Here is a 125,116-nt window from a genome sequence, read left to right as displayed (position 1 = left end):
GATGTTAGCGGAGAACGACAGGGTGTTGTCCAGGGTCACGCCAAGGCTCTTAGCACTCTGGGAGGAGGACACATTGGAGTTGTCAACCGTGATGGCGAGATCATGGAACGGGCAGTCCTTCCCCGGGAGGTTCAGCTTGAGATGGTGATCCGTCATCCACACTGATATGTCTGCCAGACATGCAGAGATGCGATTTGCCACCTGGTTATCAGAAGGGGGAAATGAGAAGATTAGTTGTGTGTCATCTGTGTAGCAATGATAGGAGAGACCATGTGAGGATATGACAGAGCCAAGTGACTTGGTGTATAGCGAGAATAGGAGAGGGCCTAGAACTGAGCCCACATTCCCAGTAGATTAGAAGTTTACATACACTCAATTAGTATTTGGTAGCATTGCCTTTAAATTGTTTAACTTGGGTCAAACGCTTCAGGTAGCCTTCCACAAGCTTCCCATAATAAGTTGGGTGAATTTTGGCACATTCCTCCTGACAGAGCTGGTGTAACTGAGTCAGGTTTGTTGGCCTTCTTGCTCGCACACGCCTTTTCAGTTCTGCCCACAATTTTTTTCAAATTCTGCCCACTCCAATACCTTGACTTTGCTGTCCTTAAGCTATTTTGCCACAACTTTGGAAGTATGCTTGGGGTCATTGTCCATTTGGAAGACCCATTTGCGACCAAGCTTCAACTTCCTGACTGATGTCTTGAGATGTTGCTTCAATACATCCACATAATTTGTTTTCCGCGTGATACCATCTATTTTGTGAAGTGCACCAGTTCCTCCTGCAGCAAAGCACCCCCACAACATGATGCTGCCACCCCCATGCTGCCCGGTTGGGATGGTGTTCTTCGGCTTGCAAGCCTCCCCCTTTTTCCTCCAAACATAATGATGGTCATTATGGCCAAACAGTTATATTTCTGTTTCATCAGACCAGAGGACATTTCTCCAAAAAGTAAGATCTTTGTCCCCATGTGCAGTTGCAAACCGTAGTCTGGCTTTTTTATGGCGGTTTCGGAGCAGTGGCTTCTTCCTTGCTGAGCAGCCTTTGAGGTTATGTCGATATAGGACTCGTTTTACTGTGGATATAGATAATTTTGTACCTGTTTCCTCCAGCATCTTCACAAGGTCCTTTGCTGTTGTTCTGGGATTGATTTGCACTTTACGCACCAAATTACGTTCATCTCTAGGAGACAGAACGCGTCTCCTTCCTGAGCTGTATGACGGCTGCATGGTCCCATGGTGTTTATACTTGCGTACTATTGTATATAAAGATGAACGTGGTACCTTCAGGCGTTTGGAAATTGCTCCCAAGGATGAACCAGACTTGTGGTCTACAAATATCTTTCAGAGGTCTTGGCTGATTTCTTTGGATTTTCCCATGATGTCAAGCAAAGAGGACCTGAGTTTGAAGGTAGACCTTGAAATACATCCACATGTACACCTCCAATTGACCCAAATTAAGTCAATTAGCCTATCAGAAACTTCTAAAGCCATCACATCATTTTCTGGAACTTTCCAAGCTGTTTAAAGGCACAGTCAACTTAGTGTATGTAAACTTCTGACCCATTGGAATTGTGGTACAGTGAATTATAAGTGAAATAATCTGTCCTGTAAACAATTGTTGGAATAATTACTTTGGTCATGCACAAAGTAGATGTCCTAACCGACCTGCCAAAACTATAGTTTGTTAACAAGAAATTTGTGGAGTGGTTGAAAAACAAGTTTCAATTACTCCAACCTAAGTATATGTAAACTTCCGACTTCAGCTGTATATAAAGTCGTCAAAATGTCGGTATTTGGTCCCATATTCCTAGCACGCAATGCCTACAACAAGCTTCTGATTTCCCAAACTTGTTGGATGCATTTCCAGTTTGTTTTGCTTGTGTTTCAGATTATTTTGTGCCCAATAGAAATGAATGGTAAATAATGTATTGTGTCATTTTGGAGTCACTTTTATTTTAAATGAGAATATAATGTTTCTAATCAATGATCATACCCTCAAGACATGCTAACCTTTCACCATTACCAATAACAGGAGCAGGGGTGTAGGTCTGCTAGAGAGCGGAGGAGCGGCGCTCCCTCACTTTTTTCAATTTGAGAACACAGAGCTGGTTAAGCTATTTTTGGAAAATGTATTGTGATAGATTCTAAATAAATAATATTTAATTACCACTAAAATTCCATGAAAAAATGATAGAATGACAAACCAAATAAATATGTATATCAGCCTAGAGGAAGGTAAATAGTGGTTTCTTCCCTGTCTTCTCTCTGGCATTGGCAAGAATGATGAAGAACTATAGGCAGTACGTGTGTGCACTGCAGAGGCCCGTCGGAGGCTTGACCACTTTGGCCAATCAGAGCATTGAAAAAAAATCTGAATTCACCATGTGTCTGGCCTAATGTTCGTAAAACTCCACGGACCCCCTCTTGCGCAATGGAACCCAGAATGATATGTTACCAGTTGGTTATGGCGACACCGTTCTGCCGAGGAAACCCAAACCAGAGTCACCCAAACCAGAGGAGCCTGACCCTCTCTGGAAGTTGCTGTAACCCTGCTTGGTATATTTAGCCTACACTGGCTATTGTTTGAGACGCAGGGCCTGTTCTAGCTTGGTATTTTATGGTGGGCAATTGGAAATTGGAATTAGGCCAAGTTGGAGGTAATAATGCATTTAGGTTATAGTTTCTTGAGATGCATGAATACACCATACCAAAAGCTTGATTTTTATGGCTGTTTTAAAGTGAATTTCCTGCAATTCTAAGTAGTAATGATTTATGTTCACTACTTGGTCAATTTACTTGATAGCCTGTTTAATCTATGCAAATACATTTTATGAATTGATAGTTCACCTCTGTTTTCTTTTATTCTATAATAGGGTATATTGTAACCATGTGTTCAAGCTAATTAAATCAAAGTGTATTTATTGATGTAAGCTACACAATACAATGAAATGTCTACTCGCAATAAAGCTCTCCTCACAAACAGTTCAATGATACTAAGCTATATGTTTTTGTATTTACATTAGGCTATAGTCTACAAATAGCTATACCACATAGTCGTAGGCTTATTAGGTTATAGGCCTACTGCAATTTATTGTTTGTTCCTGATCTGGCCGAATTGCAGAGCTATCTTTCAGCACCACAGGTTGATTCAACTTAATCATTGCGCGATCCTGGCGCTGGCCTTTTGGCACCACGAAGGGTGCTCCAATCGCTTAAAATTACATCTCATCAAGATCTGTTGAATACGCCAAATAGTCATATTATTTTTGGGGTGACCAACTTTTTATTTAGTTTTGTCTTCTTTTTGAGGGGGTGTTACAGGAACAAAAAAACAAAATAAATGCATACAAATATAACCCCAGGAAATACAATAAAAAAATTGGTACTGATAGTCCTCTATCTTTCCCTCTTTGTAAATGTGTTAATTTTATCCAGGACCATATACATTTAGATAAATTCAGTTTCTCTCAAGCTATAACATTTATCTTTGATCTTCAATGTATTTGGGAGTGATTGAGATACATTGTCAGCAGACTTTTGGGAAATTGGAGTTATTTCGTTCGATTGATGAATTGCAGTGGCCAGGGGTTACATGGATAAGAAAAGCAAAGGAGAAAATGGATCACCTTGTCTGCTGCTTCTGAACGGAGAAGAGCAGATATTGCCTGTTAATAACAATGGCTAAGGGATTGGCATATAGTATTTTAATCATATTAATGAAATTGGAGACAATTTCCATTTGTTCCCAGACAGACCAGAGATATGAATATTCTAGTCTATCAAAAGCTTAATGTGCATGGATACATAATACAGCTCAAGGACCTGTTATTTCTGGTGAAGCATATAAGATATTTTATAGTTGGAGGTTATCCAAGTATAAAAACTTTTTAACAAATCCACTTTGGTCTGTTTTTTAGAAAGGTTTAATATGCGTTTTTCAAAAAAAGTTGGCGATAGTGAGAACACTGTAGGAAGGAATACCGTCCTATCCAGGTGATTTGCCTATATTCTATTCAATGCCCTTTTGAGTTCATTGAGAGAGATTTGGGCTCCCAGCAAGGTGGCTTCCTCTGAGACGAAAAGTTCTTAATTCTTTTAGAAAGGACTTAATCTGGCTTGGTGTCGATGTTCAATCAGAGGTGTACAGTTTATAGAAGCGAGAAAATCTTTGATTAATTTGGGTTCTGATAGTAATTCCCCTGTTTCAGATTCAGTAGTTACAGTTGAAATCGGAAGTTTACATACACATAGGTTGGAGTCATTAAAACTTGTTTTTCAACCACTCCACAAATTTCTTGTTACAAACTATAGTTTTGGCAAGTCGGTTAGGACATCTACTTTGTGCATGACAAAAGTCATTTTTACAACAATTGTTTACAGGACAGATTATTTCACTTATAATTCACTGTATCACAATTCCAGTGGGTCAGAAGTTTACATACACTAAGTCGACTGTGCCTTTAAACAGCTTGGAATATTCCAGAAAATGTGATGGCTTTAGAAGCTTCTGATAGGCTAATTGACATCATTTGAGTCAATTGGAGGTGTACCTGTGGATGTATTTCAAGGTCTACCTTCAAACTCAGGTCCACTTTGCTTGACATCATGGGAAAATCCAAAGTAATCAGCCAAGACCTCCGTTAAAAAATTGTAGACCTCCACAAGTCTGGTTCTTCCTTGGGAGCAATTTCCAAACGCCTGAAGGTACCACGTTCATCTGTACAAACAATAGTATGCAAGTATAAACACCATGGGACCATGCAGCCGTCATACCGCTCAGGAAGGAGACGCGTTCTGTCTCCTAGAGATGAATGTATTTTGGTGCGAAAAGTGCAAATCAGTCCCAGAACAACAGCAAAGGACCTTGTGAAGATGCTGGAGGAAACCGGTACAAAAGTATCTATATCCACAGTGAAACGAGTCCTATATCGACATAACCTCAAAGGCCGCTCAACAAGGAAGAAGCCACTTCTCCGAAACTGCCATAAAAAAGCCAGACTATGCTTTGCAACTGCACATGGGGACAAAGATTGTACTTTTTGGGGAAATGTCCTCTGGTCTGATGAAACAAAAATATAACTGTTTGGCCATAATGACCATCGTTATGTTTGGAGGAAAAAGGGGGAGGCTTGCACGCTGAAGAACACCATCCCAACCGTGAAGCATGGGGGTGGCAGCATCATAATGTGGGGGTGCTTTGCTGCAGGAGGGACTGGTGCACTTCACAAAATAGATGGAATCATGAGGTAGGAAAATGATGTGGATGTATTGAAGCAACATCTCAAGACATCAGTCATGAAGTTAAAGCTTGGTCGCAAATGGGTCTCCCAAATGGACAATGACCCCCAAGCATACTTCCAAAGTTGTGGCAAAATAGCTTAAGGACAACAAAGTCAAGGTATTGGAGTGGCCATCACAAAGACCTGAACTCAATCCTATAGAAAATATGTGGGCAGAACTGAAAAAGTATGTGTGAGCAAGGAGGCCAGAAACCTGACTCAGTTACACCAGCTCTGACAGGAGGAATGGGCCAAAATTCACCCAAATTATTGTAGGAAGTTTGTGGAAGGCTACCCAAAACGTTTGACCCAAGTTAAACAATTTAAAGGCAATGCTACCAAATACTAATTGAGTGTATGTAAACTTCTGACCCACTGGGAATGTGATGAAAGAAAAAAAAGCTGAAATAAATCATTCCCTCTACTTTTATTCTGACATTTCACATTCTTAATATAAAGTGGTGATCCTAACTGACCTAAGACAGGGAATTTTTACTAGGATTAAATGTCAGGAATTGTGAAAAACTGAGTTTAAATGTATTTGGCTAAGGTGTATGTAAACCTCTGACTTCAACTGTATCTCCCTAGAATATTACATTTGTCATCGAAGTCTGGCGTTCTCTTGATTTATGGTGCTTTTGTCACGGATCCCCCCCGGTACTGCTGCTCATTCTGTTCACCAGTTCCAGAGGTCTAGGTCACCGGCTTTCTAGGCTTGACTGAACGGGATTCATTATCATCAACCCCGGACTGTCTTGTCTGATTACACACACCTGGTTCCCATTTCCCCTGATTAGTATGTTCCCTCTGTCTTTGTCGGTTATTGTTCCCATGTCCGTTGGTCGTGTGAGTACCTATGCGGTGTTGCAGCTGTTATGCTGCTTCCTTTATATATTGTCTATTACTGGTATCGTCCCGTGTCATTCAACGAGGTTTACCCTCACTCTCTTGTTTGGATACAGCCCAGTGTTTTTGTGTACGTGTTTGTTTTGGGTGTATTAAAAACCCCTATTGTGTATTCCTGCGCCTGTATCCAAATCCTTTATCCCGGCGTGACAGCTTTCAAGACAACTGGGAACTCGGATGAAAACAATGTCGAATCATGACGTCAGTGATCTTTAGGTCGGAGCTCTAATAAGAGGCCCGAGTTCCCGCCTTGGAAATCCGAATTGGATGACCGTTAAAAACGTATTTTCCCAGTCGGAGCTCGTTTTTTCAGAGTTCCCAGTTGTCTTGAACTCACTGAATTCTAAAATTTCCCAGGTCAGAGTTTCAAGTTGTTTTGAACGTGGCAGATGTATTCAACAATGTATTCAACCTTTTCTGGCCCATGGTGTTGCATGTAAATGTTTATCCTTTTAAGCTTGGAAAAGAGACCCTTAAATTCAGACTTGGACCACACACCCACTCCACTGAATAGCAGGCTAGTGATTGCTTTGCAACGCTTGCAGTTAGCCACTGATTCCTTCCAAACCACTCATTGTTGAATTTGTGATTTCCAACTTGTTGTGTAATGTTTATGTCCAATGGCCGATGAGCACCGATACGTTTGATCTATAATTTCTCTTCATATGACAAGGAATGAAAATTATTTGCCAGTAGATTGTTGACTTGATTCATGATGATGACTGCTTTTCTAGCTTACTAGCTCAGATTTAGAAAATATGCTGTTGACATTGTTGACGTTGATCAGTCCAATCAAAGCTACGGTAGATATAACGTGATTTGACACTTTATCTTTTGCGCAATGACCTTGCGCCTTCATGGATGGGCACATCCAATGTAAATCTATGGCTTGAATTTCTGAGCTCTCCCTGTAGATTGTGCAGTGACACAGTGTCCCCATGAGTGACAGAACACTGAGCCAATACAGGCGCAGCTAGAGAACATTACCAACCCCTACGCTCTGTATTGCCCGCTGATGCGTTAGGATGAAACAACTGCAAACTGATATGCGACATGTATTAATGCCATTTATAAAATGAATAAATCAAATCAAATCAAATCACATTTATTTATATAGCCCTTCGTATATCAGCTGAAATCTCAAAGTGCTGTACAGAAACCCAGCCTAAAACCCCAAACAGCAAGCAATGCATGTGAAAGAAGCACGGTGGCTAGGAAAAACTCCCTAGGAAAAACTCCCTAGAAAGGCCAAAAACCTAGGAAGAAACCTAGAGAGGAACCAGGCTATGAGGGGTGGCCAGTCCTCTTCTGGCTGTGCCGGGTGGATATTATAACAGAACATGGTCAAGATGTTAAAATGTTCATAAATGACCAGCATGGTCAAATAATAATAATCAGAGTAGTTGTCGAGGGTGCAACAAGCACGTCCGGTGAACAGGTCAGGGTTCCGTAGCCGCAGGCAGAGCAGTTGAAACTGGAGCAGCAGCATGGCCAGGTGGACTGGGGACAGCAAGGAGTCATCATGCCAGGTAGTCCCGAGGCATGGTCCTAGGGCTCAGGTCCTCCGAGAGAAAGAAAGAAAGAGAGAAAGAGAGAATTAGAGAGAGCATATTTAAATTCACACAGGACACCGGATAAGACAAGAGAATACTCCAGATGTAACAGACTGACCCTAGCCCCCCGACACATAAACTACTGCAGCATAAATACTGGAGGCTGAGACAGGAGGGATCAGAAGACACTGTGGCCCCATCCGATGATACCCCCGGACAGGGCCAAACAGGCAGGATATAACCCCACCCACTTTGCCAAAGCACAGCCCCCACACCACTAGAGGGATGTCTACAACCACCAACTTACCGTCCGAAGACAAGGCCGAGTATAGCCCACAAAGATCTCCGCCATGGCACAACCCAAGGGGGGGGGGGGCGCCAACCCAGACAGGAAGACCACGTCAGTGACTCAACCCACTCAAGTGACGCACCCCTCCCATGGACGGCATGGAAGAACACCAGTAAGTCAGTGACTCAGCCCCTGTAATAGGGTAAGAGGCAGAGAATCCCAGTGGAAAGAGGGGAACCGGCAAGGCAGAGACAGCAAGGGCGGTTCGTTGCTCCAGCCTTTCCGTTCACCTTCACACTCCTGGGCCAGACTATACTTAATCATAGGACCTACTGAAGAGATAAGTCTTCAGTAAAGACTTAAAGGTTGAGACTGAGTCTGCGTCTCTCACATGGGTAGGCAGACCATTCCATAAAAATTGAGCTCTATAGGAGAAAGCCCTACCTCCAGCCGTTTGCTTAGAAATTCTAGGGACAATTAGGAGGCCTGCGTCTTGTGACCGTAGCGTACGTGTAGGTATGTACGGCAGGACCAAATCAGAAAGATAGGTAGGAGCAAGCCCATGTAATGCTTTGTAGGTTAGCAGTAAAACCTTGAAATCAGCCCTTGCCTTAACAGGAAGCCAGTGTAGGGAGGCTAGCACTGGAGTAATATGATAAAAAAATTTGGTTCTAGTCAGGATTCTAGCAGCCGTATTTAGCACTAACTGAAGTGTGTTTAGTGCTTTATCCGGGTAGCCGGAAAGTAGAGCATTGCAGTAGTCCAGCCTAGAAGTAACAAAAGCATGGATTAATTTTTCTGCGTCATTTTTGGACAGAAAGTTTCTGATTTTTGCAATGTTACGTAGATGGAAAAAAGCTGTCCTTGAAACAGTCTTGATATGTTCTTCAAAAGAGAGATCAGGGTCCAGAGTAACGCCGAGGTCCTTCACAGTTTTATTTGAGACGACTGTACAACCATCCAGATTAATTGTCAGATTCAACAGAAGATCTCTTTGTTTCTTGGGACCTAGAACAAGCATCTCTGTTTTGTCCGAGTTTAAAAGTAGAAAGTTTGCAGCCATCCACTTCCTTATGTCTAAAACACAGGCTTCTAGCGAGGGCAATTTTGGGGCTTCACCATGTTTCATTGAAATGTACAGCTGTGTGTCGTCCGCATAGCAGTGAAATTTAACATTATGTTTTCGAATGACATCCCCAAGAGGTAAAATATATAGTGAAAACAATAGTGGTCCTAAAACGGAACCTTGACGAACACCGAAATTTACAATTGATTTGTCAGAGGACAAACCATTCACAGAGACAAACTGATATCTTTCCGACAGATAAGATCTAAACCAGGCCAGAACTTGTCCATGTAGACCAATTTGGGTTTCCAATCTCTCCAAAAGAATGTGGTGATCGATGATATCAAAAGCGGCACTAAGATCTAGGAGCACGAGGACAGATGCAGAGCCTCGGTCTGACGTCATTAAAAGGTCATTTACCACCTTCACAAGTGCAGTCTCAGTGCTATGATGGGGTCTAAAACCAGACTGAAGCGTTTCGTATACATTGTTTGTCTTCAGGAAGGCAGTGAGTTGCTGTACAACAGCTTTTTCAAAAATTTTTGAGAGGAATGGAAGATTTGATATAGGCCGATAGTTTTTTATAATTTCTGGGTCAAGATTCGGCTTTTTCAAGAGAGGCTTTATTACTGCCACTTTTAGTGAGCTTGGTACACATCCGGTGGATAGAGAGCCGTTTATTATGTTCAACATAGGAGGGCCAAGCACAGGAAGCAGCTCTTTCAGTAGTTTAGTTGGAATAGGGTCCAGTATGCAGCTTGAGGGTTTGGAGGCCATGATTATTTTCATAATTGTGTCAAGAGATATAGTACTAAAACACTTTAGTATCTCCCTTGATCCTAGGTCCTGGCAGAGTTGTGCAGACTCAGGACAATGGAGCTTTGGAGGAATACCCAGATTTAAAGAGGAGTCCGTATTTTGCTTTCTAATGTTCATGATCTTTTCCTCAAAGAAGTTCATAAATTTATTACTGCTGAAGTGAAAGCCATCCTCCATTTGCGAATGCTGCTTTTTAGTTAGCTTTGCGACAGTATCAAAAATAAATTTCGGATTGTTCTTATTTTCCTCAATTAAGTTGGAAAAATAGGATGATCGAGCAGCAGTGAGGGCTCTTTCACCTTCCTTATAACTGTAAAATACATATTTGTATATTTAGTGTTAGAGAAAATGTGCATATTTTCTAAAGGTCTCTCGTGATCAGAACGTCTGCCCCCATCGCTGTGAACATCTCACAGAGCTTGGCTTCCTGAACTCGTCAGGTACTCGCCTTTTATCTCATATTAATATTGTCCGTCAGAAAGTTTTTTTGGTTTAAAATCTATGAATTATCTCTGAATGTGCTACAGCAACGAAACCACCCTCTCCTGCTGCGTTACGGTGTAAAGATTCCAGGCATATGCGTCGTTCGTGGCTGTGACGTACGTTTCAGCCAGGAGTTGATGGACGGAAGAGCAAATGAAGAGGTAGGAGGGACAGCCCAGCTTCAAGTGGTGTCAGATTTTACATCCTGCTTCACATAGGCAGAAAATACATACTCCTGTGTCCGTGAGAATCAGGGCTACCGCTCAGTGCGCAAGCCATTTCGATCTATGGTGTCCACAAATCGATTTTATATGCAAACGTGTCTGTTGGAACTGGTACCAGAACCACACAGGTCCCCAAAACATGGGACTTTACATCTAAGACATTTAAATACTATTATTGCACACCGAGTGAGTCTAACTTATTATGTGACTTGTTATAAACATTTTTACTCCTGAACGTATTTAAGCTTACCATAAAAGTGGTTGAATACTTATTGACTTCATTTTTTTATTAATTTGTAAAAATTCCACTTTGAAATTATGGGGTATTGTGCGTAGGCCAGTGACAGAAAGTCTCAATTTAATACATTTTAAGTTCAGACTTTAACACAATAAATTGTTTTTAAAAAGTCAAGGGGTATGAATATTTTCTGAAGGCCTAACTAAGTAGTGTGACAACTGTGGATTGAGGGACTGAGGAAGATTTCAAAGCAAGACTTGGTAAAGCAGGAATAGCAGTCAACAACCTAAATAAGATCAAGAACATCTCACTTAAGACAAAACTTAAAGTCTTCAACTCAAATGTGAAATCCATTCTTCTGTACGGATCTGAAACATGGAGAACCACCACTAATACACTGAACAAATTACAAACATTCACCAAGCACTGTCTCAGATGGCTTCTGGGAGTACATTCTCACTCACGGGTGCAAGGCACGCCTCAAAATAAGTTAATGAGCCAGAAACAACTTTACTATGCACCCACTACTTTTGGTGCTCCAAAGATATGGTACGGATCTGTGGGGTGCAGGTTTGGGGGGTAACGGATTACATGTAATCATGTAACTAATTACAAAAAAACTGTAACTGTAGTCTGTTATGTTAACAGCATTTTAAAAAACAATTATCATATTACAGATACCTTTGAAAAACTACATGATTACAACATTTTCCCACAATGCACAATCATTTACAATATGCTGCAGTAAAACGTTCCAGAGTATTTTACTGTCGATAATACAACAAGTTACCGTTGAAATTACAGTTTTCCGTTACAGTGTAGGGTTGGGCTATTCACATGTAAACTGCATGCATGTCAGAATTTAATAAGTGTGAATGAATGCCAACATAGTGAAAAACAACTTGCCTACAGCAGAACCAAGGTTCAGGCCAACAGTACAATGGTAATAATGGGCCATCATCAGCTAACAAACCATCTCTTGTGTTTGTCTATGGTCTACACTTCCATAGACAAACACAAGGAATGTTGATCAATACAATATCCAGCATCCCTTTGTGTTCTGTGGTATTATGCTGGTCCCCTTGCAGTTACAACAGAATATTCTGATAGAAGCCACAAGGCAGATAAAGTAAGGCGAAGGAAGAACAACGAGAGTTGTTTAGAAATGCTCTTCTTGGTATGAAATGAACAACAAACATCATGTTTGTATAGCTTTTCGGGAAAATTTGCATGTTGTAGTTTTAGTCAGACTCAGAACACAAAACAGAAGGGAAGGAAAGCCCTATTCCTGCCCTGGCCCATCCTGGGTCTATAGCACCTTCCCTTTTCCCACTGGACCATCACAGGTATATGCAAACTCATTAATCTCTCTCTCTCTTGTTGTCATTATCCATCTATCTCTCTCTCTCTCTCTCGCTCTTTCTCTCTCTACCCCCCCCCCCCCCTTCCCTCTGACAAATGTATAGGGCGAGGAGGGGTAGAAACAGACTAACACTGTAGCTACATCTCAGAGTCATCCTCGTCCTCCACACCATCCTCTGTCTCTCTGATCAGGTTGGTTCACTTTCAGCTTTCATTTGTCTACTGCAGATTTTATACTGAGTTATACTGATTTTATACTGTTCATTTCAAATACAAGATAAGATAGTACTTTATTAATCCCCAAAGGGGGAAGGAAGTTGTATGTATTAGCTGGTGCAAACAAATGGGATGCATAAAGTACTAATTTATATGACCTTATTTTGTAATTGTGATGCAACTACTTTGACATCAAGAAGACAAGAACCTTGCAATTATATTGGTAAATGGCTTGAAGGTTGCCCTTGAAATTAGATAGATGTTAAGAGTTTAGTTTCAAAATGCTATATCCACAAATGTTTCACATTTGTGTTTTTTCATAATAAATTATTGCTTCCTTCATGTGTGTGTAAAATATTACTGTTCTAAGATTTTTTTTATTCATAGATTTTAGATGTGTATTAAAATGGGTTTTGTTGCAAGACGTTTATATCTATTGTTTAGCTGCAATGGAATATTCATATCCTCTATATTTGACTGTGATATGTGGTTGTATTTATTTTACATGATGAGATATAATCTCATGTGTCAATGTCAGAATGATAAACCTTATTTGTTGAATCTCACTTTTTTGAGTCGAGTCGAGACTTTAATGTTAGAGACTTTAATGTCAAAATAATTGATGAGTACACCTTACAGATTCCTAACTTCAGATTCAGTGATTTTGAAGCTAGTTCAAGGATAACCCATTGTACAGGCGTTTCCCCCATTCACTTTGAATGGTTGGTGATACTTTGCCAGATACATATTCAGCATATGTAAATAGGGATTTGCTTTGTCCCCTACAGGGTATTCTGATCATTCTCCTCAGAAGAAACACCATGGTCAACAATAGCACTTCCTCTGGTGGGGGTACAGCATGCAACAACTCTTCCTTTTGCTGGGGCCAAAACACCAATGGCACCAATAGTTGGGGCATGTCACCATTTGGCGAGTTTTTCTGGTCATTCCTCAGCATGAGCATGGACGAGGTGATGCACCAGTGTCGCATACTTGGCAATTCCACTGTCTGGTTGAGCATCAAGATCTTAATTCTGCTTACGGGTCTGCCAGCCAACCTGGGCCTGCTGTGGATGTTGATGAGCAGCAAGAAGGCCTTATCAGCCTCCGAGGTCCTGGTCCTCAACTTGTCCATCCTGGACATTCTATACTGCCTCTGCCTGCCCATGGACATCTACAGTGCCATGCACCACGACACGTCCAAACAGATGCTCTCAGCGGCCAGAGCCATCTCGGCCCTCAACATCTTCGGCTGTCCTCTCCTTCTGGCCTGCATGTGTGTGGAGCACTATCTAGTGGCAGCGCGGCCCGTGTCCTACATGCGACTGGGGAAATGGAAGTACCACACTGGGGTGTGTGCCCTGGCCTGGCTCCTCACCCTGGTGGTGATGCTGCTGGCCTACTTCCAGGGGGTGTTCTCCATAGCTCTGTACTTGGCCATCACCATTTCAGTCCTGTTCCTGATCATGCTGCTGTGTCTGGTGGGCATCGTGTGGGTGTTGTGCCAGAGTGGGACTGGGGAGGGCTCTGGGGAGGGGTCAGGGGACAGCATGAACCTTTTGAGGAGAGCTCGGAAGAACATCTTGCTCATCCTGGTGCCCTCGGTGGTGGCCTACACTCCTCTAGTGGCCCTGGTGCCCTTCATGTCCGTGTGGCACCCAGAGAAGGAGGACCAAGTGGCTAACCGCATACACTGCTGCATCCTCCAGTTGCTCCTGGCCTTCCCCAACTTCGGCCTGTACATTGGACCCTCGCTCTACATGTCCCGCTTCAGACAGCTGCTCCCCTGCTGCAGGAAGGGGGATAATAAAGTGCTAGCAGACTCCAAGACACAGGCAGAGTAGGCTATCTTTCAGGTGTATTTAGATATACAGGAAATAGTTCAATCTTCCTGTGATCCAGTATGAAATGTATATTTATGACAGTTACCAAGTTAAATATGTTTGAATCATATTTATATTTTTCTAGCCTGGGCAAGACCAACTAGGCACTAACTGGTCGAATCAACATTCTTTCAACGTAATTAGTTAACGTATTGTGATGTGGAATCTATGTGGAAAATACATTGGATTTGAAAAAAGTCAACTGTTTTGAGGGTGAAATGTTATCCACATGATTATGTCATCATGGTAACCACATTTCAACAAAGAAAAATCTTGTATAAATGATGTTGAATTTGTATCTTCAATGTTATATCCACTATCAGAAAAATATATATAAGCTGGACAGAAACTCCTACAGGAGAATGCATATATCCACAGCTACCCTTTGATCTCCCATCCAGGGTTTTAACCAAGCCCAGCTATGATATTCGTCACTGATTATTGCCAATGTGATATTGTGAGAATGATAGTTGCGAGATCTACATTTACTAAATAGATTCACTGTTGCTATCGAAGTCATTCCAAAATGTAGGTTTAACAGAGTAAATGAAATGTGACCATACTTTATAAGTCATATATCATCAGTGATGCTACAGCATTTAGGCATATATAACATTTACAAAGTCATCAACAACTGCTGTTTAAATTCAACCCAGAATAGACAACCAAATATCAACATTTGAAGGAGATGGTTCTTCTGCTTGTATAGTTCCATCTGTGCCACTGACTTAGTCTGGCTAATTCATATGTTGGATTCACATCTCCATCACAACCAAAAATCTAAATGAAAGAAGAGGACAAAATCAAATCAAACATTATTTAAAGTACATTTAAAGTTTGTTTTGATTTAGTCCTCTTCTTTAACTTTTTGGTTGAGATTGAGACGTGAATCCAACACATCAATTATTAATTTGTAGACAAACTGGAATTAAAGCCAGACTAAGTCAGTGGCACAGATGGAACTATCCAAACAGAAGATACATCTCATTCAAATGTTGATATTTGCATGCATTGACAACCAAACACAATTCAATATCACTTTTAAAATACAATAAATAGCCTTGTAACAAATTATACAGTATGTTGGATTCACATCTCCAACTCAACCAAAAATAAAAGTTAAAGAATGGAATTAAGCCAGTGTCTTAGATTGAACTATCCAATCAGTAAATATATCCTTTAAATGTTGATATCTGGTTGCTTTGTCAACTAAACACAATTCAATATTACTTTTGTAATACAGTAAATAGCCCAAAGTTAAGGCTATCTTACAAACTAATGTAACGTTCAACCTTAAAATTATTAACACATCCATGGTCACATTTTGAGGATACTGTAAGTATAAATGTATTCTTATGTAATCATATAATGTTCAAGATAGCATGCATACAGTACGTCTTCGCAGGTCTGTGGAGATCTTCACAATTGCTGTAATAATATGCGCAGAATCTCAAACGTCATTGATCACTGTACTTTGTACACCATGTACTTTTAATGGAATCTCAACTGCAATCCAGGTAATTTGGTTCTGCAATCCAGGTAATTTGGTATTTCCATATAAAACTTTGCTGTGATTTTAAATGGTTTAAAACGCAGTGATAGACATTTGGTTGATAACTAAACCAAAATTCAGACGTTGCTTTTCCATTGGAATTTGTTTGTGCTTTTAGATGGTTGAAAGCATAGTGATAACACATTTCGAAATGTTTAGATTGGGTGAATATAGGTTGTAATCTCATTGATCAACGTCTCAACCAAATATGACTGATTTATCCACATTGAAATGACGTGGTATGCCCATTGGGCAGTATGTTTGTGCTATTATGCCACTCCACGTCATGCCAAACACGACGAGGAGTTGCCATGATAGCACAAACAGATCTGGGAGCAGGCTAATATATTTGTCAGTGTAATGATATGAAGTTTGATATGGTATGAAATGTTCTGCTTAGAGATGTCATCCAATTAATTAAAAAGAGATGATGAAAACAGATATTTGTGGTTTTGTTGCCTCTCTTTTTTTTCTTATTTTCTTTTGGTTTTGTTGCCTCTCACAACCTCCCTCTCCACTTCCTATTGGCTCTCACCCCGCAGAGTCAACAGAGAGTAACAGACCATGGAAATATTTGCATAGTCTTTTCTTGTGACGCACCAAGGAGCTCTCGTTCTTATCGTTTTCCATTCAGCGTGAAACCGAACCATGCAAATATCCTAGGAAAGATAAATATTTGGGTCTGCCATTTCACTCTCAACTCATGAAGAAAAAAAACAACAAAAAAAACGAATTTGCCTGCTGTATAACTACTGCCGTAGCAGTGTTCTTTCTCTGTCGAGTACCTCCATAGAGTTAACACCACATGTACAATTTTGTATCAAGATAAAGTTATCTTACACAATAGGCCTATCTGTATGAATCCGCAGATGTTTACCCATAGGAAATCAATTGCTCATTGTAGGAACAAGTTGCTGGCTCTTCAAATCTTCCCAGTGCGTCAGTGTTACTACCTGATCCGATTTAATTGTGATGATTACAAAGCCGACCCATCAGAGGGGAATTCAGTTTAATATTTCAAAATAGAGTTTTTGTTTAACACACATATTGTGGGTATGGGATGGGAGGACAGCCACACACGCAGTCCCCACCTGAGCTCTCTGCTGTCTCAGACTTGATGTCTGTGGCTAAAAAACGGAGATAAACGTTTCTAGAACTTCCACACGACCGTCTTTGTAGACCACCTCCTCAAGCTTTGGTCTGTCCAGTGTGAGCCACAGTCTCTGCTTTAAGTTTATCCCTTGGGGGTGACTATACGATGACAATGTACTAGCAGTACTTGCGAATGGCTCCACCACTGTGTTGTAGACGGCCCGGTACTCATTGACACTCAGGCCATGGATGAGCAGAGGCCGGATGGTTGGCTTGGTTGGGAGGGTTGGCTTGGTTGGCTTAGTGTTGTGCCTATTACGCACTTCAAATAGCAGAAGAGGTCTGCATGTCCTTTGGGATCCAGCGGTATATGCTTTATACTGCTTTAATGGCGTTATATATACCCCTCTTTTCATCTTTCGTGGTTTGCATCTTTCCTTCTTACACTTCTGTACAAAAAGAAAAGCAGACAGAATATGAACAGATGATGGTGGAATAGAGCAGATTGCTATTCCGTTTGTCAGTCAGTACAGAAGAAGGCAGACTGCAATCCCTCTAGAACAGATTTACTCAGCATTTCCACCAGTTGCAAAGTTGGAACCAGGCTAGTACAGTAGTTTGCATCATAAAATGCCTTTATTTTGATTGGGTTTATAGCAGTGCTAGCCTAGTCTCAGATCTCTTTGTGCTCGCTTGCCAACTTTGGCATGACAATGGTCATAGGAGTTCACAAGACAGCACAGAAATATCTGAGACCCAGCTATAGCAGTGCAGTGTAGCTTACCTGTCTCTGGGGATGGGTGGCAGACTGGTCTCCAGCCTCCTCTGGTCTCCTGGTGCTTGGATTCAGAGCCAGGCTTGACTGGGCACCAACACTAGCCCCCAGCCCTGACTGCTCACTCCTGGCCTTGGTGGCAGTGCCCTTTTTGACCTGGGTGCCGTTTGAACCCGGGCTTAACCTCACTGTCTGCTTCTGTTAAAGAGATGGTGATAAGACACAGTATGATTATGATATCCATAGATATCCATACATAAATCATTATGTATTTTTTATTTATTTTGCCTGGGGCTACAAGTGTAGGCCAATTAAGCGTTATTTAAATCTGTCCAGAACCAATAGATGTTAAGGTAAATAATCTGATCACTTGCATTTGACTTAGAAGGAGAAATGCATTTAACTACAATAACATTGCAGCATTCCCCCCCCCCCCCCATTTCTTTCTTAAATACAGTATATCAATAGAAACCATACCAATCGAAACTGTTTCAAATGCACAGCAGCAAATCATACTTATTTGAGACTAATTGCTTTCAAAACACCAATCAAAATAAAACAGTATGTTTTCCTACCTCATCCATTTAAATACATTTCTGTGAAAAGTGCTTCAACTGTTTGACAGTGTCATTTTCAGTCACTTGTTTTTTCTCAATTAACAAACAAAAACACATTCAAATGCTTGCATGTTCTAGAATGTATGAGGTGACAGAAGAATTCTAGTGTTGTGCAATGCAGTAGCACGACAACAGCATCATGTCAACAAAATGCATCTGTCTCATCCTAAAATCACATAAGAATGAGGAATAAGCAGGCTATAAAACCATAGTGCATAAATCAGACAGACAGACAGAACTTTTGTGTATTTTCCTCAAACACACTCAAACAGAGTAGACTATGAAAAGCAAAAACAGCCAAATGACCTGTCATGTCCTGATCATAGAAAGCTTTTATTTTCTATGGTAGAGTAGGTCAGGGCGTGACAGGGAGTTTTGTCTAGTTTATTTGTTATGTTGGTTCTAGTTTCTTTTTTCTATGTTGGGGGTTTTGTCTAGTTTATGTATTTCTATGTGGGGTTCTAGTTTCTGTATTTCTATGTTGTTTTTTGGGATGATCTCCAATTAGAGGCAGCTGGTCATCGTTGTCTCAAATTGGGGATCATATTTAAGTTGTTGTTTTGTGGGAGATTATTTTGAGTAAGTGTATGTTGTACCGCTTCGTCTCGGTTTGTTGTTTTGTTTATTTGTCTGTCTTGCATAGTTTCACAGTTTAAATAAAATGTGGAACGATACACACGCTGCGCCTTGGTCTCCTTCATCATACAACAAACGTGACATGACCCTACAGCTCAATCAATATGTGCCACCACAGAGCTGCACACTATCTATCAAATCCAATTGTATTTGTCACATGCTTTGTAAACAACAGGTGTAGACTAACAGTGAAATGCTTACTTACTTATTCACAACAATGCAGAGAGAAAAAAATAGAAAAAATTATAACACGAGGAATAAATACACAATGAGTAATGATAACTTGCCTATATACACAGGGTTCCAGTACTGAGATGATATGCAGGGGTACGAGGTCATTGAGATAGATATGTACATATAGGTAGGGGTAAAGTGACTAGGCAACAGGATAGATAATAAACAGTAACAGCAGCGTATGTGATGAGTCAAAAGAGTTAGTGCAATTTGGTTAACTATTTAGTAGTCTTATGGCTTGGGGGTAGAAAATATTCAGGGTCCTGTTGGTTCCAGACTAGGTGCAGCAGTACCGCTTGCCATGCGGTAGCAGAGCGTATAGTCTGTGACTAGGGTGGCTGGGGTTTTAGGGCCTTCCTCTGACACTGCCTGGTATAGAGGTCCTGGATGGCAGGGAGCTCGGCCCCAGTGATGTACTGGGTCGTACGCACTACCCTCTGTAGCGCCTTGCGGTCAGATGCCAAGCAGTTGCCATACCAAGCGGTGATGCAGTCAGTCAAGATGCTCTCAATGGTGCAGCTGTATAATGTTTTGAGGATCTGAGGGCCCATGGCAAATCTTTTCAGCCTCCTGAAGGGGAAGAGGATTTGTCAGGCCCTCTTCACGACTGTGTTGGTGCGTGTGGACTTTGTTCATTTCTTAGTGATGTGAATGGGGGCGTGCTTGGCCCTCCGTTTCCTGTAGTCCACGATCAGCTCTTTTGTCTTGCTGATGTTGAGGGAGAGGTTGTTGTCCTGGCACCACACTGCCAGGTCACTGACCTCTTTATAAGCGGTCTCATCGTCGTCAGTGATCAGGCCTACCACCTTCGTGTTGTCAGCAAACGTAATAATGGTGTTGAGAGTTGTGCATGGCCACACAGTCGTGGGTGAACAGGGAGTACAGTAGGGGACTAAGCACGCACCCCTGAGGGGCCCCCGTGTTGAGGGTCAGCGTGGCGGATGTATTGTTGCCTACCCTCTCCACCTGGGGGCGGGCCGACAGGAAGTCCTGGATCCAGTTGCAGAGGAAGGAGTTCAGTCCAGTGGTATTAAGTACTTAAGTAAAAATATTTTTATGTCCTACTTAAGTAGTTTTTCTGTACTTTACTATTTAAATTTTGCAAGCTTTTACTTTTACTTCACTACACTCCTGAAGAAAATAATGTGCTTTTTACTCCTTACATTTTCCCTGACACCCAAAAGTACTCTTTACATTTTGACAGGAAAATGGTTGAATTCACACACTCAAGAGAACATCGCTGGTCATCCCTACTGCCTCTGATCTGGTGGACTCACTAAACACAAATTCTTTGTTTGTAAATTATGTTTGAGTGTGCCCAAGTGTGTACAAGCACAAGGAAAACGCAACAAGTACAGATGCAACAACTGAACAAGTCCAGTTCAGGTCCTAGGCTCCCAATGAATGGCATGATTATTTATTTACAAGTTCATTGCAATTTGCTCTTTAGCTTCATCTGTTCAGTACCTGACAGAGCACACGAGTGCTCTGTCACTGGGTGTTCATTTCGATGCCTTAGGAAGGTCCAAAATTGTCCTCCTAAAAGATAGACTAGATCCTATATGCAAAACGTAACTCAACGAAAGTGCAAGTGTCCGCTGTCATCATTCTTGTTGACTTCAAGTTCAGTATCCATAGGGTACTATGGGGCGAGACGCCCCCTGGGGTAAGACGCCCCCACTGTAATTCTCACAAACACCACAAGATGTCACTGTCACTTTTTTAAACAGTTTTTCTGGCTGCCACTAGTCTTGATCAACTACAAATGTCCTCTGTTTCATCAACATTTTTGAAGTCACTCCATCAAAATGATTTTGAGGTAAATGTATCTAATTTTTTAGCATTTAGAAAAAGTTGTGGATATAATCCAATGAAGCTAGATCCATAATTGTTTTTTAAATATACATATCTTAAAGTACATTATCCACTTGTTTGGAGATACAATTTTTTTATATTGTTTTTGAGTAAAGCAGCAATATGTTAGGTTAGCATGTTTGGGGCACAGCCACAGCCATTTTGGTGGCTTACAAGTTTTCACTGGCTCTTTCGAATGTGACCTGGTGAGTCATATCCCCAAAAATGATGAGATGTTGGAAAACTTGCCTTTGACCTGGAGAGGATGGGAATCCAAAACACATTTAATAAAGAAAGGCGGTTGGATGACATAGACTGGTTTTAAGGCTTTATGAAGCGTCACCCAGAATTATCCGTCTGTATGGCGGAGCGGTCTACGGCACTGCATCTCAGTGCGAGAGGCGTCACTACAGACACCCTAGTTTGAATCTAGGCTGTATCAGTGGCCCAGTGTCATCGGATTTTGCCCGGTGTAGGCATGACTTGACTAGTTAAATAAAGGTTTAAAAAATATATACAAAATAAGAAAGAAATTAAAATAAAAAAAATCCCACAAGCAAACAGTCTGGCTTGAGCTGCTTCACACTCACAATGACCTCTATCCCTGCCACAACCTCCGCCACTACCTCCACCCCACATCCTTCCCAGCACCCACAGTGACCTTGCTCTGAATGTTGGTAAGAAAAAGAAACTAAGAGACAAGGAAATAAACAAAGGGAGAAAGAAACCTGTGGCACTGAATAAAGCTGTGGCGCCACTGAAAAAGGTTGTTCCAGTTTCCAAAACCACAACAAACACCCTAAAAGAAGGGGATGAAGAATGCTTGTCCTGTAACGAGCTCTTCTCTTTTACCGGTGGGGACTGGATACAGTGCGAGATGTATCAGAGGTGGGCCCACGAGCTATGCTCAAGTTTAACTGGCGTGGGATTCATTTGCGACCTCTGTGTCAATAAAACATTCTGGGAAAATGCCATTGTGTTAAGTTATTGTTATGAAATGTTTTACCCCCTAGAGTCGATGTCCGCGCACCTACGGAAATCGAATTAGCATAATACATACTTCTGCCAACTTCTGTCTGTAGCGTCCGAACAGTTTGGGTTACACAATAATATGACCCCTCTGTGGAAAGGTGAGACTCTCACGAACACGTACATTGTTTTGCACTAGGAAGCCCACAGGCTTCACAAGACTTGTCTGAAGGTCCCCCACTACCAGTTGAAAAAATGTATGGAAGTACGGTACCAGTCCAAAAGTTTGGACACACCTACTAATTCAAGGGTTTTTCTTTATTTTTACCATTTTCTACATTGTAGAATAATAGTAAAGACATCAAAACTATGAAATAACACATATGGAATCATGTAGTAAGCAAAAAGTGTTAAACATATTTTATATTTTAGATTCTTCAAAGTAGCCTCCCTTTGCCTTGATGATAGCTTTGCACACTCTTGGCATTCTCTCAACCAGCTTCATGAGGTAGTCACCTGGAATGCATTTCAATTAACAGGTGTGTCTTGTTAAAAGTTAATTTGTGGAATTTCTTTCCTTCTTAATGAATTTGAGCAGAAGATAGCTCTATTTGGTAAAATAACAAGTCCATATTATTGCAAGAACATCTCAAATAAGCGAAGAGAAATGACAGTGTGTCATTACTTTATGACATGAAGGTCAGTCAATCCGGAAAATTTCAAGAACTTCGCAAAAACCATCAAGAGCTATGATGAAACTGGCTCTCATGAGGACCGTCACAGGAAAGGAAGACCTAGAGTTACCTCTGCAGCAGAGGATAAGTTCATTAGAGTTAACTGCACCTCCGATTGCAGCCCAAATAAATGCTTCACAGAGTTCAAGTAACAGACACATCTCAACGTCAACTGTTCAGACGAGACTGCGCGAATCAGGCCTTCATGGTTGAATTGCTGCAAAGAAACTACTACTTAAGGACACCAATAAGAAGAAGAGACTTGATTGGGCCTAGAAACACGAGCAATGGACATTAAACCAGTGGAAATCTGTCCTTTGTTTTGATGAGTCCAAATTTGAGATTTTTGGTTCCAACCGTCGTGGTTCCAAACACCGTGGTTCCAGCCGCACTGTCAATGTGAGTAGGTGAACGGATGATCCCTACATGTGTGGTTCCTACTGCGAAGCATGGAGGAGGAGGTGTGATGGTGTGGGGGTGCTTTGCTGTTGACACTGTCTGTGATTTATTTAGAATTCAAGGCACACTTAACCAGCATAGCTACCACGGCATTCTGCAGAAATACGCCATCCCATCTGGTTTGCGCTTAGTGGGACTATCATTTGTTTTCAACAGGACAATGACCCAACACACCTCCAGGCTGCGTAAGTGTCGCGCCCTGATCTGTTTCACCTGTCCTTGTGATTGTCTCCACCCCCTCCAGGTGTCGCTTATTTTCCCCAGTATATTTATCCATGTGTTTCCTGTTTCTCTGTGCTAGTTCGTCTTGTATGTTCAAGTCAACCAGCGTGTTTTCCTGTGCTCCTGCTTTTTCTATTCTCTTTTTGCTAGTCCTCCTGGTTTTTACCCTTGCCTGTTTCTGGAATCTGTTCTCGCCTGCAGGACCATTCTGCCTGCCTGCCACTCTGTACCTCCTGGACTCTGAACTGGTTTTGACCTTTTGCCTGTCCACAACCATTCTCTTGCCTACCCTTTTGGATTATAATAAATATCAAAGACTCAAACCATCTACCTCCCGTGTCTGCGTCTGGGTCTCACCTTGTGCCCTTATAGTAAGGGCTATTTGACCAAGTGATGGAGTGCTGCATCAGATGACCTGGACTCCACAATCACCTGACCTCAACCCAATTGAGAAGGTTTGGGATGAGTTGTACTACAGGGTGAAGGAAAAGCAGCCAACAGGTTCTCAGCATATGTGGGAACTCCTTCAAGAAAAGCATTCTAGGTGAAGCTGGTTGAGAGAATGCCAAGAGTGTGCAAAGCTGTCATCTAAAATGTAACATTTATTTAGATTTGTTTAACCATTTTTTTTGGTTACTACATTATTCAAAATATGTTATTTCATAGTTTTAATGTCTTCACAATTATTCTATAGCAAAAATAAAGAAAATAAAGAAAAACCCTTCAATGAGTAGGTGTGTCTAAACTTTTGACTGGTACTGTATATATGGAGATGTAACGGCTGTCAAATGGAGTAGACCAAGGCGCAGCGTGGTTAGTGCTCATCATGTATTTATTTGATCTGAACACTGAAACAAAGAAACAAGAAACGACAGCCAAACAGTTCTGTCAGGTAAGTAATACAAAACAGAAATAAACCACCCACAAAACACAATGAGAAAACTCCTACATAAATATGGTCTCTAATCAGAGGACATGAGATTCAGCTGCCTCCAATTAGAGGCCAACCCCAAACAATTCCAACATAGAAACAGAAAAACTAGATATTTAAACATAGAAATAAAATAACATAGATCAACCCAAAAAACCCAAAACACACAAAACAAACACCCACTGCCACGCCCTGACCAAACTATCATAACAAAATGACCCCTTACTGGTCAGGACGTGACAGGAGACTGTTAAGTGCAAAAAATAAGGGGTTAAATATATGTAAAAAATTATATATAATGTTTCCTGATCTTTCTTATACATTATCCCTCAGATCTAGGACAGACACTTCAGAACAAACTTCCTTTCAATTTTTTGAGGGACTATCTGTTTTTCCATGTAGTAATGTTACGGCCATCGTATAGAAGAGACCAAGGCGCAACGTGTAGAGTGCTCATCGTTATATATTTTAATGGAAACGAACACTAGACAAAATAACAAAAATGACAGCCAACAGTTCCGTCAGGTTTACAAACTAAACAGAAAGTAACTACCCACAAAAACAAAGGGAAAAACAGGCTGCCTAAGTATGGCTTCCAATCAGAGACAACGATAGACAGCTGCCTCTGATTGGAAACCATACCCGGCCAAAACATAGAAAACAATACATAGAATGCCCACCCACCTATCACACCCTGACCTAACTAAACAGAGAAAACACAGCTCTCCTAGGTCAGAGCGTGACAGTACCCCCCCCAAAGGTGCGGACTCCCGGCTGCAAACCTGAACCTATTGGGGAGGGTCCGGGTGGGCATTTATAATTGGCGGCGGCTCTGGTTCCGGGCGTAGCACCCCCCCGCCCACTGATCCCCCCGCTTCTGTGTGTCCGGAGGAACCAGACCGTGGATCATCGCCGGAGGCTCTGGAACGCCAACCGCCGCTGAAGACTCTGGGCTGAAGGCCGCCGCTGAAGACTCTGGGCTGAAGGCCGCCGCTGAAGACTCCGGGCTGCGGACCGCCGTTGAAGACTCCGGGCTGCGGACCGCCGTTGAAAACTCGGGGCTGCGGACCGCCGGTGAAGACTCGAGGCTGCGGACCGTTGCTGGAGGCTCCGGACTGGGGAGCATCGCTGGAGGCTCCAGACTGGGGAGCGTCGCTGGAGGCTCCAGACTGGGGAGCGTCGCTGGAGGCTCCAGACTGGGGAGCGTCGCTGGAGGCTCTGTACTGATGAGCGTCGCTGGAGGCTCCGGACTGAGGAGCGCCACTGGAGGCTCCGGGCTGAGGAGCGTCGCTGGAGGCTCCGGACTGAGGAGTGTCGCTGGAGGCTCCGGACTGTGAAGCGTCATTATAGGTTCCGGACTAGGGACCGTTGCTGCAGGCTCCATGCCATGGATCATCTCTACAGGTTCCGTGCCATGGATCATCACTGGAGGCTTCGTGCCATGGATCATCTCTACAGGTGCCGGGCCATGGATTATCCCTACAGGCTTCGTGCCATGGATTATCCCTACAGGCTCCGGACCATGGATAATCCCTACAGGCTTTTTGCCATGGATTATCTCTACAGGCTCCGGGCCATGGATCATCAATAGAGGCTTCGTGACAGGGATGATCTCTACAGGCTTCGGACCATCGATTATCACTGGAGGCTTTATTCATGGGGCTGGAACAGGTCTCACCGGACTGGGGAGATGCACTGAGGACCGAGTGCTCAAAGCAGGCACCGCCCGTACTGGGCTATGGAGGCATACTGGAGGAAGAGTGCGAGGATCAGGCACAGGACGTACTGGGCTATGGTGGCGCACTGGAGGTTGAGTGCGCGGAGCAGGCACAGGACGTACTGGGCTCTGGAGGCGCACTGGAGGTCTGGATCTTAGGGCTGCCACACCCCATCCTGGCTGGATGGTTATTCTCGCCCAGCAAGGGCGGAGCGTTGGGACAGGACAAACTGTGCTGCGCTGGTGAACGGGGGGTGCCGTGCGTAGAGCAGGCGCAAGATAACCTGGGCCGAAGAGACGCACTGGAGACCAGATACGCTGAGCCTCGGTCCTCAGTGCGTCTCCCCACTTCTTCCTGGCTGACGGCCAACTCTAGCACGGCAACAGTGAGGAGCTTGTACCGAGCGCACCGGGCTGTGAGTGCGCATGGACGACACAGTGCGCATCACCGCATAACACGGGGCTTGTTCAGTCACTCGCTCCCCACGGTAAGCACGGGGAGTTGGCTCAGGTCTTAAAACCATCTTAGCCAATCTACCCGTGTGCCCCCCCAAATATTTTTTTTGCCGCTGCCTCTTGGCCTCCTGTTGCCTTCCTAGCCATTCTTCCCAGTATCGCCGTTCCGCCTTCGCTGCCTCTATCTCCTCCGGCGGGCGGCGATACTCTCCCGGCCTTGTCCAAGGTCCTGCCCCATCTAGGATCTCTTCCCAGGTCCAGTCTTCTGAACCACACTGCTTGGTCCCACTCGTCTTCCTGGGGAGTGCACGCTGCTTGGTCCGTTGGTGGTGGGTAGTTCTGTTACGGGCGTCGTATAGAGGAGACCAAGGCGCAGCGTGTAGAGTGCTCATCGTTATATATTTTAATGGAAACGAACACTAGACAAAATAACAAAAATGACAGCCAACAGTTCCGTCAGCTTTACAAACTAAACAGAAAGCAACTACCCACAAAAACAAAGGGAAAAACAGGCTGCCTAAGTATGGCTTCCAATCAGAGACAACGATAGACAGCTGCCTCTGATTGGAAACCATACCCGGCCAAAACATAGAAAACAAAACATAGAATGCCCACCCACCTATCACACCCTGACCTAACTAAACAGAGAAAACACAGCTCTCCTAGGTCAGAGCGTGACAAGTAAATTGTTATTCAATGCGTTTGTATCGGCTACTAGCAAGTAAGGCCAAATAATAAACTATTGAACTCTTACCCTGGTAGCTGGGCAAAAAGCCCCTTTCATAAAAAATACATTTTATTAAATAACAAAGAATCTGTTAACTGTAGTCATTTATTTTCCTTTGTAGTTACTTACCCTAAGCACCTTAATAGAGGCGTCTTACCCCATGTTACCCTACAAGCAGAAGTGCCGATTCTGTTCTCAATTAAAGAGAGTAGGCTATAGCCTTTGCATGGGCAGAGAGAAACAGGCACTTTATCTGTCCAAGGAAATTTACTCCCTAAATATGGTTTGGCTAGTTTACTACGTTGCCTACAAATACATATTGATCACCCATATTGTCACAGGCGTCGTAGTGAACAGAACAAGGCGCAGCGTGTAGAGTGCTCATTCTTACTTATTGATTGAGAACACTTAAACACAGAAAAAAACGACAGCCAACAGTTCCGTAAGGTACACAGACTATACGGAAAACAACCACCCACAAAACCCAAAGGAAAACAGGCTGCCTAAGTATGGCTTCCAATCAGAGACAACGAAAGACACCTGCCTCTGATTGGAAACCATACTCGGCCACACATGGAAAATGAAACATAGAAACAGAAAACTAGAACAAATTCCCCTTGAAACAAACCAACCCCAAAACACACAAAACAACCCCCCTGCCACGCCCTGACCATTCTACTATGGCAAATGACCCTTTTCACTGGTCAGGACGTGACACGTGTAATTGTTCCCGAAAATCGAGAAAATGCAAGTATCTCTAACTCTGCTCTCTTTAAACTAAGACTAGTAATACCGATAGCCTAATATAATGGCCCACTCTGGTAATATAACACATTTCTTAGGTTTTGTTTTGCATTTTGATATTGCCTATAGGGCGCAAAATTGCTGGGACCATGGCTGGCAAGTGAGCTGCGTCACATACGCTTAAAATAACATTGCTGGACTGTGATTGGGTTCGGGACCGGACCAGTTCTTGCTGTAGCGGGTGGGAGTCGGACAGAAAGCCAGCGGGTGCGGTATGAAAAGCTACGGATGCGGGCGGGAGCGGGATGAAGAAATCAGTCCCGCGCAGACCTCTACCTCCACGGACAAAAGCTATTGACAAACTGTCAGTGAGTGTAGGCTTGTGTACTGTAGGCTCAAAATGTACCCAACTAAACCAGCAGAGGGTGATCAAATACAGTATGTCGTCTGCGTCAATCTCTGTCACTGTCCGTTCGTCACTAATAAAATCAAATCAAATAGTATTAGTCACATGCGCCGAATACAACAGGTAGACCTTACAGTGAAACGCTTACTTAATGCTTACGTAACCCTAACCAACAATGCCGTTAAAAATAAAGTAACAAATAATTAAAGCGCAGCAGTAAAGTAACAATAGCGAGACTATATATAGGGGGGTACCGGTACAGAGTCAATGTTAGAGGCCTTCCTCTGACATCGCCTGGTATAGAGGTCCTGGATGGCATTAAGCGTTCGCACTACCCTCTGTAGTGCCTTGTGGTCGGAGGCCGAGCTGTTGCCATACCAGGCAGTGATGCAACCAGTCAGGATGCTCTCGATGGTGCAGCTGTAGAACCTTTTGAGGATCTGAGGACCCATGCCAAATCTTTTCAGTCTCCTGAGGGGGAATAGGTTTTTTGTCGTGCCCTCTTCGCGTACAATAGCTCTATGGCATTTACTAGGTGTTGTCCGCGTGGTCTGTTATGACACAAAATGCTGTATTTTATTTAAGCAAGGTGTTCATCTCCCTCTTCATCCTGTAAATAAAAGGGATGACAGACAGTGGTTTTCAGGTAAAAAAAAAAGAAGCTTTATCTCAAGCGAAGGACACAGCACTCATTCGCACAAGACGGTCTTATTTGTTGGCCATTCCAAAGAAAAGTGAAGGTGAAGGATCAACAATGAAATGTTCTAGTTTCTTATTTTACTGTACTTTCCACAATACATTTGAAATGATAGACTCCCAAAAAATATATACCCTATTTGAATGGATTATGCGCCTGTAAAATGTACACTTGATGCATTCGTCATGGACCGCCTGCTACATTAGACAGCAGGTAGATATCAGATTAAAAAAAAAAAATCGAATGATGTGGATTCGCCGCGTGTGCGGGCTATTATTGTAGCGGTTGCTTGGCAGTGTCGGCAGTATCAGCGGCATAGCTTTCCCATGGGACTGCTAGGGACGTAGAGAGGAAAAAATAGCAGCAAGGAGATGCGGGCGGCGAGCGCTGCGCGCCACTCACACGTTTGGCAAAATGCCCTTGTAGTCTACTTCTCTCACCCTCGAGCTACTCTACAGCCCTCACTAGCACTAATAAGTGAATTCAGCAGACACAAACCCCCAAAAAAGGTGACTGAGTTAATGGAACGTATGGCGAGAAGCAATGAGGTACATTTGATGAAAATGGTATTTGCAAACATATGCGAAATCTGAGTTTTCAGTCGTGATGCTAAATCAACAAACTCGAGCGGGAGGAAATTGACTCTGCAGACACACAGCGTCCAAGGCTGATGGTGATTGCAACGGAGGTGAGTTGGCAAATAACACCTTATTACCACGTTATTACTATGTCGGTAAATACTGTATGTGAAACCAGGCTATCTGAATGAGAAAATAATGAGATTTTATTTTGTGTTGTTTGGATTTCGAAATAATTTCAACAACAGAGGAAATTATATGTTTTGCTATCATACCAAACACTGCATTGTGTATAAACTACTTGTAGGCTGCTTTATTTATTTATATTTTCCTGAATTTTCATTTTACATTTCACTGTGGAATGGCATTGTGCATAAGTTCTCTGGAGATATGGGAGATATGTTAAATAAATACATTCATTGAAATTAATTTGAAAGACTTTCTGATAGTCAGTCAATCCCCATGTTATGCAAACACCCAGTTTATATATGAACCTAGCAAGCTAAAGGATATACAGTCATGTCAAGCTTCATTCATTGCCATAGGTTTAGATTAAGAAATCATATCATGATTGTTTACCAGGCATTGGCTGTGCGGCACTATTCAGAGGAAGAAGACATCAATATCTCCAAAATGTCTCTCTTTGACAGCTCACAGAAGGGACTGGGGATTGAGCCATAAAGAATCTAACAAATATCATATCCCCTCTGTCATGAATGAAGAGTAGTGGTGGAGAGAAAGAGAAAGAGAAAGAGAAAGAGAAAGAGAAAGAGAAAGAGAAAGAGAAAGAGAAAGAGAGAGGACATATCCCCACTGTCATGAATAAAGACTGATAGAGAGTGGTAGAGAAAGAGGAAAGGGGATATTGGTCTTTCACCCGTCTCCTCTGTGAAAAGTACACTTGAATGACCTGTCCTGAATGGAGAGTAGTGATACAGAAAGGAGACAGAGGGGATTCAAACAGATATCATCCCTGTCCTGAATGGAGAGTAGTGGTAGAGAGGGGATATTCGTCCTTTCACTTCTTCCTGTCTCCTCTGTCAAAAGAAGACTTGAATGACCTGCGCTCTGATCACACTGAATTATTTCTCTCCTCCTGGCTATAAATAGTCTCATCCTCTCTGTGCTGTGGGCACCTCATGGCCCCTGGCCTGGGAATCTGTGCACTCCGGGCAGGGCTGTGCCTGTGGAATCGGCGCGTGCGCGCGCACACACACACACACACACACACACACACACACACTCTGCAGTTGGTACACTGTAAGAGCAGTGAACTATGCCGGCCTGTACAGGGATGACCAATCTTAACAACTACACAGAAAACGTTATATACCATGACAGTATTAGCCAATTCGTCATGAGCTGATATATGTTATGGTACCTTAACATCCTAATAACATCTATTGGTGAGTATTTTAGAGACGACAGATACCATATAGCTTCCTAAATGGCATTACATTCACTATAGCACCACAACATGAGCTGGAAATACCAAGCCTAATTTCAAACCCACTTTCTTTGAAGTGTGCTGTTCACTAAATCTGTATTAGGATTCAGTTATCATAAAGACCTTTAAAAGGTTAGCTTATAATGCCCCCTCTCACAGAAGAAAAGGTATACTTCCATCTTCCTCTAATGAGGAAAGCTACACGACTTGATTATTCATCTGGGATGTCAAATAATCCCCCCCAAAGAACTGAGATCCATTAATGATACATTGTAAAAGATCCCCTTACGTCGGTCTCAGAAAGAAAGGTGACGCCCCTCTGCTTGTTTTGTTGTCTCTCCAAGTCAACATAACCTGGCCCAGAGAGTAGCAGCAGCGTCAACCCACAAAGACCTTTACTGTCACTAGGTTGTGGTTCTTTGGTGCCTTGGGACGGGACTGGACAGAGGTGATCCGGATGGATTCATGCGAGTGTCACCAAATGGCACTCTGCTCCCTATGTTGTCCACTACTTTTGACCAGGGCCCATAGGGCTCTCGTCAAACGTGGTGCAATCGACCCTAGTCAAAAGTAGTGCACTATATAGGGATAGGGTGCCATTTGGGATGCTATGTTGGTTAGGAATGTGAGGTGTTCAATGGCTTCCTTCCTTCCATTTGGAGGAATCAAGACCCCAGGGATCCCTGATGCATATTTTAGCACTATGCTAATAGATGCTAAGCATCCTCAGAGAGCTGTGATGTTTTAGAACAAATCAGTTTTAGTGCTTTAATGTGGAGTAGAGTTACTTTAGCTCTTCTCCTCTCAAGTTGTCTGTGTTTGTTTTGGTTGACTATGTTCCTATGAATTCCTTTGAAGGGTTCCAAGCTCTCTGGAAACCAAAAGGAATTATATTTTAGAGACTACGGAAGAAGCTGATTTACAGTGCCTTCAGAAAGTATTCATACCCATTGACTTATTCCACATTTTGTTGTCAACAGCCTGAATTCAAAATGGATTAAAAAATATATATATTCTCACCCATCTACACACAATACCCCATAATGACAAAGTGAAAACATGGTTTAAGAATTTTTTGCACATTTTGAAAAGGAAATACAGAAAAATCTCATTTACATAAGCATTCACAACCCTGAGTCAATACATGTTAGAATCACCTTTGGCAGCGATTACAGCTGTGAGTCTTTCTGGGTGTCTCTAAGAGCTTTGCACACATGGATTGTACAATATTTGCACATTATTATTAAAATAATTATTCTAGCTCTGTCAAGTTGGTTGCTGATCATTGCTAGACAGCCATTTTCAAGTCTCGCAATAGATTTTGAAGCAGATTTAAGTAAAAACTGTAACTAGGCCACTCATTTCATTTAATCTTGGTCAGCAACTCCAGTGTATATTTGGCCTTGTGTTTTAGGTTGTTGTCCTGCTGAAAGGTGAATTGATTTCCCAGTGTCTGGTGGAAAGCAGACTAAACCAGGTTTTCCTCTAGGATTTTGCTTGTGCTTTGCTCCATTCCGTTTATTAAGTCCTTAATGATTACAAGCATACCCATAACATGATGCAGCCACCACTATGCTTGAAAATATGAACAGTGTGTCACGTATGTTCCCTCCCCAGCCAGTAGGTCACCAGGCTGCTCATTATGGCGCACACCTGTCACCATCGTTACACGCACCTGCGCACCTGCGCATCATCAGACTCACCTGGACTCCATCACCTCCTTGATTACCTGCCCTATTTCTGTCACTCCCTTTGGTTCCTTCCCCAGGTGTCTTTGTTTCTGTTTCCGTTTCATGTCTGTGCATTGTTTGTGTTTCTTGTTTTGTATTATGTTTCGTTTATTGATTAAATTATTCACTCCCTGAACTTGCTTCCCGACTCAAGGCGCACACGTTACAGAATGACGCCTCACCGAAGGGAAGCGTCAGGGGGTGTTTTCATTTTTTTTGTCTTGGAGTTGATGTCGGGTCCGAGTGTCTGAACTGGAGGATCCTAGGAGGCCTCAGCCGGTTTGTCGGGTTCCCCTGCCTCAGCTGGCTCGATAGGTTCCCATGCCTCAGCTGGTGAACAGGTTCCCGTGCCTCGACCGAGGCAACTGGGGAGGTCTCAGCCGGCTCATCAGGCTCTCACGCCTCAGCCGGTTCGTCAGGATTCTGCGCCTCAGCGGAGGCGACCGGTCCGCTCCGGATCCCCGGGATCGTCCCTTTGGTTGGCGTCCTGTGGCTGGAGCCGAACATGCCGGGGAGGGGGTACCGCCACGTATGCTCTCTCTCCGGCACTCTAGGTCGCCATGCTCCCGCATCTTAGCCGGACTGACAGGTTTCCTGTGCCTCAGCAGAGGTGTCAGCTCCTGAAACCCGGGATTGTCATTTTGGTTGGCGTCCTGCGGCTGGGGCCGTGTGTCGGGGAGGGGGTACTGTCATGTGTGCTACCTCTCCGGCCTCTAGGTCACCAGGCTGCTCGTTATGGCGCACACTTGTCACCATCGTTACGCACACTTGCGTGTCATCAGACTCACCTGGACTCCATCACCTCCTTGATTACCTGCCCTATTTCTGTCACTCCCTTTGGTTCCTTCCCCAGGCTTCATTGTTTCTGTTTCCGTTTCATGTCAGTGCGTTGTTCATGTTTCTTGTTTTGTTTATTAAATTATGCACTCCCTGAACTTGCTTCCCGACTCCCAGCGCACACGTTACACAGTGGTACTCAGTAATGTGTTGTATTGGATTTGCCCCGAACGTAACACTTTGTATTCAAGATAAAAAGTGAATTGCTTTGCCAAATGTTTTGCACTATTACTTTAGTTCCTTGTTTCAAACAGGATGCATGTTTTGAAGTATTTTTATTCTGTTCAGTCTTCCTTCTTTTTACTCTGTCAGTTAGGTTAGTATTGTGGAGTAACTAACATGTTGTTTATCCATCTTCAGTTTTCTCCTATCACAGCCATTAAACTCTGTGACTGTTTTAAAGTCGTCATTGGCCTCATGGTGGAATCCTTGAGTGGTTTTCTTCCTCTCCAGCAGCTAAGTTAGGAAGGACACTTGTATCTTTGTAGTGACCGGGTGTATTGATACACCATCCAAAGTGTATTTAATAACTTCACCATGCTCAAAGGGATATTCAATGTCTGCTTTTTTTATTTTTACCCATCTACCAACAGGTGCCCATCTTTGCGAGGCTTTGGAAAACCTCCCTGGTCTTTGTGATTGAATCTGTGTTTCAAATTCACTGTTCGTCTGAGGGACCTTACAGATGTGATATTTATATATACAAAAGTATATGGACACCCCTTCAAATGAGTGGATTAGGTTATTCCTACCACACCTGTCGCTGACAGGTATATAAAATCAAGCACACTGTCATGCAATCTCCATAGACAAACATTGGAAGTAGAATGGCCTTACTGAAAATCTCATGGACTTTTCAACGTGGCTCCGTCATAGTTTGGCAGATGCCAGGAGAATGCTTCCTGCCCAACTGCATAGTACCAACTGTAAGGTTTGGTGAAGGAGGAATAATGGTCTGAGGCTGTTTTTCATGGTTAGGGATCCATGTGGAAGAACTTGACTAGCCTGCACAGAGCCCTGACCTCAACCCCATCAGACACCTTTGGGATGAATTGGAACACCGACTGCGAGCCAGGCCTTATCGCCCAACATCAGTGCCCAACCTCACTAATGCTCTTGTGGCTGAATGGAAGCAAGTCCCTGCAGCAATGTTCCAACATCTAGTAGAAATCCTTCCCAGAACAGTGGAGGCTGTTATAGCAGCAAAGGGACCAACTTCATATTAATGCCCATGGTTTTGGAATGAGACGTTCGACAAGCAGGTGTCCACATACTTTTGGTCATGTAGTATAATTGTATGTGTGGGGTACAGAAATTAGGTAGTCATTAATAAATCATGCAACTTATTATGTGACTTGTTAAGCACATTTTTACTCCTGTACTTATTTAGGCTTGCCATAAGAAAGTGGTTAAATACTTATGGATTCAAGACATTTCAGCTTTACATTTTTGTATAAGAGCGTCTGCTAAATGACTTAAATGTAAATGTAAATGTATTCATTTGTAAACATTTCTTAAAACATAATTCCACTTTGACATCATGGGATATTGTGTGTAGGCCAGTGACACAACAAAATGTGGAAAAAGTCAATGGGTGTGAATACTTTCTGATTGCACTGTATGTGTAGTTCTATGCTTTGTGTAATTTCAGTTAGAACAGTATACATGTGACTGATAGTAAATATGCATAGGTGGGGATATCATAGTGAGGCCGTGTTGTGTGATCACTTGGGTTCCATTTCAGGCATGGACACACTTTATTGATTGAAAGCGTCAATTGCTTTTCATCTGAGAATCCATCTGATGAATACCACTGAGTATGAGCTGACATTTTCCTGTTGATACAAGACCATTATTACCTTTTCTCAAGGCCGAATCCTAACTCTGTCGTTCAACTCTATTGTTAATGGAAAGATTGCCTCGTTGCTAGAATCATTTGACCGTATTCAGTAGCTCATAGTTTGACGTGAGGATGAATCTGTGAAATGACATTAGCAGGTTTCTAATCACGGACCTTTTGTCTGACCCTGACACATTTATAACGATATCCCCGTGACTAGTAAGAGCTGTGGTGCTTTGTGATAAAAGAAACAGCATCCAGTCTTTCTCTTCTCCTCTCCTCCATAAAGGGCTTTCATATGGTGGCAACAAAGCAATAAAGGCCAAACTACGGAAAATGTATCATATTGATTCATACTGGAATACACTATATATCTTATAAAGGAAAATAGCTTGGTTGAAATGATTCATTCTTCAGAGTTCACGAAAGGGTACAAGCTGGGTACAAGGGTTCAAGTACAATTTCTTTCAGATCAGGACGCTATACCATGTATGGAACTTTAGTGCGAGAAAAAGTGATGTTCAAATAGTATTTTCCAAAGCAATTTGATAACTGTGCCGCTTTCAATTTCCGCGCTCCCTTGGGAGCATGACGTGACGTTAATTCACACTAACCTAATGTAGCAGGGCGTAGAAGAAACACCTAAAACTAGACCCCCGACGTTCTGGTCTTGACGAGAAGAGAGAAAAAAACTGTCAGGGGAGGTTCTCTTCTGAACTGTTCAGCCAATCCAGTACATTTGGAGGAGGACTTAAGAGGGAATGTAGCCTTTGGAACAGGCACTCTTCTATTTACCCTGAAAACCGGAACTTACAGTTGTTGGCAATTCCGCTAAGGCTAATTCACACCAATTTATTCCCCTTTTTCATTCCCCGACCTTATTTAGCATGGCTAAAGGTTATCCAAAATCACATGTAATGGCAAAAATGATATGAGAGCTCATAACATTATAGCTGCAAGCAGCATTGAAACGGGGTGCTGGCCGATGGGCAAGCTGAAAGAGACAGTTGCATGGAAGCATTAAACATCCTCCCTCGGATAAATCTAACAATTGAAAACACTAATGTGCAAGTTTCAAGTTGTTAAAGCAAATATCATTTGAGTTATTAGAGTTCAATTGAGGACGCACATATTTTTATTATTTATTTTACAAAGATTCCATGCAAATTTGTCCCTTATGATGAGAAACACTGATATGCCAAGTTTCATGGTTGTATGTCAAACATGACGACAGGGCTGAGCCTTACTTTTAATGCTTATTACAGTGCCTCGAATGGACCAATCTGTGCCGGTTTTGGTGTCTGAGTAGTGATGTTAATATTCACTATATATACAAAAGTATGTGGACACCCCTTCAAATGAGTGGATTCAGCTATTTCACCTACACCCGTTGCTGACAGGTGTATAAAATCGAGCACACAGCCATGCCCAGGTCAACTGTAAGTACTCTTATTGTGAAGTGGAAACGTCTAGAAGCAATAACAGCTCAGCCTTGAAGTGGTAGGTCGCACAAGCTCACAGAACGGTACTGAAGCGCGTAACTCGTCTGTCCGTAGTCTGTCCTCAGTTGCAACACTCACTGCGAGTTCCAAACTGCCTCTGGAAGCAACGTCAGCACAATAACTGTTCGTCGGGAGCTTCATGAAATGGGTTTCCATGGCCGAGCAGCCGCACACAAGCCTAAGATCACCATGCGCAATGCGACGCGTCGGCTGGAGTGGTGTAAAACTCGCCGCCATTGGACTCTTGAGCAGTGGAAATGTGTTCTCTGGAGTGATGAATCACACTTCACAATCTGGCAGTCCAACGGACGAATCTGCCCAAATGCATAGTGCCAACTGTAAAGTTAGGCAAAGGAGGAATAATGGTCTGGGGCTATTTTTCATGGTTCGGGCTAGGCCCCTTAGTTCCAGTGAAGGGAAATCTTAACGCTACAGCATAAAAGTACATTCTAAACGATTCTATGCTTCCAAATTTGTGGCAACAGTTTGGGGAAGGCCTTTGCCTGCTTCAGCATGACAATCGAACACCTTTGGGATGAATTGGAATGCCGACTGTGAGCCAGACCTAATTGCCCAACATCAGTGCCCGACCTCACTAATGCTCTTGTGGCTGAAGGGAAGCAAGTCCCTGCAGCAATGTTCCAACATCTAGTGGAAAGCCTTCCCAGAAGAGTGGAGGCTTTTGTAGCAGCAAAGAGGGGACTAACTCCATATTAATGCCCATGATTTTGGAATGAGATGTTCGACGAGCACGTATCCACATACTTTTGGTCATTTAGGGTACTTCGATATTGCCAAAATATAGAAATGTTTATCAATCGGGCATTGAGATATTGCGACAAGTGCGGAAGAATTAAAAGAAAGAAGTATTCCATCCAAAACAATAGGTTTGCTTAACTATCGAAGTAATTTGAATGTCAGTGCAGATCAATCAATACACAGATACTAGGAAATGCAGATTATGATCTCAGCAGTATAATCTGTTAATGTTATGGGTGGAGGTATCAAATGTCCTCCTCCTCCTCCTCCTCCACAACATAAAAATGCCTTCGCCCCTTCAATGTCAGCTAGTGATGAGTTCAGCTTTTTTATTCACTTTGAACCTTTCAACTCGTTCAGTCAGAAGAATAAGTATTTTAACTAATTTGGTTCAGTAATGCGCAGAGCACCCACGACCCCCTACCGGCAGGGTTGGGTAGGTTACTTTCTAAATGTAATCTGTAACAGTTATTAGTTACCTGTCCAAAATTGTAATCAGTAACGTAACTTTTGGATTACCCAAACTCAGTAACGTAATCTGATTACATTCAGTTACTTTTAGATTACTTTCCGCTTAAAAGGTATTAGAAGAATACAAAAATGTATGTTACCAATTGAACGACATCTATTGCAGGATAAATCAGTGTTAAAGTTTACATAGCTGGCCATAAATGTATGTTACATATTACTTTATGGGTTGGTTATGTAGGCTTCTTCTAACCCACCGCTTTCTACAACATATAATAATATTCTGAAATGATATCTTTACATTAAAAACCAAAGTCTATCAGAATTTCAGTCATTCCAATAAATGTTATACCCCTTGATATTCAAGAACAGGACTTGGAAATATGGAAGTATAGATTAGCCAAATTGTTTTACCTGAGAATGACCCCAAAACAAAGGACTTATTAGCCAGCCCTACTCTGTTGTTTATGATTGTGTTGTCATGGAGGACTGATTGGGCTCATTGATTCGAGTTGAAAAATAAATGCTGCGCTCATGGAATGGCATGCTTTGAGCGCTACTGAAAACTGCTGGAGAAATGTAACCACTCTCAGATGAATAGACAGCGCTATGGATGCAAGGACTGTCCATCCATGATATCAAAAGTATTGTTTTAACCATGTTCTGAGGCTATACAGTGTTTGTTTACATTTACAATGTTTACAAACATTGGAGTAAAACAAGCTAATATGTTGGGTTCTCGAGTGTGACAGTTGAACTAAGCTCATGAGGCATTTATAAATTATATTCAAAAGTTTGGGATCACTTAGAAATGTCCTTTTTTTTAAAGAAAATATATTTTGTTGTCCATTAAAATTACATCAAATTGATCCGAAATTCAGTGTAGACATTGTTAATGTTGTAACTGACTTTTGTAGCTGGAAACAGCTGATTTTTAATGGAATGTCTACATACAGTAGGCGTACAGAGGCCCATTATCAGCAACCATCACTCATGTGTTCCAATGGCACGTTGTGTTAGCTAATCTAAGTTTATCATTTTAAAAAGCTAATTGATCATTTGAAAACCCCTTTGCAATTATGTTAGCACAGCTGAAAACTGTTGTGCTGATTAAGAGGCAATAAAACTGGCCTTCTTTAGACTAGTTGAGTATCTGGAGCACTAGCATTTGTGGGTTCGATTACAGGCTCAAAATGGCCAGATCAAATAACTTTCTTCTGAAACTCTTCAGTCTATTCTTGTTCTGAGAAATGAAGGCTATTCCATGTGAGAAATTGCCAAGAAAATTAAGATCTGGTACAACGCTGTGTACTACTCCTTTCACAGAACAGTGTAAACTGGCTCTAACCAGAACAAAAAGAGGAGTGGGAGGCCCCGGTGCACAACTGAGCAAGAGGACAAGTACATTAGAGAGTCTAGTTTGTGAAACAGACGCCTCACAAGTCCTCAACTGGCAGCTTCATTAAATAGTACCTGCAAAACACCAGTCTCAACGTCAACAGTGATGAGGCGACTCCAGGATGCTGGCCTTTTAAGCAGAGTTCCTCTGTCCAGTGTCTGTATTCTTCTGCCCATCTAAATCTTTTCATTTTATTGGCCAGTCTGAGATATGGCTTTTTCTTTGCAACTCTGCCTAGAAGGCCAGCATCCCAGAGTCGTCTCTTCACTGTTGACGTTGAGACCGGTGTTTTGCGGGTACTATTTAATGAAGCTGCAAGTTGAGGACTAGTGAGGCGTCTGTTTCTCAAACTAGACACTTTAATGGACTTGTCCTCTTGCTCAGTTGTGCACCGGGGCCTCCCACTCCTCTTTCTATTCTGGTTAGAGCCAGTGTGCGCTGTTCTGTGAAGAAATTAGTATTCAGCGTTGTACCAGATCTTCAGTTTCTTGGCAAATTCTCACATGGAATAGCCTTACTTTCTTAGAACAAGAATAGATTGAGGAGTTTCGGAAGAAAGTTCTTTGTTTCTCGCCATTTTCAGCCTGTAATCGAACCCACAAATGCTGATGCTCCAGATACTCAACTAGTCTAAAGAAGGCCAGTTTTATTGCTTCTTAATCAGAACAACAGTTGTGCTAACATAATTGCAAAAGGGGTTTCTAATGATCAATTAGCCTTTTAAAATGATAAACTTGGATTAGCTAACACAATGTGCCATTGGAACACAGGAGTGACGGTTGCTGATAATGGGCCTCTGTACGACTGTAGATATTCCATAAAAAATCAGCTGTTTCCAGCTACAATAGTCATTTACAACATTAACAATGTCTACACTGTATTTCTGATCAATTTGATGTTATTTTAATGGGCAAAAAATGTGCTTTTCTTTCAAAAACAAGGACATTTCTAAGTGACCCCAAACTTTTGAACGGTTGTGTATATATATATTGGGGCGGCAGCGTAGCCTAGTGGTTAGAGCGTTGGACTATTAACCGAAAGGTTGCAAGATCGAATCCCCGAGCTGACAAGGTACAAATCTGTCGTTTTGCCCCTGAACAAGGCAGTTAACGCACTTTTCCTAGGCCGTCATTGCAAATAAGAATTTGTTGTTAACTGACTTGCCTAGTTAAATAAAGGTAAAATAAAAATAAAATATCAATTGATTCTTGAAGAATATAATTTATAAATGCCTCATGAGCTTAGTTCAACTGTCACACTCCTTGAGAACCCAAAATATAAGCTTACAGCTTACAATGTTTGTAAACATTGTAAATGTAAACAAACACTGTATAGCCTCAGAACATGGTTAAAACAATACTTTTGATATCATGGATGGACAGTCAATAGCTCTGTCTATTAATCTGAGAGTGGTTACATTTCTCCAGCAGTTGTCAGTAGCGATCAAAACATGCCACTCCATTTATTTTTCAACTCGAATCAATGAGCCCAATTAGTCCTCCATGACAGCAAAACCCAAACTTTTGAACGGTAGTATATATATATATATATAATTTACAAGTCAAAAAATGGATGTAGCAACTACAGATTGCCCCTTTAAGTCTATCAAAAGTGTGCGAGTTTGAGCATGTGTCCATTAGGCCTATGGATTTATTATTTATTAGTATGAATTAGACTGAGCAATAAAAGCCTCACTTTTAATCCATTGGCTGGGATCTGCACAATGCAGTTGTTGCAATAGTGCATTTTCACTTGCTGTCCACTGGTTTCAAAAACAATGATTGATTGGCAGCTTCATCTTCTTAAATTAAACCATTATTGGTTGATTATATCCGTTACTCCCCAACCCTGCCTACCGGCGAACAATAAACAAAAACTCAAAATAAGAATTATTCTATAAGCTTTTCGTTCACCATAGAGGGTTTATTGGAGCTGTCATTTGTGACTGTGACTTATAAAAGTGTGCTTCAAACAATGTACATTTGTGATTGCAAGGCATAGAAATAAAGTTAATTCTTGATCTAGATCTAGTCCTTTTGCGACTGTAACTAGACCTTGTTTTAAGGTATCAAGAATTAATCTTATTTCTATGCCTAGCAATCACAAATGTACAATGTTTTAAGCACACTTTTATAGATCTATGGTGAACGAGAGGCTTGTATAATCATGATTCTTTCAAGTTTTTTGTTTATCGTTGGCCGTCAGGAGGCTGCGAGTGCTGTGAATGACTCTTGGCGGAACGCTTGACTGCCGCGAGAGAGATTAGCACAATGCCGTTTGCAAGCTCCAGAAGGCCCCCAAACTATTAGCTCTCAAATTCAAGCTTGTTGAGTAGAGGCAGGCTGTAGGCACTGTATGTTTTGGTTCTACAAAGCTGTCCATCGATAACATTCAATAATCAATTAATTGCATTCATTCTGACACCATGTGATCAATTATCAGTTCCAAACATATCGATTTCCTTTTCTATGCTGCATGCAGCATGATCTATTTTCCTGCACGCACATACTCTATGATAGACAGTTGGTGCATACTGTATGATAGACAGTTGGTGCATACTGTATGATAGACTGTTGGTGCATAATACATGATAGACAGTTTGTGCATACTGTATGATAGACTGTTGGTGCATACTGTATGATAGACAGTTGGTGCATACTGTATGATAGACAGTTGGTGCATACTGTATGATAGACTGTTGGTGCATACTGTATGATAGACAGTTGGTGCATACTGTATGATAGACAGTTGGTGCATACTGTATGATAGACAGTTGATGCATACTGTATGATAGACTGTTGGTGCATACTGTATGATAGACAGTTGGAGCATACTGTATGATAGACAGTTGGTGCATACTGTATGATAGACAGTTGGTGCAGACTGTATGATAGACAGTTGGTGTGACCTGTATGATAGACTGTTGGTGCATACTGTATGATAGACAGTTGGAGCATACTGTATGATAGACAGTTGGTGCATACTGTATGATAGACAGTTGGTGCATACTGTATGATAAACAGTTGGTGCATACTGTATGATAGACAATTGGTGCATACTGTATGATAGACAGTTGGTGCATACTGTATGATAGACAGTTGGTGCAGACTGTATGATAGACTGTTGGTGCATACTGTATGATAGACAGTTGGTGCACACTGATAGACAGTTGGTGCATACTGTATGATAGACAGTTGGTGCAGACTGTATGATAGATAGTTGGTGCATACTGTATGATAGACAGTTGGTGCACACTGATAGACAGTTGGTGCATACTGTATGATAGATAGTTGGTGCAGACTGTATGATAGACTGTTGGTGCATACTCTATGATAGACAGTTGGTGCACACTGATAGACAGTTGGTGCATACTGTATGATAGACTGTTGGTGCGTACTGTATGATAGACTGTTGGTGCGTACTGTATGATGGACTGTTGGTGCATACTGTATGATAGACTGTTGGTGCATACTGTATGATAGACTGTTGGTGCATACTGTATGATAGACAGTTGGTGCATACTGTATGATAGACAGTTGGTGCATACTGTATGATAGACAGTTGGTGCATACTGTATGATAGACAGTTGGTGCATACTGTATGATAGACAGTTGGTGCATACTGTATGATAGACAGTTGGTGCATACTGTATGATAGACAGTTGGTGCATACTGTATGATAGACTGTTGGTGCATACTGTATGATAGACAGTTGGTGCATACTGTATGATAGACAGTTGGTGCATACTGTATGATAGACTGTTGGTGCGTACTGTATGATAGACTGTTGGTGTGTACTGTATGATAGACAGTTGGTGCATACTGTATGATAGACTGTTGGTGCATACTGTATGATAGACTGTTGGTGCATACTGTATGATAGACAGTTGGTGCATACTGTATGATAGACAGTTGGTGCATACTGTATGATAGACAGTTGGTGCATACTGTATGATAGACTGTTGGTGCATACTGTATGATAGACAGTTGGTGCATACTGTATGATAGACTGTTGGTGCATACTGTATGATAGACACTTGGTGCATACTGTATGATAAACAGTTGGTGCATACTGTATGATAGACTGTTGGTGCATACTGTATGATAGACAGTTGGTACATACTGTATGATAGACAGTTGGTGCATACTGTATGATAGACAGTTGGTGCATACTGTATGATAGACAGTTGGTGCATACTGTATGATAGACAGTTGGTGCAGACTGTATGATAGACAGTTGGTGCGACCTGTATGATAGACTGTTGGTGCATACTGTATGTTAGACAGTTGGTGCATACTGTATGATAGATAGTTGGTGCATACTGTATGATAGACAGTTGGTGCAGACTGTATGATAGACAGTTGGTGCGACCTGTATGATAGACTGTTGGTGCATACTGTATGATAGACAGTTGGTGCATACTGTATGATAGACAGTTGGTGCATACTGTATGATAGACAGTTGGTGCAGACTGTATGATAGACAGTTGGTGCAACCTGTATGATAGACAGTTGGTGCGACCTGTATGATAGACAGTTGGTGCGACCTGTATGATAGACTGTTGGTGCATACGGTATGATAGACAATTGGTGCATACTGTATGATAGACAGTTGGTGCATACTGTATGATAGACAGTTGGTGCATACTGTATGATAGACAGTTGGTGCAGACTGTATGATAGACAGTTGGTGCGACCTGTATGATAGACAGTTGGTGCGACCTGTATGATAGACTGTTGGTGCATACTGTATGATAGACTGTTGGTGCATACTGTATGATAGACAGTTGGTGCATACTGTATGATAGACAATTGATGCATACTGTATGATAGACAGTTGGTGCATACTGTATGATAGACGTTGGTGCATACTGTATGATAGACAGTTGGTGCACACTGATAGACAGTTGGTGCATACTGTATGATAGATAGTTGGTGCAGACTGTATGATAGACTCTTGGTGCATACTGTATGATAGACAGTTGGTGCATACTGTATGATAGACTGTTGGTGCGTACTGTATGATAGACTGTTGGTGCGTACTGTATGATAGACTGTTGGTGCGTACTGTATGATAGACTGTTGGTGCACACTGTATGATAGACTGTTGGTGCACACTGTATGATAGACTGTTGGTGCATACTGTATGATAGACTGTTGGTGCATACTGTATGATAGACAGTTGGTGCATACTGTATGATAGACAGTTGGTGCATACTGTATGATAGACAGTTGGTGCAGACTGTATGATAGACAGTTGGTGCAGACTGTATGATAGACAGTTGGTGCATACTGTATGATAGACAGTTGGTGCACACTGATAGACAGTTGGTGCATACTGTATGATAGATAATTGGTGCAGACTGTATGATAGACTGTTGGTGCGACCTGTATGATAGACTGTTGGTGCAGTTGGTGCACACTGATAGACAGTTGGTGCATACTGTATGATAGACTGTTGGTGCGTACTGTATGATAGACTGTTGGTGCGTACTGTATGATAGACTGTTGGTGCATACTGTATGATAGACTGTTGGTGCATACTGTATGATAGACTGTTGGTGCATACTGTATGATAGACAGTTGGTGCATACTGTATGATAGACAGTTGGTGCATACTGTATGATAGACAGTTGGTGCATACTGTATGATAAACAGTTGGTGCATACTGTATGATAGACAGTTGGTGCATACAGTATGCTAGACAGTTGGTGCATACTGTATGATAGACTGTTGGTGCATACTGTATGATAGACAGTTGGTGCATACTGTATGATAGACAGTTGGTGCATACTGTATGATAGACTGTTGGTGCATACTGTATGATAGACTGTTTGTGCGTACTGTATGATAGACAGTTGGTGCATACTGTATGATAGACTGTTGGTGCATACTGTATGATAGACAGTTGGTGCATACTGTATGATAGACTGTTGGTGCATACTGTATGATAGACAGTTGGTGCATACTGTATGATAGACAGTTGGTGCATACTGTATGATAGACAGTTGGTGCATACTGTATGATAGACTGTTGGTGCATACTGTATGATAGACAGTTGGTGCATACTGTATGATAGACTGTTGGTGCATACTGTATGATAGACAGTTGGTGCATACTGTATGATAAACAGTTGGTGCATACTGTATGATAGACTGTTGGTGCATACTGTATGATAGACAGTTGGTACATACTGTATGATAGACAGTTGGTGCATACTGTATGATAGACAGTTGGTGCATACTGTATGATAGACAGTTGGTGCATACTGTATGATAGACAGTTGGTGCAGACTGTATGATAGACAGTTGCTGCGACCTGTATGATAGACTGTTGGTGCATACTGTATGTTAGACAGTTGGTGCATACTGTATGATAGATAGTTGGTGCATACTGTATGATAGACAGTTGGTGCAGACTGTATGATAGACAGTTGGTGCGACCTGTATGATAGACTGTTGGTGCATACTGTATGATAGACAGTTGGTGCATACTGTATGATAGACAGTTGGTGCATACTGTATGATAGACAGTTGGTGCAGACTGTATGATAGACAGTTGGTGCAACCTGTAAGATATACAGTTTGTGCGACCTGTATGATAGACAGTTGGTGCGACCTGTATGATAGACTGTTGGTGCATACTGTATGATAGACAATTGGTGCATACTGTATGATAGACAGTTGGTGCATACTGTATGATAGACAGTTGGTGCATACTGTATGATAGACAGTTGGTGCATACTGTATGATAGACAGTTGGTGCAGACTGTATGATAGACAGTTGGTGCGACCTGTATGATAGACAGTTGGTGCGACCTGTATGATAGACTGTTGGTGCATACTGTATGATAGACTGTTGGTGCATACTGTATGATAGACAGTTGGTGCATACTGTATGATAGACAATTGGTGCATACTGTATGATAGACAGTTGGTGCATACTGTATGATAGACAGTTGCTGCAGACTGTATGATAGACTGTTGGTGCATACTGTATGATAGACAGTTGGCGCACACTGATAGACAGTTGGTGCATACTGTATGATAGACTGTTGGTGCGTACTGTATGATAGACTGTTGGTGCATACTGTATGATAGACTGTTGGTGCATACTGTATGATAGACTGTTGGTGCGTACTGTATGATAGACTGTTGGTGCATACTGTATGATAGACAGTTGGTGCATACTGTATGATAGACAGTTGGTGCATACTGTATGATAGACAGTTGGTGCAACCTGTATGATAGACAGTTGGTGCATACTGTATGATAGACAGTTGGTGCAGACTGTATGATAGACTGTTGGTGCATACTGTATGATAGACAGTTGGTGCACACTGATAGACAGTTGGTGCATACTGTATGATAGATAGTTGGTGCAGACTGTATGATAGACTCTTGGTGCATACTGTATGATAGACAGTTGGTGCATACTGTATGATAGACTGTTGGTGCATACTCTATGATAGACTGTTGGTGCATACTGTATGATAGACTGTTGGTGCATACTGTATGATAGACAGTTGGTGCATACTGTATGATAGACAGTTGGTGCAGACTGTATGATAGACAGTTTGTGCAACCTGTATGATAGACATTTGGTGCGACCTGTATGATAGACTGTTGGTGCATACTGTATGATAGACAATTGGTGCATACTGTATGATAGACAGTTGGTGCATACTGTATGATAGACAGTTGGTGCATACTGTATGATAGACAGTTGGTGCAGACTGTATGATAGACAGTTGGTGCAGACTGTATGATAGACAGTTGGTGCATACTGTATGATAGACAGTTGGTGAACACTGATAGACAGTTGGTGCATACTGTATGATATATAGTTGGTGCAGACTGTATGATAGACTGTTGGTGCGACCTGTATGATAGACTGTTGGTGCAGTTGGTGCACACTGATAGACAGTTGGTGCATACTGTATGATAGACTGTTGGTGCGTACTGTATGATAGACTGTTGGTGCGTACTGTATGATAGACAGTTGGTTCATACTGTATGATAGACAGTTGGTGCAGACTGTATGATAGACAGTTGGTGCGACCTGTATGATAGACAGTTGGTGCGACCTGTATGATAGACTGTTGGTGCATACTGTATGATAGACTGTTGGTGCATACTGTATGATAGACAGTTGGTGCATACTGTATGATAGACAGTTGCTGCAGACTGTATGATAGACTGTTGGTGCATACTGTATGATAGACAGTTGGCGCACACTGATAGACAGTTGGTGCATACTGTATGATAGACTGTTGGTGCGTACTGTATGATAGACTGTTGGTGCATACTGTATGATAGACTGTTGGTGCATACTGTATGATAGACTGTTGGTGCGTACTGTATGATAGACTGTTGGTGCATACTGTATGATAGACAGTTGGTGCATACTGTATGATAGACAGTTGGTGCATACTGTATGATAGACAGTTGGTGCAACCTGTATGATAGACAGTTGGTGCACACTGTATGATAGACAGTTGGTGCAGACTGTATGATAGACTGTTGGTGCATACTGTATGATAGACAGTTGGTGCACACTGATAGACAGTTGGTGCATACTGTATGATAGATAGTTGGTGCAGACTGTATGATAGACTCTTGGTGCATACTGTATGATAGACAGTTGGTGCACACTGTATGATAGACTGTTGGTGCATACTCTATGATAGACTGTTGGTGCATACTGTATGATAGACAGTTGGTGCATACTGTATGATAGACAGTTGGTGCAGACTGTATGATAGACAGTTGGTGCATACTGTATGATAGACAGTTGGTGCAGACTGTATGATAGACAGTTGGTGCAGACTGTATGATAGACAGTTGGTGGGACCTGTATGATAGACTGTTGGTGCATACTGTATGATAGACAGTTGGTGCATACTGTATGATAGACAGTTGGTGCAGACTGTATGATAGACAGTTTGTGCAACCTGTATGATAGACATTTGGTGCGACCTGTATGATAGACTGTTGGTGCATACTGTATGATAGACAATTGGTGCATACTGTATGATAGACAGTTGGTGCATACTGTATGATAGACAGTTGGTGCATACTGTATGATAGACAGTTGGTGCAGACTGTATGATAGACAGTTGGTGCAGACTGTATGATAGACAGTTGGTGCATACTGTATGATAGACAGTTGGTGCACACTGATAGACAGTTTTTGCATACTGTATGATATATAGTTGGTGCAGACTGTATGATAGACTGTTGGTGCGACCTGTATGATAGACTGTTGGTGCAGTTGGTGCACACTGATAGACAGTTGGTGCATACTGTATGATAGACTGTTGGTGCGTACTGTATGATAGACTGTTGGTGCGTACTGTATGATAGACTGTTGGTGCATACTGTATGATAGACTGTTGGTGCATACTGTATGATAGACTGTTGGTGCATACTGTATGATAGACAGTTGGTGCATACTGTATGATAGACAGTTGGTGCATACTGTATGATAGACAGTTGGTGCATACTGTATGATAAACAGTTGGTGCATACTATATGATAGACAGTTGGTGCATACTGTATGATAGACAGTTGGTGCATACTGTATGATAGACTGTTGGTGCATACTGTATGATAGACAGTTGGTGCATACTGTATGATAGACAGTTGGTGCATACTGTATGATAGACTGTTGGTGCGTACTGTATGATAGACTGTTGGTGCGTACTGTATGATAGACAGTTGGTGCATACTGTATGATAGACTGTTGGTGCATACTGTATGATAGACAGTTGGTGCATACTGTATGATCAACTGTTGGTGCATACTGTATGATAGACAGTTGGTGCATACTGTATGATAGACAGTTGGTGCGTACTGTATGATAGACTGTTGGTGCATACTGTATGATAGACAGTTGGTGCATACTGTATGATAGACTGTTGGTGCATACTGTATGATAGACTGTTGGTGCGTACTGTATGATAGACAGTTGGTGCATACTGTATGATAGACTGTTGGTGCATACTGTATGATAGACAGTTGGTGCATACTGTATGATCGACTGTTGGTGCATACTGTATGATAGACAGTTGGTGCATACTGTATGATAGACAGTTGGTGCGTACTGTATGATAGACTGTTGGTGCATACTGTATGATAGACAGTTGGTGCATACTGTATGATAGACTGTTGGTGCATACTGTATGATAGACAGTTGGTGCATACTGTATGATAGACAGTTGGTGCGACCTGTATGATAGACTGTTGGTGCATACTGTATGTTAGACAGTTGGTGCATACTGTATGATAGATAGTTGGTGCATACTGTATGATAGACAGTTGGTGCAGACTGTATGATAGACAGTTGGTGCGACCTGTATGATAGACTGTTGGTGCATACTGTATGATAGACAGTTGGTGCATACTGTATGATAGACAGTTGGTGCATACTGTATGATAGACAGTTGGTGCAGACTGTATGATAGACAGTTGGTGCAACCTGTATGATATACAGTTGGTGCGACCTGTATGATAGACAGTTGGTGCGACCTGTATGATAGACTGTTGGTGCATACTGTATGATAGACAATTGGTGCATACTGTATGATAGACAGTTGGTGCATACTGTATGATAGACAGTTGGTGCATACTGTATGATATCAAATCAAATCAAATCAAATCAAATCAAATTTATTTATATAGCCCTTCGTACATCAGCTGAAATCTCAAAGTGCTGTACAGAAACCCAGCCTAAAACCCCAAACAGCAAGCAATGCATGTGAAAGAAGCACGGTGGCTGGGAAAAACTCCCTAGGAAAAACTCCTGAGAAAGGCCAAAAACCTAGGAAGAAACCTAGAGAGGAACCAGGCTATGAGGGGTGGCCAGTCCTCTTCTGGCTGTGCCGGGTGGATATTAGACAGTTGGTGCATACTGTATGTTAGACAGTTGGTGCATACTGTATGATAGATAGTTGGTGCATACTGTATGATAGACAGTTGGTGCAGACTGTATGATAGACAGTTGGTGCGACCTGTATGATAGACTGTTGGTGCATACTGTATGATAGACAGTTGGTGCATACTGTATGATAGACAGTTGGTGCATACTGTATGATAGACAGTTGGTGCATACTGTATGATAGACTGTTGGTGCGTACTGTATGATAGACTGTTGGTGCATACTGTATGATAGACTGTTGGTGCATACTGTATGATAGACTGTTGGTGCGTACTGTATGATAGACTGTTGGTGCATACTGTATGATAGACAGTTGGTGCATACTGTATGATAGACAGTTGGTGCATACTGTATGATAGACAGTTGGTGCATACTGTATGATAGACAGTTGGTGCATACTGTATGATAGACAGTTGGTGCATACTGTATGATAGACAGTTGGTGCAGACTGTATGATAGACTGTTGGTGCATACTGTATGATAGACAGTTGGTGCACACTGATAGACAGTTGGTGCATACTGTATGATAGACTGTTGGTGCATACTGTATGATAGACAGTTGGTGCATACTGTATGATAGACAGTTGGTGCATACTGTATGATAGACAGTTGGTGCATACTGTATGATAGACAGTTGGTGCATACTGTATGATAGACAGTTGGTGCAGACTGTATGATAGACTGTTGGTGCATACTGTATGATAGACAGTTGGTGCACACTGATAGACAGTTGGTGCATACTGTATGATAGACTGTTGGTGCGTACTGTATGATAGACTGTTGGTGCATACTGTATGATAGACAGTTGGAGCATACTGTATGATAGACAGTTGGTGCATACTGTATGATAGACTGTTGGTGCATACTGTATGATAGAATGTTGGTGGTCGGAACACATATTTATCCTGCCGTTTTCATTGCGGCCAGCAAAGGTCAAACAAACTACTAAAATTAACAAATCACTCGGAAAAAAGAAACATGACTGTCAAGTCAGTAAAAAGAACAAATTGTTTGCGAACTGCACATCACTAATGTCAGCTAAGGAAATGATTAATCCATCTTCATTCTCTGATTAAACATATAATATTATATTTCATGATGTGGAGCCCAGCTGCAAACGATAGTACAGTACATTGTGCTCTGTAACCTCTATGTGTATGTTTATCCAGCAATATGTTTGTTGACCTCTAAATTAACTGAGGTGAGGTAAAGTTTACATTATGGCCAAGAACAGCAGAACGTAGAACTGTGAATACGCATCTAAACTGCAATTGTATCACTTTTATTTTTGCCCTGCATGACCGGTTAACTCTTAAAGGGGAACTCCAACCACAAACTACACTGGGAGATATAGGCTAGGCCTTCTTGCTGATAAACAGGCTTCAAACCACTACTGTTGAGCAGTTTGTCATGAATTGACAATGGCGAATCACACAGGTTTGTCTTTTTTATTTTCTCTTGTTTTTCTCCAATAGAGCTTTGTACACGGATCCAAACCAATAACTCATTGGTAGTATTGCAGCAGCAGACAGCACAAGCTGCGCTCATCGGACCCACCCATTTGTCCTTCAAATCATAACAGTCAGAGTCACAATATTGATACAGCAAACGTGTTCTGAGTGGTTCAATATGTCCAATCGTTTCCTATTTCAGAGTGCTGATGATCCATCTCTGGGATATATGGTGTGGGGATCCGCTGTGTGATGGATGGATGGATGGATGGATGGAATCCTTAAGCTGTGGTTGTCTGTAGGTCATGTCATCAGATAATCCTAGACCTTGGTGCGAATACTATTCGAAGTCATTTCAAAAACTTTATCGGGGCTTAATTGAGCTTGTCTGGCGCACGGGAAGCAATATAACAGTCCAATATAACAATGTACAAACCCTGCCCATCTAGCACTCCAGGCAGGCTAAAGCATACTGTGTGTGTGTGTGTGTGTGTGTGTGTGTGTGTGTGTGTGTGTGTGTGTGTGTGTGTGTGTGTGTGTGTGTGTGTGTGTGTGTGTGTGTGTGTGTGTGTGTGTGTGTGTGTGTGTGTGTGGAGATGCAGGCTGGATTGCGTTTCTCTGTCTGTCAGGAGTTCTCCTTCAGGAGAACGTTATTACTCTAACATTGTTAGACTGTGTATTCGGTCTTATAATGCTTACCTGTTAGACATTTATCACCTGATCCCCGACCCCTCCAAATGTTTCTAATCACAGTTCATTATCATCATCATAATTATTAAATAATGCAATCAAAATAACATGTATTATATTGTCAACTTAGTCACGTGACAATATAATTACAATTTATATTATTTTATTATATGCTGTTTATGAGCTCAATTCACTGTCTGCTAATTGAAAATGAACTCAATCTTGTGCTGAGAAGAATGAAATAGTAGGTTTAGAGGTGCTACTTAATTAGCAGGATGAGATTGATTTCCATTGTCAAAGCCTTCTGCTCGATGACTGTGAAGGTTGGGTGCACACTGCACATTTCATTTGCGTGAACCAAATAACTGATACAGAGCTTGGATGTATTGTAAGGAAATGATGAAATATAATGATAAAATATGTGGGCCACACCATAACCTCGTGAACGAACATTCAAAAGGCTAATTCTATCTAAGTATAAATGTAAATGTTCCTAGTGACTTAAACCATAGAGCTTAAATCAACAAAGCGCAACCACATGGAGCTAATTAGTAAAATTGCCAAATCCAACACCAAATGGCTCCTTGTCCATCCACCCGGGAGGGAACATTGACTTGAATGGGAATGCCCATTTGATCCATTTTAATCTATGGGCTACACAAGAGGGAAAAGCAATCACCACTAGAGGAAGAGGGTGGTTGGATTCCAGGGAAAAGCAATCAACACCCAATACAAAAAAACCTGATGAAGCATGGGATAGGTGTAGGGATGTTTTTTTTACCCAGAATTGTCTCGTTTCAGGAGACATCCTAATCACACCTAGTTGAACGTCCGTGTGTGTGTGCCTATGCATGCGTGTGTGTGTGTGTGTGTGTGTGGACACCCGATTTGTAAAGCTAGTCACACCTGCTGAGTATTCTTTGAGTGTGCGCCAGAGAGACAGATGTGCTCTACCTGGCCTCTTGGGAACAAGAAACCCTCAGTTAGCAGGACGTTCTTCAAGGTTCCTGGATAGTAAACACACACACCCGCCCACAAGGACACGTGCTGTATTACTAACAATATTCCCTCTTGGCTCTAACCACCTCTTTTCTCTGCAGACTCAACTCTCACTGCATCCAACACCAATCTGTGAAAGTACTCACAGTATTCACACTGCCAATCTGCTTGTCGCAAGTAAATAATTGCCTCTCTAGATTGTGTTTTAATTGGGCATCTCTACTCTATTTGACCACAACCTTACTCTATGCTTTGTTTTTACAAATTACTCTCCTGATCTATTTTCACAAACCAATGGTCTTTTTACAGTCTGTTGCCTCTGGTCAAATCTGGTGTAATTCACTGCATTCGTTTGCAATTTGAATACATAGCGTTATTAATTTGCTGTTACCTATTACGTATTCACTGTGACTAGCCTATTTGCTTTTCTGCTGTTGCCATGTCTTTTTAAACACTATGTGCCGCAAATAATGTAACTATTACTCTCTCCCCGCCACAGGTTCCCGTGGCAGGACCGAGGCTGAGCAGGTATGCTCTTGGGGGAGTGTAGTCGTACCAGTAGGCTACTGGAGGCTCTCTGTGGCAGGAGGAGGGTGATGGTGTCGATCATGAAGCTTCCCTGCTCCTTCTACTGCTCCCTCTGGTTCCTCCTGCTCTTGGGGGCCGGGTCTTTACTCCTCCTCGTACATCTCCAGGACCTCTCAGACATGCTCCAACAGCAGACCCCAGGTAAGTGTGTGGGTGAGTGGGGATGTAGGTGAAGGTGTGTATGTGTGTGTGCGTGTGCGTGTGTTTGTTAGTTTGTTTATTGGTATAGGCAGTAATGAAAGAGAGCATGGTAGAGACAGATACAAGTAGACATAGACAGGTATAGGATGCATGATGCGGGTGTTGGTGTGTCTCCACATAGCTTTACCGATCTCAGATTAGATCATGCCATTAGAGTTTAGTTGTTTTTTGTGTCACAAACAATCAACACAGGAAAAAAAAAGATGGGTGTGCATACAAAATGAAACAGAAAATACATTGTGAAGCATGTTTGGTATCATAAATGTCCAGTAAATGATAGCTTCTGACCAATAGGAATACCGTTGTTGGAGCGATCATGATAGACAAGCTATTTCAAATTTCATCAGTTTTGTGCTCTACTATATTGCTGTGCTGTACTATGTCTATTCCCTGCTGTGTGATCACAAGCGGATGCTATGATCTCTGTGGCAAAAGCATCTCTAGTAATAACAGCCACTTACTGGGAGCCAGCTGAGATTTCTGGGGCTGATTTGTTCTACTTATTGTCTGATACAGATGGTTGACGTAGAACCCAGACAGAGCCGGAGTGGATATACAGTTGAAGTCGGAAGTTTACATACACTTAGGTTGGAGTCATTAAAACTTGTTTTTCAACCACTCCACAAATTTCTTGTTAACAAACTATTGTTTTGGCAAGTCGGTTAGGACATCTACTTTGTGCATGACACAAGTAATTTTTCCAACAATTGTTTACAGATGGCAAATGGGTCATCCAAATGGACAATGACCCCAAGCATACTTCCAAAGTTGTGGCAAAATGGCTTAAGGACAACCAAGTCAAGGTATTGGAGTGGCCATCACAAAGCCTTGACCTCAAGCCTATAGAAAATTTGTTGGCAGAACTGAAAAAGCGTGTGCGAGCAAGGAGGCCTACAAACCTGACTCAGTTACACCAGCTCTGTCAGGAGGAAGGGGCCAACATTCACCCAACTTATTGTGAGAAGCTTGGGGAAGGCTACCCGAAACGTTTGACCAAAGTTAAACAATTTAAAGGTAATGCTACCAAATATGAATTGCGTGTATGTCAACTTCTGATCCACTGGGAATGTGATAAGAGATAAAAGCTGAAATAAATAATTCCCTGAACTATTATTCTGACATTTCACATTCTTAAAATAAAGTGGTGATCCTAACTGACCTAAGACAGGGAATTTTTACAAGGATTAAATGTCAGGAATTGTGAAAAACTGAGTTGAAATGTATTTGGCTAAGGTGTATGTAAACTTCCGACTTCAACTGTAACTCTCTTCGGTATTGAATCTGGCTCAGTGTTGTGCTTTTGGTATCTTTTTAAGTTACGTGACTTTGCAGTTATCCTCTCATTTGTTGGGATTTGGTGCAGTAATGAAGAGAATTGTCAAGGTTGTGCGCTACTGGTACGAAGTCAGGTGCAGGAGAGCAGTAAGTTGTGATCAGGCACACTTTATTTGGCAGAAGCACAAAAGACAGACGCAACTGCGTCCAAAATCCTCCAGCCACAGGTAAAAGTACATAAGCGCGAAAACACTCACAAACATACAAATGTATGACAAATATATACAACGGGTCAAAATACGATACCCGGGGGAAAAACCAGTCTGGAGCATCACACAAAACACGTAACAAAACAATTCCACACAAAGACATGGGGGGGGGGGAACAGAGGAATAAATACATGCAGTGTGATTAGGGAATGTAAACGAGGTGTGCAGGGAACAAGACAAAACAAATGGAACAATAAAAAATGATGCGGCGATGGCTAGAAAGCCGGTGACGTCGACCGAACAAGGAGAGGAGCCGACTTCGGCGGAAGTCATGACAAGAATATGTTCGAAATACATGTTCTTTTTAGGCTAAACCCATTCTAGACGTTTTTTATTGAACACAGCTTGTTATTATTGCGGTTGTTAAGATGGCACACCTCGTTTGTGGAATAGAATAAGAATAAATAGAATAGAATAAAAAGCAGGTCAGTGAAAGAAAAATAAATTGGAGAATGGCCGAGTTAGTCAATTACATATCACAGCTCAATATAATGGCATAAAAGAAGAAACACATAAGATATCACGGCTGTTCGAAGGATTGAACCAAAATGCAGCGTGTTCGTAGTTCCACATATTTATTAGACGTGAAACTGAATGCAATACATAAATAACTTGAATACACAAAAACAACAAACCGTGATGCAGAGAGGAAAACACACTACTCAAAAGATAATAACCCACAAACAGGAAGAGAAAAACCCCTACTTAAATATGATCTCTAATCAGAGGCAATGAGGATCAGCTGCCTCCAATTAGAGATCAACCCCAAACAACATAGAAATAGACAAACTAGAACTTAAACATAGAAATAGAAAACATAGAACAACACAAAACACCCCCTGTCACGCCCTGCCCTACTCTACTATAGAAAATGACATCTTACTAGGGTCAGGACGTGACATCAGAATCCATGTTAAAATTGCCTCTCTCTGAGAACCATCAGTAGGAAATTCAGAACACCCTGAAATTGGTTTGTGATGTCTTTATTGAAATTTGCTATGGTTTTCCCTTTTGAATCCTTCACGGACACAATAGATTAAACAAATGCAGATGTTCAATAATTCTATAACCCATGTAAGGAAATTGACATAGGGGGAGGGTGTAATTGTCAACGTGAGAGTACGGTGCGATTCCAATACCATTGTTGTTATGCTTCTGTTGTTGCCTCATGAAATACTAAAGAAACAAATCAAATTACCCAGACGTAAACAAACTTGAAGACAGACTAAATATAGTTGTTTGCGACTACATGATTAGCATGCTGCTAATTCATTTAGCCAAACACTAAATAACTACTTGTATTTTTTATTTTATTTCACCTTTATTTAACCAGGTAGGCCAGTTGAGTACAAGTTCTCATTTACAACTGCGACCTGGCCAAGATAAAGCAAAGCAGTGCGACAAAAACAACAACACAGAGTTACACATGGGATAAACAAACGTACAGTCAATAACACAATAGAAAAATCTATATACAGTATGTGCAAATGTAGTAAGATTAGGGAGGTAAGGAAATAAATAGGCCATAGTGGCGAAATAATTACAATAGCATTAACACTGGAGTGATAGATGTGCAGATGATGATGTGCAAGTAGAGATACTGGGGTGCAAAAGAGCAAAAATAAATAATAATATGGGGATGAGGTAGTTGGGTGGGCTATTTACAGATGGGCTGTGTACAGGTGCAGTGATTGATAAGCTGCTCTGACAGCTGATGCTTAAAGTTAATGAGGGAGATATAAGTCTCCAGTGATTTTTGCAATTCGTTCCAGTCATTGGCAGCAGAGAACTAGACGGAAAGGCGGCCAAAAGAGGAGTTGGCTTTGGGGATGACAAGTGAAATATACTTGCTGGAGCGCGAGCTACGGGTGGGTGTTGCTATGGTGACCAGTGAGTTGAGATAAGGCGGGGCTTTACCTAGCAAAGACTTATAGATGACCTGGAGCCAGTGGGTTTGGCGACAAATATGAAGCGAGGGCCAACCAACGAGAGCATACAGGTCGCAGTGGTGGGTAGTATATGGGGCTTTGGTGACAAAACGGATGGCACTGTGATAGACTACACCTAATTTGTTGAGTAGAGTGTTGGAGGCTATTTTGTAAATTACATTGCCGAAGTCATGGATCGGTAGGATAGTGTGGTGGTTAATTTCTTTACTATCAAATGAGGAGAGACAAACTTATCACACAAGTCAGAGTTATACTTAAACTAAATCTTTAATCACTTGTTAATAAGGGAGCAGGTCAATACAACGCACACATATAAAGTGAATCGATTGAGTGCTCTACGATAATGATGGCTGGTCATGGCTGGTCGACGATTCACGCTCAGATGATTCGTACAAAGGTATTTTATAGCCAAGATACGCCCCTTTCAACCTACATGACGAACAACAGATATATAGAATGGGTCACAAGGTTAAGATTTGTATGAAAGATACCTATAATACATAGGAAACAGTATCTGCTGTGTCAACAGTTTTCATTGTGTAGAGACCAGTGTCAGGTCCCATATAGAACAGAAACATTAACTCATGCTCTGGAATGCTCTTTAGGTTTTATCACCTAAAAGACATCGTAAATCTCCTGTCACCTCCCAGAGGCCCATCCTCAGTAGAACACACACACAATAGTTATAAGAAAACTCTATTCTGTTGCATAAAAACAACCATTTGATGCAATAAAAGTATTATAACATAATCTTGCAATTTTCCACCATAATAGTCAGTTTTATGAGGGTATGTTTGGCAGCATGAGTGAAGGAGGCTTTGTTGCGAAATAGGAAGCCGATTCTAGATTTAATTTTGGATTGGAGATGCTTAATGTGAGTCTGGAAGGAGAGTTTACAGTCTAACCAGACACCTAGGTATTTGTAGTTGTCCACATATTCTAAATCAGAACCGTCCAGAGTAGTGATGCTAGTCGGGCGGGTGGGTGCGGGCAGCGATCGGTTGAAAAGCATGCATTGAGTTTTACTAGCATTTAAGAGCAGTTGGAGACCACGGAAGGAGTGTTGTATGGCATTGAAGCTCGTTTGGAGGTTTGTTAACACAGTGTCCAAAGAAGGGCCAGAAGTATACAGAATGTTGTAGTCTGCATAGAGGTGGATCAGAGAATCACCAGCAGCAAGAGCGACATCATTGATATATACTGAGAAAAGAGTCGGCCCGAGAATTTAACTCTGTGGCACCCCCATAGAGACTGCCAGAGGTCCGGACAACAGGCCCTCCGATTTGACAAGCTGAACTCTATCTGAGAAGTAGTTGATGAACCAGGCGAGGCAGTCATTTGAGAAACCAAGGCTGTTGAGTCTGCCGATAAGAATGCGGTGATTGACAGAGTCGAAAGCCTTGGCCGGGTCGATGAAGACGGCTGCACAGTACTTTCTTTTATCGATGGCAGTTATGATATTTGTTTAGGACCTTGAGCGTGGCTGAGGTGCACCCATGACCAGCTCGGAAACCAGATTGCATAGCGGAGAAGGTATGGTGGGATTCGAAATGGTCGGTGATCTGTTTGTTAACTTGGCTTTCGAAGACTTTAGAAAGGCAGGGCAGGATGGATATAGGTCTATAACAGTTTGGGTCTAGAGTGTCTCCCCCTTTGAAGAGGGGGATGACCGCGGCAGCTTCCCAATCTTTAGGGATCTCAGACGATATGAAAGAGAGGTTGAACAGGCTAGTAATAGGGGTTGCAACAATTGCGGTGGATAATTTTAGAAAGAGAGGGTCCAGATTGTCTAGTCCAGCTGATTTGTAGGGGTCCAGATTTTGCAGCTCTTTCAGAACATCAGCTATCTGGATTTGGGTGAAGGAGAAGCGGGGGGGGGGGGGGGGGCAGAGCTGTTGGCCGGGGTAGGGGTAGCCAGGTGGAAAGCATGGCCAGCTGTAGAAAAATCCTTATTGAAATTCTCGATTATCGTGGATTTATTGGTGGTGACAGTGTTTCCTAGCCTCAGAGCAGTGGGCAGCTGGGAGGAGGTGCTCTTATTCTCCATGGACTTTACATTGTCCCAAAACTTTTTAGAATTTGTGCTACAGGATGCAAATTTATTTTTGAAGAAGCTGACTGTGTATATTGGTTCCTAACTTCCCTGTGAAGTTGCATATCGTGGGGGCTATTCGTTGCTATTCGATGCTACTTGTCTTCAGAGAGTTTATTAGAACACTCCTCAATGACCTTCCCAGACCTTCACCACTATAGTCCTATGCTGTCTGACTCATGCACTAGGTAAGGAGGCCAGTGAGTACTCTACTACTCATTAATCAGACAGCGTAAGCAGTCCAGTGGCAGTACAGTATGGCCTCTCTCTCATAGCTGAGTCAACTGTCTCAGTGTGGGCCGTCCAAAATATCATCCCCAAAACATCTCATCTAAATTTATGAGCATCTGTTTGGCTTCCGTGCCCATATGGTGAGGGCAGAGGGGAGGTGAGGGGAGGGAGGGAGAGGAGGGGGGCTGAGGGGAGGTAAGGGGAGGGGACAGTGATGAGAAGGTCCAGAGAGGGATCAAGATAATATTCAGCAGGTTGACTCAAGCCTGAGCCGGCCACCCTCCCTCAGCCTTCCTCAGACACTGACCCTCTAAAAATACTGCAGCTAGTGTGGTGGTTCTACACAGGCATGCGGGCAACATCACTATAAATGCATAGTCAAACCAATAATAATTCAGTTAATTGTCTAACTACCACTAACCTTTTTCACTCTATGTCAACTTCATGGTTTGGAGCTAAAAGTTGTATTCTACTCTCAATGATTGTTACGGTGTTACTGTGTCATTACACTTTGAATTATCCAATATACTTACCATAGGCTTAGGCTACTTGGATGGGTTCTTGGACCAGCTTGGATATCCTCTAGCATAAAACTCTAATTGATTAGCAGATCATTGATTCCACTGCTCTCAGGGAGGGAAGAAAGTTCAATATGATATTACAGAGAGTAATAATAACTCACATGCCATTTCACATGATTGTTCCTCTTTCAGTGCCGTTTGTAGGCATAAGCGAAATAAGTGCCGCTAGGGGGCCCCCAACCAATATTTTAGGAAGTCAGTCGTTTTCTCAAATAACTGTTAGTCAGGATAGTAGAATACGCAACGTGCAATTTTAAAATGTTGTAGCGCATCATCAGTTTTCCTGTTTGAGTGACTGTCACTGACAGTCACTCAATTAGCCCATGTCAGCTAACATTTTATAGATTACTAGTTAAATTAGTCTAGCCAGCTATCTAAGCCTTGTAGTAATCATGGCCGAATTACTGATCTGGCATGCAAGGCACATGCCCGGGGGCCCCGACCTCAAGGGGGCCCCTATTGATTTTCTAAGACACTCTTACTCAGATATCATATGAACATGGCAGAAGTCATGGCAAAATGTGTATAACTGCAGGAAATGAGCTTTAAAACTGCAAATATTTCTCTCAACTCCATGACAAAATGTTTAGAATTGCAGGAAATTAGCTTTACAACATACATCGATTTCTCTCTGCCTCGTTGCAAAATGAGTAAAATTACATGAAATTAGTTTAAAACCTGCACAAATGTATCTCTGCCCCATGAAAAATGTGTAGAATTGCAGAAAATGTGCATTGAATCTGCAACATTATCTCTACAATGCCAAGAGGGCCACTAAAATGTTTTGCCTGCGAGGTGGGGGGGACCCCCAACTAAATCACGCTTCAGCACCCCAAAAAGCAAGAAACGGCCCTGTCCTCTTTAATTGAATCAATGCAAATCGTAATTTCAGAGCTTCTTGTGAAAACAGATCCTACTTTTCACTGTGCAGTATTTATAATCTAACTGGCATTGGAAGTGCCACTCTGTTATCTTTTCTCACTTTCACACTTTCTTTTCCCTCTATTTCCCCCAATTGAGGCCTACTCTCTCAGTACTGTATTTCACATTTTTTGCAACTCACAGAACATTCCTTCTGCAAAGCAATCTACTATGCTACTGAAGTGAATATCCTCCAAATGATGACTTCATTTTACAGCACTTTAATCAACAGCCCTCATCCAGAGCATATACTATGAATTCATTGTACTATGCATCTCAGAAACACATTGCAATTATTCAAGGTAGATTCATTTATTTTTGTTATATTTCATTGTCTGCCTGCTTTATGAAAGACTACCTCAGGCAACTAACAACGGCCTCCAAAAACCGTGGCAGACTTTTGTTCAGAAATTGGCGCTTTTCAAACAGAGACGCTGAACAATGGGGCATGGCTGCACTCAGTTGAGGTGAGCCTGAGAAAGTAAAGCACATTCAATCACATCAAAGCTTTCCCAGCTTCTCTTTTTCCTTCACTCTCTCCCTCACCCTCTTTCTTTCCCAATCTCTCCCTCTCCATCTCTCTCTCTCACTCCCAATCTCTCTACCTCCCCATCTCTCTTTCTCTCCCTCCTTCTCCTTCTCTCTCTCTCCATCTCTCTCACTCCCTCCCTTCCTTCTTCCCTCTCTATCCCTCTACCCTCTCTCTCCCTCTTTTTCTCTGCGCGACAGATTGAATTCTCTCCCTTAAGTTTGACTATGGCTGTGTGAGACGTGAAGTGCGTCCAATTTGAGTCTAAACAAAAACATGTCACAGCAAGCTAAAAACCTAATTTGAACAGCAAGATTTAATTCATGTTCACCGGGGGTGGTCCAACAGCAGCCTCCCTCCCTACCCAGGGGTTGTCTGAGCCATTTCTTTGCAGCCACCCTGCTTCTACGCAATAACTACATTGAAATGTGTATTTATTCTAGCCTGTCTCTAGTGACATTGCCATTATAATCTTTTGTCATTGTTATGCCGTTCTCTCACATTGACAAGACATGTTAACGCTTCAATGCCTGTCTATCTGTTAGTGCAGTGGTTCCCAACCTTTTTATAGTCCCGTACCCCTTCAAACATTCAACCTCCAGCTGCGTACCCCCTCTAGCACCAGGGTCAGCGCACTCTCAAATGTTGTTTTTTGCCATCATTGTAAGCCTGCCACACACACACACACACACACACACACACACTATACGATACATTTATTAAACATGAGATTGAGTGAGTTTGTCACAACCCGGCTCGTGGGAAGTGACATAGAGCTCTTATAGGACCAGGGCACAAATAATATAATAATAATCAATAATTTTGCTCTTTATTTAACCATTTTACATATTAAACCTTATTTGTTCATCGAAAATTGTGAATAACTCACCAAAGGTTAATGAGAAGGGTGTGCTTGAAAGGATGCACATAACTCTGCAATGTTGGGTTGTATTGGAGAGAGTCTCAGTCTTAAATCATTTTCCACACACAGTCTATGCCTGTATTTAGTTTTCATGCTAGTGAGGGCCGAGAATCCACTCTCACATAGGTACGTGGTTGCAAAGGACAACAGTGTCTTACAGTTTTTTACAATCTCTTACACACTAAAAGTGATACTTGAGGCACACTCAGTGTGTCACGTTTGTTGTACGATGGAGACCAAGGCGCAGCGTGTGTATCGTTCCACATTTTAATATAACTGTGAAACTATGCAAGACAAACAAATAAACAACTAAACAAAATAACAAACCGTGACAAAGAGGTGAAACATACACTACCTCAAAACAATCTCCCACAAACCCAGGTGGGAAAAACAACCACTTAAATGATCCCCAATTAGAGACAATTGGACCGTTGCTGGAGACTCCGGACCGGGGGACGTCGCTGAAGACTCCGGACTGCGGATCGTCGCTGGAGACTCCGGACCGGGGGACGTCACTGAACACTCCGGACCGGGGGACGTTGCTGAAGACTCCAGACCGGGGGACGTCGCTGAAGACTCCGGATCGGGGGACATCGCTGAAGGCTCCGGACCTGGGAACTGTCGCCGGAAGTTCTGGACTGGGAACTGTCGCCGGAAGCTCTGGACTGGGAATGCGCACTGGAGGCCTGATGCGTGGGGCTGGCACAGGTGGTGCCAGACTGGTAACACGCACCTCAAGGCGAGTGCGGGGAGCAGGAACAGGACACCTCGGACTGGGCAGGCGCACTGGAGGCCTGATGCGTGGGGCTGGCACTTGGTGGCACCAGACTGGTGACACGCACTTCAGGGCGAGTACGAGGAGCAGGCACAGGGCGTACTGGGCTGTGGAGGCGCACTGGAGGTCTTGAGCGTAGGGCTGGCACAATCCGTCCTGACTGGATGCTCACTTTAGCCCGGCAAGTGCGGGGCGCTGGCACAGGACGCACTGGGCTGTGAATGCGCAGTGAATGTGCACTGGAGACACTGTGCGTATCACAGCAAAACATGGTGCCTGACAGGTCACACACTCCCTCAAGCGAGTGCGTGGAGGAGACACAGGACGTACCAGACTGGGGAGGCGCACTGAAGGCCAGATGCGTGAAACTGGTGCATATGACACCGGACTGGTGTCCTCAGCACGCCCGCTCTGCAGCACTCTCAATGCCAACACCTCTCTCCGGAATCTTGCGTCGAGTTCCTCACTCGTCTCCCTGACTGGCTCTGGTTCACCCCTCAGCTCTCCACGGTAAGCACGAGGAGGGCTCAGGTCCCAAACCTGACTCCACCAAACTCCCCGTGTGCCCCCCCCCCCCATTTTTTTTTGGAGCTGCCTCTCGGGCTTCCGTCATTGTCGTGCTAGTTCCTCGTATTGTCGCCGTTCCTCTCTCGCTGTCTCCGCCTGTTTGCCTTGATGGTATAACGCCTCGTAATATCGCCGTTCTGCTCTCGCTGCTTCAATCTCCTCCTTTGGATGGCGATACTCCCCGGGCCTTGTCCAGGGTCCTGCCCCATCCAGGATTTCCTCCCAAGTCCAGTCCTCCTGACCACGCTGCTTGGTCCATTGGTGGTGGGAGATTCTGTCACGTTTGTTGTACGAAGGAGACCAAGGCGTAGTGTATGTATCGTTCCACATTTTAATACAACTGTGAAACTATGCAAGACATACAAATAAACAACTAAACAAAATAACAAACCGTGACAAATAGGTGAAACATACACTACCTCTAAACAATCTCCCACAAACCCAGGTGCGAAAAACAACCACTTAAATATGATCCCCAATTAGAGACAACGATGACCAGCTGCCTCTAATTGGAGATCATCCCAAAAAACAACAACATAGAAATACAACAACTAGAACCCCACATAGAAATACATAAACTAGACAAAACCCAACATAGAAAAAAGAAACTAGAACCAACATAGACATAAATAAACTAGACAAAACCCTCTGTCACGCCCTGACCTACTCTACCATAGAAAAATAAAAGCTTTCTATGGTCAGGACGTGACACAGTGAAACCATTAACTCATGTACCTAATCTTCAGACCAAGTCTGCAAAACTGCAAGCACATTATCTGCTTCACACTCAGTTTGCAATTGTAAAACACACTTTTTGCAAAACACTTAACACAGTTCTCTACATTAGACACATCATTCAAAACTAACAGGTATTGTGTTTCGTTTGGAAAACACTGCCATTCCAAATGCCACACTAATTTACCGATTACCTACACCCAGGGCTCACGTGTGAAAACACTTATAGCTCATTTCTACACTTCTACACTATAAATAGGCTTCAGGTTGGCTTTCTTGGAGGCCAGTTTTGGAGAGAGAGTTAGAGGAAGAGGAGTGAGAGTAAGAGGGGAATCAGACAGGACAAGGAGGAGGAGGAGGACAAGGAGGAGGATGAGGACGAGGACAAGCCTATTTGTTTATCTTCTACTGTATTTGTTTTGTCTGTTACTGTTCATCCCGAAATCTGGATGAAAATACAATGTTTTGCATTTCTGTTTATAGTGTAAATATATACTAAATATACATACATACTGTATATATTTGTGCACATACATGTATGTGTGAGTGCTATGACAAACTGCCGTGGACTCCACTGCACACTGAACATGCAAAAGACACAAGATTGTAATGTTTTACATTTGTCACATCCGTGTGTAGTTGGCGTGTATAAGAGCTAATCATTTGATGGTTTGTGTGTAGAGTTTTGATGCAAAAACACCATTTCGAGAAGAGTTAAAATAGTTTTGATTTTGCAAGAGATGTGTGACGTTTTGCATGTTGTGTGTGTGTGTTTTGGGGTTTTGTGTGTAGAGTCTAGAGAAAAGGAGCCATAGTTACAGAATTCATGTGGAAGCAATTGTCAAAAACTGTAACAGCGCGGTTTGCCAAGGCAGGATACTCTGAGCGCAGCCCAATCCAGAAATCTGTCAGTGGCTTCTGATTAAATTCAATTTTCACAGAACCGCTTGTTGCAATTTCGATGAGGCTCTCTTGTTCAGATATCGGTAAGTGGACTGGAGGCAGGGCATGAAAGAGATAACGAATCCAGTTGTTTGTGTCATCCGTTTCGGTAAAGTACCTGCGTGATTGCGCACCCAACTCACTCAGGTGCTTTGCTATATCACATTTGACATTGTCCGCAAGCTTGAGTTCATTTGCACACAAAAAATCATACAATGATGGAAGACCTGTATGTTGTCCTTGTTAATGCAGACAGAAAAGAACTCCAACTTCTTAATGATAGCCTCAATTCTGTCCCGCACATTGAATATAGTTGCGGAGAGTCCCTGTAATTCTAGATTTAGATCATTCAGGCAAGAAAAAGCATCACCCAGATAGGCCAGTCGTGTGAGAAACTTGTCATCATGCAAGAGGTCAGACAAGTGAAAATTTATGGTCAGTAAAGAAAACTTTAAGCTCGCCTCTCAATTTAAAAAAAAATGTGTCAATACTTTGCCACCTTGATAATCAGCGCACTTCTGTATGTTGTAAAAGTGTTACATGGTCGCTGCCCATATCATTGCATAGAGCAGAAAATACACAAAAGTTCAGGGGCCTTGCTTTAACAAAGTTAACCATTTTCACTCTAGTGTCCAAAATGTCTTTCAAGCTATCAGGCATTCCCTTGGCAGCAAGAGCCTCTCAGTGGATGCTGGAGTATACCCAAATGGCGTCGGGAGCAACTGCTTGCACGTGCGTTACCACTCCACTATGTCTCCCTGTCATGGCTTTTGCGCCATCAGTACAGATACCAACATGAGCAACACCTACGTTTGGCTACATACGAACTGTTAGTGGAATTCGCGTGAGAGAGTAATGTGATTGGATGTTAACTATTAGACTAGGCAACCTGTATTTGACAATGTGTTGTTATTTCGCTGAACACTAGATGGTTTAATTTTATTTTTGGCAGTGAAGCGAGGCTACTCAGGCGAGAAAAAAACCTCACCCAAATATATAGCCCCGCTGGAAAATATAAATGGACTGTTTGAAAATGTGAAGGAAAAAAAAAACTTTAAAAATATATAGAGATATTTTTTTATGTGAATCACATTTTTATTTGGCGTATCCCCGACGGCATTGCGCGTACCCCAATTTGGGAATACCTGTGTTAGTGAGTATGATAGAAAATGTCTCTGTAACAATACATTGAGAATAAACTCAGTGTTGTTTAGAACTGCAGCCCACCTCAATCTAGGGTTTTGTGAGCCCACACAAAGGCGGGAGTCTTTTCAATCCACACAGTTCAAGACTGAGGCTAACGGTTGTTTGGCAGTAACCATGCAACACCATTCATTTCACCCCTAGGGGTCTATTTTAACAAACCTAACGCAACGGTCAATTTAAGGGCTGGGCGGTAGCGCTCTAGGTTCGGGGGGGGGGTGTGTCAGAGATATTTTTGCTATTTTCACAGGCACAATTAATGGCGCAGTTGCTGGGGTTGGCAACAAAGAGCTGGGTTCTGATGAATAAACAAGTTGTGGGTGTGTCAAGGTTTGGCCCCTCACTGGCCAATCAGAACGTAATCCATTTCTAAACATGTGGTTGCTTTTCTGTACTGCCTTGGAATCAACTCCAATTCCAAGGTTAGTCCGTTATAGTTAGTTAAATTGCTTACAGAAACAAAATAACAAAAATGTAGACCTATCCTATCTTTGCTAAATATGTTAACTTGAACCTGTTTGCGGTCCACATATATTCTATGTAATTGCATGGCTTCAATGTTGAAATATATACATAACATTCGCACTGATATGGGGCTAGGCCTACTGTAAATTGCATTATGGCTGAGCATGGACATGCCAAATGTTGTCAATAAGCAAGATTAAATAACTTATTGAAAAGGCCTAAAAAGAGAATGAATAATTCTAAGTTTTAAATAGGCTATGTCTAAATACACTTACAGGCACCATCATTCTTTCCTGTGGGCACATACTATTAAAACAACGTAAACTACGGAAGGTTTAATGCATATCAAAAATGTTCAATTTTCTGCCTGGCGATGTCAACAGGCAGGCCAAAACTCCATCCCACTAAAACAAACTGTAATTTCAGGCGGTCCGTTCAAACAGGTCTTACACTTAAATGGCATTGTCATCATTTTCACATTTCTCACATTTTTTAGATCCCAGGACACGTACACATATACACTGGTATACGACTTCATACACCTAGACTTGTGTTGAAAATGCTGACAGGAAACAGATAGAGGAGACATACACATATTCCTACCCCTGGGTATTGATTGAGTCAGCGCATACTTCTAGGAAGGTCAAAGCTTCCAGGTATTGGTCCTCAAGAGACAAAAGGGATTCCCTTACGTCTCATACGTATGTATGTCCTATCAAAATAGCTTGTGGGTAATCATGAACTTGAGATTTTTTTTTTAATCACTAGTTTCAAATAGATACAAGGTCAGGGTTGTGTTGCCAACTCACTCCGGGAGATTATAAAAGCCCTTCAACATTTTTCATATCTCAGTTATTAATTTCAAAGTTTAGACATTCAGAAAATCTCCAGGCCAAACAGGAATAGTTGGCATGGTTACGTCAAGATGCCAGTTTGATGGCTCTGTTGACATGCTCTAGTAGAAAAGTGTCCTGTCTAGTATAATTATTTTTTCTAAAGTGCTGCGCAGGAATTGCTAAATATGTCGTCTTTCACCCTGTCACTAGGAATGTGTATTTTTTTATGTAGCTTACAGAAAGATGCACCGAATACATGCTTTATGCTGCCTCTCCTTGAGACAAGTTTGATCATGACATCTGATCTGACTTATTATTAGCCACATAGTGTTACCAGTGATGTCTGGGACAAGCCACCCACAGAGAGAGAATAGAACATCAGGATGCCAGCATGCAAACACAGTCTGAGCACAAGAGTCTCCTCTCCCCTCCCCTCATTGCTCCTGCCCTCTCCTCTCCCCTTCTCTCTCCTCTCATCTCTACTCTCCTCGCCCCTCCTGCCCACTCCAGTTCACTGGCTGAGTTCTGGAAGGTAGCTCTGACAGCAGGCAGCCCCCACCACCTCCACTACACTGAGCGCAAACAAATCAGTTGGATATATGCCAGCCTCCTAGTCAAAATTTCCATTCAACCAACCGATGATAATTGTTTGCGATAACTGTTAGGCTGCACGTACAGAATTATTAGCTCAGTTTGTATAGGTGTGTGTGAGATTGTAATACTACACTGCTCGTCTGCCTTGCGCGCTGCAGATGTGGCTACCTTGCATGCTCGGATTACATTTATTTAAACCACTGAAAACCCTCCCACTTGCTGGCCAACAGATTTTATTGTGCCGTTTTCATTCAATAAGGTTTTCAGTACATGTACCTTTTAGTTAGAATTTTGTTGACAGACTCACTATAGTCAGGTTCAGAATATTAGGGATCAATGAAAGAAGCCCCCACTGGGCACAGACATCAATTCAACGTCTATTCCATGTTGGTTCCGTGTAATTTCATTGAAATGACGTGGAAACAATGTTGATTCAACCAGAGTGTGTCCAGTGGGCCATATAAATACATGCACCAATAGGTAGATTTAAAAATACTCTGATCTTGTAAATTATTTAGGCTTAGGAAACAACAGGATTGGAGAGTCTTTACACATTTTTATTCTCCCTATTATAATTGTATGTACGCTAATCTTCCAACATTACCATGGGTTGAAGAACTGAATATGGCAACTGTCAAGATGAATCTGTGTACAGTAGTAGGCTATACCCTTGTCTATTGCCCGCACTTGCCTGCATTAAGCATCGGCCACAAACTGTTATGTCTTGGTCTGCACTCCGCTCCGTAACGATTTAATTTGCCTGCATGTCATTTAAAAAATAATATGATCAACTATTACTGATGATCCTCAGCAACAACCATACGGCCCTGACTGCATTTACAGAGGAAGCAAATGAAGGTAAACGAAACAATGTCATTAAATGAAGTGATAATGTAGGCTATACCAACTGAAGGGAACTTACAGGCCTAATAACCAATGGGAGACTAAAGGAACATTTGACTAAAGTGGAAGTTAATAGAGTACAGACCAAGCTGACTGGATAGAGTGTGAATGGAGGGGTATTGGACTGTGTTAACCTGTGAGGATCGGCTCAGATCGGTTCAGGGTCATGGAGGAAAGCCAGCCAGAGCCAGGCTCCTCATTTCCATCTCTCCAGAGAGAATTTCTCCAAGCCCTCCTCAGCTCCAAATGACAAGTTCAGCCACAATTCAGGAGGTGAGGACGGTCAGGGCGCTCATCTCCCCGAAGCGTGCCCCTCTACTGAACTTCAGATAAAGAGTTCCTCCCTCATAGTCTGACTGCTGAGCCACGGCAGCGGTGCTATCGAAGGAATTGCTTCCCCGTCCAGGCAGGGCGTTCTTCACTCCATACTACAATCAGAGAGGAAACGATTAGTGTCAACTAAAGCATCTATTTCTCTCCCTCATTGTCATAACGTATATTTTTTTATATGCGTAGCGCTTCACAGTACCGTAAATCAGAATGTGCATTTGATGTGAGTAGAGTGTTTGCTGGCACTGAGTGTGTGGTTGAAAATCTGGCCGGATGTCAATTAAAGCCTTATGGTTGTGAGAGACTACCTTATACTACACTGCTCAAAAAAATAAAGGGAACACTTAAACAACACAATGTAACTCCAAGTCAATCACTCTTCTGTGAAATCAAACTGTCCACTTAGGAAGCAACACTGATTGACAATACATTTCACATGCTGTTGTGCAAATGGAATAGACAACAGGTGGAAATTATAGGCAATTAGCAAGACACCCCCAATAAAGGAGTGGTTCTGCAGGTGGGGACCACAGACCACTTCTCAGTTCCTATGCTTCCTGGCTGATGTTTTGGTCACTTTTGAATGCTGGCGTTGCTTTCACTCTAGTGGTAGCATAAGACGGAGTCTACAACCCACACAAGTGGCTCAGGTAGTGCAGCTCATCCAGGATGGCACATCAATGCGAGCTGTGGCAAGAAGGTTTGCTGTGTCTGTCAGCGTATTGTCCAGAGCATGGAGGCACTACCAGGAGACAGGCCAGTACATCAGGAGACGTGGAGGAGGCCGTAGGAGGGCAACAACCCAGCAGCAGGACCGCTACCTCCGCCTTTGTGCAAGGAGGAGCAGGAGAAGCACTGCCAGAGCCCTGCAAAATGACCTCCAGCAGGCCACAAATGTGCATGTGTCTGCTCAAACGGTCAGAAACAGACTCCATGAGGGTGGTATGAGGGCCCGACGTCCACAGGTGGGGGTTGTGCTTACAGCCCAACACCGTGCAGGACGTTTGGCATTTGCCAGAGAACACCAAGATTGGCAAATTCGCCACTGGTGCCCTGTGCTCTTCACAGATGAAAGCAGGTTCACACTGAGCAAGTGACAGACGTGACAGAGTCTGGAGACGCCGTGGAGAACGTTCTGCTGCCTACAACATTCTCCAGCATGACCGGTTTGGCGGTGGGTCAGTCATGGTGTGGGGTGGCATTTCTTTGGGGGGCCGCACAGCCCTCCATGTACTCGCCAGAGGTAGCCTGACTGCCATTAGGTACCGAGATGAGATCCTCAGACCCCTTGTGAGACCATATGCTGGTGCTGTTGGCCCTGGATTCCTCCTAATGCAAGACAATGCTAGACCTCATGTGGCTGGAGTGTGTCAGCAGTTCCTGCAAGAGGAAGGCATTGATGCTATGGACTGGCCCGCCCGTTCCCCAGACCTGAATCCAATTGAGCACATCTGGGACATCATGTCTCGCTCCATCCACCAACGCCACGTTGCACCACAGACTGTCCAGGAGTTGGCGGATGCTTTAGTCCAGGTCTGGGAGGAGATCCCTCAGGAGACCATCAGCCACCTCATCAGGAGCATGCCCAGGCATTGTAGGGAGGTCATACAGGCACGTGGAGGCCACACACACTACTGAGACTCATTTTGACTTGTTTTAAGGACATTACATCAAAGTTGGATCAGCCTGTAGTGTGGTTTTCCACTTTAATTTTGAGTGTGACTCCAAATCCAGACCTCCATGGGTTGATAAATTGGATTTCCATTGATTCTTTTTGTGTGATTTTGTTGTCAGCACATTCAACTATGTAAAGAAAAAAGTATATAATAAGATTATTTCTTTCATTCAGATCTAGGATGTGTTGTTTAAGTGTTCCCTTTATTTTTTTGAGCAGTATATTTTACAGATACATGTTACATGTAGCTAACTACAGCACTTTGCTTATAAGCAAGCATAACACCCATCTACATTTGGAAGACTACCTACATTATCTTACAGATACAGGAACAGGGTTTACTGAGCAGGACTCTTAATTACAGCCAGTCTACACAATTAGTGGTGACTCGAGGAACCCTGGAGATTCTCGAGGAACCCCTCGAGTTCCTCAAAGAACCATTGCTAGTCAATGGTTCATATTTGCACATTTGGTTAGTTGAGGGGTTCTTGGAGGAACCTTTAATGCAGAGGTAGGCAACCATGTTCCTGGAGTGCCTCAAAGGTGGTGCCTAGTTCCAACTAGGCACCACACCTGACCAACTGAACTAATTGATCAGTTCAGTGATTGACTAAATTCAACACACCTGGTCTTCCAGGTCGGTTACATTAAAAACATGAATTGCCTGCAGGCCCTCCAGGACCAGGGTTGCTTACCCATGCTTGTATTGATCAATATAGCAACTGGTTCCTGGGGGAATCCTGGAGTGGAGGTGTGGCTTAGTATGGTGGTGGGTTTAAGATACATATTTTTTGGGCCACCCATTACAGTAAATGCCATTCCTGTTCACCTGTTCTGTTGTATTGTCATCACATGTTAAGGTTGAACATTGGATGTTGAGTTCCTCAAAAGCCAATGCATCATTCGTGGGCGACGACATGTTAACTGTTGCCTTGTTTTTTTTTGTGCCACTTTTGCAAGATACAAGATAAGGCACCATACAGAGAGAGAAACTTCAGTCATACAGACAGTCTGCGTCTCAAGAAGCGTGTGTTGCATCGTAATAGCTCATTAGCACCGGATTGTTTTCCACATTTTCGTTACATTTGAGTAATTTAGTAGACACTCTTATCCAGAGCAACTTACAATTAGGGCATTCTTTTTACGATAGCTGGGTGAGACAACCACATATCACAGTCGTAGCAAGTACATTTTCCCTCAATAAAGTAGTTATCTTTTTCGGTTCAAGACATACTGTAAACCTCTCAAGAGTTGTGTCGTAGGAATCTTGGGTTGTATGGGAAAGGTGTCTGGTGTGTGCGTGCTTGTGTACTTGTGCTCTTGTGTGAGGGAGAGAGAGAGTAAGAGAGAGCTAGTTACCAATTCTTCCCTCCTTACTAAGCCCCTCCCCTGCCCTCATTCTTCCAAGAATGTTGTCATCTGGACTCCTCGATGAGATTGTGTAGACTTGACACCTCCCCTAAAATAAGTTGGTCATGACACACTATTGTGGATAAACTGCATTAACCCACTAAAGGTCCGATGTAAGCGGACAAATCTCCAGTGTGACCTGGCCTTTCCTCCATCATCTAGTTCACCTCTGGAGCAGGATGGACCCACTTTTATGAGAGGGGCCTCCCCAAGTGCTTCTTCATTGATGACGTCTCCTCTCCAAATCGACCACATTGCACCAGCTCATAAAGATGTACCTGTGGTGCTCTGCACTGAACAACTAGAGCTCTGTAGTCATCTTTCGGATTAGTCATCACTGAAGTCATCTGTGGGTTCCCTTAGTTTCCTCGAAATACAAATTAACATGATTTTTTTCACGTACCTGCAGTCAATTCACTAAGATGGTTTTGAACAAAGAGGACAAAATGACGGATATGAACAAAGAGTGTGAATGGAATTTTCGTTTTCAATCTAGCGTCTAGACACATCATTAGTTTCGTCCCAAATGGCACCCTATTCCCTATATTGTGTACAACTGTTAACCGGAGCCATATGGACCCTGGTTAAAAGTATTGCACTAACTTGGGAATAGGGTGCCATTTGGAATGCATGGGCAGTAATCAAATTGATGAGCGCAGTCTGAAGTCTTCATAGAATCATACAGTCACACAGTGATTGATTGGGTGAAATGCATTAGTCTGGCTTTTAGCTAGAGTCTGGACCACAACACATTATATCATGCTGTTAGCGAATCTCAATAAAACGACTTCCTGCCATGCTGTCTTAATTGTCTTTTTCACTTTTCTGACACTGGACTCCAATTCAATTTATGGCCATTTCTTATGAGCGAAGAAGTGAAGACGTCTGCATTTTGGTAGTGGTGTACAATTTGATTTAGTCATTATTTCTGAGACATTTGTGCATCTAAATCAGAGTGCTGACTGTAGGCTTATTATAAATTGGGTGGTTCGAGCCCTGAATGCTGATTGGCTGACAGCCGTGGTATATTAGACTGTATACCACGGGTATGACAAAACCTTTATTTTTACTGCTCCTAATTATGTTGGTAGACAGTTTATAATAGCAATAAGGCACCTCGGGGGTTTGTGGCATATGGCCAATCGGCTAAGGTCTGTGTCCAGGCACTCTACATTGCGTCGTGCTTAAGAACAGCCCTTAGCCGTGGTATATTGGCCATATACTACACCTCCTCTGGCCGCATTGCTTAAAAAGACTACACTTACAAAAAACTGTTCCAAAGGGTCATTTGCGGAAGGATAGGGTTCTACCATGAACCTTTTTCATCTGAAGAACCCTTTTTGGAAGAGAAGGGTTCTTTCTAAGGGAAAGGGTTCTAGACCCTTTAACATACTCTGAGTAGATATTCACCTCATAAGAAGGAATTCCCCACGCCCACACATTGGGGAAAACAAAACATGCTGGAAAGCTACTGTGTTGTTCAAATTACATGTAACCAGGTCAAAAATCCTGACCTACATTTCACAATGCTCCCACGTAGGGTAATAGAGCCTGCGAGAAGAGCCCTATGGCTTCAGGCTATTTGTTGTGGGAGAGTGAAAAATGTTAGGACACGGTGTCCAAGTGCGCTACATGTAGCTATGTGTGTGGAAAACATTTCATCACAGGTAAGACATTTAACTTCTTTAGAATAGTCCGTTAGTAACTCCATTCAATACTTGTAGCTGTATAGTCTGTTTGATTGTGTTGTTGGTCTTGGCTAGCTTAATGTTCCGGTCGGTACCTAGCCAGCACTCAGTCATGTGACTGCTAGCCATAGCCTCGGGAAGTAGGGATACTGAGGTGCTGCAGCACCACCTGATAAATCAACATTTAAAAAAAGTTATAAAAAATATTAAAAATAAGAAGTCCACGAAATTTGTGAACTACGCCTTTATTACTCCTGTATGAGTGGAGAAAATGTCAAAGTGGAATTATGTTTTTAGACATTTTTACAAATGAATTAAAAATGAAAAGCTGAAATGTCTTGAGTCAATAAGTATTTCATCCCTTAGTTACGGCAAAAATTAGCTTAAGTCACATAAGTTGCATGGACTCACTCTGTGCAATAATAGTGTTGTGGAAAATCTTAAATAAATATGTTTTTTATTATCAGCGCACTGGAGAGGTTCCAACCAACTCAATGCACAAAGTATACATATCAAACAGGAGCTCTACCGGGGCAGTCCCATTAGTTATCTTATATACTGCTTACACAGAAAGTAATATTTGCATGATTTAGCTTATTCATCATTAACGTTTCCTTCATTCATGTGACCGACCAATACTGGTTCATGCATGTTACATACCAATACCTCATTAGGCTTGTTCTATCTAAGCTGAGACCTGGAAACAGATATATTTCGTTCTCAACACAAGGGTCTGGGCGTACTGCCAAATTGCAGATACTGATAGTGAGGATTCGTTCAGTCAGTCATTTGCATGAACACAGAAATTGGTTAATAGAAAAGCACAAACATAACACTCATCACATTCCCTCCTCTTATCACCCAATCTGTCATAACTATCATTTACATTTTAAGGTGCACATTAGATTATAGCATCTATCAAAAGGTTCTATACTTCTATTAAAAGTAAGGGAAATCAACACATAAAACCAGACACTTAATTTCAAACCCTTCATTCTGGGTTGTACAATCCTTCTTGTAAAACCATGGCTTAAGACCTTTCCTTCATACAGTTACACATATGCTTCGTTACACAATTTCATTTATGGATTCTGGGAATGACATTTCAGCTGGAGCTTTTGTCGCGAGTGGCATGTTAATGACAGATCGGTATCTCAATGCATTTCTGACCTAAATGACTATAAAATTCACAGTGTGCAGACCTCCACAATCAACCTGATACCCCAAATAAACAATTTTGGTTAAGCCTAAATGAATTATGGGCTCGATTGACCACCCCCCTCCCTCTTGGCACTCATTCTTCTGGCATTTCAGTTCGTCCTCCCAATGGCACATGTTCAAAGTGGATGGCCCTTGATAATATCCCTCAACTGAACAGCCACTGTCCTTTACAGTCCATTATGTCTTGTCCAATTTCCTACCAGTACACAAGCAGCATGAGAGAAGTTTGGATGGGATCTCTCTGCATGCTCACTCATGTCGCACTCCTGAGAGAAAAGGCATGAGAGAAAAGGCAGTTGATAGCTTCGACTGGATACTGTTTACAGGTTGCTGGCTTGGACTCAGGTCTCACAGTAGAAGTGGGGAAGGACCATAGTGAAGCCATTGTTGCCATTACTTCAGCCAGTTAAAGGGGGTGAGGTTCACTCTGTTCTTGGCTGAATTATCTCTTCCATGTATCTAGATACCATCTGTGATCACATTTGCCATAACCACGAGAGAGGACAGACCAGAACAGTTTAGGGCATTTCTGATTCAGGAAATCCAGACAAATTATTTACTTTATAACAAAATAACAAAAAAAACACAACAACGTCCTCTCTGGACAGCTTTAAAAATAAAGTAAAAATATGTTTGACGTCTTCTGTGCCCTAATGAATAACCCCTATGATGTAACTGGAATGATGAGATAGATGTTCTTCTATGTTTTTGTTTTATTATTTCACTGCCATACTGTGTTTTAATCTTGTCTAGCCATCTTGTCTCAAGAGGACCACAAAGGAAATAAGTCCCAGACTTTGTGTGTTGTCCTCTATGATTTTATTCATGTACATGTATGGCTTTTAAGTTTCATGTGTGCTTGTTTTTTTAAAATGGTCGAATTAATAAACAAAACTAAACAAATTATTCACTGTAAGACAAATAGAAATATGTATTAAGAATATTGGTACTAAGACAAATGTCAAAGAGAATAACACACAGGTCACCATAGCAGCACCCACCCATAGCACGTGCTCCAGCAGGTATATCTCACTGGTCACCCCCAAAGCCAATTCTTCCTTTGGCCGCCTTTCCTTCCAGTTCTCTGCTGCCAATGACTGGAATGAACTGCAAAAATCTCTGAAGCTGGAGACTCATATCTCCCTCACTAGCTTTAAGCACCAGCTGTCAGAGCAGCTCACAGATCACTGCACCTGTACATAGCCCATCTGTAAATAGCCCACCCAACTACCTCATCCCCATACTGTATCTATCTATCTATCTATCTAGCTCCTTTGCACCCCAGTATCTCTACTTGCACATTCATCTTCTGCACATCTGCTATTCCAGTGTTTTATTGCTATATTGTAATTACTTCGCCACCATGGCCTATTTATTGCCTTACCGACCTTATCCTACCTCATTTACACATACTGTATATAGACTTTTTCTACTGTATTATTGACTGCATGTTTGTTTATTCCATGTGTAACTCTGTGTTGTTGTATGTGGCAAACTGCTTTGCTTTATCTTGGCCAGGTCGCAGTTGTAAATGAGAACTTGTTCTCAACTAGCCTACCTGGTTAAATAAAAGGTGAAATAAAATACATTTAAAAAACAATAGAATTTTGGCTTATACTCTCCTATCATCTTGGTGATCTCACTGCAGAGTTACAGGGTTGGGGTGGTAGAGGGCTAATCCTTACAGAGATATCCCGACCATCCAGCAGACCCAATCTGGTGAGATTTGTATTGAAAAAAAAAAAAGACATATTGGAGACAGGCAGACAGACAGCTGGCAAGATGGTGTACTGAACACACCAGTGCAAAATCACATCAAGATAAATGTGTAATATTCAATATCAGTAAGTTGGACTAAATATTAGCACTTCATATACTCAGGGTTACTTACATTGAATCTGGATAATAACACAAAACAAATCATAAGGCTCGAGAAATGTATTGACAAATATTACAAAAACAAGCAACACTCAAACATGACGTGCAGAATCAATATCGAAAATGTGACTCCTCCATGGATACAAATTATTTATGCTTTTCACCACTTGGCTGGTAAGTGTGGAAAGCGATCTGTTGAAGTCAATAAATGACAAACTGGGCACCTTTCAGACTAGATCTATGAGAGAAAATCGAGTATTTACGGGTATCCAAGTAGAAGTTCCCGAAAACATAGTAAAAGGAATTAGTTCTTACAGCGCTTCAAATCCCACTCGATGCTGTCGATAAAATCCAACTCCAACATGTACACTGTTTCAGACAAAGAGGACAGAGATATGAGCGTCCAATCATCGCCACATTTGCTTCCTTTAAAGATAAAGTAATGGTTAAAAGCCTGAGTAAAAGACTCACTGGCACGATAATAGGCATGAATGATCAGTTCCCGAGGGAGATTGCAGAACGGCACAAAGTTCTGTATCTAATCTTCAAGGAGAATAGATTAAAAGGGAAGCGTGTAGCTCTCGTAGTCGATTAATTGTATATTGACAACCAAATGTTCCGAGACACAATTGACTGCTCCATGGCTGTTTTAAAAATTACAAGTTCTCATAGAGGAGTCAAATAATGGAACACCCAATACTAGCCATGGTAGGGATTGTAATAATACAAAAAAAAATGATAGAAAAGCAATAAAATAATTGTTAAATAAATAAAGTACAACTACACTGTACCTTTCAAGATAGGGAATGTTGTAGAATAATTAGTATTCAATTGTCCTTTTATAGTATTTTACAAGTGGACAAGATAGCATTAGAAGAAAGGATAACTAGCAAAATTATCTTCAAATATAACTAATCGGAACACAAAAGTACTAATTCAACATGGTGGAGATAGAAACACAGCAAACAGAAGACATAGAAGGCACAGTATGTGGGTAAGTGTGGCTGTATTGTGATGGAAGGAGTGGTAGGTGTTTTTGGTGTTTGGAAAACTGCGTTAAGTGAGTGAGAAAGGAAATGGTTGCATATCCCAGAACCAATGTGTGTCTGTGAGCAGGGGTTGAGAGAGAGCGCTTTCAATTTTGTGCAGATGAGGGATATACAGTTGAAGTCGGAAGTTTACATACACTTAGGTTGGAGTCATTAAAACTCGTTTTTCAACCACTCCACAAATTTCTTGTTAACAAACTATAGTTTTGGGAAGTCGGTTAGGACATCTACTTTGTGCATGACACAAGTCATTTTTCCAACAATTGTTTACAGACAGAATATTTCACTGTATCACAATTCCAGTGGGTAAGAAGTTTACATACACTAAGTTGACTGTGCCTTTAAACAGCTTGGAAAATTCCAGAAAATTATGTCATGGCTTTAGAAGCTTCTGATAGGCTAATTGACATCATTTGAGTCAATTGGAGGTGTACCTGTGGATGTATTTCAAAGCCTACCTTCAAAAACTCAGTGCCTCTTTGCTTGACATCATGGGAAAATCAAAAGAAAATCAGCCAAGACCTCAGAAAAAAATTGTAGCCCTCCACAAGTCTGGTTCATCCTTGGAAGCAATTTCCAAATGCCTGAAGGTACCACGTTCATCTGTACAAACAATAGTACGCAAATATAAACACCATGGTACCATGCAGCCGTCATACCGCTCAGGAAGAAGACGCGTTCTGTCTACTACAGATTAACGTACTTTGGTGCAAAAAGTGCAAATCAATCCCAGAACAGCAGCAAAAGGACCTTGTGAAGATGCTGGAGGAAACAGGTACAAAAGTATATATATCCACAGTAAAACGAGTCCTATATCGACATAACCTCAAAGGCCGCTCAGCAAAGAAGAAGCCACTGCTCCAAAACCGGCAGACTACGGTTGTGGAAGCAAGGAGGCCTGCAAACCTGACTCAGTTACACCAGCTCTGTCAAGAGGAATGGGCCAAAATTCACCCAACTTATTGTGGGAAGATTGTGGAAGGCTACCAGAAATATTTGACCCAAGTTAAACAATTTAAAGGCTTCTGATCCACTGAGAATGTGATGAAAGAAATAAAAACTGAAATAAATCTCTACTATTATTCTGACATTTCACATTCTTAAAATAAAGTGGTGATCCTAACTGACCTAAGACAGGGACATTTTACTAGGATTAAATGTCAGGAATTGTGAAAAATCTGAGTTTAAATGTATTTGGCTAAGGTGTATGTAAATTTCCGACTTCAACTGTACATTTTAAAATAAATTATACATTTAATTAATTAATTTATTGTTCTGTCATGATAGAGCGGTCCACAGCCCTGCACCCTGGACACCCACCTGAGCGACCCATACACTGGGGGGGAGGTCCCTATCTGTTTTATGGGCCTGCTGTAAGCTGCCTATATGCAGCCAAAACAGAAAGATAAATGCAGTCAGAGACCTACCAGAGCAGCACCGCCCCCTCAAGATTCTGAGCCTGCCTGGCAGTGTTGGTCCAAAAAAGCCAGAGCCCCCTGATGGGAAAGCATAATATACAAGGAAATTCTCAAAGCTTCGAATAAGAACCATGACGACCTTGTACCTAGCTGGTGGGGATTCCGGTGGAATACCCCACCCAGGCAGTGGCAGTGCTGGCAACACTGGCTCTAGTAACCCATGGGGAGGGGGGTCACACTCGCACAATCAGAGAGGTGGCATACTATTGTGGCCCTGGTGGCACAAAATAATCAAAGGTCTGGCTGCACGGAGATGCTTGGGAAAATGGTCGCAACGGGGGACCAGCGTGTGTGTCTGTTTTGGGGGAACGGGGTGGATCTGATCTCCATCTCCTAGGACTTGACAATGGTTAATCGAATCTCACATTTTTGCTCAATCTTGCATGCTTTCTCGGACAGCTGTAACTGTATATGCATTCATAAATCAAGTGCTTTCTTGAGTTGGGCTCTGGAATGTAACAAACGTTGAGCATCTGAGCTCATAGTTGAGTGTGGGGGAAAGGGGTTGAGTGTGTATGTGTGTGTGTGTGTGTGTGTGTGTGTGTGTGTGTGTGTGTGTATCCCACATCTGTTGCAAGGGAGTATGGATGTTAGGGACAATAAAGGAAGAATCACAATAATGGTTTGCTAAAATAATAATTGCTTGACAAAAATGTAATTTAATGCAATGGCAGTCCTGGTTATCGGTAACAATCCTGGTTATAGGTAACAATCCTTTGCACAAACTGCCAACATTATTACGCATATTAATTGCTCATTATGGAAATTAAGATATATATATATTCAAATATTTTGTGTATATATATATATATTTTATTTATTTTTTATATAGCTATATATATATATATTATAAAGCAAATTGAGGTGAGAGCATTGGAAATATTTTTAGCGGTTTATCTACTTCTGTTTTGTGGGTGGCACTGTGTGCTCTTTTTGAAGGATGAGTCCTGGCCTTTCGGGGGGCCTAGGGATATGGGGGTGGTCTGCCGGTCACTGGGATGACAACCCAATTTGTGAGGGGCTTTGGTGGGTGGAGTAGTGGAGAACAATTGGAGGGTTACTTAGTTGCAATGCAAATATCATGGTACAGCTACATGGACACTCAATCACTATGGCACTTTTTAATGGTAAATTTACAAACATATATTATGATGAATAGATTTGAAACTTGAATCTCATTATGGTAAATGGTGAAATAAGTATAGCCAGTTATAATTGTAATGGCTGAGCAGATAAATCATCAAATCAAATTTTATGTCACATAAACATGGTTAGCAGATGTTAATGCGAGTGTATCGAAATGCTTGTGCTTCTAGTTCCGACCATGCAGTAATATCTAACAAGTAATCTAACCTAACAATTTCACATCAACTACCTTATTCATTCCTTTACACTTGTGTGTATAAGAATATGTACATAAAAATATATGAATGAGCGATGGCCAAACAGCATAGGCAAGATGCAGTAGATATGCATATGAGATGAGTAATGTAGGGTATGTAAACATTATATAAAGTGGCATTGTTTAAAGTGGCTAGTGATACATTTATTACATCAATTTTTTCATTATTAAAGTGGCTAGAGATGAGTCAGTATGTTGGCAGCAGCCACTCAATGTTAGTGATGGCTGTTTAACAGTCTGATGGCCTTGAGATAGAAGCTGTTTTTCAGTCTCTCGGTCCCAGCTTTGATGCACCTGTACTGACCTCGCCTTCTGGATGATAGCGAGGTGAACAGGCAGTGGCTCGGGTGGTTGTTGTCCTTGATTATCTTTTTGGCCTTCCTGTGACATCGGGTGGTGTAGGTGTCCTGGAGGGCAGGTAGATTGCCCCCGGTGATGCGTTGTGCAGACCTCACTACCCTCTGGAGAGCCGTACGGTTGTGGGCGGAAGTATGCTTGGGGTCATTGTCCATTTTGAAGACCCATTTGCGACCAAGCTTTAACTTCCTGACTGATGTCTTGAGATGTTGCTTCAATATATCGACATCATTTTCCTGCCTTATGATGCCATCTATTTTGTGAAGTGCACCAGTCTCTTCTGCAGCAAAGCACCCCCACAACATGACGCTGCCACCCCCATGCGTCATGGTTGGGATGGTGTTCTTCGGCTTGCAATCCTCCCGCTTTTTCTTCCAAACATAACGATGGTCATTATGGCCAAACAGTTCTATTTTTGTTTCATTAGACCATAGGACATTTCTCCAAAAAGTACAATCTTTGCCCCCATGTGCAGTTGCAAACCGTAGTCTGGCTTTTTTATGGCGGGTTTGGAGCAGTGGCTTCTTCCTTGCTGAGCGGTATGACGGCTGCGTGGTCCCATGGTGTTTATACTTGCGTACTATTGTTTGTACAGATTTAACGTGGTACCTTCAGGCGTTTGGAAATTGCCCCCAAGGATGAACCAGACTTGTGGAGGTCTACAATTATTTTCTGAGGTCTTTGCCGATTTCTTTTGATTTTCCCATGATGTCAAGCATAGAGCCACTGAGTTTGAAGGTAGGCCTTGAAATACATCCATAGGTACACCTCCAATTGTCTCAAATTAGGTCAATTACCCTATCAGAAGCTTCTAAAGCCATGACATAATTTTCTGGAATTTTCCAAGCTGTTTAAAGGCACAGTCAACTTAGTGTATGTAAACTTCTGACCCACTGGAATTGTGATACAGTGAATTATAAGTGAAGTGATGCAGACAATTACATTGATGGAAGCTACAATCTATGTGCAATATTAAAGCTGATCTACCCACTAAAAAAATAAAGGTAATATAAATAAAGACAAAAAACAAACACCACAACAGCAATACACTTCTTTATAATAAACTAGAGGTGGGGAAAACTTCAATCCATTTGGAGTAACTGTCAAACATTACCAATTTATCTTTTTTCCTTTTACTGGCAGGAATGTGAAGAAAAACTATTTGCATATTTACCAAAGGGCCGCAGGGGACCAGTAATTCCCCCTTTGGACACATGACTCACATCATGAGTCATGCGTCCCAAAAAAACAACAACGTTCAGGGGCAGCGCACTCGCTCCTTCTCTTGTTCTGAATCACACATAGGACTGTTGATAAATTATAAACTTCTTCCTGATTATCTAGTTTTTACATAGCCCATTTAAATCTCACCCAATGTTTCTAGTCTTTAATGAGGGTGATCAAGCCTCACCAGGAAGTCAGAACAGAGGTCAGAGGTCATTCAACCCCATTAAGTCTGTTTGTTTCCCTGTACCTCAGACATTATTTAAAGATATTTCAAACATTTTGTGTATCAGGTTTACATTGGGTGTTTCAGTAAATTTCTTATCAAGGTGGGTTGTGTGTGGGTGCAGGCGTGTGTGTGTGGTAAAAACAAACAAAATGGCCAGGCCTTACTTCATTTGGGGGCTCCCTCAACAGCTGGATCCAGGCACCTTTACACTGCACAGTCTCAATAACTGCTCTCCTAAGGCACCTGCCTCAGGAAGCCCCTCAAAGGGAAAGACAACCATTGACAAACATTTAAAAAAAAACTTGGTAGCAGACATTCCATCAGTCCTGTAAGAAAGAAAATGAACATCTTGATCAGTCCTAAAAAATTATTTGTCTAATCGAGTTTTCTGCATCTTGGGCAGGAAGTCTTGATAAGCCCATGCATGTACAGAATTATACTTCAGACACATCAGATGATAGTGTCCCGTCAAGCTGAATAGGCACCTTCTAAAGTAAACAATCCCAGAGACCCTCTCTTGTTATCATTGTTATTTTGACCTGTTGCATTGACATACAGTTATGTACAAACTGTCCCTGGGACATAAAGTATTCAAAATATGAAGCATGTTGTTTAACAAATCAGCTAGAACCTTCATAAAGTTGGTGCTGGCTTATCAGCTCAATATTTCGGTACTAAAAACATTTACATGGATCTACTTCATTCTGGACACAGTTCCACGTAACTGAAACAGATTATTGTTTTAGTGCTACCCAAACTATAGAATTGAGAAATAGTGAAAAACGTGTCATATTCATTTATTCATACCTCTGTCCTAAATTTCCCCACTGTGTCCCTTACCCCCCACAGCCTGTTTGAGTTTAGTGTGTACTGGCGGCTATCTATTGTTCAACAGGAAGCTTATCTCTAACCCAAATACTAGATGGCGGCCTCATAAAACAAATCAAATCAAAGTTTGTCACGTGCGCCGAATACAACAGGTGTGGCCCTTACAGTGAAATGCTTACTTACATGCTCTAACCAATAGTGCAAAAAAGGTATTAGGTGAACAATAGGTAGGTAAAGAAATAAAACAACAGTAAAAAGACAGGCTATATACAGTAGCGAGGCTATAAAAGTAGCGAGGCTACATACAGACAACGGTTAGTCAGGTTGATTGAGGTAGTATGTACATGTAGATATGGTTAAAGTGACTATGCGTATATGATGAACAGAGAGTAGCAGTAGTGTAAAAGAGGGGTTGGCGAGTGGTGGGTGGCGCGACACAATGCAGATAGCCCGGTTAGCCAATGTGCGGGAGCACTGGTTGGTCGGCCCAATTGAGGTAGTATGTACATTAACGTATAGTTAAAGTGACTATGCATACATGATAAACAGAGAGTAGCAGCAGTGTAAAAAGAGGGGGGGGGGGTACACAATGCAAGTAGTCCGGGTAGCCATTTGATTACCTGTTTAGGAGTCTTATGGCTTGGGGGTAAAAACTGTTGAGAAGCCTTTTTGTCCTAGACTTGGCACTCCGGTACCACTTGCCATGCGGTAGTAGAGAGAACAGTCTATGACTGGGGTGGCTGGGGTCTTTGACCATTTTTAGGGCCTTCCTCTGACACCGCCTAGTGTAGAGGTCCTAGATGGCAGGCAGCTTAGCCCCAGTGATGTACTGGGCCGTACGCACTATCCTCTGTAGTGCCTTGCGGTCAGAGGCTGAGCAATTGCCGAACCAGGCAGTGATGCAACCAGTCAGGATGCTCTCGATGTTGCAGCTGTATAACCTTTTGAGGATCTGAGGACCCATGCCAAATCTATTTAGTTTCCTGAGGGGGAATAGGCTTTGTCATGCCCTCTTCACAACTGTCTTGGTGTTTTTGGACCATTCTAGTATGTTGTTGATGTGGACACCACGGAACTCTCAACCTGCTCCACACAGCCCCGTCGATGAGAATGGGGGCGTGCTCGGTCCTCCTTTTCCTGTAGTCCACAATCATCTCCTTAGTCTTGGTTACGTTGAGGGATAGGTTGTTATTCTGGCAACACCCGGCCAGGTCTCTGACCTCCTCCCTATAGGCTGTCTCATCGTTGTCGGTGATCAGACCTACCACTGTTGTGTCGTCTGCAAACTTAATGATGATGTTGGAGTCGTGCCTGGCCATGCAGTCGTGGGTGAACAGGGAGTACAGGAGGGGACTGAGCACGCACCCCTGGGGAGCTCCAGTGATGAGGATCAGCATGGCAGATATGTTGCTACCTACCCTCACCACCTGGGGGCGGCCTGTCAGGAAGTCCAGGATCCAGTTGCAGAGGGAGGTGTTCAATCCCAAGATCCTTAGCTTAGTGATGAGCTTTGAGGGTACCATGGTGTTGAATGCTGAGCTGTAGTCAATGAATAGCATTCTCACATAAGTGTTATTTTTGTCCAGGTGGGAAAGGGCAGTGTGGAGTACAATAGAGATTGCATCATCTGTGGATCTGTTTGGGCGGTATGCAAATTGGAGTGGGTCTAGAGTTTCTGGGATAATGGTGTTGATGTGAGCCATTACCAACCTTTCAAAGCACTTCATGGCTACGGACGTGAGTGCTACGGGTCTGTAGTCATTTAGGCAGGTTGCCTTTGTGTTCTTGGGCACAGGGACTATGGTGGTCTGCTTGAAACATGTTGGTATTACAGACTCAGAGACATGTTGAAAATGTCAGTGAAGACACCTGCCAGTTGGTCAGCACATGCCCGGAGCACACGTCCTGGTAATCTGTCTGGCCCCGCAGCCTTGTGTATGTTGACCTGCTTAAAGGTCTTACTCATGTCGGCTACGGAGAGCGTGATCACACAGTCTGAAGAAGCATTCCTCAGTGTTGCTTGCCTCGAAGCGAGCATAGAAGTGATTTAGCGCGTCTGGTAGGCTCGTGTCACTGGGCAGCTCGCGACTGTGCTTCCCTTTGTCGTCTGTAATAGTTTTCAAGCCCTGCCACATAAGACGAGCATCGGAGCCGGTGTAGTACGATTCAATCTTAGCCCTGTATTGACACTTTGCCTGTTTGATGGGTCATCGCAGGGCATAGCAGGATTTCTTGTAAGCTTCCGGGTTAGAGTCCCGCACCTTGAAAGCGGCAGCTCTAACCTTTAGCTCAGTGCGATTGTTTCCTGTAATCCATGGCTTCTGGTTGGGGTATGTACGTATAGTCACTGTGGGGACGACATCCTCGATGCACTTATTGATAAAGCCAGTGACTGATGTGGTGTACTCCTCAATGCCATCGGAAGAATCCCGGAACATGTTCCAGTCTGTGATAGCAAAACAGTCCTGTAGTTTAGCATCTGCTTCATCTGACCACTTTTTGATAGAGTCACTGGTGCTTCCTGCTTTAATTTTTGCATCTAAGCAGGAATCAGGAGGATAGAATTGTGGTCGGATTTACCAAATGGAGGTCGAGGGAGAGCTTTGTACTCGTCTCTGTGTGTGGAGTACAGGTGATCTAGAATTGTTTTTCCTCTGGTTGCACATTTAACATGTTGATAGAAATTTGGTAGAACTGATTTAAGTTTCCCTGCATTAATTCTCCAACCACTAGGAGTGCCGCCTCTGGGTGAGTGGTTTCCTGATTGCTAATTTCCTTATACAGCTAACTGACTGCGGTCTTAGTGCCAGCATCTGTCTGTGGTGGTAAATAAACAAGCACGAAAAGTATAGCTGAAAACTCTAGGCAAGTAGTGTGGCCTGCAATTTAGCACAATATACTCTACTTCAGGCGAGCAAAATCTAGAGCCTTCCTTAGATTTCGTGCACCAGCTGTTGTTTACAAATATGCACAGACCGCTCCCCCTCGTCTTACCAGAGTGTGCTGTTCTATCTTGCCGGTGCAGCGTATATCCCGCTAGCTGAATATCCATGTCGTCATTCAGCCATGATGCCGTGAAACATAGGATATTACAGTTTTTGATGTCCTGTTGGTAGGATATTCATGATCGTACCTCGTCTAGTTTATTGTCCAACGATTGCACGTTGGCGAGTAGTATTGACAGTAACGGCAGCTTTCCCACTCGCTTTTTCCGGGCCCTGACCAAGCATCCGGCTCTTTGTCCTCTGTACCTGCGTCGCTTCCTCTTGCAAATAACAGGGATGTTGGCCCTGTCGGGTGTTTGGAGAATGTCCTGTGCGTCTTGCTTGTTGAAGAAAAAAATCTTTGTCTAATCCGAGGTGAGTGATCGCTGTCCTGATATCCAGAAGCTCTTTTTTTGGCGTAAGGTACGGTTGCAGAAACATTATGTACAAAATAAGTTACAAATAACGCAAATTAACCCCACATAATAGCACAATTGGTTGGTCACCCGTAAAACTGCTGCCATTTCTTCTGGCGCCATTTTAACATCATCATTTTAACATCATCATACCTCTGTTCGTCATGTGACCTTGTATTGAAACATTTACTTCTTCAAATGACTAAAATATTCCATTATTAGAGTGCCATCTCAAAGCCAATTACCATTCACTTTGTTACTTTCACTAGTCTCCATATATGTTTCCTTCAACTAGGACTCCCTTCTTCCCAATAGGAAGACCTTCTCAATCTACTACTACTACTACTACTAATACACATGGATCACTTTCAAACAACGTTCTGTTTTTCCCCCCTATTGCAAGGTTTAAAACAAAACAAATAACTTTCTCCATATTGGAAGGCATTGTTTTGATTTTAGTCTACCCTAACAATGTTACACTATATTTTTTTATTACCAGTCTCTGTTGGATATTCACTTTCTGCTTATTAAATGTATATATTTTTAAGATTCATATGTAAACACTTCGCTTATAAATGCCTACAGACATTTGTCAGTGGTGCCTCTGGCCGCACTCTAGCAGTCTCTAAGACTAGCTTGCTGCTACTTCCTATACATATATAATAACCCTAGATAATGCTATAGATCGAAAAACTCAGCTCACAGAACTGGTTGGGGTATCCATTCAGACACACACACACACACACACACACACACACACACACATATCCACATTCACTTAGTACTATTCCCAAACACACTCGGTAATCTCTTATTACCCCATGTGCATCTTCAACAATTCTCCTGTCTTTAATTCCTATGCACTATATGTATATTTCTATACATATAGAATAGCACCTTGTGCTATTATCAGTGGTTGCAGACCATGTAGACACTTCTCTTATAAATGCATACAGACAGCTGTCAGCGGGGCATTGTACCGTTACTTGCCCTCGCTCTAGCCTTCTGTCATATGTATCACTGCCGTGGATCCTCTATAGTCTCTACAGTCGCCATAGTCTCTACAGTATAGTCTATAGTCTCGTGTATCTATAGTCTCTCAAGTTTATATAGTCATAAATGCTATGGTCCCTATAGATTCTATAGTCTTGCCGCATACATAAAGAGTAACACACACACTTTCACTCAGTACTTATTATCCAAATTTCAAATCAGCTTATTATCCAAATTTCAATCACTTAATTAACATTTCTTAATATCCAAATGTCAAATATTGTATTAACCAAATTTCAAATCAGCTTAATAGTCAAATTTCAATCCTGTTATTATCTCTATTTCAGCTTAATACTTTCCACACTCACACAAGTCACATCCATATTCACTACACTCACACAACTCACATCCACATTGTGCTATTACTTGACTTAGGACTAGTGGTACCCTCCTCCATTTTTATGTTTAGTTATATTGGTTTTATTATAATTTTTTCTATTTTTATACAAATTCATTTAAATTGACTTACTGAAATTCCGTCGCCGTGTCCTTCAGTTGTTTGTGGATGATGTGTATCCTCCTGGGCAGGTCACCGTAAGGGTCTGGTCTTTTGGTCAGATGGGAATTTCCCCTCACGCTTCATAAAATGCGCCACCAGTTTTCCTCTCAGATCCCCACTAGAAAGCTCTGCAGGTAGAATCAATCATCCTGCTCATTGATGCCAAATTGTGGAAATTCTACACAGGGACACTCAAAGTCAATCTTTCATGAATCATTGTTTATTATAAGCGCGCTGGAGAGGTTCTAACCAACTCAATGCACCAAGTACATGTTGCGTGGTTCGTTCTGCGTTGTGTACTTTCAATTAGGACACTGCCACAACTGGAGGACTACTGATTGGATTATTTTTATTTGCCCTGCACACGAGGAGGCAACACACAATATTTTAGCCCTTGGCGCAGTCACAGCTCTCAGGCACCTGCGCGAGCACATGGAAACTCACTCAAACACTGTCCCAAGTACTCACAAGTTACAATAGGTTCCCTAGTTAGCGAATATAAATCTTTATATTGTCCACATTGTAACAAAACTTATGGTCGCATAACATCACATTGTAACATTACCATGGTTTTATTCTGAACAATTGCGGAGCCAAGGACAACATACCTCACTAGCCGAAGGTCAGGCAAAAGAGAACAGTAAGGGGGTACAGAAATACAGATAATCCGCGATGGGCCAAACCAAAATATACTAAACTTTTACAATCACGTGTACGTACAATATAGATATGAAAAAGTGTTTGTACACCAAAAAAATAACATTAGCTATGCAGCTGTAATTAAATTTTAAAAAAAAACACAGAATTATTATTATTATCAAATTATTAACATCCCCGCTTGACCTGGCCTATTTGAATTGGTCCTTGTGTGCAATTTGGTGCATAACCTAGGGGATCATCATCATCACACTGCTACATACACATGTCAATCAGGAGCTCTACCAGGGCAGTCCGATTAGTCATCTTATATACTGCTTACACAGAACGTAATATTTGCATGATTTATCATATTCATTATTCACAATGAATTCATCATTAACGTTTGCTTCACTCATGTGACCGACCAATACTGGGTCATGCATGTGACAGACCAATACCTCAAGGCTTTTTCTCTAAGCGGAGCCCTTGAAATATATTTTGTTCTCAAAACAAGGGTCTGGGCGTACTGCCAAATTGCAGATACTGATAGTGAGGATTCGTTCAATCAGTCTTGCATGAACACAGAAATTGTTTCATAGAAATGCACAAACATAACATTTCCATCACAGTATTTAACATGATTTTTTAATAACTACCTCATCTCTGTACCCCACACATACAGATAATTGTAAGGTCCCTCAGTCAAGCAGTGAATTTCAAACACAGATTCAACCACAAAGACCAGGGAGGTTTTCCAATTCCTCGCAAAGAGGTGCACATATTGGTAGATGGGTACATTTGTTTTTTTAAAACAGACATTGAATATATATATATATATATATATATGAGCATGGTGATGTTATTAATTACACTTTGGATGGTGTATCAATACACCCAGTCACTACAACGATATAGGCGTCCTTCCTAACTGAGTTGTTGGAGAGGAAGGAAACCATTCAGGGATTTCACCATGAGGCCAATGGTGACTTTAAAACAGTTACAGAGTAATGGCTATCATAGGAGAAAACTGAGGATGGATCAACAATATTGTAGTTACTCCACTATACTAACCTAAATGACAAAGTGAAAAAAGGAAGCCTATACAGAATAAAAATATTCCAAAACATGCATCCTGTTTGCAATAAGACACTAAAGTAAAACAGCAAAAAATGTGGAAAATAAATGCACTTTGTGTCCTGAACACAAAGCAATATGTTTGGGGAAAATCCAACAACCCATCACTGAGTACCACGTTTCATATTTTCAAGCATTGTGGTGGCTGCATCATGTTATGGGTATGCTTGTCATCAGCAAGGACTAGGGAGTTTGTTATAATAAAAATAAACAAAATAAAGCTAAGCACAGGCAAAATCCTATAGGGAAACCTGGTTCAGACTGCTTTCCAACAGACACTGGGAGACAAATTCATTTTTCAGCAGGACAATAACCTAAAACACAAGGCCAAATATACACTGGAGTTGCTAACCAAGATGATATTTAATGGCCTAGTTAAATCGCCTTGAAAATCTATGGTAAGACTTGAAAACCGCCTACTTGACAGAGTTTTAATAATAAATAAAAAAAAGTTACAATCCAGGTGTGCAAAGCTCTTATAGACTTCCCCAGAAAGACTCTCAGCTGTAATCGCTGCCAAAGTTGATTCTAAAATGTATTGGATTTGAATACTTATGTAAATTAGATATCTGTATTTCAATACATTTGCAAACATTTCTACAAACATGTTTTCAATATGGGGTATTGTGTGTAGATAGGTGATAAAAAAATAATTTAATACATTTTGAATTCAGGCTGTAACACAAAATATGCAACGAGTCAAGAGGTATGAATACTTTCTGAAGTAACTGTATAGCTGGTATTCCCTTAATCATGTTACATATACAGTACTGACATAGTTGATATCTTTGCCATGATTTGTCTTTCAAATTAGTATTTGTGATTTTATTGAGCAGAGAGTAGAAGAATAGAAGTGAGTATGAGTGAACCCACAGTTTATTGAATGGTACGCAGCAAATTGGCCAGTTTTACCTAGTGTTGATTTTTCAGTGTAACATTTCTAGTGTTGATTCAGGATTTAAATGAACTTAACACTCAGGTGTGTACAAGAACCCCACTGTTGGTTTTAACCTCAACAGGCCCAAGGACCACAGCAAAAATCAGTGTTTTTTTCTCACTATTTTCATTTAGGGGTCCCGAGTGGCGCTCTGCATCTCAGTGCTAGAGGCATCACTACAGACACCCTGGTTCGAATCCAGGCTGTATCACAACCGGACAGGATTGGGAGTCCCATAGAGCGGCGCACAATTGGCCCAGCGTCGTCCGGGTTTGGCCGGTGTAGGCCGTCATTGTAAATGAGAATTTGTTCTTAACTGACTTGCCTAGTTAAATAAAAAAGGTTAAAATCTATATGCCCAACCCTTATATTAAGCATCACAATGAAGTGTTTTAACATTTTATTTTTTAGGACAACCAAGGCTACAAGTATAACACCATTTCTTTTGACATAAACAAAAGTCCTGACAAGCCCCCCCCCCCAAAATGCTGTAAGTACAGAAATTGTTTTCTAAGTGGGAAATTAATGACAAATAACCGTCGTAGAGCAAAATAGATTACAAATGTACGTGTTTGAGTGAGTCTCAGTTTTTCATAGATGGGACTATATCTGTCTGTATACATCTGTTTTTCCTTTTGTGAGGAAAAACTCTTATTCTTATTGGCTAGGCCCTGGCTCCCCAGTTGGTAGGCCTATGCCCTCCCAGGCCCACCCATGGCTGCACCCCTGCCCAGTCATGTAAAATAAATAAATTAGGCCCTAATCTATAGATTTATATTTACTAATTTCCTTATATGAACTGTAACAGTAAAATCTTTGTAATTGTTGCAAGTATATTTTTGTTTAGTTAGAAATTTGTATTCGGATTCTACAGATGTTTTTGTCAGAAGACCCAGTCCTGGAACCCTTCAGGATCCACCCTTGTCTCACAAAACCCCCTCTAGCTCAGCCCCTGTTTATCACACAGACTAATGGTTGGTATCAGTCTGTATCTCAAGCACACAATGTTTTAAAGGGGGTAGAAGTCCAAAAAGTGCCAGTGATACAGTGGGACTCATAACCAGAGTTGAGTGTGATTGCGTCATTTTCACTCTGTAAAACATTGAAAACCACAGCCCTGATTATCATATTTCCCAGCATGTTATATTGCAGGATGATTTTCAGAAATGTTTGTTTCAATATCTGGGTTTTTGCATGTACATAGATTGGTCGATTACATCTTGTGCTACGCAAAGATAACATACATTTTTCTAAACTAATCCAAAGTGTTAGTAGTTGGATTTATTGCATGCAGTACTGAGATGGTTGTTCCAGATTAGATGATTATTTAGGTAGTCTCATTACTGAATTTTCCCTACCCTGGCAGTCACTCTGAATGCGGTTTATTAAAAGTTCCAATTGTTGGATATTTTCACTCTCTGGATTCCAAGTAAGGAATAATCAAGCGTTCTTTGGAAAATAATGAACGACATGGAAGGTGTGTTCCAGGAAGCGCAAGCAGAGTGGAACTGACCTTCCACGTAGTAACACTATTTTCCAGAGAACGCATTGCGTTCCGAGTTAATTATCCCTTTTATACCAAGGCTATAATTTAACACATTTGCCACTAGAAATGTGCTCAACATCCACTGAAGTATCTAGCAAGTTTATAGCTACAGTAGTTGCCGTGGTAATCAAACAGACTTGGCTAACCAAACCATCTGTCCTAGTTTGCTATTATGAAAATCGAATTCAACAATACCAATACTGTTTTCAAATTTTCCTTTCAAAAGCAGCTCAAACAACATGTAAAAATTACCTATAGCCATTGAATTCTACCCTGCAAATACTGTGCGTTATCGGGAAGTAATGCACGCTCTAGAATGCCCTTCAAGAAAATCAGAAAGGAGTATTCAACAATGCTATGGTATAATAGGAATTACACATTGCAAGGGTTCTACCTAGTGTTCAACCTAGCACCAAAAAGGGTTCCCCTATGGGGACAATTACCTTTTTTCTTCTTCTAAGAGTGTAGATAGATGACAGCTAATGACATGTATTTCTCATTTAATATCTAGCTCTATTTTTAGAACATTAACCCAACATACAGTAGATCTCCACAGTTCTTTTGAAATATTTTACTGTGAAGTTTACTCAAGCTATATTAATCGTCTTTACTGTAATTTCTCTAAATAAATAGACTCCCTTGTGTTGTGAGGCCCCGATGATTAGAATAGATGTGAAGTGCTACACAATATATACAAATGTATGTGGACACCCTTCAAATTAGTGGATTCAGCTATTTCAGCCACACCTGTTGTTGATGATGGCCATGCAATCTCCATAGACAAACACTTGCAGTAGAATGGCCTTACTGAAAAACTCTGACTTTCAACGTGGCACCGTCATAGGATGCCACCTTTCCAACAAATCAGTTTGTCAAATTTTAGCCCTGCTAGAACTGCCCCGGTCAGCTGTAAGTGCTGTTGTTGTGAAGTGGAAACATCTAAGAGCAACAACGGCTCACCCGCGAAGTGGTAGGCCACACAAGCTCAACGAAAGGGACCGCCGAGTGCTGAAGCACATAGCCTGTAAAAATCCTCTGTCCTCGATTGCAACACTCACTACCGAGTTCCAAACTGCCTCTGGAAGCAAAGTTAGCACAAAAACTGTTCGACGGGAGCATCATGAAATGGGTTTCCATGGCCAAGCAGCCACACACAAGCCTAAGATCACCATGCGCAATTCCAAGTGTCAGCTGGAGAGGTGTAAAGCTCACCGCCATTGGACGCTGGAGCAGTAGAAACACGTTCTATGGAGTGATGAATCACGCTTCACCATCTGGCAGTCCGACAGACGAATCTGGGTTCGGCGAAGGCCAGGAGAACGCTAGAAGCCCAAATGCATAGTTCCAACTAACGTTTGGTGGAGGAGGAATAATGATCTGGGGCTGTTTTTCATGGTTCGGGCGAGGCCCTATAGTTCCAGTGAAGGGAAATCTTAACACTACAGCATATGACATTCTAGACGATTCTGTGCTTCCAACACTGTGGCAACCGTTTGGGGAAGGCCTTTCCCTGTTTCAGCATGACAATGCCCCTGTGCACAAAGCGAGGTCCATACAGAAATGGTTTGTCGAGATTGGTGTGGAAGAGCTTAACTGGACTGCACAGAGCCCTGACCTCAATCCCATCGAACCCCTTTGAGATGAATTGGAACGCCGACTGCAAGCCGGGCCTAATCACCCAACATCAGTGCCCGACCTCACTAATGCTCTTGTGGCTGAATGGAAGCAATTCCCCGCAGCAATCTTCCAACATCTAGTGGAAAGCCGTCCCAGGAGAGTTGAGGCTGTTGTAGAAGCAAAGGGTGGGACCAACCCCATATTAATGCCCATGATTTTAGAATGAGATGTTCGACGAGCAGGTGTCCACATACACTACATCACCAAAAGTATCTATGCAGCAGGCTAGTTGATTGATATACAGTAGAGAAGTACTACACAAGCTTTTGGATTTATATTGTACAGAGAGTGCCTGTTTGGGTCCTCTGCCATCAATAATACCTTTGTTCTCAAATAGTCCATAGAGAATCCTCTTGAAAGTAATCCACACTGCATTGTCAACAAGTTAGCAACTCTTCTGCCTGTACGAATATACTGACTCTCTTCCTCACTTTGTGGATCATGATCAAATGTTTCTGGTGTAGTTTTTAGAAACTAACTCAATGCCACTTTACTAAAATCATTGTCACTTTACTAAAATCATAAAAGGAAGGTTCAGCATTGGCAGCTTTATTCCTTTCAATCATATTTATTGCCGATGCATTTCAGGAACAAGCTACAGGTTTGTAAAGTGTCCAGCTTTAAATACGGTGTAATGCATTTCTCGCAGCAATCATCCGGTCATTTATCTAAACATTTGACCCCCTCCCTGCTGTTTTATTCAGAAGGTGTTTTATCTCAGAGCACGTCCAATCATATCGCTTGTTGTTGCCTTGAATAGACATGCGCTCAAGCACAGTCCAATGAATAATACAGTATAGATAACTGTGTGTGGGTGTGGCTGACTGGAAAAGAGCCACACACACACACCGTGAGCTTGCTTTAAAAAGGTTCACACCCCCTTTTATATAGATTAAAACACAGAACCCAGACACAGTTAACCGAACAACCCATTTAAAAATGTAAAACATACAAACCACTGGCGTAGGGCAGTTTCTCTGGACCCCCGCAAAAAAAAAATATATATATATTTTTATTTTTTATTTTTTTGTTTAAATCAGTAATTAAAGTGGAAAATTCTAACATTTCAGATTGTAAAAATCAGTAACCAATAAATTATTTTAGAATATACAACTGTCCTGTAGGCCAATAGCCTACCTTAGCCGGCCTCGCACAGCTAGTATAGAAAGTTTGTGCTGTGTAACACCGGTCTTATTATAGGTGAACTGCACTCAATAAATGCGGAGGCCATTACTGAAGCCAGAGAGTTGTCTTTGGGTCTTGGTTTAATTAATGTGGGTGTTTCTTGGGTGTGTTTTTGCCATTTAACTACAACAAACAAGGGACGTAGTGAATAACTTAGCGAGGTTAGCTGCACCATCCCAACCGTGAAGCACAGGAGTGGCAGCATCATGTTGTGGGGGGTGCTTTGCTGCAGGAGGGACTGGTGCACTTGACAAAATAGATGGCATCATGAGGCAGGAAAATTGTGGATATATTGAAGCAACATCTCAAGACATCAGTCAAGAAGTTAAAGCTTGGTCACAAATGAGTCTTCCAAATGGACAATGACCCCAAGCATACTTCCAAAGTTGTGGCAAAATGGCTTAAGGACAACAAAGTCAAGGCATTGTAGTGGCCATCACAAAGCCCTAACCTCAATCCTATAGAAAAATTTGGGGGCAGAACTGATAAGGCGTGTTCGAGCAAGGAGGCCTACAAACCTGACTGTTACACCAGCTCTGTCAGGAGGAATGGGCCAAAATTCACCCAACTTATTGTGGGAAGCTTGTGGAAGGCTACCCAAAACATTTGACCAAGTTAAACAACTTAAAGGCAATGCTACCAAATACTAATTGAGTGCATGCAAACATCTGACCCACTGGGAATGTGATATATATAAAAAAAGGAATTGTGAAAAACTGAGTTTAAAATTGGCTAAGGTGTATGTGAACTTCCAACTGTACATGGTAATGGCCCAATAGTATTGGAGAAAAGTTGAAGACCCCTCTGACACTGTATGCTAAATTGTGACGTGTCATGACATAACATAACATAACGTACAGCACGCATAACGCAACTCATTGTGTTGTACAGCCTCTCTCCACCAGGTGTAGCACTTCTCTTGCAGAGTAAAAACAAAAAAGGGACAGGTTAATTAAGGGGGATACCCAGTCAATTGTACAACTGAATGCATTCATTTTTTGCGTCATCACTGCAAGCCATCATGCCTCTCAAAAGCCACTGTTTACTTTGAAGACAACTTTAGCGCCGCTGTTACACACGCCTCTTGGAGGGAACGCAACACCCTGCTACAACTCAACTCCCCATGGAGTGAAAGAGGTATGTGATTGTAGGTGTGGGTAAGGAAGACAGAATATTACCGTTTACAGGGAATTTCCTTAACACGGTAATGTGGGGAAAAGGAGCTGGACGGAACCAAACCAAGTAAAAGTTGAAGAGCGCCCTCTCCTACCTACCCACTTAACCTTTTAGCACCTCCTGGCACGCTAACCAAAATACATGGGGTGGTCCACCCAGGTCTTACCTAGTATGCATAGACAGTAAATACTATGGGTGATGTATGCCCGCAGGCCTCTTGCCTAAGCACTCCCAAGGTGCCTTCCCTTTCCCCCCTGGGAACAAAAACAGAATAATTACTAACAAAGTGAAGAATTTAAATAATCAAAACCACTGAGTCCTTTTGGCATACACATACCTCAGAAGTAGCGGCAACAAAATACTTTCAACAAAACTGTTACTGGGCAACAAACACCACAGGACATCAAAGGAGCTCTCTCTCTTCTTGACAAAGGAACACTGGCTTTTATCCAGCTGGAGAAGGAGCAGGTAATTGAAAACAGCTGTTTCCCCTGACGAGAGGGAGGGTTCAGAGCTCCAATCATCGATGGGGCCAACCAATCAGCTGCTTAGAATCCAGGAAGCCATTTCCTGAAATACACACATACAAACCCACAACACAGAAACTGGGGAACGTAACAGCCGCCCTAAAAACCCAAATCAAATTTGACACGAATCTTCAAATAGGCATGAAATGACACATTATATAAACTCTTTATAGTGCTTCATTGACATTTTATAGGTGATAAGTTGGACAGATCAGTGAAAAAAGCAGTTCCCCATCACGCAGTAGGTTTCGCTTCCCCACCCACCATTTTTAAAAAGACTCAGAGCTTCTTCAATCATGCAGAGATTTTTATTTAAAAAATGTAACCTTCATTTAACTAGGCAAGTCAGTTAAGAACTAATTCTTATTTACAATGACGGCCTACCGGGGAACAGTGGGTTAACTGCCTTGTTCAGGGGCAGAGCGACAGATTTTTACCTTGTCAGCTCCGGGATTCGATTCAGCAACCTTTCAGTTACTGGCCCAACGCTCTAACCAGTAGGCTACCTGCCGCCCCAAAGATGGGCAGCATGAAGGTCTCGTTATTGATTTTTCTAGAAAGGGGAGAAATTGTGCTTTACAATGGTATTCATATTACAGTTGACCTGGAAGTATTACATTTTTGGGACGCTAAAATAAGGTCAATTGTACGTCACAGCGCGATGTAAAAAATTGCGTTAGCTAACAATACTCACGACACACCAGTCACAGCCATCGTGTCGTATGTTTGTTGTATATAATCCATTCCTTGCCATTAGAAGTTTGCACCAACTTTATGGAAGCAAATTTTCACTCCTATGCTGGGCAAGTGTGTGTGCATTTCAGACTTGACAACATGTCCACAACACATGACAGCTGGGGGCGGACCACACCTTGTTGTCTCTGGGCAATTGGATTATCCTATTTACACTTTGTAGTCAATTTTGACACTAGAATTCATGTTTCTTACTCATATCGATGCCACATAGGCCTTTTATAACAAGTGCAGTTGGTTCTAGAAGGCAGTTCCCCTTTAATGCCAAATAATCCAATCAGTCCACCATCAAAATGATTTATTAAAGAAATTAATAAAAATGTAGACATATGTGTGAGATGGTGTGCGCATGGGCCTCCAGAGCTCGCGGCCCCCCCTCCTTGCGAGGGCTGCAGGGTTTTCAGTTATGATAGTGAGACAAACACAAAACACATCTGAGTCCTAAACACACCAACAGCTCTGTGCGGTCAGAAACTCACTTCAGTCCCATTTTATAGGACGGGAGGGAGGGCAAGAGGGGAGGATAGACGGAGCGAGGGAGGGAAGGAGAGATGGAGGGGGTAAGTTTGGCAGGGTGTTGCGATGTGGAAGGGAGTCCAAAGTGTTGATTAATTCTATAAAGACCTGGCAGAGACACAGTAGACTGGACACCCTCCAGCACTGTGACCTGTCCACACAGTGTCATGACACAGACACTCTGTCTGACCAGATGGCTGCACTGGAAGGACAGTCTAGACTATACAGTGCATTCAGAAAGTATTCAGGCCCCTTGACTTTTTCCACATTTTGATACGTTACAGCCTTATTCTAAAATGGATCAAATAAAAACAATTCCTCATCAATCTACACTCAATACCCCATAATAACAAAGCAAAAAAAGGTTTTTAGAAATGTTTGCACATTTATTAAACATAAAAAACAGAAATACCTTATTGTTCAGACCCTTTGCTATGAGACTCGAAATTGAGCTCAGGTGCATTCTGTTTCCATTGATCATCCTTGAGATGTTTCTACAACTTGATTGGAGTCCACCTATGGTAAATTAAATTGATTGGACATGATTTGGAAAGGCACACACCTGTCTATATAAAGGTCCCACAGTTGACATTGCATGTCAGAGCAAAAACCAAGCCATGAGGTTGAGGGAATTGTCCAAAAAGCTCAGGGACAAGATTGCGCCAAAGCACAGATCTGGGGAAGGGTACAAAAAAGATTCTGCAGCATTGAAGGTCCCCAACAACACAGTGGCCTCCATCATTCCTAAATGGAAGAAGTTTGAAACCACTAAGACTCTTCCTAGAGATGAGCAATCAGGGGAGAGGGGCCTTGGTCAGGGAAGTGACCCAGAACCCAATAGTCACACGCCAGAGTTCCTCTGAGGAGATGGGAGAACCATCCAGAAGGACAACCATCTCTGAAGCACTCCAGCAATCAGGCCTTTATGGCCAGACAGAAGCCACTCCTCAGTAAAAGGCACATGACAGCCCGCTTGGAGTTTGCCAAAAGGCAACTAAAGACTTTCAGACCATGAGAAACAAGATTCTCTGGTCTGATGAAACAAAGATTGAACACTTTGACCTTTGGCCAAGCGTCACGTCTGGAGGAAACCTGGCACCATCCCTATGGTGAAGCATGGTGGTGGCAGCATCATGCTGTGGGGATGTTTTTCAGCGGCAGGGACTGGGAGACTAGTCAGGATCGAGGCAAAGATGAGTGGAGCAAAGTACAGAGAGATCCTTGATGAAAACCTGCTCTAGAGTGCTCTGGACCTCAGACTGGGGCGAAGGTTCACCTTTCAACAGGACAACGACTGTAAGCACATAGCAAAGACAATGCATGAGTGGCTTCGGGACAAGTCTCTGAATGTCCTTGAGTGGCCCAGCCAGAGCCCGGACTTGAACCGGATCAAACATCTCTGGAGAGACTTGACAATAGCTGTACAGCGACGCTCTCCATCCAACCTGACGGAGCTTGAGAGGATCTGCAGAGAAGAATGGGAGAAACTCCCCAAATACAGGTGTGCCAAGCTTGTACCCAAGAAGACTCGAGGCTGTAATCGCTGCCAATGGTACTTCAACAAAAATTGTCATGCTGACAGCAGGAATGTCCACCAGAGCTGTTGGCAGAGAATTTACTGTGCAGAACTGCTTCTAACTGACTAACCTAGTGTCACGAATCCCACCGAAGGTGGCTCCCCTGCCTGCTCGGGCGGCGCTCGGCGGTCGTCGTCACCGGCCTACTAGCCGCCGCTGATCCCTTTTTCCTTTTCGTTTGGTATGTCTTATTGTTTGCACCTGTTCCTCATTTGGGTCTTTTGATTTTGGTTATTTAAGCCTGGTTAGCCCGCCCAGGTTTGTGCGGGATTATTTAGCGTCAGGTTGTGTTTTGTATTTTGATGTGCTGGCGATCTACGACTGTTATATTTTATGCATGCTGTGCACCTGTTCTGGGCACTTTGCATTTTTCCCACGCCGGTTGTGTTGGCGTCGATCGTGTTGTTTTATTTAATAAACACAACGTTCCTTACCTCTGCTCTCTGCGCCTGACTCCTACCACCACTCCTAGCAACTACTGACACCTAGAACAAGACTGTTTGTTTGTATAACTAACTAATACTATAACTTCCTATCTATACCTGAGCTGTCTTTGGTATCTAGCACTGGATCTCGCTCCCTGCTTCCAATTTTTCAATTTAAGGTGCTATATGTTTAGATAATAAACAAAAGTGAAATAAACAATCAAATGTACAGTAAACATTACACTCAAAGGTTCCAAAAGAATAAAGACATTTCAAATGTCATATGTCTATATACAGTGTTGTAATGATGTGCAAATAGTTAAAGTACAAAAGGGAAAATAAACATAAATATGGGTTGTATTTACAATGGTGTTTGTTCTTCACTGGTTGCCCTTTTCTTGTGGCAACAGGTCACAAATCTTGCTGCTGTGATTGCACACTGTGGGATTTCACCCAATAGATATGGGAGTTTATCAAAATTGGATTTGTGGGTCTGTGTAATCTGAGGGAAATATATGTCTCTAATATGGTCATACATTTAGCAGGAGGTTAGGAAGAGCATCTCAGTTTCCACCTCCAGCTCCTCAGGTCTCTCTCTCTCTCCACTGAAGGGGTATATTTTATTGATGGAAAGGTTATAAATATTTGAGTGCATTTCAGTGTGACTTGAAAGGCTTCCGGACAACAGCACTGTGTGCTGTTTGTTGAAAGAGCCATCTCTGTCACAGTATCTCCTGCTCAGTGCAGAGGTAATGAGTCGAGGCACTGAGTTGGAATAGAGCATCTGAGGAGCTTTCATAAAGTAGAATTACTAGAAGTCTATGGAAGCTTCAATGTCCACAGACAGAGGATATCGGGTTCTGACTAGTCATATGGGCATGTGCACTGTTAGGGACAAAAAACAACTGTATACAGTACCAGTCAAAAGCTCGGACACACCTACTCATTCAAGGGTTTTTCTTTATTTTTACAATTTTCTACATTGTGGAATAATAGTGAAGACATCAACACTATGAAATAACACCTATGGAATCACGTAGTAACCAAAAAAGTGTTAAACAAATCAAAATATATGATATTATATTTTAGATTCTTCAAAGTAGCCACCCTTTGCACACTCTTGGCATTCTCTCAACCAGCTTCACCTGGAATGCTTTTCCAAAAGTCTTGAAGGAGTTCCCACATATGCTGAGCATTTGTTGGCTGTTTTTCCTTCACTCTGCGGTCCAACTCATCCCAAACCATCTCAATTGGGTTGAGGTCGTGTGATTGTGGAGGCCAGGTCATCTGATGCAGCACTCCATCACTCTCCTTCTTGGTCAAAAAGCCTTTACACAGCCTGTAGGTGTGTTTTGGGTCTTAGTCCTGTTGAAAAACAAAAGATAGTGGGACTAAGGGCAAACCAGATTGAATGGTGTATCGCTGCAGAATGCTGTGGTAGCCATGCTGGTTAAGTGTTCCTTGAATTCTAAATAAATCACTGACAGTGTCACCAGCAAAGCACCCCCACACCATCACGCCTTCTCCTCCATGCTTCACGGTGGGAACCACACATGCGGAGATCATCCGTTCACCTTCTCTGCGTCTCACAAAGACACGGCGGTTGGAAAGAAAAATCTCAAATTTGGACTCATCACTCATTGTATTTTACCCCCAATTTCGTGATATTCAATTGCGATCTTTTCTTAGCGCTGCAACTCCCCAACAGGCTTGGGAGAGGCGAAGGTCGAGTCATGCGTCCTCCGAAACATGACCCGTCAAACCGCGTCTCTTAACACCCGCCCGCTTAACCTGGAAGCCAGCTGCAGCAGTGTCGGAGGAAACACCGCTCAACTGACAACCGAAGTCAGCCTGCAAGCGCACGGCCCACCACAAGGAGTTTCTAGAGCATGATGAGCCAAGTAAAGCCCCCCCCGGCCAAACCCTCCCCTAACCCGGACGATGCTGGGCCAATTGTGCGCCGCCCTCTGGGACTCCTGATCACGGGTCTGTAGTGACGCCTCAAGCACTCCGATGCAGTGCCTTAGACCGCTGCGCCACTTGATAGGCCCATATTTAGTATAGTTTTATCTAAAAAGGATAACTTTAAATGTTTTACATTTTTATGAAATTCACTGAGGAGGATGGTCCTCCCCTTCCTCTTCTGAGGAACCTGCACTGGTCAGAAGATACTGTAATACAAGCAGTGCAAGCAAGCAGAAATCTGAATAAAAGACCAACTCATGCCCTTAGTAAAGAACCTATTTGTTGTTGTTGAAGCAAAGGCATCTGAGCAATAAGGCCTACTTCAGGAATATTGCACCCAATGGACCAAAGTTGAGCACATTACAAAGTGAGTCAATGTTTGTTGGTGTAGGTTTCAGTCTCAGTTCTTATTTGCAAGGGTAATAGTGTCTAATGGAGACAGGGATAACTCATATCTTAAAAAGATCTGGCAAGCATGTACAGAATTTATGTTTGGTGGGATTAATACTGGCAACATTAAAGATCTCAGTTTAGATCGTTAGCGAGTCAGGTAAATAAATCCCTGTGAAATTAGAGTAAGCAGCTCTGCAAGGCTTTCCTGGTAATTTGACATTGACGCGTTACCATAAGTTAACATGCTTTACTCTGTGATGCAGGACACTTTGCTTTGGAAGATCAGAATATCTTCCTGACATGGTGTGACTGGCTGGGTAGAATTTTGAAACCAAATGGAAATGGTTTCACTGCATAAGTGCACTTAAACAAATTGACATACAGTATGCATGCAGTGGATACAGTATGCATACATACACATTCACAAGTTATTTGCCATTGTAGAGGAAAAATGGGAACACTATGTCACACTAGGAAAAAACCACCAGTAGCGTATAGTAGCCTAAATTGTTGTTCATACATTGTTCTCTTAACTGATGAATGGACACATGACTGACATTAACATGACTGTTCTTCTGTACACACAACAGTTGGCTGAGACCAGGTGAGCTGGAGCTGCAGCTCTACTTTAAGTCATACCAAGGTTATGTGGGCCAATGTGGGATGACAGCAATTATGCAAAGTACTAAGATCAATCGACCACTGCTCTGCTCTGGCTGACGCATTAATAAAATAGAAGATTATGCATTAATATATTGTCGATTCTCTTTGATTACTCCATGCTTTCATGCAGAAAGTAGCTATATACAGTGCATTCGTAAAGTATTCAGACCGCTCAACTTTTTCCACATTCTGTTGCATTACAGGCTTATTCTAAAATGGATTAAATAAATAAAAAAATCTTCAATCTACACACAATACCTGATAATAACAAAGGGAAAATGATTTTTTTAGACATTTTTGCTACTGATTAAACATAAAAAACTAAAAATATCACATTTACATAAGTATTCAGACTCTTTGCTATGAGACTCGAAATTGAGCTCAGGTGCATCCTGTTTCCATTGATCATCCTTGAAATGTTTCTACAACTTGATTGGAGTCCACCTGTGGTAAATTCAATTGATTGGACATGATTTGGAAAGGCACACACCTGTCTATATAAGGTCCCACAGTTGACAGCGCATGTCAGAGCAAAAACCAAGCCATGAGGTCGAAGGAATTGTCCATAGAGCTCCGAGACGGGATTGTGTCAAAACACAGATCTGGGGAACTCCAATATTCTTAAATGGACGAAGTTTGGAACCAACAAGACTCTTCCTAGAGCTGGCTGCCCGGCCAAACTGAGCAATCAGGGGAGAAGGGCCTTGGTCAGGGAGGTGATCAAGAACCTGATGGTCACTCTGACAGAGCTCTATAGTTCCTCTGTGGAGATGGGAGAACCATCCAGAAGGACAACCATCTCTGCAGTACTGAGTAGTACTGAGTAAAGGGTCTATATACTTATGTAAATGTGATATTTCTGTTTAGAATTTTTTTGAAATTGCAACATTTTCTAAAAACCTGTTTTTGCTTTGTCATTATGGGGTATTGTGTGTAGATTGATGATGGGGGAAAAACTATTTAAGTTATTTTAGAATAAGGCTGTAACCTAATAAATTTGGAAAAAGTCAAGGGGTCTGAATACTTCCCGAAGGCACTGTACATCCTTAGCACAAGAAACAATATCCACCGAATTCATATTTCGTACAGCAGTGAGTTGGTGTGCTTGTCACATTGAGATTAAACATCTCTGTATCTGCCTTTGTGCTTTGTCATCTTTTTATGTTTTGTTGGCTTTCATTTTGTCTATAGATCTTTTGTCTTTGCATCCGTGAGTCATACGTAGGTCTGTGGCAGTCATGAAATTTTGTCAGCGGGTTATTGTCACGCAAAAAACTGGCAGTCTCACGGTAATTGACCGTCAAATAACAAACACATTTAGCATCTCCAGGCTCCACACATAAGCCGCAGCAAGGAACATTTACAATTTGAAACAGGTCCTATATGATAGATTTATAGTTATTTAGAAACTTTAGCTGTAAATGATACAAACCTTAGAAATCAAAAGATATATGGGCTGCATGATGTGACTATTGGCTATTGAGGATTTGAAAAGTCGCAAAAAAAGCTTACGCTCTGTTTCTTGCCGCTGTTCTCTCATCAAGTGATCATATTTTATCCCACCAGACTATTCTCAATTGAATCTTGTCTTTACTAATATGTCAAATTATTTTCAATTTACAATGGCCCATTATCAAATAGGCAAGAACAGGGACAAGACAAAAAAATACATGTAATCCATATGGACTCGAATATTTTCCCGCCTGAATGTTTTTCATTCATGTTGGACAGGCTACTGCGGTAATTTCCCTGCGCCATTCTGTATGCCATGGGCTCTCCAACCCTGTTCCTGTAGCTACCCAGTGCTTCATTTGGGAAAACAAGTGTTTGGGAAAACAAGTGAAATCTGTTCGGGAACATAAATGGTAACATGTTTTCACAATGAAATATATTTATTAAACTGTTGACAGCCCCTCTCTCTGCGCGGTGGAGAAAGGAATGAAGGAGAGAGGGGAGCAGATTTAAAGTCAGTGGTGACATATTCTGTAGTTAAAAGGTCATGTAACGGCCGTCGTCAGAAAGAGACCAAGGTGCAGCGGAGGATGTGTTCATCATAACAGATTTTAATCAACGAATGAACACTACAAACAAAACATGAACAGAAACGACAGCCAACAGTTCTGTCAGGATTAACAAAAACCTAGACAGAAAAGAATCACCCACAAACCCCAAAGGAAAAACAGGCTGCCTATGTATGACTCTCAATCAGCAACAACGATCTACAGCTGTTCCTGATTGAGGGCCACACACGGCCAAACCAAAGAAACAAACCAACATAGAAAAATAAACATAGAACGCCCACCCATGTAACACCCTGGCCTAACCAAAATAGAGAACAAAAAAACCCTCTCTATGGCCAGGGCGTTACAGGTAATGTGTAAGTTTATTAATTATTTAAAAAAATAAAAAATGCCCTATTGCTTGGCTATTCAAAATCAAAAACAAATTCACTGTAATTGTAGGCTAAATCTGAATTTGTTTAATTTAGGCTAAACCAATTATACACCAAAGATATCTTAAATCAGTATTATTTAAAATGTTTTTCTGCCATGTGTAATATGCGGTAGGCTATTTATTGTACAACGGCGCAATCATTATTTTAATTCCATTTTGGGGGGGGGGGTAGGGGGGGTGCTCATATTTAGGCCTATAAAGTGCTGTCCATTTCTTTGTGTTAGGCATTGAAACAACATCCACAATGACAAAAATTTTCACTCAGTTTCATCCTATTGTTTAACTTCGTTCTTCAAATTGATCAATCACAGTGAGGTGAGCTTTAAAAGCACACACTGTTTTGATGATAAGTGTTTGATGGGATTTTCCATAGCATTTACATTGATGTCAGAGTGGTTAGAGGGACAATAGAGCCCCGAGTACCAGGCCATTAGACACCTGATGATCGTTAGCAAGTTAGGTACTACCAACGCATGTCCAGAGTGCATAAAAGGAGATTACCATGACTCAACGGTCACCTAGAATTTTGCTGTGTCCATGACTCATGGCTGCAGGTGTGGTGGTAATAGCCCTAGTCATACATCACACACCAGTAAAGAAGTGGTGTGATACACTACTGGTAATCCCTCTAGAAGATGACATGTATGTTTGTGATGTAAAGAGTGGACAGGCCTGTGTAATGTGTATTGATAGGATATACAGATACATTTACAATGTACTGCATGCATATCTGAGCATGTGTGTGTGTACCTTCCTTTATGCATATTGCGTGCATTTCTATACGTGTGTGTGTGTGTGTGTGCGTGTATCTACACCAGTGGAGGCTCCTCAGAGGAAGAAGAGGAGGACCATCCTCCTCAGTGAATTTTATAAAAAAAAAAAAAATGAAATATAAAAAAAAACGTCATGCTTTTTAGATCAAATTATACAAAATATATTCAAAAAGTCACCCGTAGATGTGAAAAGGAATACAACGAGCTGTTTGTATATGACTATGAAAGTTAACCGTTTGCACATGTTCAAGGGTGTATTCATTAATTCCGCCGATTCTGTTGAAAAACATTTCTTAAACAGAAGCAAACAGAACAAAACGGGGATAAACATACGTGAATTTGTCCAATAAAAACTCTTGTTTGCAACTGTTGGACTAATGATTACACCCTAGATCAGCTAGATGCAGGCAAGAGTGTGCAAGGCGTTATTGAATGTGTCACTGTCTGTCCATGTGTCACTGTCCGTCACCTCAAATTTGTCTCCCGAACCTGTGTGCACCTACGTTGTAAACTTTCATTCATAGGCTAGGTTGTAGCAACGTCATGATGGGTATAGGGAACATTTGAGTATCAGTAGCCTAAACCTATCGCTGTTATATTGAACTGGGCGAATGGACTTTGAATGAGAGCCATCCAATATGCTGGAATAGAAATAAGGCCATGCTCATATTAAAAAAATCATCCTCCCTCATCTTAAACAGAACCGACCGCCACTGATCTGCACGAGTGTCTTTGTGTGTCTATACAAGTGACTACTCATGTACAGACATCCCCCCCATACACTCAAAGTTTGAGTCTATGGAGCTGTGCTGTGCTGTCCTTTCTTGCTCAGTGGTGAGAGAGAAGATGAAACGTGAATGCAGTTAGTCAACTCAACTAATGAGTTGATGTAATTACATTTGTTAGGAAACTGGGTAACCGATCTTTTTCAAGTTGAAACAATTACACTGTTTTACAGTAGATTTGAATCGAGAGAGTAGTTAGTGTGGTGAGGATTAGAAAGAGCAGAGTGCAGAGTTATGGATGTTACTCATAGAGTCTGTCTGTAGACTGACAGTGGAGAGACCTTAGACAGGTGGTCTAAATCTGGTTCTTGCCTAGGAAGTAAGTCATTGGCCCTTCAGCTCAGCCCCCCACAACACACACACACACACACACACACACACACACACACACACACACACACACACACACACACACACACACACACACACACACACACACACACACACACACACACACACACACACTACAAGCACACACACACAGTACACAAACACCCCTCTCTTTCAGTCTGTCACCAGTAGCAGGCCTCCACAGGTCTGGCATATAATCGATCCTGTGATGACCCTGTGTAGGTCAGTGTGATGGCATTGACACAACCTTCCTGTCCTCCCTGCTGACACGTGCTGTCAATCAGGTCTAGAATTGAATGGCCTGGTTACCAAGATTTACCGGGATTTACCACCCAAAACCACTCCCTTTTCCCAGGATAACTAACATCAAGAAACCGGTAAATTATTTATATGAACAGCATAGCGTGAAATGGAACTGTTAAATTATATGCAATGTCTAAATCTGGCTTCTCTACGGCCTCTGCATGATGAATCATCAACGCTCATGGTGGGGACAGACAGCCCATCTCAGTATGGTACGCAGTTCACAAATACTTCATCTCATCATGGTAACTTTTTTTCTTGTGACAGGTAGGCCTGCATTTGCTGCAGCGTAGTCTATGCTAGAGTAATATAAAGACTGAATGAGCATCTAATTTACCCATCTCCCTCTGGCTTTTGGGGGTCATCTTATTTTTTTAATTGTAAAGATTTGTATTTATTTATTCCAGCTGCAAAGAGCCTATCACTGGAATATCATCGCTTTAAAATCAGTGCACGCGCGAGCACTCTTTCGCAGTCTTTCGATCTCTCCATTAACTCCATTAAAATTGCATCCAAAATAGATCATCCTGTTCTAGATTGATATGCAGCCCTATACAGTGCCTTCGAAAAGTATTCAGAGCCCTTGAGTTTTTCTAAAAATTGATTAAATAAATAAAAATCCTCAGCAATCTACACACAATACCCCATAATGACAAAGTGAAAAGAGGTTCTTAGACATTTTTTTAAAACATATTAAACATAAAAACAGATGTATTCAGATCCTTTGCTATGAGACTCGAAATTGAGCTCAGGTGCATCCTGTTTCCATTGATCATCCTTGAGATGTTTCTACAATTTGATTGGAGTCCACCTGTGGTCAATTCAATTGATTGGAATGATTTGGAAAGGCACACACCTGTCTATATAAGGTCCCACAGTTGACAGTGCATGTCAGAGCAAAAACCAAGCCATGAGGTCAAAGGACTTGTCCGTAGAGCTCCGAGACAGGATTGTGTCGAGGCACAGATCTGGGGAAGGGTACCGAAGAATGTCTGCAGCATTGAAGGTACCCAAAAATACAGTGGCCTCCATCATTCTTAAATGGAAGAAGTTTGGAACCACCAAGACTCTTCCTAGAGCTGGCCGCCCGGCCAAACTGAGTAATCGGGGGAGAAGGGTCTTGGTCAGGGAGGTGACCGAGAACCCGATGGTCAATCTGACAGAGCTCTAGAGTTCCTCTGTGGAGAGAACCTTCCAGAAGGACAACCATCTCTGCAGCATTCCACTAATCTGGCCTTTATGGAAGAGTAACCAGACGGAAGCCACTCCTCAGTAAAAGGCACATGACAGCCTGCTTAGAGTTTGCTGAAAGTTTGCTGAAAGGACTCTCAGACCATGATAAACAAGATTTTCTGGTCTGATGAAACCACAATTGAACTCTTTGTCCTGAATGCCAAGTGTCACGTCTGGAGGAAACCTGGCACCATCCTACGGTGAAGCATGGTGGTGGAAGCATCATGCTGTGGGGGAGTTTTTCAGCGACAACGGCTGTGAGACTAGTCATGATCGAGGCAAAGATGAATGGAGCAAAGTACAGAGAGATCCATAATGAAAACCTGTTCCAGAGCTCTCAGGACCTCAGGACTGGGGCGAAGGTTCACCTTCCAACAGGACAACGACCATAAGCACACAGCAAAGACAACGCAGGAGTGGCTTCGGGACAAGTCTCGGAATGTCCTTGAGTGGCTCAGCCAGTGCCCGGACTTGAAACTGATCGATACAGGTGTGCCAAGCTTGTAGTGTCATACCCAAGAAGAGTCGAGGCTGTAATCGCTGCCAAAGGTGCTTCACCAAAGTACTGAGTAAAGGGTCTGAATACTTATGGAAAGCTGATCGTTGCGTTTTTTTATTTTAATAAATTATCAAACATTTCTAAAAACATGTTTTTGATTTGTAATAATGGGGTATTGTGTGTAGATTGATGAGGGTCAAAAACAATTTAATTAATTTTAGAATAAGGCTGTAACCTAACAAAATAAATTCAATGCAGTATTAGACTTATATTTCGCTAATCAATGACGGGTTATGCATAATAAGCTTCTAATGTGTAGCCTCCGTGTCTTGCGCAATACGCGCGCACCTGTGCTCCGCTGGCCTGTCCTTCTAAAAATAACGCTCCTTAGCTCTTGGGAGTCCCATGCAGGAAACGCTAGACTAGAATAGCTTGATTGACATGTTTTTTTATTTTTATTTTTAGCATTTCTTATGCCAATAGACTTCAAAAAAGAATGCAAGCTCTTGTTTTCTGAATGTTAAATACAGCAGCCAATAGATCGGGTCGTTTGAAAGAAGAGCGAACGCACGATGGCAGTAGGCTAAAGCAGTTATTTATTCGGACCCATAACCATTCAAAGTTCCTCAAGAGAAGTGAAAGTCTTCATTGAATTCTAGTCCTATCTTATTCAAGAATGTCATTAGAATGATGAAGGGATGGTAAACAAAACGTATTTAATTTAACTGTTGAAAGCAAGGACGGAATGAAGCAACAACAAATATAAATAGGAGGTAGGCTAATTACATTAGGGGAAATATTATGAAAGGTATAAATGCGTCAGTCTACTAATTCTAAAATAGGCCCTATTATATTTCAAAATGAAAATCTAATTTTCTAGCATATACTTGTAACTTTGTAGGCTGCATGTGCTGCACCAGAATCGCATGTTCTCTCCCAGTTTAATCATGGTTTGAAAGATGTGCGTAATTCCAGTCCATATAATAATAAAGTACAGTAATACAGTTCACACTCAAAAAGATTAGCCTACTGGAGCTAGTTTCATTTATTTACCCAAGAGAGTATATAGCTAGCTACATCTTTGGGCTTTTATGTTTATCTGTTGTGCGTAATGTGCAGTAGCCAGTATCATATATGTATTGGATAACGGCACAATCATTTGGTATTTTTTGGGATTGGGCTTATTAAATGTCGTTAATGTAGGGCTCATAAAATGTATTTAATGTATGACTCATCAGGCTCAGGTAGCATCAGGCTTGAATTTTCGATCAAAGCTCTAATCAAATCCAGACTTAAGCCTATTTATATGCTTTAAAATGTTTTTGAATGACACCTCCGGTTTTGGTGAGAAATACCGGGTTACCTGGAGAAAAGTGATTTATTCTCTGGATGGAACATTGGTAAAATACTCAACCCTAGTCAGGTTGCTCCCATCTCGTAATCGCCATCGTAGGCAGGCCAGGGTCGTTAGGCCAGTGTCTGTCTGTCTGTCTGTCTGAGAGTGTGTGCGTTTACAGTTGCGGCTGTGAGTCTATGATTGCTAGAGAGTCATGAGAGTCAAGCCTGAAATGAAGGAAGGGGACTGATGGTTGTGGGTGGTGGTATGTGTGGGTAGGGGGTGGTTTTTAGGCAGGCAGCAGGTGCATGCTTTACAATCTTCCCTAAATAGATACAGTATGTAAACACTACAGTAATAGCCCTGACTACCAGTAGGTGTTCCAGATATGTGAAGAGGAAAACTGAACACATGCCATTGAGGGCTATTACTTAAACAACCAACACAAGTGCAATTGACATAACCAGTAATTAGCATGTATGTACAGTGCCTTTGGAAAGTATTCAGACCCCTTGACTTCATCCATATTTTGTTAAGTTACAGCCAAATTCTAAAATGGATTAAATAAATACAAATCTACAGCAATCTACACAAATACCCTATAATAACACAGCGAAAACAGTTTTTTTAATGTTTAAACATTTATTAAAAATAAAAACAGAAATAACTTATTTACATAAGTATTCAGACCTTTTGCGATGAGACTCGAAATTGAGCTCAGGTGCATCCTGTTTCTATTGAGCATCCTTGAGATGTTTCTACAACTTGATTGGAGTCCACCTGTGGTAAATTAAATTGATTGGACATGATTTGGAAAGGCACACACCTGTCTATATTTGGTCCCACAGTTGACAGTGCATGTCAGAGCAAAAACCAAGCCATGAGGTCAAAGGAATTGTCCGTAGAGCTCCGAAACAGGATCTCGGGAAGGGTACCAAAAAATGTCTGCAGCATTGAAGGTCCCAAGAACATAGTGGCCTTCATAATTATTAAATGGATGAAGTGTGGAACCACCAAGACTCTTCCTAGAGCTGGCCGGTTGGCCAAACTGAGCAATCAGGGGAGAAGGGCCTTGGTCAGGGAGGTGACCAAGAACCCGATGGTCACTCTGACAGAGCTCTATAGGTCCTCTGTGGAGATGGGAGAACCTTCCAGAAGGACTACCATCTCCACAGCACTCCACCAATCAGGCCATTATGGTAGAGTGGCCAAACGGAAGCCACTCCTCAGTAAAAGGCACATGACAGCCTGCTTAGAGTTTGCCAAAAGGCACCTAAAGACTCTCAGACCATGAGAAACAAGATTCTCTGATCTGATGAAACCAAGATTGAACTCTTTGGCCTAAATGCCAAGTGTCACTACTGGAGGAAACCTGGCACCATCCCTACGGTGAAGCATGGTGGTGGCAGCATCATGCTGTGGGGGTGTTTTTCAGCGGCAGTGACTAGGAGACTAGTCAGGATCGAGGCAAAGATGAACGGATCAAAGTACAGAGAGATCCTTGATGAAAACCTGCTCCAGAGCGCTCAGGACCTCGGAAGGTGAACCTTCGCCCCAGTCTAACTGGACCACAGCCCTAAGCACATAGCCAAGACAATGCAGGAGTGGCTTCGGGACAAGTCTCTGAATGTCCTTCCGTGGCCCAGCCAGAGCCCGGACTTGAACCCTATTGAACATCCCTGGAGAGACCTGAAAATAGCTGTGCAGCACGCTCCCCATCCAACCTGACATAGATTGAGAGGATCTGCAGAGAAGAATGGGAGAAACTCCCCAAATACAGGTGTGCCATGCTTGTCACACCCAAGAAGACTCGAGGCTGTAATTGCTGCCAAAGGTGCTTAAACAAAGTACTGAGTAAAGGGACTGAATACTTATGTTATATTTCTGGGTTTTTTTCTTCAGTTTTTGCCTTGTCAATATGGGGTATTGTGTGTAGATTGATGAGGGAGTTTTTTTGGGGGGGGATAAAGGCTGTAATCTAACAAAATACGGAACAAATCAAGCGGTCTGAATACTTCCCGAAGGCACTGTATGTATTTGAGCAGAACTGAAAACCAGTCAAACAGAAAGCATGATTCAATACTGGGGACTGAGTCACTAGACATTTTGACAACAGTCAATGTCTTTCACATTGTGTTGATAATCCATCATAAAAGAATTCATATTTTTGGGGGGAGGGAAGTAGACCCCCAAGAGATGGAGGAATACATCAGAAAACATCATTAGTCACCATAGCAGATGTTCAAGACATCATGTGGACATTAGAGATGTTGCTGGTGAGAACTACAGTAACTACAGCGCAGGCTAGAATGTATAATGACACTGTGCTAAATTTCCCATGAACTATTTCAAAAACAAGTACTCAATATTGTGTTACTGCTCTATAGCACTAGGCAGCTACAAGAAAACAAAATAAATAAATTCAGGGCTATTGGGATGCTCCACGAGGGGGTGACTGATACTTTACATAACAATGACAACCTTGCCACTCTTTACTAGAACACACACGCACACACAAACACAGAGTGCCTGCTAATGTGTTTGTACCAAGGGTAATGGGGGATCCAGATGGCTTCATAGCAGTTGACCTGTGATCATCTTAATACTGAAGGTCACTGTTTTCTGACGGCTGCAGTGTCAGAAGAGCCTTGAAGAATCTCTCCTCCTCTCAAGAGGTCAACCACTTCTTACCCTGACTTCTAAGAGACAATATTTGACTGTGTTTGGCACGATAAAGGAAAAGCAAAAAAACAAGCAACTGTATGAAGGGATATATTTTGAGCATTAGAAAATAACGTATTGCAAATGAATGAGAGTAACAAAGACATACAGTGCCTTCAGAAAGTATTCAGACCCCTTGATCTTTTCCACATTTTGTTACATTACAGCCTCATTCTAAAATTTATTAAATAGTTGTTTTTCCTCATCAATCTACACACAATACCCCATAATGACAAAGAAAAAACTGTTTAAAAAAAACTGATCACATAAGTATTCAGACCCTTCAGACCCTCAGTACTTTGTTTAAGCACCTTTGGCAGCAATTACAGCCTTGAGTCTTCTTGGGTGTGACACTACAAGCTTGGGACACCTGTATTTGGGGAGTTTCTCCCATTCTTCTCTGCAGATCTTCTCAAGCTCTGTCAGGTTGGATGGGGAGCATTGCTGCACAGTTATTTTCAGGTCTCTCCAGGGATGTTCAATAGGGCTCAAGTCCGGGCTCTGGCTGGGCCACTGAAGGACATTCAGAGACTTGTCCCGAAGCCACTCCTGCATTGTCTTGACTTTGTGCTTAGGGTCATTGTCCTGTTGGAAGGTGAACCTTCGCTCCAGTCTGAGGTTCTGAGCGCTCTGGAGCAGGTTTTCATCAAGGATCTCTCTGTACTTTGCTCCATTCATCTTTACCTCGATCCTGCCTAGTCTCCCAGTCCCTGACTCTGAAAACACCCCCACAGCATGATGCTGCCACCACCATGCTTCATGGTGCCAGGTTTCCTCCAGACGTGACACTTGGCATTCAGGCCAAAGAGTTCAATCTTGGTTTCATCAGACCAGAGAATCTTGTTTCTTATTGTCTGAGAGTCTTTAGGTGCCTTTTGGCAAACTCCAAGCGGGCTGTCATGTGCCTTTTACTGAGGAGTGGCTTCTGTCTGGCCACTCTACCACCAAGGCCTGATTGGTGGAGTGCTGCAGAAATGGTTGTCCTTCTGTAAGGTTCTCCCATCCCCACAGAGGACCTCCAGAGCTCTGTCAGAGTGACCATCGGGTTCTTGGTCATCTCCCTGACCAAGGCCCTTCTCCCCTGATTGCTCAGTTTGGCCGGGCGGCCAGCTCTAGGAAGATTCTTGGTCGTTCCAAACTTCTTCCATTTAAGAATGATGGAGTTCCCAAGATCTATGCTTTGACACAATCCTGTCTCTGAGCTCTACGGATATATCCTTCGACCTCATGGCTTGGTTTTTGAGCTTTTTTTGCGTAGAAACATCTCATGGATGATCAATGGAAACAGGATGCACCTGAGCTCAATTTCTAGTCTCATAGCAAAGGGTCTGAATACTTATGTAAATAAGACATCTTTTTATTTTTAATATATTTTCAAAAATGTCTAAAAACCTCTTCACTTTGTCATAATGGGGTATTGTGTGTAGATTTCTGATTTTTATTTATTTAATCAATTTTTGAATAAGGTGTAACGTAACAAAATGGAGAAAAAGTCAAGGGGTCTGAACACATTCGGAAGGCACTGTATATTTTGATGACAAAGCAGTTTTTGGCATCCCTACTCACCAGTCCTGTAACAATTTCTGTCTTATTATGCATAGTCACTTTTCCCAGTCTAAAGAATATCACTTGGCAAGACACACACACACACACACACACACACACACACACACACACACACACACACACACACACACACACACAGACACACACACACACACACACACACACACACACACACACACACACACACACACACACACACACATCTTGCCTCTCTATCAAAAACCCAATCTTGTGATAAAATGGACCCTCCTCCTATAGCACCATCGGTAATAGACACCATCTCTCCTCCAGGCTCTCTCTTGATAACTATTTCAGCTCAGCTGGAGAAAGTTGTTACCAGCAAAGGACTTTTTGTAATATGTAATGTAGGATTCTATCAATCTCTCTCAAACTCAACCCCCCCCCCCCTCTCTCTCTCTAGGTGCAAAGTTGATGGTTGCTCCAAGGTGGCCAATTCCAAAGGTACGATTATTGGATCAGATCAGATCACTGTTAGCTCAGTTCACTCAAATAATGTAATGGCACCATCTTGTGGATTCTTGAGAAACAAGCACTATATCCATCTTCTGAAAAGTTGAGCTTCCGTTAACAATTGTGCTCCTGTGTGCCACAGGAGCAGTCCTTTGACAGTGCAGTCGTTATAGGCATCAACCTGGGTGGAGGTTTCCATGGAGCACCAGGGGTAGAGATGTCCTCGTACCCCAGCCTCCCTACTCCTAGCCCCAGACAACCTCCAGCCTTCCAGTGGCTGCCCCACCCAGCCACCCCAACCTCTGGGGACCAGCAGGCCGAGAGCACCAGGCAACCCCTCACCAAACGCCACAGGAAGCTGCTGTTAAAGAGCGGGTCTGTAACCCCTAGTGGTGCCCGCTCTGGTGAAGAGGACAGTCGGCTACAGGGCCTGGCGCAAACCCAGGCGTCCCGCCACCGCCTGCTCAGGGAGGTCTGCTCCAAATACCAGCCGGGCGTCACCGAGCACCCCGTGTCCCGCCGGCAGGTGTCCCGCGTCTACGTGGAGGACAGGTGTTGTAACTTTAGTAGTTCATTTCATTGAGAATTATCTACAGATATTATTTACAGTACATAACTTATATGTATAATTGTATTTCATTGCAATTCATGTTCCCGGCTGATCTTGAGGCCCCCCCGTCCATATAATTTAATTCATTGTGATCTAAAAAGGCAGAACTGATCCGAAATCAGGATTCCTAGATACATACAGGATACAGCCCCAGATAACTATGAATATATTTTTGTTGTACTGTTTAATAAATAATAGGTCAGGTCTGCTGTACTGTGAGGTGCCCAAAGCCGGCTGCTCCAACTGGAAGCGGGTGCTGATGGTCCTGGGCGGCAGCGCCACCTCCACGCACATCATCGCCCACGACGACGCCCACTACGCCAACCAGCTCCGCCGACTGGACGCCTTCGACCAGGCGGGCGTGGCCAAGCACCTCCGCTCCTACACTAAGGTCCTCTTCGTACGGGAGCCCTTCGAGAGGCTTGTGTCAGCCTTCCGTGACAAGTTCGAGAGCCCCAACTCGTACTACCACCCAGTGTTCGGCCGGCCCATCATCTCCCGGTACCGGGCCAACGCCTCACGCTCTGCCCTGAGGACCGGCGCCGGGGTCACCTTCAGAGAGTTTGTCCAGTACCTGTTGGATGTGAGGCGGCCCGTGGGCATGGACATCCACTGGGAGCCGGTCAGCCAGCTTTGCAGCCCCTGCCTGCTGCGCTACGACTTCATCGGGAAGTTCGAGAACCTGAAGGAGGAGGCCAACTTCCTGCTACGGAGCATCGGGGCACCTAGAAACCTAACTTTCCCTGACTTTAAAGACAGGAACCCAAAGGCAGAAAGGACTTCCTCCTCCATCACCCAGAGATACTTTGAACAATTGAACTCCACAGAAAGACAGAGGGCCTATGACTTTTATTACATGGATTATCTGATGTTTAACTACCCCAAGCCCTTTAAAGACCTGTACTGAGGTACTGGCTGGATTGCCAGGTTGAGGTTATTAATATGAACACTACGGACGAGATTATTATCCTGTGGGACTTGAATAAGCGCTACAGGCACAATCATGTAAAATATTATTTTTTACAGGTCTTATTTACAAATGGCTAAAATAATGATTTAATGTAATTACTTTGGACATAGGTTGTAGGCCTACAGCTTTTTGTCATAAAGCTTTGTATAGTGTATCAAATGCATTTGCATTGATTGGCAGATCAGGGACTTCTATGAAGTGACCTGTACTTTGGGTAAAGAATTAGTGATCTGTTATTGTCAAATTTTTTCAGCCTTGTTATGTGAAGGTATACTTTTTGGTCCTCTTCAATAATGTGTATACTTATTCTGCAGCCTAAGTTTATGAAAAGAAGGGAAAGAGAGAGGCTAGATATACTCTCCCAAAGCAAAGACTAGTGTTTGCAGATACTGTAACGGATTTCATAGCTACTGCTTACTGATGAGAAATAGACCATTTGAATATAATTCAGTTTGATTTCAAAACCACACTAGCTCTTTTATTTAACCTTTATTTAACTAGGCAAGTCAGTTAAGAACAAATTCTTATTTACAATGACGGCCTACCCCCCGCGTCCAAACCCTCCCCTAACCCGGACAACGCTGGGCCAATTGTGCACTGCCCTATGGGACTCCCTATCACGGCCGGTTGTGACAAAGCCTGGGAGCGAACCAGGGTCTGTAGTGACTCCTCTAGCACTGCAATGCAGTGCCTTAGACCGCTGCGCCACTCGGGAGGTCTTGGGGTATTTGTTTTGTATTTTACATACAGTACATGAAATAGACTTGTTACAGTATATTACTCAAATACAGAAACACATGAAATAAGGGACAGGAAAAATATATCAATGCAAGTTTCTTAAACTATGGGTCGGGACCCAAGGTGGGCCTTGGGCATGTCAGATATGGGTCGCGAGTTGAGAGAATACATCTATAAATCACACACTATTTCTTCTTAATTTGGGTCACGGGAGGACAGTCAATTTATAATTTGGGTCTCGAGCTGAGAAAGTTTAAGAATCCGTGAATAGAGGAGGAAATAGTGGCATTACTATATAGTATGTTGGTTCATTACATATATCCTTCCAGATGTATCTGAGGGTAAATTATCTTTCAATCTGTTGGTAATTTATATTGAAACATATGATTTCGTTTTTGGGTAATTACAGTACCAGTCAAAAGTTTGGACACACCTACTCATTCAAATATATTTTAGATTCCTCATTTCCTGTGGCGGTCCTCATGAGAGCCAGTTTCATCATAGCGCTTGATGGTTTTTGCGACTGCACTTGAAGAAACTTTCAAAGTTCTTGAAATTGTCCGGATTGACTGACCTTAAAGTAATGATGGACTGTCGTTTCTCTTTGCTTATTTGAGCTGTTCTTGCCATAATATGGACTTGGTCTTTTACCAAATAGGGCCTTCTTCTGTATACCACCCCTACCTTGTTACAACACAACTGAATGGCTCAAATGCATTAAGAACGAAAGAAATTCCACAAATTAACTTTTAACAAGGCACACCTGTTAATTGAACTGCATTCCAGGTGACTACCTCATGAAGCTGGTTGAGAGAATGCCAAGCACGTGCATAGCTGTCATCAAGGCAAAGGGTGGCTACTTTGAAGAATTTCTAATATAAAATATATTTTGATTTGCTTAACACTCTTTTGGTTACTACATGATTCCATGTGTGTTATTTCATTGTTTTGATGTCTTCACTATTATTCTACAACGTAGAAAATAGTAAAACAAATAAAGAAAAACCCTTGAATGAGTAGGTGTCCAAACTTTTGACTGGTACTGTATATGGGCCTAATGTTACAATACAAATGATTACACTGTAAAAGTGAATGTACAATTGTTCTACATGTCTGTGTAGTGTTCCATCTACAAACGTGATTTCAATCCCCAAGCCTTACACTGCCAATTTTCATTTGTTTGGGTTTTCAAGCGCCGTTACTATGAATAAATGTTAAGTAATTAAACAAAAACATGTATCTATTGTTTTTCCACATCTGGTTTTAGGAAAAGTGACAAATGTTAGTTTCGCCCACTTCAAATGACAAATTGGACACTTTATTTATCTAATCTGAGTTAAAGTGTCGTGTCTCATTCCCCTGGCCTGTGGGCCACTCTTAGCCCCCCTCCCCCTCTTTATTTGTCTCTCATCTGGTCGGGGCCCCCAGGCGCAGGGTCAGGAAATACATGGTGCTCAGAGGACTCATCAGAACCATAGATGGACACAGTTTGGCCAATTGAGACAAACATTACAACATAGGCACATGGATTCAAATGAATTGGTTTCACTCTTCAGAACAGTAATAGATCTACAGTATGTACCATATTGAAGGTTTTTCAATATTCCTTGTCTTTGTCAGTGTAAGTTTATCAACAAAGTTAAGGTCCAGGGTTATAATTTAACTTAATTATCACTAAAACTGTTGGTGGTATGTTGCGAATCTGCCTTAGGTCGGAGCATAGGAAATTAGATTAGATATTTATACTGAACAAACATATGAATGCAACAAGCAATAATTTCAAAGATTGTGCTGAGTTACAGTTCATATAAAAGGAAATCAATGAATTGAAATAAATGAATTAGGCCCTAATAATCTATGGATTTCACATGACTCTCTTGACACATTGATGAAAATAGTCTTGGCTTCTAAACCGTCAAGCTGCATACTGGACCCTTTTCCAACTAAACTACTGAAAGAACTGCTTCCTGTGCTTGGCCCTCCTATGTTGATGATAATAAATGGCTCCCTATCCACCGGATGTGTACCAAACTCACTAAAAGTGGCAGTAATAAAGCCTCTCTTGAAAAAGCCAAACGTTGACCAAGAAAATTAAAAAAAACTATCGGCCTATATCGAATCTCCCATTCCTCTCAAAATGTTTTGAAAAAGCTGTTGCGCAGCAACTCACTGCCTTCCTGAAGACAAACAATGGATACAAAATGCTTCAGTCTGGTTTTAGACCCCATCATAGCACTGAGACTGCATTTGGGAAGGTGGTAAATTACCTTTTAATGGCGTCAGACCGAGGCTCTGCATCTGTCCTCATGCTCCTAGACCTTAGTGCTGCTTTTGATACCATCGATCACCAAATTCTTTTGGAGAGATTGGAAACCCAAATTGGTCTAAACGGACAAGTTCTGGCCTGGTTTAGATTTTATCAGTTGGAAAGATATCAGTTTGTCTCTGTGGATGGATTTGTCCTCTGACAAATCAACTGTCAATGTCGGTGTTCCTCAAGGCTCCGTTTTAGGACCACTATTGTTTTCACTATATATTTTACCTCTTGGTGATGTCATTCGGAAACATAATGTTAACTTAATGTTAACATAACTTTCACTGCTATGTGGAAGACACATAACTGTACATTTCAATGAAACATGGTGATGCCCCAAAATGGCCCTCCCTGGAGGCCTGTGTTTCAGACATAAGGAAGTGGATGGCGGCAAATGTTCCACTTTTAAACTCGGACAAAACAGAGATGCTTGTTCTAGGTCCCAAGAAAAAAAGAGATCTTCTGTTGAATCTGACAATTAATCTGGATGGTTGTACAGTCGTCTCAAATAAAACTGTGAAGGACCTCGAAGTTACTCTGGACCCTGATCTCTCTTTTGACGAACATATCAAGACTGTTTCAAGGACAGCTTTTTTCTATCTACGTAACATTGCAAAAATCTGAAACTTTCTGTCCAAAAATGATGCAGAAAAATGAATCCATGCTTTTGTCACTTCTAGGTTAGACTACTGCAATGCTCTACTTTCCGGCTACCCGGATAAAGCACTAAATACATTTCAGTTAGTTCTAAACACAGCTGCTAGAATCTTGACTAGAACCAAAAGATTTGATCATATTACTCCAGTGCTAGCCTCTCTACACTGGCTTCCTGTTAAGGCAAGGGCTGATTTCAAGGTTTTACTGCTAACCTACAAAGCATTACATGGGCTTGCTCCTACCTATCTTTCTGATTTGGTCCTGCCATACATGCCTACACATACGCTACGGTCACAAGACGCAGGCCTCCTTACTGTCCCTAGAATTTCTAAGCAAACAGCTGAAGGCAAGGCTTTCTCCTATAGAGCTCCGTTTTTATGGAATGGTCTGCCTATCCATGTGAGAGACGCAGACTCGGTCTCGACCTTTAAGTCTTTATTGATGACTCATCCCTTCAGTAGGTCCTATGATTGAGTGTAGTCTGGCCCAGGGATGTGAAGGTGAACGGAAAGGCACTGGAGCGACGAACTGCCCTTGCTGTCTCTGCCTGGTCGGTTCCCCTCTCTCCCCTGGGATTCTCTGCCTCTAACCCTATTATGGGGGTTGAGTCACTAGCTTACTGGTGCTCTTCCATGCCATCCCTAGGAGGGGTGCGTCACTTGAGTGGATTGAGTCACTGACGTGATCTTCCTGTCCGGGTTAGCGCCCCCCTCGGGTTTGTGCCGGGGGGTGGGGGGACGGACGGACTATACTCGGCCTTGTCTCAGGGAAGTAGGTTGGTGGTTGAAGATTTCCCTCTAGTGGTGTGGGGGCTGTGCTTTGGCAAAGTGGGTTGGGTTATATCCTGCCTGTTTGGCCCTGTCCGGGGGCCACAGTGTCTCCCGACCCCTCCTGTCTCAGCCTCCAGTATTTATGCTGCAATAGTTTGTGTCGGGGGGCTAGGGTCAGTCTGTTATATCTGGAGTATTTCTCATGTCTTATCTGGTGTCCTGTGTGAATATAAGTATTCTCCCTCTAATTCTCTCTCTCTCTTTTTCTCTCTCTCTCTTTCTCTCTCTCTCTTCTCTCGAAGGACCTGAGCCCTAGGACAATGCCTCAGGACTACCTGGCCTGATGACTCCTTGCTGTCTCCAGTCCACCTGGTCATGCTGCTGCTCCAGTTTCAACTGTTCTGCCTGCGGCTATTGAACCCTAACCTGTTCACTGGACATGCTACCTTGTCCAGGACCTGCTGTTTTGGACTCTCTCTCTCTACCGCACCTGCTGTTTCTAACTCTGAATGATCGGCTATGAAATGCCAACTGACATTTACTCCTGAGGTGCTGACCTGTTGCACCCTCTACAACCATTATGATTATTATTATCTGACCCTGCTGGTCATCTATGAACGTTTGAACATCTTGGCCATGTTCTGTTATAATCTCCACCCGGCACAGCCAGAAGAGGACTGGCCACCGCTCAGAGCCTGGTTCCTCTCTATGTTTCTTCCTAGGTTCTGACCTTGCTAGGGAGTTTTTCCTAGCCACCGTGCTTCTACATCTGCATTGCTTGCTGTTTGTGGTTTTAGGCTGGGTTTCTGTGTAGCACTTTGTGACATCAGCTGATGTAAAAAGGGCTTTATAAATACATTTGATTGATTGGTTTATGTGTGGTCCTGGGAGTGCATAGGACCGCCCACTTGAAATCCATGCCTACCCACTGTGGAGCCAGGCCCAGCCAATCAGAATGAATTTTTCCCTACAAAAGGGCTTTATTACAGACATAAATACCCCCCCCCCCCCCCCCCCTTCTGACAATCCCACAGGTGAAGGAGCCGGCTGTGGACATCCTGGGCTGCAGTTGTGAGGTTGGCTGGACGTACTGCCAAATTCTCTACAGCGACGTTGGAGGTGGCTTATGGTAGAGAAATGAACATTCAATTCTCTGCCAACAGCTCTGGTAGACATTTCTGCCGTCAGCATGCCAATTGCATGTTCCCTCACAACTTGAGACAGCTATGGCATTGTGTTGTGTGCCAAAACTGTACATTTTATAGTGGCCATTTATTGTTCCAAGCACAAGGTGCACTTGTGTAATGACCATGCTGTTTAATCATCTTATTGATATGCCACACCTGTCAGGTGTATGGATTATCTTGACAAAGGAC

The 125,116-nt window shown here is 42.3% G+C and overlaps 3 protein-coding genes across 4 annotated transcripts; 2 read left to right on the top strand and 1 right to left on the bottom strand.

The window, feature by feature from the left end:
• The first annotated feature begins 12,327 nt into the window (after positions 1–12,327).
• On the top strand, positions 12,328–14,279 carry LOC115151371 (G-protein coupled receptor 4-like). Its single transcript, XM_029695283.1, has 2 exons — positions 12,328–12,411; positions 13,224–14,279. The coding sequence occupies exon 2, from the start codon at positions 13,257–13,259 to the stop codon at positions 14,277–14,279; it is 1,023 nt and encodes a 340-aa protein (XP_029551143.1). The 5' UTR covers positions 12,328–12,411; positions 13,224–13,256.
• A 2,718-nt stretch (positions 14,280–16,997) lies between these two features.
• Positions 16,998–18,374, bottom strand: LOC115151370 (uncharacterized). Its single transcript, XM_029695282.1, has 3 exons — positions 18,313–18,374; positions 17,747–17,935; positions 16,998–17,411 (listed from the first exon to the last, which is right to left on the bottom strand). Exons 1-3 carry the CDS (start codon positions 18,319–18,321, stop codon positions 16,998–17,000), a joined length of 612 nt encoding a protein of 203 aa, XP_029551142.1. The 5' UTR covers positions 18,322–18,374.
• Positions 18,375–29,387: 11,013 nt separating this feature from the next.
• On the top strand, positions 29,388–119,591 carry LOC115152310 (carbohydrate sulfotransferase 8-like). 2 transcript variants are annotated; one of them, XM_029697072.1, is made up of 5 exons: positions 29,388–29,828; positions 54,277–54,506; positions 117,632–117,672; positions 117,824–118,233; positions 118,490–119,591. In XM_029697072.1, the coding sequence occupies exons 2-5, from the start codon at positions 54,308–54,310 to the stop codon at positions 119,196–119,198; spliced, it is 1,359 nt and encodes a 452-aa protein (XP_029552932.1). In that variant the 5' UTR covers positions 29,388–29,828; positions 54,277–54,307; the 3' UTR covers positions 119,199–119,591. The 2 variants fall into 2 exon arrangements, with proteins under 2 accessions (XP_029552932.1, XP_029552933.1); XM_029697073.1 differs by lacking the exons at positions 29,388–29,828; positions 54,277–54,506 and adding an exon at positions 111,994–112,360.
• The last annotated feature ends 5,525 nt before the right edge of the window (positions 119,592–125,116 follow it).

This window comes from Salmo trutta, chromosome 17 (genome assembly GCF_901001165.1).
Source record: "Salmo trutta chromosome 17, fSalTru1.1, whole genome shotgun sequence".
NCBI lineage: Eukaryota > Metazoa > Chordata > Actinopteri > Salmoniformes > Salmonidae > Salmo > Salmo trutta.
This window is presented reverse-complemented; position numbering and strand designations above follow the sequence as displayed.

What these genes read in the sequence shown, in the direction of transcription:
- LOC115151371 (XM_029695283.1), top strand. Translation starts at nt 13,257, where the DNA reads ATGGTCAACAATAGCACTTCCTCTGGTGGGGGTACAGCATGCAACAAC.
- LOC115151370 (XM_029695282.1), bottom strand. An exon ending in CCACCCATCCCCAGAGACAG is followed by an intron (nt 17,412 to 17,746) that starts GTAAGCTACACT and finishes CTTTTTGTACAG; the next exon opens with AAGTGTAAGAAGGAAAGATG.
- LOC115152310 (XM_029697072.1), top strand. Translation starts at nt 54,308, where the DNA reads ATGCTCTTGGGGGAGTGTAGTCGTACCAGTAGGCTACTGGAGGCTCTC. An exon ending in GCTCCAACAGCAGACCCCAG is followed by an intron (nt 54,507 to 117,631) that starts GTAAGTGTGTGG and finishes CTCTCTCTCTAG; the next exon opens with GTGCAAAGTTGATGGTTGCT. An exon ending in CAAGGTGGCCAATTCCAAAG is followed by an intron (nt 117,673 to 117,823) that starts GTACGATTATTG and finishes TGTGTGCCACAG; the next exon opens with GAGCAGTCCTTTGACAGTGC.